The sequence below is a fragment of the Mus musculus genome, chromosome 2, assembly GCF_000001635.26.
Source record: "Mus musculus strain C57BL/6J chromosome 2, GRCm38.p6 C57BL/6J".
NCBI classification, from domain to species: domain Eukaryota; kingdom Metazoa; phylum Chordata; class Mammalia; order Rodentia; family Muridae; genus Mus; species Mus musculus.
In genome coordinates this window covers 158,387,303-158,502,166 of record NC_000068.7, presented here as the reverse complement: position 1 = coordinate 158,502,166, position 114,864 = coordinate 158,387,303, and the positions used below count along the sequence as shown (strand labels likewise).

Sequence of the window (114,864 nt, the reverse complement as noted above, 5' to 3'; positions counted from 1 at the left end):
TTTGCAGGTGGGCAGTGTGGAGTCTCCCAAGTTCAAAACACGAGACTGGGGGTGAGGTATAAAAAACACCCACTCCAAAGTATGAGGCCCAGGGTTGGGATCTCCAGAACCCACATAAAGTCTGGTGTCCTTCCTCGTTGGTCCACCTGGAAATCCCAGCAGCGGCAGGGAACCCCAGAGCCAAGCTGGCTAGCCAGAATGGCTGTAATAGCTAAATTCAGCAAGAGCACCTGTGTCAACATAGAAGGGAGAGGCTGATGAGAAAAACGCCTTGGACAATACCCCACTCCAAAGACACCAACATTGTAGGCCAAGTCTGTCAGGTCACTTACTATGCAGCCATTTAAAACTTTAACACAGTAACTTACTTTGAAGTTTCCCCATGTTTCCTTAGTAGGAGTCTTAGTGAGGGACTTGTATAAGCTTGTCCCCTCATCGCAGTGGGCAAGACAAGCACCATCCTCCTCTCACCTGGCCTATTTGTGTTTAGTAAATGCCTAAGTAATGACTAAAACACGCGGCAGGAAGTAGGCCCTGGGGGTCTGATAAGTTTGTATGTAGACAGGCCGGTGCACAGCCTTCAAAAGATGGATGGGGCAGGGAGGTGCATTAAACACATCTGTAGGGCACATGGGCTGAGCTACGAGATGAGCAGAGCTGGTGAAGTGAAGCATGCTCCAACACCGGGAATCTTGGAGAACTGAGCAGCCAGCTCCCTGCCTCTAGTGCCTGCTCTGGAACACGTAGCCACAACCCTCCACTGAGCAGACCACAGGCAGTCAGTCGGAATGCAGCACCTAGAATCTCTCTCCATGCCAATGAGGTATCTCAATAGCCGTGGACTTCAGCCAATGAATGACCTTCCCTTCCTGGACACTCTCATGGCCTTCCCCAAAATTATAGAATTCCTCATTCACCCTGAAATAAAACGCATTTGCTTATATAAAGAAACATGAGCAAGCTAAGATCGTCTCAGAGAGCTGCTTCATTAGAAGGCCTTCACCTAAGAGCTGTGACACACTTGCTCCCCGCTGGATCAGATCCTGTTCAGATGGGGCGGCTCTGGCTGTACAGTGATGCTCACTCCCCAAAGGGAGATGCCCTCCACCCCACCCCACCCCACCCTATTTCTGACTTCCTCTCCTAGCAGCACCCAGGTACCTCAAACGAGGACATTGGGAACCACAGCATTCATTTCAGACCCCCTTCTCCTCCCAGCTGTGAGCTGCTGTCCCAAGGAAACAGGAATTGTTGCAGGAATTTCCCTGTCCAATCACATTAGGGGAGTGGGAGGCTTGGGACTATACAGGAGAAGGGAGGAGGCGGAGGGAGGAGTTGAGAAGACAGAGAGAGAGGTCTGAGGAGAGGGAGAACCAGAATGGAGGCTGACATGGTGTTATCAAAAGGGTAGAATAATTGTGTTAAAGCTTTATCATTATCATTTGGCTCTGAAATTATTGTATTGGCAACTTATAAATTGCGTTATTATTGATACATAAATATGATTGGCTAGTTAAGCATTAAGAGTCTTGATTCTACTGGGTAATTAGGTGTTGAGATGGTTAACCAGGGGCGAATGGAGCAATGCATGAAAACAAGAGGAACTTGGGGGCCCTGTCCAAGAGATTGCCTGGTGGGAGCCCTGGTAAGTTGGCGGGCCGAGAGACTGAGCGAGCTAGATCACCTAGCACAAGGGCTAGCTCTAGATATTTCCCGAAACACACAAGCCCCACCCTGGGCTTTGCCCTGCCTGTGAATTGGTGAAGAGAGGCAGAAGCTGGGATCCTCAATGAACTCAGGTACCAAACATGCCAGTTCCTAGGCTCATCCTCATGTATGGAGGCTTCACTGTGAGGGTGCATCAGGACTTCGGGGAGGCAGGCTGGACAGCATCTCACAGCTGGAAAGCACAGGGTGAAGTCAGAGTAGCTCTAGAGAGGGAAGCTGATATATGAAGTTTGTGTTAGGAACGGAGTCACGGGAGCGGGATTGGGGGTGGGGGTGAATCAATCTATGGGGAAGAGGAACCAGGCCAGGCTGAATAAGCAGAGAAGAGCTGAAACTTGACTTGGTGGTTTATGGGGGTTTCAGGGGATGGATCCACAGGAGGGGTCTGGACAAACAGTATTCAAGCATGCATCAAAGAGCAGCACACAGGCCGGATGTGGTCAATGCAAGCTGGGATTTCAAGGTGCTGGGTCAGAAGCTGTGTCAGACATGGAAAAACTTGAATACAGATTTATGGCTATGAAACCTTCCCAGACACCAAAATGAGGCCATCAAGGTGGGCTTTCTTTGGCCAGAGGGCCTGGCTGGAGGTCCTGTGGCTGGCAAGTAGAGCTGATGTAAGAAGAATGCACAAGGTGGCTCTGGATCCCAGGCAGTTCAGATGCAGCAGGAGAGCAGCTCGTGGGTTGGGTACCCCACTGGAGGGGTGGCTCTGGGTGGATACATGCATTCCAAGAGCTTTCAGCTGTTTTCCAAGGCTCACCAGACCATCACCTAGGCCCCAGGTTCATGGCCCAACATTCCCTGTAAAATCCTCTGCAGCCAACCTGTGCAAAGGGGCAAGGGCACAGGGTAACATCTGTGCTTTCCCTCCCTGGAAATATCCTGGTCTGTCAGTTTTCTCTGTAGGCAGAAAACCCCAGGACTCACTCATCCCCCAACTCCCAACCTTTGTGTTTTAATGCTCCACGCTCCTGTAAGCATTAAAGATCATGTATTTTTCTCTTAAAATTAGCCTACGTTTGAGTATTTTATGGAAAGAAAAAGAAAATGAAAACCTAGATCACTTCAAATTGAGCAGACTCTCCTGGAGAGTATGACGTGAGAGCCCCTGCAGGCCAGTCCCAAGGTCTGTAACCAAACAGGAGCCAGCCCCAGAGCCTGTAACCAAAAGCACACACCAAGTTATTAGATAAGAAGCTCCTTAAAATTTAATTGACTGTGTGTAGTACATTCAATATCCCGTGGGTTTCTTGTGGACAAAGGACAGGCATAAATACGAACAGCTCTGCACCTTCTTCCCAGGCTGACCCAGATCCAACGGAGGCAGCAAGGGACACAGGCACACCTTCATATTTACATCTCCTTTACTTTACAAGTCAGTGGCAGAAATATTTACAGAAAATACAATAGGAAAAAGATCCCATCTTGGCAATATACCGAAATTCATACAAATTGTAAATATGGTTTCGAGCAAATAATGATGCTTAGTTTTTAGCCACAACCGCCAAGCCCTTCAGAGGAGGAAGATGCCTTGGTTACTGTGGGAACAAGGAACTTGATTTGCTTCAACAAATGGGTATTGGGCGCCTACTGTATGCAAGGCACTGTGGAATCCCAAATTATACCTTCTCCCTCACCATTAAAAAAGCCTGTGTGAAGAACAAGGGTGGCTACTGGGAGCAAACCCTATGCAGTGCATGGCCCGGCCAGCAGTGTGATCAGTGGCTCCCTGTCCAAGTGGACCCCTCAGGAAGAGGGGCTGTCAGGAAGTGCTAGAACAGATGGGTGGGTGGAAGCTGATGGTCGCTGGCGGCACAGAAGATCTGGCCTGAACAGGCTTTAAATGCTAAAGGACGACTGCTTCCAGGAAAGTGCCACATAATATCCAAGGCAGTCCCTACCAGCTTTATCCAGCTGTACCCAAGGCTGAGTATGTGAGGGAAGTTCCACTTTTTAATAGGAATAAACACCCTGGAAACCTCATCACTGTCTGTAATGGCAGCCAGCCAAACCTGGTTCTTCCCTAGCTCATAAATGTGGAAGCGGGCCTTCCAGATTGCCCTACTACCCATGGGTTAGACACTGAGAGGGCCCGCCAAACTGTGCGTATTTTTGTATGTGAGTCCAGAGATGGAGCTACCCTAAAATCGAGGTGCTGGAAGGGGGAGATGCTTGTGTACACATGGCACATGCATCAGTATGGCTGGAGAGGGCTGCCCTACCATGTAATTATTCTTTTCAAGGGGCCAAAGGCCAGGAAGGCCTAAGGAAGAAACCCTAGACAAAAGGGGAAGGTGGTGTTAAGAGCCCCGTTTTCCATGTTCCGGCCAAAGTAGAAGCCCCACCCCCACCCTCACCCCCAGCTTCAAAAGTGAACAGAATGGGCCACCAGCCTAAATACCCTTGGGAAATGTTTTCCTGTTTGAAGGTGCCTGGGTATTCAGCTACAGCAACTGAATAGCTTAAGCCACAGTCCAGACTGGTCCCAGTTTCCCCCCAAAGTTTCTGAACCTGTGGTGGCAAATTTATCAAGTGAACTACTGAGATTACTGTTAGGCTCTAAGGATGTTCCTCTGCCATGATTCTGTTCAAAGTGACCTCAGTGCAGGCAGGAGGGTGAGCTCAGTGAGCAGGATTCCAAACGCCTCTGCGAAGGCCCAAGCTCTTCTTGCCAGCCTTTTGCTGGGGAGATGGTGTGTGGAGCAGAAGCAAGCAGTGGCGGTGCATCCCAAGCTCTGCTGGCTGTGCACACCGATGCTTCTCTCCTTCAGGGGGCAGGGGGCAGCCCTCTTCCCTTGGGGAACCACTGCATGCCCCAGATTTCAAACTGCATCTGCCATGGTGGTTCGCTTACCAAAATAATCAGAATTATAAAGAGTTACCAGAAATTAGAGCCAAATGAAGGGGGAAGGCCAGTAAGCCCACTCCTACACATATAACCCATACGTTATTTTTCCAGTATCATTTAAAAAACATCCAAACAAGGTTTTGAGAAGAATCACACAAAGAAAGTCCACCTTTATCAGATATTTGTACCCTCTGGAATGTTAGAAGTTGCATGTATGTGTATAAATTCTTTGTTCACCTTGGATAGAACAAGAACCCACTTTGCCCATGAAGGGTCAAATCTGGAAGTATCTTAGCTGTTGTTCAATTTCACCTATTCTTGCTGAGTTACAAGAATATTTTTAGGGAAAAATTCACTAATTTTCACCATTCCCCATCTCAGGGAATCACCTGGGAACATTAGATTATTGCCTGACTTCAGAGGGAATCAAAGACAGAAAGCTCTTTGCCTCGAATGGAAACTCATAGGGGAAGAAGAGGACAAGGAAGATGGGGGTGGGAGTGGGGATGGCTGTCTGTACCTGAGCTGAGGGAAAAAAAATAAAAGGGGTGGTGGCAAACTTCAGACCAAAGACTGCTACAGCCATGCTTTGTGCTTCCAGATGGCAGAGCACATGTCTAGAATGGAGGCATCTGCACAGGAGAGCTGGCCCAACATTGCCCCTGACATCCAAAGAAAAGAAACCTCAAACCAATCACTGGAGTCCTGGTCTACACTTTAATGACAACAGAGGGCCAGTGGGAACACCACCATTCAAGTGTGATTATTTCTCTTTGGACTATAAATGTCACTTGTTTTCTAAGACAAAAAGATCTTATTGAAGGAGAACATAAAAACAGGTATATACTGAGTGCTGTAACAGGAGTCCTTCTAAAACAATTTGGTTCTGGCCACTTCCAAAGCTTTGTCCCTGGCAGAAAAGCAGCAGTGAGATGGCAGAGACTTCTGCCTTCAGCTGGCTAAGGCTAGAAACCAAACAGCAGCAGCCACCTAAGGAGGTGGCACTGAGTTCTGTGGATTGTGGGCTGGGTGCCCTCTAAGGAGCTAAGTGAGTGGGACACTACTTCCTGAGCCACAAATTAGAACCTTTCCTCAACTACTGCAGCTTGCAACTTGGTCCTGCAATCAATATGGATGAAGCCCCTGCTATGAACTCACATTTCTTGGTGTTTAATGGAGGAGTCACGTCTAACCTGTCACCCTTCCATTAAACTGAACAGCAACGGAGAAGGGAGGTGCCATCGTTCTCTCACAGCCTTTAACCATAAACATGGCAGTATACTATTCAGAGATACAGCAGGGCCTCCACTGCCCACGTCTGCTAAGAAGCTGAGCCATTTGACAGAGCTCCACAGCGATCAGAGGGACAACTTGTTAAATATGGAGAGAAAAATAGGAAATATTTTAATGTTGGACTTCTTATCTGAACAAAACTCATTTGTTTCACCCTCTGTCAGTGTGATGGGGTGACAAGTGAATCCACACGAGGACAACGCTGCAGCCTTTCCTTCTCCACAGTGTCAACTTGAGCCTAAAAAGTTCTGGAAGATTCTGAGACAGATTTTAATTTTGAATACACCCTCCTAAAAAGCGAGGTATAAAACTATCTTCAGTTTCTAACTTGCAAACTTGTTGACACTATCAATGCATGTATTTAACTGATGCATAAAGCCTTTTCCTCAAAAGGCTGATATTTTACTAAAATTGTCACTTTTAAAAGAAAGTTTATGGCTAAAATGCTTGTTGTTGTTTTCAGCAGGAGTGTGACTGTGCAGGGTCCCTTCACTGGAAAGCTGGGTCTTCAAGCCAGTGGCTTCACATCGTATTTCTTCTTCTGATTCAGCAGTGAGCTCTTAGGAGTGATTAGCTTTGATTTTTACAGGACTGTCTTGCTTTGATGTTAGAGCCCACTCTGGAGTTCACTGACCTGGACAAAATGCATTCTAAGAACTGCAGTTCTTGAGTCCAACCTCCTGGAAAAGGGCAGTATAAAACTCTGGCTCCAACTGCTTATTCCGATATTTGTTGACAATGTCAGTGATTTTCTGTTTCCGACGGACATGTGGTGGACTGTAGGAATCACTCTCCAGTCTCTTTCTTCTACAAATGTTTATTACCGTCTGCCTCACCAGAAAGCCTTGAAAACAGAGGTCAGAGTAACTGTTAGTAAGCTGCCAGGTGACCTGTGTTCAGAAGACCCATTTCCAGAGCACTCTTCCACTGCAATCCTCTAGTTTCCCACCTCAGAAACAAGACACCAAGACAAAACTTCAGAGAGACATCAGCATGAGACCAGAGTCAAGGCAGCTCTCGCAGAGCTCTGCCCTCTGCTCCAGAACAACAGTTTTCCTCTTCCAATCCTGGCAGGTAGTGAAGGCCCATCTGTATCACTAGATTAAAGCTTAAACAGAGGGCAGTACAACATCCACCCCTTCTTAAAGGGCAGTAGCACGTGCAGGGACTATTATTTAAGACTATTTCCTTATGTTTACTTATTTGAGCTTTATGAAAGTCTTTAAGAAAGCAAGGCAGGGGTGTACTCACTGACATCCTATGCTTCAATGACCTCCTACCCACACCTATATAGGGAGCCCTATTTAAATTGGGTGGGAAACACACACACACACACACACACACGCACACACTCCATGAAAGAAGGTTGTACGAAGAGAAATGAGGAAGGTACTATGAGGTGAAAAGGACTAAAATTCCTTAAATACATGTATGAGATTGTCAAAGAATAAAACTTAAAAGGTGAGAGGAAAAAAGAAGAAATCAAGGGGTCTAGCCTTTCAGTACTCACAAAGCCCTTACCAAGTGCTCGACGGCTGACTATCATCCCATCAACCAGAGGTATGACCATGTTAAATTTTCCAGTGGCTCCTTGGATTTTTATCCGGAACAATCCAGTGTTTAAAGGGTGAATGAAGATTACTGGGACTTCTTTTTCAAGAGTTGTAGATCTTAGAAAAGATAAATCTTTTTAGTTCAGACACACAAGAGTCTTTCCTATGCAGTATAACAACATATACCAGGGCCTGGGGACCTGCTGTCAGCAAAATTTGAACAGAGTCTGCTCAGAATATTTTTCCTTGGAACCTATGCTGCTGCAGCAGGAACCACTGGCCATAAGTACTTATTCCTGGAGTTAGGCTTTTTAAATAACAAAGAGAGTCTGAAAAATTATTCTTAGACAAAACACTTCTAAGATGTGGGGTAAAACGGCCAGGCAAGTGTATTACAGAGGGCTAAACATCTGGCGGCCAACTATGAAGCTTTTGCTTAGTTCCTTGTTGCAAGAGCAGAAGTGTGGCTGTTATACTGTCAAGGCAGAGCCCAGAGTACAAGCAGGAACAGTGAAAGCCCAATGTGGGAATTCTATATATGATTTTTTTTCTCAAGACAGGGGTTAGGATAAACCTGGGAAACAGTATGTTAAGAGAATAAAGTCATGCATAAGACAAATTCTACACAGTAGCATTTATCTGAAAAATAAAAAATAAAGTCAGAGAGTACACAGTGCTTAAAAATAGGAAGGTTTTTATTAGAAAAATAAAAAAATTCAGTTGTACAGAGTAAGTCCTAGATGTCAACTGTCCATTGTGACAAGTAAAGCTATACTGTACTATATAATTAAAAGCCCGAGGGCAGAGCAAGCAGTAGCAGTAGCAATAGTAATAGGGCTAGAGATGGCTCAGTGGTTAAGAGCACTAAATGGTGTTCCAGAGGTTCTAAGTTCAATTCCCAGCAACCACATGGTGGCTCACAACCATCTGTAATGGGATCCAATGTCCTCTTGCCTTCTTCTGGTGTGTCTGAACAGCTACAGTATGTCTATACATAAAATAAATAAAACTTTAAAAAATAATAATAATAATAGTAAAATGATAGCTACATGGGTGGCAGGAGGGTTCTGAAGGCAATATGTATGTTTATGGGATATATTGTAGTGATGGTTTCATGTGTATATACCTCCAAACTTAGCAGATTTAACACACTAAATATATACAACTTTCCGTTTAACAAAGTTAATTTTTACTTTTACGTTTTTTCTCAGGGTCTCACTATGTGTAACCCATGGTGGTTTTTTTCCTCCCTCCATGATTCTGGGAAGACTGAGACACTGACTGCGAGACCAGTGGAACAGCTAACAGCTGTATCTATTAGTCTATCAAATGCTTGAACATGGAAATAAGGGCCATAAGCATGCCATCTTGCTAGCCCTTTCTTTGACTTTTGATTTAGAATTTTTATTTTGCTTATTTGTATTCGTCTGAGTATTTCACCAGCATGTACACATGAGCAAATGTGTGCCTGGTGTCGTCAGAGGTCGGAGGAGGGAGTGGGATCCCTGGAACTGAAGTTACAGGTAGTTGCGAGCCACCATGTGGGGCTCTGGAAACAAGGCCCGTTTCCTTTGCAAGAATAAGTGTTCTTAACTACTGAGCCCTCTCTCCAGCTCCAGGTTCTTTACTTTTTGTCTTTAACCACTGTTCACTCTAAATCTTTTATTAAGTTGTACCAACAGATAAAAACAGTCATGCTGATAACCTCAGGCAAGTAAGAGAACATACCTCAGAGAAGTGCTACTATTTGCAGTAGTCTCTACACCAGTGCTGATCTCTGTCATCAGATCTGAGAGTGGAAAGTTTTCTGGAAGAAAACAGTTCAGTTACTACCACTTAATTTCCCCACATTCACAGAAGTCCACAGTCTGTGCTATGCCACAGTGCAGACTCCTGTGACTCCCACATACAGACAATTGCCTTTCATAACGTGCTTCGGCTGAACTCACCTAAAGCAAAGGGATTTTGGAGAATTTGATCTGTGACTGTGAGGGCCTGGTCACAAGTAGCTGTGACACCTTCTTATGAACTCTGAGATGGACAGGGTTCTAGGTTAAACATGTATTGCTGAGGTTCTAACATTGCTTACACAAAAACCCTAAGAAACTTACCCATGGCAAAACTTTAACAGGCTTCATGAAACTGAATGGAGGCTGGGATACAAACCCGGCTTATGAAGTCAAGCCTCTGCATCCACCCTTTCAGACATTTGTAAGTCCCTGTCATCTTACCATTTTACTCAGAAAAACCCTCTTTCCTCAGAGAGTACCTATATCATCGTAGCGTTCCACCCAGACTACAGATACTCTTGTCTCAGGTCCAAGCGGGGGCACAGGGCGACCCTGAGGCAGCTTCTTCATTCTGGAACTGGGACTGAGCTACATGGAGAGAAGAGCAAAAAGAATGGTTTTTATTGTTCTGTTTGGTTTTTAAAAACTACCTGATCAGACATTTATCAAGATGATTAGTGATGTGTTTATGTCACCAAAGCCACTTTGGGAAGAAAGTGTGAAATAAATTTGTCAAGATAGCTCTTTCTCAGTATCCCTGCTTAAAAGTTTGAAATAGCATCACTTTGGGGATCTTAGTCTCTAAAATGCAACACTGACAAGTTATTCCCAGCTTCTAGATGAGGTGGTCCTGTAGTAATAACCAACTGACCTCATGTTTGCAAAAAGACAAGAGTTTACTGGTCTTTAGGGAAAGCTTGTACACACTTTTGTCTTCTCTGCCACTCAACTGGCTTAGTTTTAATGAACTATTTTTAGCATGTGTCTTTAAATCATTATGTAAGGGTGCATTTATTATTATGCATGATATCCTATAGTATATAAATTTCACTACTTAATCATTCCTCAGTTAATGGCCATTGGGATCTTTTACTTTTTAAATATATACTCAAACAGTGCTACAATGAACATCTTTGTACATATTTATTTTTAAAATTGTAGACATATATTTTATGTTGCCCAAATACCATTTCAGCCCTCATTTCTTCTATCTTTCATATTCTCCCCACCTCTGTTTGTCCCTTTGTTACTCTACATAATTTCACTGCTACTTTTTTTTATATATACATACATAATCCTATAACTATTCAAAATCTAGAACCCACAAAAAGATCATCTTTTTCTGAACTGGCCTTTTTTAGTTGCATTTTTTAAAAGACTTATTATCTGCCTGTATATCTGTGTATGTGCCTGTGTGTCTGTATATGTGCATGTGCACATAGGTACCTAAGGAGGGCCAGAAGAGGGCACAGGATCCCCTGGAGCTGCGGTGATAGGTGGCTGTGAGGTACTCAACACAGATGCTGGGAACCACACAGTAATTGCTTTGTTTAACTATGAAGCTGTCTCTTTAAGCCCCTCTTCAGGGCTTTTATCATGAAGGGATTCAGAGCTTGTCATAAAACTTTTTGAATCTATTGAGATGATCATCTGATATCTATCCTTGAATAAACATTTATGTGGTATATTACTATATTTACTGATGATTTTTTTTCAGTTTTTTTATAAAAGATTTATTCATTTTATTTATATGAGTACACTATAGCTGTCTTCAGACATACCAGAAGAGGGCATCGGATCTCATTACAGATGGTTGTGAGCCACCATGTGGTTGCTGGGAATTGAACTCAGGACCTCTGGAAGAGTGGTCAGTGCTCTAATTGCTGAGCCATCTCTCTGGCCCCCTATTGATGATTTCTGTAGGCTGAACCATAGTAAATCTCTAGAATAAAGACAACTTGATCATGATCTTTTGATGCACTATTGATTTCAACATGCAAATATTTGGCTGAGAATTTTTACAGCCATGTAGCTTGTTCTATAATCTTCTTTTGTTATGTCTGTATCTTGTTTTGGTACTGGGCACTGGTTTGAGAAAACTCCCTGAAAGTGCCTCCTCCTTCCCTGCCTTAGCTCTTAGAAGTCAGCGGAACTCAGCAGTCACACTCATCCAAGTCCGGCTCTCTCTTTCAGGAAATTAATCTTTCTTTTCTTTTCTCTTTTCTTTTTTCTTTCCTTCCTTCCTCTTTTTCCTTCCTTTCTTCTTTCATTTCTTCTTCTTCTTTTTTTTTTTTTTAGCCTCGAACTCAGAAATCCGCCTGCCTCTTCCTCCCAAGTGCTGGGATTAAAGGCGTGTGCCACCATGCTCGGCTCTCCTTTCATTTCTTTTTTTTTTTTTCTTTAAATATTTATTTATTATATGTAAGTACACTGTAGCTGTCTCCAGACACTCCAGAAGAAGGCATCAGATCTCATTATGGATGGTTGTGAGCCACCATGTGGTTGCTGGGATTTGAACTCAGGACCTTCGGAAGAGCAGTCACTGCTCTTAACCACTGAGCTATCTCTCCAACCGCTCTCCTTTCATTTCTTAAATAAGTGCTTCAACAGTGTTGCTTATTATAAATTTGTTAAAAAGATATCACTTTGATTTAATTTTGATTTGTCTATATATCCAGAAAACTGTCCATGTTCCTGGATTTTCCATGTAATATATGTTTTTTAAGGCATGTCCTGATGATTTTCTGAATTTCATTGTTTTCTTTTTTATCCAAGATCTTAAGGTCTTAACTGTCAAACTGAAATCTATCTGATCTCTTAAATGTGAGCACTTACAGCAATGATCCTCCTCTTAGGCCTGCTTTCATTGTACCCCACATTTTGATATTTCACTCTCATTTGTTAGTAGGGATTTTTTTAAACTTATTTCTTCAATGACTTATTCATTAAAGGAGTGCTTTGCTTAATTGCCATTAGCATTTACACTTGTTATAACTTCCTTCATGTCCTATTGGACAATCTGTTTTTAAATTTATTTTTGTTGGGATGACCTGTCAGTTGGTGAATATCAAACACTTGTGAAGGAATGAAGGGATCATGGAGAGGAGTTGAGGCTTAGCACTGTGAGAGGCCAGGGAAGGCCATTGGAGAAGGTGAAGCCTCAGCTGTAGTTGATGGCCCAGGACTGAAGGGGTCATGCAAAGGATTTGAGGCTTGGCACCCTGAAGAGAGCCTATGAGAGGCTATTGGTGAAGCCTAATTGGAGTGGAATACCCCAGTGTATTGGAGATGTCAGTACCATGGGATGATCACCAAGAACAGCAGCCATAGTGGAATGGATCAACCTGAGCTTAGAGTGCTACAGAGCGCAGAGCTGGAAAAGTGATGCCAGCCCTTAGGAGGAGTCCAAAATATCAAGTGGAGTCCCAGACACTGAAACAAGAAGCTGTAACATTGAAATTGCCTTGGAGACTCAAAGATGTTAAAGATGCCAGAGCCATGGGATACATGCTGAGGAAAGCTGCTAAAAGGGAGTGGAACCAGCCCAGGAGAAAGCAATTTGTTGCAGTCAACAAAGATGAAGGAGTGATGTGAGGGATGTGTTGTCTCCAGAATCCAAATAGACCCACTAAACGTTGTGCTTCTTTCTTGGTTGTAGGAGGGGCCAGGTGCAATAACTTATCTTTCACCTTAGAAGGAATATCTCTGCATGCCCCACACCACTGGACTCCTAAGAATTTCACTGAGGTAGATGGTCCTTGAATTTTGGTTGGATTTATTTCCCATCCTCTGATACGCATATGTGTTACCAATGAGTCCAAAGTGGTTGCTACTTCCTGCTCACTTGATCCAATCAGCATAATGTCATCAATATAGTGCACCAATGTGATATTTTGTGGAAGATCCAAACGATCAAGATCCCTTCTAACTAAATTATGACACAGGGCAGGAGAGTTAATATATCCTTGAGGCAAAACTGTGAAGGTATACTATGCTAGGATTAATGTGTGAGTTCACACATTAGTAGTATTTGCTTTATGAAACTGTGTGTACCTATCTTCAATATAGATTTTAGAATTATAATGTCCTCTTAATGGACTGTTCCCTTGATGAGTATGGAGTGACTCTTCTGAATAACGACAAAGGCTTGTTTCCTCGTTCCATTTGACTGAATTACCTTTCCCCATCCTTTAACCCTATGGTAGATAGCTTTATCTGTCTTTTGTGGTGAGGTGTGCTTCTTTCTTTTTTCCCCATGTGCATTGGTGTTTTGCCTGCATTTATGTCTGTGTGAGGGTGTTAGATCCTCTGGAACTAGAGTTACAGACAGTTGTGAGCTGCTATGTGGAAACCTGGGTCTTCTAGAAGAACAGCCAGTGTTCTTAACCACTGAGCCATCTCTCCAGGCCTAAGGTGTGTTTCTTGGTAGCAACAAATCCTTTTTTAAAATTCAATCCTACCGGGGCTGGTGAGATGGCTCAGTGGGTAAGAGCACCCGACTGCTCTTCCGAAGGTCCGGAGTTCAAATCCCAGCAACCACATGGTGGCTCACAACCATCTGTAACAAGATCTGACGCCCTCTTCTGGAGTGTCTGAAGACAGCTACAGTGTACTTACATATAATAAATAAATCTTTAAAAAAAAAATTCAATCCTATCAGCCTGTGTATTCCGATTAGGGAAAAGTGTTAACAGAACTGTATTAACTCCTGTCATTTTGTTGGTCTTAGAATAGTGTTTTCCCATTTCTTGCTTAACTAAAAAGGTTTGCTTGCTCCTATACCTTCGTAGATATATTTAGAGCCCTATTTAGTCCAAAGGATTCCCTTTGTTATCTCTATGGAGCTAGCTTAGTGGTCATGAGTTCTTTCAGCCACATCACAGAAAGCTTCTTTTTCAATTATGATCAATTTGCTGAGAATAGTAGTCTGGGTTGATTTTCAAAATATGTTATTTCCCATGGTTTTAAAAAAGTTTCTGTTGAGGTTGGGACAGAGTTTAGCTGGGAAAAAAAAAAAAAAAAGGCCATGAATTTGAAAGAGAGCAAAAAGGGGTATATGGAAAGATTTGGAGAGAGGAAAGAAAAGGTAGGAATGTTGTGACTATATTATAATCTCAAAAATAAGGTGTTCCTTGAGGCTTTCAATATTTTCTTTCTGTGTGTACACATGCACATTTCATTTGTGTGCACATGTATGAAGACTAGAGTAACAACCGTGGGTGTTGTTCCTCTGGTGCTATCCACTCTATCATAAAGACAGTTTTTTTAGACTGGTCAAGTGCAGTAGTGAGAAGGGGACAATGTGAACTGTGAACCACCAACTAGGATGACTCATTACCTTCCACCAGCCAAGACAGGGTCTTCCACTGCCCTGGAGCTCACAAGGTAGGCTAGGCAAGCATGCCAGAGAATCTGGGAACTGCCTGTCTGTCCAGTGCTGGAATTACAAGCACACGCCACTCCCAGTCTGTAACATGCGTGGTTAACTGAACTCAATCCTCAAGCCTCTGCTCCATCCACTGCGCCACCTCTCTGGCCTGGCATATTTTCTTTGTTCATTGTATTAGTGATTCAGTCATGCTGGGATGTGGGAGGTTCTTTTCTACTCTCACATTCTAAATGCTTCCTGTATCTGGATTGGCATCTTTTCCCCTAATTTTGGGAAATGTTCTGAATTTTCTGAAATGTTCTGAATTTTCTGAAATGGTAAAGTCAGTCTTTACAATGAATTTATAAAATCTTTATGTCTTTAGAATGAAAATTTCCTTTCCCTATGCCCATAATTCTTAGGTCTGGTCTTCACAGTATCACATACATCTTGAAAGTACTGCTCTTATTTTCTTATTAACTTATTAATCTTTGTCCATGTTCAATTGTCCCAACTTCTCTACCTTGTTTTCAAATTCTGATATGCTCTCCTCTCCTTGATCACTCACTTATATTCATGAGGTATTCCATGAATCTTCTATTCATCTTATTGTGTTTTTAAATTCCAGAATTTCAATTTATTTGTTCTTCAGTATTTCTCATTATTGAATTGGCTCTTTCATAGACTGTATTGACTGTCTTAACTAAAAACATTTTTACATTTATTTTTATGTACATGCTACATACATGTTGAGGTCAGAGGACAACCTGTGGAAATTGTTTTTCTTTTTCCACCATGTAAGTTTCAGTAATCAAACTCAGGTTGTCAGGTGTGATGACAAATATTCTTATCCTGTGCCATGTCACTGGCTCCTGTATCAGCTTTCTTATTCCATTCAGCTGTTTTCTGTTTTCTTAGAATTCATTCAGGAATCTCTGTCTTTTTTCTAATTTGTTTGTTTGTTTGTTTGTTTAATTAATTTATTTTCTTCCCCTCTCTAAGACAGGGTCTCACTATGTAGTCCTGGCTGAGTATGAACTCATAGAGATCTGCCTCCTCTGTCTCCCAAGTGCTAGGATTAAGGGTGTGTGCCACCACACCTAGCCCATCTTTGAGCATACTTATAGCCATTCTTTGAGTTCTTTAGCATTTCACGTGATGTTCTCTTACTGTAGGCCATCACTAAGGGATTAGCAACTTTCTTCTTTTTTATGACAAAATCTCACTGCATCTTGGCTGGCCTGGAACTGACAGAGATCCGCACCATGTATTTTCCACCACGCCCTGCCTGGATTAGTGATTTTTGGAGGAGTTAGGTTGCCATGGTTTTCCACAATACTTGTGATTTTACACTGGGACTTGCACATCTGTGGTTAAGTTACTGATTGAATTTATTTTAGTTTTATCTTTAAAAAACAAACCAGTGTTATTCTTTCAGAGGGAGTGGTTTTTTTTTTTTCAGGGTAAGCTATAGACAAGAGATGTAGTTTTCCTCTGCTAAACTAGTGATCAGTGCACCAAGAACAATTGGAATTTGACTGAAAGACAGTCAAAAGGTAGACCCATGAAAATACAGGAATAGAGTGTTTGTTTACAATGAAGAGGCTGGAGAGATGGCTGGCTCACTGGCATTTGATGCTCTTGAACCTGGATTTGATTCCTAGCACCTACATGTAATCTCACAACCATCTGTAACTCCAATTCCAGGACTCTCAACACTTTCTTCTGGCCTCCTTAGACACTAGGCAGACATGCATGTGATACACAAATATATACACAAGCAAAATATTGATACACAGAAAATAAAAATAAGTCTTAAAAAGGGGAGGGGGTTACAATCAAAGCATGTAGAATATTTCCAGCTCTTGAATGGCTGGGACACAGAGATCCTGCAAAGCCAATGTTCTTTGAGAGAAAAAAAATTAGAGAGAGAGAAAAAAAGGAGTATAAAAAGCAAAGTATTTTATGCCGGATAAGAGAGCCAGATGGAGTTGGCTTGCTAGCTGAAAGATGAAAAAAATGTGAAAGGGAAATAGCTGGGTAGGGTATAGAGCAATTAGCCTATATTTTGTTTGTCTACTTTTAAGACAGAGTTTTATGTAGCCCACAATGGCCTCAAACTTACTATGTAGCTGGGGTTGACCCTGAATTTCTGATTATTGTGCTTCTACCCTCAAGTGCAAGAATTATAGGTATGTGCAATAATACCTGGCTCACCCAATCAGCTTTAAGTTTCTTTGCAAGGTTAGCAGGACTATGTGAATGACCTTTAGCAAACTGGCACTCTGAGCCATACCACTTGCATGACACGTAGCAGATCTATGTTTGTGCTAATAAGCTAAACAGAGCTCCTGTGCAGTAGGAGTTGAATTTTGTTAGGATAGAAATTGGTATATCAAATACATTGCCAAATGACCAGAGCCCCATCACAGCCCCCAGACTCTTATTTCTATCTGAATCACAAAAAAATGTTAAAAGATTTGTCTCAGACAAATCCAAGCATATCCAGAAACTGTTCTCTTAGCAGAGTAGTGTTTAATAAGCTACTCTCTTTATCTCTGGGTTGTAGTGCACACTTACAGAGCCCCTGTGTTTAGGTCAGCTTTCTGAACATCGCCTGCATTTTGATTGCCTTAAAATAACTGTAATTATATGCACAAACTCCCATTGCCATGAAATATACATAATCATGGGGTACACCATCATAGTCACAGGTTTTATCACACAGAGGAGGAAGACAATTAAAAAGCCAGGGTCACTGGGAGTCATCTTCAAACCTTGGTCAACACCATGGCATTCTTTCCTGAAGTCCTGCTTAGCTCACTTAATGATTCCAATGGGCTTAAAACAGATTACTTAATGTTTCCTATATATACAGTCATGCCATTGGCAAATACAGTTTTATTCTTTGCTTTCCATTTTTTATGTATTTTACTTTTTCTTGTCTTATTTTTCTGTTGGACCTCCACTTCCCCATCAAGAAGCAGAAGAAAGAGCAAACATCTTGGCGCTCTCCTTCACCTTGGAGGAAGGTGTGTAAAGCACAGCATGCAGACAGGACACTGGCTATTTTACTCCGTGTGCTTTATGGTGTTAACGAGGCTCACTTCTGTCCAGGCTTTGCTGACTTTCTCCTCACCAGCAAGTGCTAAACTTTAGGTTTTTTTCAGTCTGAAAAGAATATTGGTTAAAAAAACAAGATGCTTTACGAGCTGTCATTCTCTGGGTATGAAAGCATAACTGTGTTAGCATTCAGAATATGAGAATCAGGATAATGTCTGCACTCAGGGTTCCTTTTAAACTGTGCTGGAGGCCTCTTAACCTCATGAAGTTTAACATCAATCCATGTTTAGGAGTCATATAACTTGTTATTTTTACCAAATTAAGCATGTACCTATGCTAAAAGTAATTAATCTTCACAGCTCCGGCTTGGGATGCTGCTGAAGAAAGATCAGGAAGTTCAAGGCTCGCCTGAGCTGCAGAATGTGTTCTAGTCGGCCGGGCAACTTAGTGAGATGCTGTCTCAGAACAAACCTAGAGAGGACTGCTGATACAGCTTAGTGAGAAAACACTTGGCTAGCACGAGTGAGGCTCTAAGCTTAATCTTCCCCCCAACCCCCGTACTGGGAGCAGACAGGAGAGGCAGAAGTAATTTTTACTGTAGAAGGAACCAAACTAAAATCATATATAAGGGGGCTGGAGAGATGACTTAGTGGTTAAGAGCACCGACTACTCTTCCAAAGGTGCTGAATTCAAATCCCAGCAACCACATGGTGGCTCACAACCATCCTAACAAGATCTGACACCCTCTTCTGGAGTGTCTAAAGACAGCTACAGTGTACTTACATATAGTAAATAAATAAATCTTTAAAAAAATCATATATAAATGTAAGACTGACTGTGGTTGAGTTTATACTTAATCATTTCTATTATTTGTTCTAAATCAATCTTCCCATTTTTATAGTCTGATCATGTATTTTTGTTATCACTTACTTGGTCATTTTTCAATAAAGATTAAAGGGGAAACACAGATAAAGAAATAACATCCACTAATAAGAAATATACAAGCAAAAGCCTCTCACATGCAGTAGGAGCCATGTGCCATACTCAATAGATTTAACCATTATCCCCCTTATCCATAGGGGTACACACAAAGATTTTCCACGGGTTTTTGAAACCATAGTTACTACCCAATTCTATAGGTATTCTTTTTCCAGTGCACAACTACAAGAAAAACAAAACAAAGCAAAACAACAAAAAAGAAAATAAATGTTTTAACGACAGTAATAAAACAGGACAATTACAATGTATTTTAATAAAAGCCTATGTGAACTTTGTTTCTTTCCTCAAGACCCCTTCCCATGCTACATTCATTCCTCTTCCTGTGATGATGTAATGTGAAGCGATGCCCTCATGAGTGAGACACAGCAAAGCACCGTGACAATGTAAGCACAGCAGCACTCCATTTCACAACAGCAAACCAATAAAGTAGGTAGCACATACAGTGTACAGACACTGAACAAAAGGATGATCAACAGTCTAGGTTGGAAGAGGCAGATTTCGCCAAGCTATCTGGAATGTTACATAATTTTAAACTTACAAGTTGCTTATTTCTGCAATTTTCCTTTTAATATTTTTAGATCGTAGTTGAATCTGGGACACAAAATGGCTGAAAGCAAAGCAACAGACAAGGGAGAACTGCAGTCCTTAGAGTCTCCAATATGCTGCCACCTTTATACAGTCAGTTCTTAGCTGAATAATGTGAGATTACAAAATCTACAGACAGCTCCTGCTGTCTGCTCAGTGGATATTTATTAAGGACAAAGAAAAGCCTCGACTTAAACAGGAGTGAGCAAGAAAATCAACCATGTTATCAGAATGTCAAATCAAGGAAAATTCTGTCTTAGAACCAACTATTATAGATTAGAAAAGTGAAAAATTCAAGAATTATTTTAAAATACTTAATGAATCAGTTATCTTGCTATACTTCCTGCTTTTAAAAACTCAGAAACTTCCAGACTCGATTCTACAATTACTGCCACTTCACCACAAAATTTTGGGCAAGTCAATAAAACAACTTACCCTCTGTGAGGAATTAAGACTGTCTGTGTGATTGGGGACCAACTCAAGTGTCAGGGGTGGCTGCTTCAGAATTCCCGGCATAAGATCCATATTTGAGTCACTATCTTGGTCTGAGATGTTACTTTCCAATGAATCAGCTACAAGGTAAAGAAAAAAGATTATAGTATCTGCTACTTTTCTGGAGCAGACTTTAATCGTGTTAACTTCTCTAACTAACCTAAGTACTTAAAGCACCGTTTCCATAGCAAGTTCGAGCAGATAGTCTATGAAGGAGCAGGGGACCTAACTATAGGACTTGCTGGTCATAGAGGTCTTTGCAGTATACTCTTCTTTGCATTTTATTATAACTTGAAAAAAATGTAAAAGTTGGGGCAGGAGAGACAGCTCAGCAGCTAAGAATAATGGCTGCTCTTGCAGAGGACCTGGATTTGGTTCCTAGCACACACATGGGGGCTGATGACTATCTGTAACTTCAGTTCCAGGATATCCCCTGCCCTCTTCTAGCCTTCATGGGCACCAAAGGCACACATGTCAAGCACTTACATATCTGCAAGCAAAATATTCATACATATAAAAAGAAACGCTCTAAAATTTTAAAGTCATAAACTCATTCTTGGCTGAATTTGTCTTGTGCACTATAGTTGGTTATCTCCTGCTCTACAGGATAACTGAGGTACGACTAGAGAATAATAAATTCAAAGCTATGTTACTTTCTGAATTATTTATATTATATAGTCAATCAAAAGCACCATCCTGAGTACTGAGACACCTAAAAGACAGCAAGGACCTAGTCTAAATTTAAAGAACAATCTGGTAGCATTAAAAACTAAACAAATGAGCAAAAATCCCAGGAAAATACAAATATTTATTTTATGTAAGCAAATGGTTTGGCTGCGTGTATGTAAATGCATCACATATATGCTTGGTACCCAAGGAAGTCATAAAAGGGCACTGAATTCCCTGTAACTGGAGCTACAGATGGTTGTAGGCTACCATATAGGTATTAGGAATCAAGCCTAGATCATATGGAAGAGCAACAAATACTCTAAACTAGAGCCTTCCTTCTAGCCCCAGAATATTAACAGAGGTTGAGTCAGAACATGCAATGGAAGTAGCATTAGGCATATATGGTAATTGTAGGCTAAGACTCAATTGTGGAAACCACAGTGTGAGCCAAAAGGCTCTAGGTCTGGGAAGACCTACTAGTGCAGGCTACTCAACCAGAGAAACCAGGCAGGCACTCAACCTACAGAGACAGTTGGGCCTTAATTGCTGGAATAAGGAGGCAGACCACAGCTTTGAAAGGAAGGCAAGTAAATACTATGAAATGGATCATGGAAGGCTCATTCTACTAGGAACAAAAATAATACAGAGTATAAAACAGAGAGGAGCCTACAGTGTAAAGTCAAGGTCAAGTACAAGGGTAGGAAAGCTGCTAAACTATACACAGTAAAACTATTTACTCTGGAGATGAGACTATCAAGTGTGAAGTATCATATCTCACACTTATGAAGGTGATTTTTTTTCCACTTACTGTCTAGCCAGATAAGAAATAAGATTAATCTGCAAAAGACCAATATTTTTCAAATGTACTTAAGTGTGTGTACATTTAAATGTGTGTGTGTGTGTGGGGGGGTGTATACACCTATAAAAGGCTATAGGATCTAGAACTAGAGTTATAGGTGATTGAGCCACTCGGTATGGGTGCTAGGAACTGAAGCTGGGTCTTCTGGAAGAACAAGTGGTCTTAACTGCCAAGCCATCTCTCCAGGCCACACCAATGTTCTAAGCAAACTAAGCTTATGAGTTTAGATTAAGAGAGGATACTCATACTCAATCCATAAGAACAGTGCCATCTCTTCTGGGCTGCTCAAGCTTTCTGCCTGTTGTCCAAAGATGAGCGTGATGGCATTCTGAGATCCTGCTAGCTCTAGGTTTATATGGGGCTCCACATAAAGGCTCTCACATGGGTATCGAGGACAGGTAGGCTTTACTCACGATTGAGGAAAAAAATGACCAGAGTCTGTACATAGTTAAGCTAAATAAAAAGACAAAACTAGGGCTGAAGTAGGATTTCACTCAAAGATTCATTAGATGAGCATATAAAGAAAAACAAAATATGTCAAATGCCAAAATTGGATCAAACTAGAGATCACAGGGTCTAATGAAATGACCATGAAAGACAAGCCTCTCACTTTCTCATACATGAAATCTAGATACACATAAAATTTCCAATAAGAAGGAAGAAGGGAGAGGAGTAAGCTTGTCATGAGAAGGGAACAAACGGGGGGGGGGGCGACGACAAACAAGCTAGAGCATGCTTTCTTTCATGCAATTTAACAGTGCATGTATAGAGGGATATGGAAAAGGCTACTAGAGAAATGTACACACAGTACAACATATATACATGAAAACGTGATAGCCCCCTCCCAAAAGGCAGAATTAACATCCCACTTCTCTTTTAAGTATGCCCTGCTGTGTTTTCAATATGAAACTGCCTTCAGAGGCTCCTACTTTGAACCCTTCTTCTCTAGCTAGTGGCACTACTCTGGGGACCTGGGGAGCCTTAGTGGGTAGGGTCTGGCAGGGGAGACTACGTCACTGGGGAAGGTCCTTTGAAGTAAATACCTAGCCATTGATTCTTACCTTGGCGTCCACTTCCTGGTCCGTCATGGTGAGAAGCCCCTACCATATGCTATCACAGCTATTGACTAAGCCATTCTGCCTTGGCATTATCACCATGAGGATGAAAACTTCTAGAACCATCAACCAAAAATAGACCCTTCATCCCTTATTTCTGTCAGGTATTTTGGTAACCAACACTGTCTAGTTTTCTTGTCACCTTGACATACCTGGGAAGAGGGAGATTCAAATGAACTGCCGTGATGACTGGCCTGTACGAATGTCTTTCGGGTATTTTTAAATTACTAATTGATGCAGGAGGGCCCAACCCACTGAAGATATTGCTACTTCTTCACAGATGGCCTGGGCCCTCTAACAAAAGTAGCTCAATAGGAGCCTGGGACTGAGAAGGAAGCAGTGACCTCTGGTGGTTTCTGCTCTAATTTAGCTTCTCACTCCAGGTTCCTGTGTGAACTCCTGCCCTGGCTTTCCTTGATGACAGACTCTAACCTTTAAGATGTATTAAACCTTTTCCATCCCAAGTTGGTTTTGGTGTTATATCATAGCCATAGAAAGCAAACTGGGTCAAACACAAAAGTAACTATCATAGAAAACTGGTACCAAGGAAGTGGATCTGTTTCTGTGACCAAACTCAACCATGTGGTTTATAGGTCTTAAGAACTGATCAGCAGGGGAATGTTTGGAGATGTAGGCCATGGTCAGTTCTAGTAGGACCAGAAATGCCAAAAGAGATTCACTGAAACTCATTGAGTTTCAGAATAAGGATTTTACTAGGAAGTGACTGAAAGTCACTCATATCACATTCTGGCAAAGAATTTGTCTACAGTCTATGAATGCCTTGAAAAACTCAATGCAGCTGACATAAAAAATAATAGACTAAGCTGGGCATGGTGTTATACGCCTTTAATCCCAGCACTCAAGAGAGAGGTAGGTGGATCTCTGTGAGTCTGAGGTCAGCCTGGTCTACAGAGTGAGGTCCACCACAGCCAGGGCTACACAAACAAACCCGTCTCAAAACTCCTCCCACGCCCTCCCAAAAAGGAAAAAGGCAGTGTGTCATGGAGTGGAAGCCTTGCAAGAAGCCCCAGAGCAGGCTGTGTGTGAAGCTGTTAAGGGTGAAACCAAAGTTGTAATAGAGATTACAGCATGTCAGAGATGTTAGGCACTACTGTCAAAGAGTGGAATTAGACCAAGATGTACCTGACAGAATACTCCAACTCTAAAGGGCATAAGGGCAGGATGTTCAAGTCTGTTATCAGTTCCCATCACATATCAATGTTCCCAGATTGCCAAACAGTACAGGATAACATTTGGACTTCTGGGTTTTAGTCTTGCTTCAGCCCCACCTTTCTTACTCCCTGGTTTTGGAAAGTGAATGCTTTACTCTTGTGCCATTCTGTATCAGATGTATGTGACTTTCTTTTTATTTGATAAGGACTTTTGCAGGTGACAGCTACCTCGAGTCTGAGAAAGAGACTTAGCATTTTTGAATGCTGTGGAAACTGTTAGAGTTGTGGTAACTTTTGAGAGTTGAACTGATGTATTATCTATTATGAGATGGCTTTAAGCCACTGGGGCTAGATACAGAGTATTAAAGTTGTATCTGAGAAATTCCTTATAGGTTCATATTTTAAGTACTTCTTTCCTTTTCAGTTATTGGTGCTACTGGAAGACTGTAGAACCTTTAGGAAGTGGAACTAGATGGCAGAAATAGGTCACTGGGAAGGGACCTTTAAGGTTAAAGCCTGACTGCTGCTTCTGGCCCTGGTCCCCGCTTCTAGTCTGCTGTGATGTAAGAAGCTGTCCAAGCTCCCACTGCCAGGGACTAAGCCACTCCACAATGTCTTTTCCATCATAATGGACTGAAACTTCTGAAACTATGTTTTAGAGTAAACTAGTCATAGAACCGGAGAAGTAACTCACACTACAGAAAGTTAAGTGATGACTGGACCCCACACTGTGTCTATTTACAGTTAGACTCCCTTTGCTTAGAAGCTAAATAAAGCCTCTGAGGACTTCAAAATCTCCTCCAATGAATAACAATACACCAAGCAGTGAACAGAACAAACCAGCACAATGCAAAACAAGTTCTTACTCAGTGACTCCACAGGAGAAGGAACCACAAAAGCTATTTCTGTTAGGGCATCAGCATAATACAGCACCTTCTTCTGCCCGTTGAAAATGCTAGCCCCAACGTCTTCAGAGGAAGTTATTTCATCTACAGACAAGAAACAACATATCACTACATTCATCTTCCTGTTCATGAAATCTAGCCACTTTATAAATCAATAGCATTTTTAACAAGAACCAGTTTGTAGGTGAGAAGAACAAACCATGAGTATTGGTTAAGTATCCTTATGATAATTCTATATCATAATTTCCTAGTTTGTGAAATGATTCTATAATAGACCTGGACTTTCTACTGCCCCTCAGCTCAGCCTCTGCTCTTCCTTCTCTGATGGTCAATGATGTAAAAACATAAAAGGCAAGTATCTACTCAGAAAGAATGAGTTAAAACACCCCTAACTACTCTTGAGTCTCAGTTAAAATGCACATACAACAATCAGTATGACATAAAAAAAATCAGGACCTTCACAGGATGCTGGCACAGATTTCCAGGAGAGGAAATATATAAAGACATACTTACTTTTCAATCATAACCAGGAAAATTTTTACCTTACATATTACAAAAGACACTTAATGCTGGTAAAGATATGGTACATAAGAAGTTTAGAGCAGAGGTTGACACACTTCCTGTGAAGGACCAGATTTTAATACCTGATGCTCTGCAGGTAATATGTCCCTGCTACAACTACCCACTTCTAGCACTGTAGGACCAGAGCAGTTATATACAACACATAAATGGAATATGGCTAAGTTCCAGTAACAGTCTACTTATAAAACTAGACAGGGGTCACAGCTGAAACTTTAGGGGAGCACTGTATTTACTATATTCATTGTTCCAACATCTATTCTGCTTGCCCCTACTCTGGAGCAGGTCTGAAGATCAAGTGTAGGTGGACTAACTCTAAATACAATTTCTTTATCAGAGTCAGGGTTTAGGGAGAAAAGGGATTCCAACCCAATTATTTCTCTTCTTCTGGCTAGTGTGGTGTATGCATGTAAAGTCTGAACCAGCCTTTCTTTACTGTAAGAGAAGGCAAGTAGGGACTAAGCAAGAATGCAGAGAACATATCTAAAAGAAAACTGCAAACAAAATAATGGTGCTAGTGACACACACACAAAAACTTAACCACTTTGGAATTTCTTGGCCCATAGGAAAAATAAATGATCTTCAAATTTTAAGCTAGGGCCAGTGGGTTTAGTGGGTAAAAGTGCTTGCTGCGAAGCCTGAACACCTGAGCTTAATTCATACATAGCCCGCTTTCCCCAACCCTCCCACACAAAATACATGATTTTAAAAAGAGAATATACAAACTACAACATGACCCCAAAAAGATCAGCACTGAGGAAAGGAGACCTTCCCTTGATGCAATCTGTTTAAAATACTAAAGATTCACAGGAGAGGGGAAGGAGGAGCAAGAATGACCAAACAAGAAACGAGCAAACAGCTATTCCAAGCTTTACCTGGTTCAGACCCTTCACCATCATCACAACTATTGATTGACCAACTGGTGGACACATGTCCTGTCCAACCGGGGTGTTTCCCCACATCTACTGACCAGCCCAGGGAGAGCAAAAATTCTAGGAAATGTGGCTGAACATTTCTGGAAGACTCCACATTCTTTAAAATCTGAAATACACAGCAAGCATTAGTTATGAAGGGAATACAAAGGTATACTAAAATAAACAAACCTGAAGACTGATGGGCTTTGAAGCTTCTGACAAATCAAGGCCCAGTTCAGCATGAATTTGGGAATATATCACCATAGTGGAACATGCATGTTCTAGAGTTGGCTGGCTGACCCGTGTCTCTGTTTCTTCATGTGCAAAGTGGGGATAATGATGGTTGTGAAGATTATAGGACATGACATAAGTAAAATTCTAAGCTCTCCCTCTGGCAAAACAGTTACTGAGCCAGATCTATTCGATGAAAACTGTAAAACAGGTGTGTGGTAACAACCTTGAAAAATGTATAAAACTATAAACCTAGTACAAATTCAGTAAATATTAGGTATAATTAATTAATAAACATAATAACACCCTTTCCTTAGTCCAAAGGAGAGAATATAAGCAGTATAGAAAAATAAAGTAACCAGAAGTTTCTCTCTCTTCAACTCATTCTAAACAGTGGTTTTGGGTGCTGGCAAAATGGCTCAATGGTAAGGGAGCTTGTTATTAAACCTGATAATGTGAATCTGATCCCAGAATCCCACACACAACAGTGGAAGGAGAAAACTGACTCCCACAAGTTGCCCTCTGTCCTCCACTTAAATACCACGGGCTGTGGATGGGTACAGCATACAAATGAATAGATATGAAGACATGGGAAAAATTTAAACAGCCATTCTCATCTCGAGGCCATTTTGACCTCCAGGTAACAATAAACGTGGAGATAATTTTGGCTGTCACAGTCTGGTGGTTACTATGCACTGTCAGCTTGACACAATCTGGGAAGGGAAGCCCCAGTGAGGGAGTCTAGATTAGGGTGCTCTATGGCATGTCTGTGAGGGTTCTTTCTTTTCCTTCTTTCCTTCCCCACCTCTCTCTCTCTTTCTCCTCCCTCCTGTCTGTCTGTCTGTCTTCTTACTATATAGCCCTGGCTGTCCTGTAATTCACTGTGTAGATCAGGCTGGCTTTGAACTCAAAAGTGATGTGTCTGTTTCAGCCTCCTGGGTGCGGGGATTAAAGGTATGCATCACCATCACCCACCAAGGTTATTTTCTTTTTTTGTTTGTTTTTGGTTTTTGGTTTGGTTTGGTTTTTTTTTTTTGATTTTCAAGACAGGGTTTCTCTGTGTAGTCCTGGCTGTCCTGGAACTCACTCTGTAGACCAGGCTGGCCTCGAACTCAGAAATCTGCCTGCCTCTCTGCCTCCCAAGTGCTGGGATTAAAGACATGTGCCACCACTGCCCGGCTATCAAGGTATTTTCTTAACTGGGCTAACTGAGGTGGGAAGAACCACCTTGAAAGCAGGCACTTCAATTCTGGACTGATGATGTAAAGCACAAAGAGAGGGAGTTGAATACAAGCCTGCATGCTGGTCCCTGAGTATGGGGTGGGATGTGACCAGCCCCTTGTAGTTCCTGCCTGACTTCTCTGACATAATGGACCTGGAATGATGAGCTAAAGAAGCCCTTTCCCTTTATGTTGGTTCTGTCAGAGTATCTTAGTACAGTAACTGGAAAAGAAACTAAGACACAGTGATAGAACAATGCTGGCACCCAAAGTCAAAGATGCTGCTCAACGGTCTGAAATACACTGGGTAGCTCCCACAACAAAGAAACAGCTAATCTTAAGCACTCAGTTCTACAGGAGGAAAATATGGAATTCCTTTCCAAATGAAAAGTAAAAAGGAGGCAGGGAGTGTGTGCCAAAACCATTCCTTTCCTTGAGTGTGTTCATACATCAAGTTATTTTTACTTGCTTTAGAGAATTTTCTAAAAATAAGACTCTCTTAGCTTGCCTCAGGCCTACAGTGTTAGCAAAAGCAAGACCTTAAAATCATGATTTTAAAGGCTCCTCTCAGATGAGTGAAGTAGCTAGTAACTTATACAATGTTAATTGATGGCAATACCCTGCACGCCTGAAATAAAGGAAAGTTACAGCTATCACTTCTCGTCCATTGTGCCACTGCTACAATTCTCTTTTGAACACAGAATCAGTCTCTAGAAGTATGTTTGTTTTGATCACCCATAGCTCTCAATTATTTTAAGCATTGCTTATTTAGTGAGAGACATCCAGAGAGAGAGAGAGAGAGAGAGAGAGAGAGAGAGAGAGAGAGAGAGAGAGAGAGAGAATAAGACAAAGTCCGAGAGCATGCATACTGCATAGCATGCAGAGGTCAGAACATAATTCTGGGGGTCAGTTTTCTCCTTCACGTAGGTCTAGAGGTCCAATTCGGACCACCAGATGTGGCTGGTGTTTCAACAGACACTTCCGACCCCGTCATTCCTCTCAGCTCTCCATTCTCACATCACACATCCTTTCAACCCTCCTAGTCTTTTTCCTGTTACCCATATCCAACTGTGTCTTACTTCATCCTGTCTTATGCTTTACCTCATTGAAATGGCTTATTGTGAGGCGACCCGAAAGAAGAAAGCCTGCTGCTCACTTCTATCTCGCAGGAGCCCCAGGGAAGATTGTCAGGAACTGTATAAGACTACTGTCCTCCTCTGAAGCTTGAGGCCTCGCTCTGGCACCCTGTGGCTAACCTTCAGCTCTGCCTGCCTCCTCTGCCTCGTGAGTATGAGTTCCTCATGGAAAAGGTATCCATGACTCTAGCCATGTTCCTTGATGGTAGAATGGCCCAGAGTTACAAGCACTCAGTTTCTAAATGAAACAAAAGCCTTAAGCATCGACACAAACTTCTCATGTCAAGTACAAATACAAATGGCTGAAAGAAAGACTTGTATGTTTATAGCACAGAAAGACGACGGAAAGTTCAGAATCCTTACCTCTTGGTTTGTTTTCTGACCTGGCTTCATGTAGAAAATAAAAACAGTGTCAAAAGGCCGGCATGGCAGGAGATCCAGATACCCAATGTCATCAAAAAATCCAGGTATGGTAGAATCGAGTGCAATAAGATGAGGAGGTAGACGACTATTTGCAGGTTCCTGTCACAGAAGACGAAGAAGCAATTGTTATCACTGCTTTATTCCATCATAAAACAGCATTTGTGACTGTGACAGTTTGGTTGATTGGTCTTTCATTCATTCCAGTATAGTCTCAGGATAACATGGCAGCCCAGGTTAGTCTCCAACTCACTATGTAGCCTTAGCTGTCCTTGAGTGTGTTCATACATCAAGTTATTTTTACTTGCTTTAGACAATTGAGGTTATAGTGTATATATAATCTGAGATCCTTTTTTTCCTCTAGAATATAATGCTCTGTAGAATAAAAAATATGTGTATATGTGCCCCATATGAATGCCTGGTGCCCACAGAGGCCAGAAAAGAATATAGGATCCTCTGGGGCTAGATACAGATGGTTGTTAGCAGCCATGTGGGTGCTGGAATTAAACCTGTGCTTTCTGTAAGAGCAGACAGTGTTCTTAAAAACTGAATCATCTTTCCAGCCCCTTCAGAACTTTTTAAAAATATATTTTAAAACCTCAACCACTAGGCAGTGGTGGCACACACCTTTAATACCAGCACTTGGGAGGCAGAGGCAGGCGGATTTCTGAGTTCAAGGCCAGCCTGGTCTACAGAGTGAGTTCCAGGACAGCCAGGGCTACACATAGAAACCCTGTCTCAAAAAAAAAAAAAAAAAAAAAAACCAACCTTAACCATTGCTAATACAGACACAATACAGTACAGTTACTTTAGAAGATAAGTGTTAGTTTCGTGCCAACACACAGTCTTAAATACAATGTAGCAATTGCATATGATTAAATAGCAGCTTCAGTCATAACTGCCAACATGTACAAGAAGCCAAGACATTTTTCAATAGGTGAATGGATAAACAAACTGCTTATTAATGAAAATAAAGGAGGTATTAAGTTCTAAAAGAACATGCAAGAATTTTAAATTCACTGTGGCTAAGTGGAAAAATAACAGTGCGAAACTGTATTGTACATGATTCTAAACATATACCATTATGGAACAGGTACAACAACACAGAAATGGTACAAAGACCAGTGTTTACTGGAATCTGTGGTGGCAGTAGGAACTCTGTACACAGGAACATGCATGTGCCCATACATGCATATACACATAAACCTCATATTTTGTAAATTCTGCAATGGTGGGCACGTGTTATACAATTTGTCAAAATCGATTGGCCTGCTACAACAATGAACTCTAAGGTAAATTAGAAACTCCGGTTAATAATCCACGACTACATGCTCATCTACTACAGCAAATGCACCACAGCAATGGAAGTTGCCGCCACAGAAAAGTGTGAAAGCTGGTGTAATACGGGAGTTCCCTATACTTCTTGCTTGGCTGTTGTATAAACCTAAAAGTTCTTGAAAAATACAAAATCCATTAACTTAAATGCATTCTGGGGGCTGGAGAGATGGCTCAGCAGTTAAGAGCACTAGCTGTTCTTCCAGAGGTCCAGAGTTCAATTCCCAGTGACCACATGGTGGCTTATAACCATCTGTAATGGGATCTGTTCCCAATTCTGGCTTACATTAAGACAGAACACTCATATATGTAAAATAGATAAATAAAATGAATTTTTGTTTCATTTTTCTTCTAGTCCCTTATCTTCTTTGATTTTGCCAAATAAAAGTTTAACAAAACAAGGTTTTGCCAGCAGTGGTGTTTGTTTTTGTTGTTTTAAGAAAGCCTCTCTCAGGGGTGGTAAGAATTACTCTTTTTCACAGAGGAGGGATTCTGAACTTGGTCTGTTACTTAAATTCCTACCAAGAGTTGGGAAACACTGACCACAGACATTATCTTCCTGATATAAAACAGAAGTCACAGTAGAAGATTACAAATAGTCCAATCACAATTCAGGGCAGATTTGTTTGTTTTTGTTTTTCTGAGATGGAGACTTATTATAGATCTTCGTTTGGTCTGGAACTCTCTCTGTAGAACAGGCTGGCCTTGAACTTAGAGATCCACTTATCTTGGCTTCCCAAGTGCTGGGAGGAAAGGTATACTCAGATTTTTGCAACTCAATGAATTTTCCTGAAATATAGTCAGACCTCCCAGTTTTCCACTTTTACTTTGAAATTGTGGATGAAGAACTATGAGTATTGCTGTAGATACCATGTGAGAAGAGTGTTCACATACTTGTGATTTTCCTTTGTTTCTTCCTATAGCTCTTGCACAAATTTTTTTAGAGTAAATAAAATTTGTTACTATTTCAGCTGCAGCTAGAGTATTTTCACACTCATTGAGTTGTGTGTGTATATGTACTGTTTGCTTATTTTTGAGACAGGATCTCATTATATAGCCGTGGTTAGGCTAGAACTCAACTATGTAGACCAAGCTGAAAACAAATTCACAGAGACCTGCCTGCCTGTCTCCAGAATTCTAGGGTTAAAGTCACACCACCACACCTAACTTCACACTGCAGTTTTGAACTTTTACTTTTTTTAATTTGCAAAGTGTATGCATGAGCCTATGGTAAAGTCAGAGTGCTCTACTACCCCTACCTCAACTCTAGTGACACCCAGGGCTCAAAATCTGTTTGCGCAGGCAGGCCTTTACAGAAGTATGTCTCTGGCTAAGACATCAACAGTCCACATCATACTTTTAGCTGGATCTTACAAATAGTCATTACCTTAAGTCATTTATCTTAAATATTTTATTGATGGTTGCCTAATTAAGAAGTCAGTTTCTCTTCAAACTGTCTCTTTCCCAGTGAAATCTCTTATGCAGTTCATTTTTCTTCATTTTCCTTGTAATGTAAGGTGTCACCATGGGAAATCTTCCTCAACATTATTTTAGAACAGTTTATTAATCTATAATTATTTAAGGGTAAAAGTTAAAAAAAAAAAAGAACTCAGTGTCTAAATGTTCTCATTGTTATTTGACAAGTTAGAGCAAAAGGTATCTCTAACTTGCTGGGGGAGGGGAGGCAGCACTTCAAAGGCCTTTGAGGTACAGATTCATAGTATGTGTCCTAAACTCAAGGATATTCTTAAGGTCAGACCAGTACCGTTCTATAAAATCTTGATTTCCTTTATTGTTTGATGGAGTCAAATTATTTTCTTAGTATTTTTACTAATATTTTCCAATAATCAACTCTCCTTACATTCTTTGATAAATCATACTAAGTTGCAAAAGAGAATCCACTTAACATGCTTTAGATTCAGAATTCAGTTAGTATTTAATATTTTTATACATATATTCATAAAATTGGTTTATAGTTCCTTTTAAAGTATGTAATATCTTGTTTAAATTACTAGAAATATGCTAAAATTCACAAAAATAAACTTGGTAACTTTGCTAACTTTTTCCTACTCCGGTAGAAAATTTTTTAAATGATCATTATTTCTTAAATCCTTAAATATTCTAAAGTATTAACATGAATCGAAAAGCTACACTTTGAGGAACAAGACTACTCCTGGGAACTTCCAAGCATATACCCAAAAGATGCCCCACCATGCCACAAATACAAATGCTTCACTATGTTCATAGCAGCTTTATTTATGATAGCCAGAAACTAGAAACAGCCCAGATACCCTTCAACTACAGAATGGATAAAGAAAATGGGTTCATTTACACAATGGAATACTACTCAGGTATTAAAAACAGGGACACCACGAAATTTCCAGGCAAACAGATGGAAATAGAAAGTATCATCCTGAGTGAGGTAACCCAGACCCAAGCGGACATGCATGACATGTGTACTCACTTATAAGTGGGTATTAGTCATAAAGTATAGGATACCCACGCTACAATCCACAGACCCAACAAGGAAGCCCAAGTGAGGATGCTTGAATCTCACTCAGAAGGGGAAATAAAACAGTCATCTGAGGCAGATAAAGGGAGGGACCTGGGTAGAAGAGGGGTTAGGGAGAGGAATGGGGTGAGGGTGGGGACCAGGTCAGGTTTGGGGAGAGATGAGAAGAGAGGACAGGGAGAACAAATGGAAATCAACAGCTAGGGGTGGGGGCACAAACATACCTCTAGGATATGCCAGAGACACGAGATAGAGGAGGCTTCTGGGGGAGTCTATGGGGTGACTGTAGTTGAGACTCCTAGCAGTGGGGGATTTAGAATCTGAAGTGGCTACTTCCTGTAGCTAGACAGGACCCCCAGTAGAAAAATAAGGACACCAACCCACCCACAAAACCTTTGACCCAAAATTCATCCCACCTACAAGAAGTGCAGGGATGAAGATGGAGCAGAGACTGAAGGAAAGGCCAACCAATGACCAGCCTGACTTAAAGCCCATCCCATCGACATGAACCAATCCCTGACAGTATCAATGATACTCTATTATGATTGCAGACAGGAATCTAGCATAACTGTCCTCTGAGAGGCTCCATCCAGCAGAGACCCACAGCTAGAGCAGAGGTCCTCAAGCACTAGGATTAAAGGTGTACACTACCATATCAGGTTCTTTCCTTTCCCATTTTAAGAGGTTTTATGTTTACATTCCACATCGCAAACTAATTTCTACAGTATAAAATATATTCTCTTGGGCTGGTGAGATGGCTCAGTGGTTAACAGCACTGACTGCTCTTCCGAAGGTCCTGAGTTTAAATCCCAAATCTGTTGCCTGCCTGTGGATCTCATTCCCCTAACTGAGGTCACCTTGTCTGGTGAAAGAGGATGCGCCAAGTTCTGCAGTAACTTGTTGTGGCAGGGTGGGGATGCTACCCCAGGGGTTCATCCCCCTTCTCAGAGAAGCGAAAGGGGAGTAGGGTAAAGAGGAAGGATAGGATCAGGGGCTGGTGAAGGGGCTGGAGGCGCCATGTCGAGCCGGGAAGGTGGCAAAAAGAAGCCCCTGAAACAGCCCAAGAAGCGGGCCAAGGAGATGGACGAGGAAGATAAGGCTTTCAAGCAGAAACAAAAGGAGAAACAGAAGAAACTAGAGGAGCTAAAAGCCAAGGCCGCCGGGAAGGGCCCCCTGGCCACAGGTGGAATTAAGAAATCTGGCAAAAAGCAAGCTGTTCCTCACATCTGGGGTGATGGTGACCCTCCTCTTCCATTCCTATTTTAACATCTGGATTCCCTGCCATAGCATCTTTGCCACCTACAGCTAGAATGAAGTGTTATCCTGTAACCTGTTAAACATCTGGATTCCCTGTCATAACATCTTTGCCATGTAATAGCTAGAATGAAATGTTATCCTGAAGCCTGTTGAACATTGTAATAAACTTTTGTAAAAAAAAATGAATAAAGTAAATAATGCAATGACTCACTGTCTCTAGTGTTCAGCAATTCCTACCTCAGCTGTGAATTTAAAGTGAACTCAGTCTGGAATCCCACTAGAGCCTACTGTTCCATCTTCATTGTACTCTGAATTCTGTACCACTTTGAATTAAACCAACTCCTTTAAAAGCCAAAAAAAAAAAAAAATTCAATTCCCAACAACCACATGAAAGCTTACAACATCTGTACAGCTTCAGTGTACTCACATACATAAAATAAATCTTTAATATATATATGTTTATTTATATATATACACACACACACGTGTGTGCGTATATGTGTGTGTATGTGTGTGTATATACATATATTCACTCTACATGCTGAAATCCAATCAATCAGCAATATCTTTTTGCTTTCCTAAAAAAAATATATATTTTTTTATATATTTATATATATATATATATATATATATATATATCCCCTCCCCTTTTAAAGGCAGGATCTCAGTAGACCTGGCTATCTTGAAGTTTTTTGTCCCCATGTAAGCACGAGCCACCGTGAGCAGCTAATCTTACCAACTGTGTAGCATAGGAGTGAGTGGCTGGGATTGTAATGCTGCAGGACTGGGGCTGAGGATGGGACTCACTGGTAGGGGCTTGCCTGGCATGTGTAGTCAATTCTTAGAACCACAAACTGAAGCCCAAATACACAATAATAAATGAAAATTTTACTATAGAATGAACTTCATTCTTTTAAAGAGTGGCATGAAAGAACCAATTCTGAGCTCAGCTTACCAGGGAAGCAACCCCTTCACAGGTACACTGTTCTGGAGCCCAATTTGAACCCACAACAGCAGCACAGGATCCACTGACTTGAAGGCAAATAATATAAGCTTGTTTTTTTGGTTTGTTCATTAGTTTTAAACCTTTCTTCATTATGACAAAAGTTTATAGCTATCATTAGCTAATGGCTAATTTGTGAATACATTTATTCATAGAAGTCCCTAAAACTTACCTTTAATGCCTCTAAGGATAAAAATCCAAAGTGAGAAAGGAAAAGGCGGGCTGTCTGAAATTCCTGGGCAGGAGGTGGAGGCTTACAGTCCGTAACAGGGTCAGGGAAGCTTCGCTTCTGCAGTTCCCCCTCGCTCTGCTGTTCCAGGTGCATCTCATAAGCAATTTGTTGTGCCATACCACTTCTTAATTTTTCATGCCTCTCTTCTAACTGAAATAAGTCAGATACTTTTAAAACATTTCCTCAAAATGAAGTCTTTTAATTTTAAAATAAAAACAAAGAAAAGCACAACAAAAAAAAAAAGGTATTCTGCTGATCAACACTATGTCTCAGTTAAGCATAGAGCATAGTATTAAGCCAGCACTGTTCAAAGTTAGACCTATAGCCCAAAATGCTTCCCCAGGACCTAATCAATTGCTGCCTTATCTCCTGCTATCTCTGCTCTGAGCTGTTTTCTCACTTGACTCCCAGATGGTTATCTTCACCCTGAAGTGCCTATCATTTTAAAGTACTTACCCATATGGATTCCTTATGTTCTGATCAACCCTAAAGTTTCATCCCTTCATGCCTGGCTTAATAAAACAACCACCTCAACCTTCACTATTCAGACCAGGCATGAACAAATGCTCTGAGCTTCAGATGTAGCCACTTTCAAGGGTTGTATTTCCCTCTCTAATCCCAACCACACTTCTTATGCTATCCAAATATCTGCCTTTACTACCAGACTTTGATCGTGTTATCATCTACTGAAACCTATTGTCAACGGCCCAGGCAGCCTGTCTCTAAGAGATATTTAATTCTTAACAACTGGCCCAAATCTACATACCCATCCTTTGACATGTCAAATTGCTGATGGCAGTCACATACATCTTCTTCCTCTCCTCCCTGACACTAAAGGCAATGTCTGACCACATAGACCACCTAAGAACGTTGTATTTTTCCTTTTAGCAGGAGCTAACAATAACTTGTCTTACTTCTTCAGTGACAATTTCATGTAAATCTGGAATGCTCAAGTCTGCTTTTACAAAAGGAATCTTGTCCACCTCTTCAGGAAATGGCCGATGTTTCACAGAATATTTAAATCCAACATCATTTTTAGGAACTGGGCGAGGTTCAGGCACAAAAAGCTGTTAAAATAACACAAATGAAATTATGGTCATTACACATCATCCAACAACAACTGCTAATGGTGTGTCTTCTGGCCATGCCCCTGGTCTGCTTGAATGCTTCTATTTTCCTAGGTGTATGTATCATCACCACTCATCGAATCTGCATAAGCTATGCTAATGGTACAAGTACAGGTACAAATAGGAAACCTTTATACTGGGTACTCAATTTCATTTCTCTAAAAATATTTGACAACTTCCAGATCCTATGAGCAGTAACCAGCTTCAGACCTCCACTGTCCCGGCATCAGTCACTCACACACAACTCTTAAGTTAAAGATTAAGGCAGTTTAAAGTTTTAAGATTCAAATTTTCTTAAATTTCTTACATTGTTCTAGATGTTTTGTTTTGGTTTGGTTTGGTTTTTGAGACAAGGTTTCTCTGTGTAGCCATGGCTGTCCTAGAACTCTGTCGATCAGGCTTGCCTCAAACTCAGAGAGCTATGCCTGCCTCTGCCTCCTGAGTGCTCCAGGATTAAAGGTTTGCACCACCAGACCATGCCCTGTGTTGCCCTAGGTTATATCTCCAGTGCAAAACAAAATAACAAACAAAAGACCAAAGTACCTAAGAGCTCTCAAGTCACTCCACACATCTCTAGAAAGCATGGTTCGTTAGAACCTTAGCTGGTTTAACTAAGAGTATGAGTCCAAATCTAGGTCTTCATGGCCCCAACATGCAGCCCTACTATGTACATTGTGCACACTGAACCTTCAAAAAATTTACTTCCTTTCCTATTCTGCTCCCCCAACCCCTTGAGTCTTACAAAGTTACTAACAGAATACAACTTGCTCAGCTCACTAACAGATACTTCTTAGGTGTTAAATCTGGATAGAATCCAAATGATGAGAAATTTCATTATAATATTTAAACATAATTTTTAGTAACATAAGTATATTATTTAAAAGCAATAATTTACAAAATACTATACCAACAATTTACAAAGTACTATACCAGATGCATATTTCTTTAAGCTGTTAACCTTATACAAAAAGAAAAATGATTTGAAGAAAACTGAGTAAAATTATCAGTATATCAGTATCTAGCTAACTGCCTAGCTCCTTCTGAAAAGTGACTACATTTAACATTCCTCTTTTTTTATCTGAATTTTCCAACAAGTAGGTAATATCCACATAATTTTAAATGTTATAAAATATTACAGTAAATTATATAGCGTATTAGCAATTATACAGAATGAATCATGTAAAACAATGTTAAGCCTCTCAAAGGTCTATCCAACCTCTCTCACATACAGTATGCATCTGTCTTTTTAAAGTTACATAGAAAGGTCTGGAACCACTGTTTGGATTTGTAGTCCTTACTCCTAACTGAGTATCAGGATCACCAGAAAAGCTTTTGGAAATTATCCTTTCTTTAAAGGTACTGTAAGGAGTTCAGTAGACCCGGAATTCTAGGTTCCCAAGATGATTCTAAGGTAAATTCAGTGACAGAGAACCTAGCTAGGGACCGGAAACATTCATGTAACCTGTGACTTTCTGTTGGAATGTTATTTAATCTTTTAATAAGCCCCACATGGATTCACACACACAATCATATGCACCCATGTGTATGTACTCACTCACACACTGTAACTTCTGATGTACCTTCTGATTTGCTTTTGCTCCTCTGGGTAAAAGGCAAAGCTGCTGAGCCCACGCAAGTCTTCCAGACATTCCCCGGACCAGCACAGTGACAGAGGGGAAAAAGTCATCTAGAATAAAATATATGTGTCTAAGTTTTTACCTCAGATAACAACCATATAATATACAGCCTGCTACCACCTGCAGGGCATCTCGTGGTTAAAGTCCTAGCTTGGTGCCTCCTAAATCACCATGCTGCAGTTACGTGCTGTGTGGGAACTGCTGCCCACCTCTATACTGAGCACTCTACTGGAACTCCTCTAACATCCTTGCGTACGTCTATATATACAGTTGGGAGATGGTATCTATCAAGGCAAACTCTCTTAAACTTGCAGAGTTGAAGACAACTTTTATGAAAGAAAGCAGGTTGGACATCTGCTGTGCTGACATTACATTTGCTCAGCCTGGGATCCTACTGTCTGCTGTAGGCAGGCACTGTTTCCTCCCAGCAGAAGTTCAGGGATGGAGGTGTATATAAAGAGTCAGAATCTTTTTTATTTCCTTTCTTAGTCTCAGTAATGGACATTAAAACTGGTTCAAACACTCTCATCTCTTCTATTATTAACTATCCCAATAAAGAAAACATCTTATAATTATATAAAACTGCTTTATTTTTGTTTTGTTTTGGTTTTTGGTTTTTTTGTTTGTTTTGGTTTTGTTTTTGGGTAGATGATCTATGCAGTATATTTACTTGGAATAAGAATAAGGCAACCCTAAAAAAAAACTTGCAAGAGAACCAGAAGGTCTAAAGGGGACACTAGGACTTTGCAGCTGCTCAGCAGACAGCTTAGTGTGGAAGGACTGTTTATAATGAAAAGTAGGCAACGGGGAGAAAAAGCCAGGCAAGCCTTAGCTCGGGGATAAAGAAAGTAACTGACCAATGATGAATGGTGCCATACTATCTCATAGTAATGCTACTAAACTTACGCGTAACAGGACAGAAATATGCAATAGTATCCTATTGCAATCAGGGCTAGCGCTCTTGCTTTACAGTCAACAGAAGCTATACAGGACTCAGACTCTGCTTACCTTGGCATGCATCTTTAGTCGCTAAGAAGTCCTACTGTGGTAGGACAACACCAGAAAATAGTATTGTTTGGAAAACCTGAATTTGAATCCTAGTTATATACTTCTCAAGTTACCCTAAGCAAATCACACACCCTCTGTGAGCCTCTTAACTGGGGAATAGTGTATGTCTTGTTAATGAACAATCACTCAAGTGTTTTCAACAGACCATCATCTACATGCTTAAGGATGAGCACTACGGTACAAGGAAGGAAGTGGTGAGGGCAAGAAATTTTTTGAACTGCCAAAGGGGATAGCAGACCAGGTAGAAAGAAAATGCAATAAATCAATGCAAGAAATTAATAAGGCCTTCTATTTGGATGCACTGGGAGGAATATAAAGGAAAGATTCAAGAGTCACTGGGGCAGTAGAGACGTTGAGACTAATTATATAAGGAAGTAACAGGAGGAGGAAGCAGAGATGACTTCTCCAATTTCTCCCTTTGTGGGTAGTAATGATTGAGACAGAACAATGATGGGTCAAGGGAAGGGAGCAGAGGTGCAGGGTCCAAGGTTCACATGGACACAAAGTGGATAATGACTTTTATCAATAGTAAATATAAAATATCTCACACTAAGAAAACTTTATATAAAAGTTTGACACCATGATATTTCAGGCATACATAAAGAATCTTTAAACAATTAATTCTACTTTATATGCACGCTTTATTTTCTGGCCTCTGTTTCTCTGGTGGTGTTATCCTATACCTTTAAGCCTTTTTGACAAACAGTTACTTGGGGCTTGCAATCTTTGCTTCCCTGGAAGAACTGAGAACACACTGTTTGAGCAGTAGAGAAAGCTAAGAGTGCTACAACTTACTCTGCTCATTTCCAAGCGGTTGCTCCAGCATTGCCAGGATGACACTGTTATCCAAAACAAAGTACCGGAAACTATGCTTGTTTATGGTTGGCAGCCTGGAGTATTTGATCAGAGTGGTCTCATTCACCAGACTACAAGGAGAAGCAGGACCACTGGGTGAAGGAAATGCGCCAAGCAACTGCATGATACTATGAAGAATGGAATAAAAAACAATTAATTCCCAAAGAAAATTCTAACTTTCCCTCTTGGATCTATGTATCCTTCTGCCCCTCTGAATTAACTGAATACAGCTACGCTTCTTCTTCACGAGTCAGATATACTCCCTGTGGCATGCTGGGTAGAACCTGCACCCGAATAAGAAAGCCACTCTCCTGGGGCAGGGTAACAGCAGCCACAGCTTTCAACTGGCCTAGGAACTGCCTACAGCCATGACTGCCTCACCGAGGACCACTGCTTCATTCTCAGACAGAATGTATTCACTGGTTTGTCAAGCGTCCTAGGTCCCAATGCCCTCCCAGCTGGAGAGAACTCTGAAGGTCAAGTCAGCTTAAGCACTGGCTGCAACTGCCTCCACTGTCTAATACCTTTGTTCCTCTACCTGCCCAGTCCTGCTTCCTCCCAATAAAACAATGCAAGCAAATTTCTCTCTATCTGTTACCCAGGGAATATAGCTGACTACAGTTCCAAATCAGGAAGCTCCTAAAGACACATTTAGAACTGTGCTGTGTGCTCCAAGTTTCAGGATTACAATAGCCAAAGTAGGCCTAGAAAAGGACATAAAGATCAGCCAAACCTCCTTACTTTTCAGATAGAAACTTAAAACTGCAAAGAGCTAAGTGATTATTAAGAGGCCAAAACTCAAGGCCTGCTGCCTTCTTTCTAAATGGCCAAGGAATAGATATATCCTCATTTCAGATAAGGAACTTGAGGTACTAAGAGTTAAATCTCAAAAAACTATCATGAATAAAATTATAACACGAAATGCTTTATAAAGCAGACTTCTACTGATCAAGACTTACCATTCAGAAATGTTTGTATGTGTGCATACAGAGTGTGTGCATAGACTTATGCACACATAATGAGGGAATAGAGATTTCTGTATCTATGCAAGGAATTTAAAAACTCACCTAGCTCTCACTATATATTAAGTACTAGTCTAGGCACTTTATAGATATTTCTCATATAGTTCCATAATCATATGAATTAGGTACCATCATTATTTCCATTTTTATTACTCTCACTTAAAATAAAAAACTGAAGCTCAAAGAAAAAGTAGTCTGTATGTAAACAAAGATTTTACCACGTAATATCAACCTGGCCTTTCATATGCATCTCATATGGAAAACTATTTCTCAACATTTTTGTGTGTGTATGTGAGCATGTACATATGTTGTATGCATATTGTACGCACACATGGGGTGTATGTATGTAAGTGGAGGACATGAAGTGTCCTGTTCTATTATTCACTGCCTTAATCCCTTGGGACAGTGTCTCTTAGTGAATGTGGAACTAGGCTGGCAGCCAATAAGCCCCAGTGATCCCTCTGTCTCTGCCTTCCCCTCTAGCACTGAGTGAGGTTACAGGTGCACACAGGCATGTCTAGTTTTTCACATGAGCATTGGAGAGCTGAACCCAGGCACTCATGCTTGTGTGACAAGTGCTCTTACCCACTGAGCCCCACTCCCAGCTCTTAACAGCATTTTATCATTCAATCTCTAGATTGGGTGATCTGGCCTCAGCCCTCAGAGGTCTCTGATGATGGAAGGCACTGCTTCCTTGCAGTTCTCACTGCTCCTAGAAGTACTGCTACAATTCAAGGAACAAGGGAACTCCTCAGTAAGTTCAGCACTCTAAGACTGTAAGAAACAGGAGACATCCAGGAGACTAGTACTGAGAAAATACAGCTTTGGCTTTCTCCCATGGAATAACACAGATGTCACAATGCACATAGACCAGGTGAGCTTGTCATGTCCCAGTTAAGGTCTACAATTCTATCAAATAGGCTGCTGGAAGAGGTTAGGTCACTTAGATGAAATCATTACCAGCCTCACCACATTCTTCTGTTCCTGGTACTGACTAGACTGGAATGGTGAGCAAACATTTGAAATTAAACCTGTAGATAAAGCTTAAAACTCCTGTGAACCTCTGGGAGAAAGTCTCCGCTAGTATGCTCTGAGGTCCAACCTCTGCTTTCTATAAGCAGTGTTCTGATTAGAACATACAAAACAAGCTCATAACACTTGTTCATGCCTGTAATAGCAACGCCCAGCAAGGTGAGGTGAGAGGACTGCCATGAATTGGAGGCCAGCCTGGGCTAAACAGTGATACTCTGCCGCAAAAATAAACAGGAACCAGTAAGCTAGCTCAGTAGGTACAGACTATTGCTATCAGTCCCAACAACCAAAACTGGATTCCCTGAAGCTCACATGGAAGAAAGAGAAAAGACTCTCAAAAGTTATCTTCTGACATCCACAGGCCCATGCACACATACAAATACATGCTTTGTTTCATTTCTATAAAGAGCAGAGTATCTCTGCGAGTTCAAGGCCAGCATGGCCTACACAGTGAGTTCTGGGACAATCAGAGATGCATAATGAGACCTGGGTGGAGGTGGGTGGCTGGGCAAAGTAATTAAGCAAAAACAAACATCATAAGGGGTAGGATTTAAAGACTACAAATAATATGGACTATCTTACAAACAAACAATACTCCCAAACAAACAAGCATAGGGTAAGAATAACAGATGAAAAGGCAACATGAAAGAGTCCAGTTAACTTAATGAGAATCTCAAGTGCCGCTGAGAAGTCTTGCTGCAGTCTCCCAATAGATGCTGATGAAATACACTGTTCTACAGAGTTTGAAGACATTCAGGTCTCATAGAGAACACTGTACTCAGTAGTTTACCTGTGAGAGATCATGGTCAAAGCTAAACCCATTGAGTGACAGGATAATTAAAATACTCAAATCCATGTACTATGAAAGCCACATGGAGGAACTAGCAGAAAGGAACAGAGCTACATAAACACTGTTGCTCTGTACTGCAGCTTGCAGTACACAAGATTAACTACCAAAAGTCTGAGTAACAATCAAGGAGAGTAAGTTTAACCTGAGAGGTCTTTAGTTTGATACAAAATATCAAGCTTTTAATAATTAAAACAAAGTGGGAAAGCTTAGGATCTAGACTCTAAACCCCAATTGAAGGCTAAGCATTTCATAAATATACCTTAAGCAGAGGGAATCACTGAAATAACTTTTGGACTTATCCTTATATGTGAAGGTCAAGAAACCCAACCATTTAATATGTACATTGTAAAGGTTATCAAAGATAGACTGGCACATACCAAATAAACTCAGTATGACTGTGACAGTATGGATGCCCATCCTGTGAGAGACAGGTCAGTGAGTGCAGAAGTGGTGGAAACAGTTGTGCTTCCAAAACCAAAGTAACAGAAAGAGGCTCCTGCAAGTAGCTAGGGTTACTGTGAGCATGGAAAGTCTATGTTGGTACCTGAAATGCAGGAGAACTATATAAACAAGTAAGGGCATGCCCAGTTAACCACTACAAGTGGCCCAGCTATGGTGAGGGAGGGCTCGAGAGTAATCAGATCACTTCCCTGACCCTCCACTGGAACTCAGACATCATAGGAAACAAGGCTTTGGTCATTCAGACAGTAGAATGAAATAATGTTTAAGGATGATGAGCTTAGCCATAGAATACAAGACAAACAGGAAAAGTTAAGAGACTGGAACCAAATATCAGACAAAAAGTGAGATAACCTAGTACAGAATATTATCTGGGGCTCCAGGGGATGATGGGAAGACCTTACAAAGACAGTCTAAGGGACTCTGCTGATGGCCTTATGAAGAATGACAGATACACATCAGAGAAAAAGCTGAGGGAAAGCAAAGTTGACAGCTGGGCATAGAGGCACACGCCTTTAATCCCAGCACTTGGAAGTCAGAGGCAGGTGGCTCTCTGAGTCTGAGACCAGCCTGGTCTATTTATCGAACTCCAGGACAGCTGCCTCAAAAAACAAAAAACAAACAAGCAAAAGAAAAAAAAAATCAAACCAAATAAAAATAAACACAGGAAAAAAGAAGTGATGCTGATGAAAAAAGCAGCAACTGTGAGAACTGACTGGTACATGCTCCTCCATGATGAACTCTTCAGAAGACTGGAAACTAAAGACTTCACAATGGACTTGCTAATAGACACAAGAAAGCAGAAAATGAAGACAAAAGCCCCTCAGATAACTACAATCTGAGGGAAAAAGACCCCAGGCATACAGCCAGCCCTCAACAGCAACTATGCTCTCATATGAACAATTAGTCTAGAGGAGAACAAACTTCTTGCAGCACAACGAACTCAAGAACTCAAGTGAGCAAGGTTCTCCCTGCTTATCTCCTAGCCTTCCTCCTCTTCCTGGTATATATTAAGTCCAATTCTGTGACACTTTATGGCTCCCCCAGCCCAGGTGTTGCACAAGCACATGCTCTCATAGCTATCTTCACCAGTTCTCTAGCAAAACCTCAACAAAGGCACTGAAAGTCTAGACATTAACACAACACACAGTTCTAAACCAAAGCAAACATCCTTCTGAAAATTATCACCTAAGTCCAAGAAGAACAGAAACAAATCCAATTATTCTGAATATAATCCAAAGAAGCAGAGAGTGCTATACACTCACAAAGATGTCAGGATCTTAGGCAGAGCTGGCTTGCACACAAGTCTTCAAGCCAGTCCTTAGTAACCCGACACTCTTCCTTCCTGTGGTTCTGTTTCCTAGGTTCTTATTCATTCACTTCCTTGCATGAACCATATTTTTACATATTCTATGAATCTCTGTAATCTCAAATTATTAAGTCTGTAGATGTGCTCAAACACAATCTCTTTCCAGTCCCCACTCCAGCAGGAACAGGGACTTTCTCAACTCTTTCTGCCATTCTCTCAAAGACAGAACCTCTTGCTTCCATGTGACATGCATTCTTATTTGTCTACCATGCTGCTCACAGCTCAAACGTTCCCTGTGCTCTCAGTCTGGGTCAATGTGGTTCCCTAAGCACGTTACTCTGCTCTCATTTTATCTCAAAAGGACCCACTGCCTACTCCCAGTTCCCTGACATTTCATTTGTATCTCTTCTTTGGGGGCTCTAACTATTCACCTGATACCAAAGAACTTTGTATTTCTATTTCATATTTCCTACTATACCAGAATGGTATTCATGGTAATAACTGAATCTAACTTATCTGTATGATTCTATTACCAAGCTTTTACAAGGGAGTTTAAAAAATCTAAACTGAATATAACATAAAAGATGCAGTCACTGGGCAGCAGATGTGATGCTGTGACACAGCTCATCTCTAGGCTAAGCCATCAAAGAAAGTGATGAAGTTAACTCCAAGTTACTTCCTGGCTCTAACATGATCTGACCTGAGTTAGTATCAGCCAGTACAGAAACATACACATCCCAACTCACTGGTTTCCTGTTGGTCTAAGAATGAGTACAAAAATAATTCTTTCCTTTCCATTTTGTGTCTGGAGATGCAGTACCCTACAGGGGCTGAGTTACTTTGTGCTGAACAAGGAAGGCATAGCAGCAGAGGCCACTGCTGCCCTGTCTGTTATAGTTCAGAATCCAGCAGCTGTTCTCATACCATGTTAGAGTGGCTTCGGCGGCGTCCTTTACCCTCATGGATGCAGGGTTCGGCTCCTTATCACCTTTGTACTTGACTTCTTGCTCACTGTTCTTGGATTTGCTTCCTGAGATACCCAGTTCTACAATCTCCAGTACTTCCTTAAGGCAATCCTAGAATCAGGAAAAGGCAAAATGATTCTTAAAAAATTTCAAATACATTATTTTATTCAAGAAAGAATATGTGTATGTTTGTGTACAAGCCAAGGTCAGGAAACAGCTTTTAGAAGTTGGTTCTCGACTCCCACCATTTGGGATTCAGAGATTAAACTTAAGTCATTAGACTTGGTGCCAGGAAGTTTTATCTGCTGAGCCATCTCATCAACCCCAAATCAATTTTTATATATGTTACTTAAAAGAAGACAAAGAACCCATAACAGCAGTTATGTTTTGGAGGTGGAGCTCCAGTTTCTAATGCTCTTTAACAAATATATTTTTGTATTATAATATAACAAACCAAACTTCCATTAAATTTCTTTTAAAAGAACTAAATTTGTATATTCAAAGGAGACTAAAGACAGGTTTCAATTTTAGTAGATACAGAGCTCACAAAATTACCGTGGACAAACCCTGGAAGTAATTCAGAAGTAATTCAGTCAAACCTAGGTGTTTTAAGACACATCAGATTACCTAATATATCAAAGAGAATTACTTATTTTTTAGAGTGTCTCTAATATGGCACTCAGGCTGGTCTCAAACTCACTATGTAGCCCAAGCTGGCCTTGAACCTAGACCCCTCTGCCTCTGCTTAAATGGTAGGATTACAGGCAGGTGCTACCATCCCCAACTCCAATGATTGACATCTTAAAATAATTTCTTTTTCTTTTTTTTCTTTTTTTTTTTTTTTTGAGACAGGGTTTCTCTGTGTAACCCTGGCTGTCCTGGAACTCACTATGTAGACCAGGCTGGCCTCGAACTCAGAAATCTGCCTGCTTCTGCCTCCCAAGTGCTGGGATTACAGGCATGCACCACCACTGCCCAGCAAATAATTTCTTTTTAAAAGTGTTTTTGTGTAACAGAGTTTTATGTAGACCAGGCTGGGCTCTACTTCATTATATAATCAGGGAAAACCTTGGCCTTCTGACCCCCTTCTTCTACCTCCCAAGTACCTAAAATTACAAATAAGCTCCAGCACATCTGGTCCATGTTGTGCTAGAGATCAAACTGAGAGCTTCATAAGCACCAAGCAGGCATTGTATTAACCTTACTTACAAGGCCAGTCCTGGAAACAATTTCTGATATCATAACTTTAAAATCCACAGCAAAACTAACTCAGATTTTATCGACAATATTACTTACAAAGATCTCTCTAAGTATCCAGTGATCTTGGAAAGCTTTACTGGTACTGAGCTCATTATGCCAGCTTCCTTATAAGGGACAGTGGCAGAGAAAACAGACTAGATAGCTGTACCCTCTTAAAGTGCAGAACCCTGTGAAAAATACAATGCTTCCACAATAGTAACTTTTATAACCAAGCTGTTACCCTCGCATTCCAGATTCACAACTAAGTGTCCTTCTTTGTTTGATAATAGGAAACCAAATAGCTTTAATTGCTATCTACAGTCTGCCATCCTATCGAAAAAAGGTAATTTTCCAGACACAACAGTTATGTGTATGAGCTCAAAGCAAATGCAAAAGTGTACACAGACTTGAGCAGGCTCAAGCTAAATAATAATCCAGCTTGGATGGTAAAAATGGGCAAAAACTATTATCACTAGCCAGGGAGCTACTGGCGTGTGTGGTCATGTATGAGAGCTGCTGGGAGAGGTACGTCTACTTTCTTTAAGGACGTGATCACTGTTAGTTGACCACACTCCAGGGCAGGCCCCATTCTCAATAGTAGCTAGGAAACACACACGACTCAACACAAGCAAAAAACTCTCAAAATTGTGTAGGTAAGAAAGTGAGGATAGAGTGGGTAGAACTTGATGAAAAGACAAGAATGTACAAAATACACAGTATAAAATTTTACAAATATTAATGAAAATATTATTTTTTATAAAAGTGATATTGCTGGTTCAGATAAATTAAGCGAGGTCTTCTCTTTCATAAAGAATTTCTCTGTGGAGTTATTTGGAACCACATCTAAACATGATGACAGTTTTCAAGTTATGTTCAAAAGAGTAAGTATCCTACTGAAATCAAACAAGTAAATTCAAAGTATGTGATACTGTATTTAAATTCAGATATTCTCTTTCAAAGGGTATTTTCTCAACATCCGGTTTCCTGCTTGGTGTTTCAAGACTGAATAAGCTCACCTTTTCATCCAGCATATCAGGGTGCTCTGTCAGCCAGACACAGAGACACTGAAATGCTGCCACTATCATGGAGTGCAGATCCCGGGAGTGAAGAGGAGCTGGCCGACTGCATTGGTATACGATGTAGCTGCACACAGAACTGATGGCACGCTTCCGGTCTCCTGAGTCAACCATCACCTTCACCTAAGCATGTCCATTTAAGGAATAGAACCAGTCAGTCAGGAACCACTACACCAAGCATTTGCCCTGCAACTGAGCCTGTCTGATAATGTGATATAAAAGAGGCCTTGTTCTTAAATATTATTTATAAATAGAAACAGAATATTCGAGATATACCATTATATGTAACAAGAAAGTGGTAGCCTCAAACCCAAAGCAGTACTTTACATGGTTGCTGATAGCTTAAAACCCAAAGTTCTTGGATACACTCACTCATATTGCAAAATGTGAAGGAATGTCCAGAAAAGAAACACGTGTGTACTTTAAGGTTCCTAACCCAACCTCACAGTGATGGGTTCTGCTCTGCACAAAGTCTAGTGAAACAGCCCAAAGGTTCAATTATCAATTACAGTAAGTTACACATGTTCAAAGTATGTAACCTCAAAGAACTGTTACTACAATCAGATAACAAACATTCATCACCCCCAAATCTCCTCATGCACCTTTGTCAGCTTCCTCCCATTCCTCTTGCCCTCCCACCCCATCCCGTGAGGAACTGCTATCATTCTCTGCTACCATAATTGATCAGACTATATTTTCTAAAGCATATATAAGTTCTACAGTATCTATTTTAGGGAGGGGTATTTGGCTAGTTTCTTTCTTCTATTTAGTATAATTAATTACTTCCAGATGTATCTATTTTTGTAACATTTCTTCCTTTTTATTGAGCTGTATTCTAGTACATTAATATAGAACAATTTGTCTAACTAGTAACTTGTTAATGGACATTTGGATTATCTCCACCCTGTGGAAATATAGTTGCTATGAACACCCATGTCACTGAATGGGTGTGTTCTCTTACACTGAGAGGGGAATGACAAGATACAAGTGTGATTAAATGGGTTTTTTTGCTTTGTTTTTTTTTCATAATTTATTTTTATTTCATATGCACTGGTGTTTTGCCTACATGTAAGTTTGTGTGAGGGTGTCAGATCCTCTGGAACAGGAGTTACAGACAAGATGCTATGTGAGTGCTAAAAATTGAACAGTCAGTGCTCTTAACCACTGAACCATCTCTCTTCAGCCCATATGATTAAATTTTTAAGGATTTGCCAAACTTTTTTCCAAAGCGGTTATTACAATTAACATTCTCATGAACATTTTCCTTATATCCTCATCAACATTTGGTACAGTCAAGTCTTTTTAAATTTAGCCTGTCTTTCTTTTTTTCTTTATGTGTGTACATGTGGTATATGCATATATGTTTATATGTATGCTGAGGCCACAGGAGGACTGCTGGTTGTCTTCCTCTATCATAATGGTTCTCAACTTTCCTAGTGCTATGACCCTTTAATATAGTTCCTCATGTTGTTGTGACCCCAACCATAAAATTATCTTCATTGCTATTTCATAACTTTAATTTTGCTACTGTTGTGAACTATAATGTAAATATCTGTGTTTTATGATGGTTGAGGTGAGCCTTGTAAAGGGTCAATCCGTGGGTTACGACCCACAGATTGAGAACCACTGCTCTAATACTCTCTATATTATTCCCTTTAGATGGGGGTCTTTCACAAAACCTAAAGCATGTTGTTTCAGCTAGGCTGACAGGCTAGTAAACTCCTGAGATCTGCCTATCTCTACCTGCCACTCTGAGGCCCATGTGGTCCTGCCTGGCCTTTTAAGTGGGTGCTAGGGATTTGAATTTAGATTCTCATGTTTAATTAACAGGAACTCTTGCCCTGAGCTATACTCCTAGCCCTCAATGTTAGCCATGCTAATGATTATGTAAAAGTATTTCAATGTGACTCTAATTACAGTTCCCTAACAACTAATGATATTGAGGTAGGAAAACTCACCTTAAAGGAGAGTGGCACTATTCCCTGGGTTTGGGTCCTGGACTGCATAAAAAGGAGGAAGGCAGCTGAGCACAAGCATTCATCTGCTCTCTTCTTCCTGACTGCAGACTCAACGTGACTATCTGCTTCAAGCTCCTGCCACCTTGGCATCCCCGCCATAATGGACTGTACCCTTGAACTGTGAGCCAAAATAAACCCTTCCATCCTTAAGTTGATTTTTGTCAGGGTATTTTGTCACAGCATGAGACAAGTGACTAATACACTTTACATTTAAGTCTACAATAAACTTTTAGCTCATTTTTATACCTACAATATACCAAAAAGGTATGAAACCAAGTTTTCTACTAGTATCACTAGTCAAAAAGACTAACCTTACTCCTTAGAGTTATCTCTGCACTTCTGTCAAAAATCAAACAGCCACGTAAGTGTGGTCATGAAATCTCAAGACCACTAGTCTATTCATTCAACCCTGTTCTAACACCAGACTGTTTAAATCATTTTCTCTTTATAGAAAGTTATGAAATCAGGTAGTATTAGTCCACTGTATATGATGGCACAGGTACAAAGCAATACCCCATCCAAGCTAATCCATCTTCAACCAAAAGTGAACCACAAGTCACAAGGAGCAGCACCTCCCCCTCTGTATGGTCTACCATGTCTCATGGACAGCTATCCTAACGTTACATATCAGCAACTGCTCCTCACACATCTATTACATTTGGGGATTTCTGAAGTAAAGTTCCAAATAGTGTTGAGAACACACTTAAGTTTTTTGTCTATTTTGTTTCTCATAGCTCATAAGACAGCTCTGACATGAAGACCTGAGCGTCATCATCTCAGACACTACTGCTCTGTGGTGACTTATCACTATGTGACCACAATGCATTTTATACTTTCATCTCATTTGATCCTCACAACATCAACTGGTATATGAAAAATATTCTTTTCCATTTTAATAGTAAAAAGTATTCAGATGCTAGCAAGGATGCAGAAAATTTGGAACTCGTATGCTGCTTGGAAGAATTTGTAGTTCTTCAAAAGCTAAACAGAATTATTATAAACCCAAGAATTTCACCTCTCAGTCCATACCCCAAAGAACTGAAACTGATATTCCAAATAAATACACATACATGTACAGGGACTCTAGTAGTAGAGCTGAGGACGGCAATAGTCTAAATACCCCTAAACTGATGAGCAGGCAGGCAAACAGTGATAATTACATTCAGCCCAGAGCTAGGCAACCATAAAAAGAGGCTGAAACTAAAAAATTGACATCAAGTGAAAATGACAGGCACTCTTGAAATGACACACATAACATGATTTTCACATTGCTCCCTTTATGTGAATGGTCCTGACTGGGTAGATCCAAAGAAGTAAAAGCTCAGTGGCTGTCAGAGGATGTTGTGGTTGGGAGGGTAGGCTAGAAAGCAACTGCTTTGAGGCTTAGGGAGTCCCTTCTGAGGTGACAAAAAACACACTGCAAGTGTAGTTGGTGAGCTGCATTACACAGCATATGTACTAATAGCCATTGAATCACTTGCTTTTAAATGGTTAGTTTTCTGTTACATAAATTTAAGAGAGAAAGAGAACAAGAGAGAGACTGAGGTGTAAGTGCAAAAAGATCCCACACTTCTAAAGCTCCATAAACTTCAAATAACAGAGAAAATTGAATATATAGTCAACAGAAATACTTTATATAAACTCTTTATAAGATCAAAAAAACACTATTATATGCAAATAATCACCAGTATTGAAATGTTTTCTGTATCTTAACAGAAAGATTCTATCTTTTGACTTATTTTTCCTTTTGCAAAATTTCACTTGGAGGCTTGATTTTGTATACTCTGAATGTAAAACACTCATGCATACTGACAACATCAAAATACCCACACAAAGGAGTGTGTGTCAAAATTAAAAAAAAAAAAGAAAAAAAGGCATGACGAGAGTCTACTGGGCTAAACTAACAGTGCTGTCTCACCTTTGCCAGGCCAGAGAGGAGCTCTAGAGCTGCCAAGGATATGCTCATATCTTGCCGCCACTGGGAGTTGAGTCGTTGAGTGACGAGATGAATGCTGCGAATCAGGAGCCCAGCAGCTGAATCTGTATTAAGAGCTAGGATATAACCCAATGCCACATCCACAGGGAGGGAAAACAACTAAGCATTAGTAACAGAAGCACAGCATTCCACCAGGCACAGACCACAGCAGCCACAGTGAGCACAATGGGCACCCACAGGGAGTTACGCTCCCCGCCCACCAGCCTCAGCCTCAGCCTGAGCCCCAGGCCTCACTGATGATGGCGTACAAGGCACACATGGGACAGGGCCAGCTTCTAGTTCCAGTCTACATTTTAACAAAGAACACTACGGACTTGACAATTCCAGTAAAAATCCTTATAATAAAAACTGATGTCTTCAATTTTTAAATAAGTATCTAAATAGAGCTTAATCTTCAAAACAAACAATGAAAAGGCATCCAAGTGTTTCCTAGAGCTTTACAGAGGCCAAAATTGAACCTTATAGCCTGCTCAGATGCTAGGAATTACATTAAAGCATCTGCTGAAATGACAGGGTTTAAGCCGGTAAAACCCACATGCAATGCCTTTTCAAACCCATGTTTACATTTCACTCTCTACCACTACTTCCATACCTTTATGAAGGTAAAATAACCAAGTCAATGTTTTTACTTGGACTTCATTTTATATTTATATTAATTATTACTTAAAGAGTGAATTCTAAGAAATTAAACAATGATAAATTCTAATTATAAAGGAAGCTTTAGGGGCATTATACCTGTGGATCCTATCAGAAAGAGGGCAGTGACAACAGAAAAAGGAATGATCATTAAAGAGAGACAGTCATGCGACACTAACACAAATCTGGATTTTTTTAGTAAAAAATATGACATAACAAGCAGAGCTCACTAACACCAGCTGAAAATGCTGGAACAAGCAATCACTTCAAACACTTATATACAACACATGCTGTAACGCAAAATTATTTTCAGTTTTAAAATGTCTTAGAAAGTACGAGAAAGAGAACTTCAACCTAGAGAATGCCTAAGTCTACATAAGAAGTAACATTTTAAATGTACTGAATATCCACATAATGACTATGTATTTGACATGCTGATGGGTAATGTATCATAAACTTCAATTGAAAGCATCCCCCATCAACATGGCTCAAAAATTCTCCAGATGACTAAAAAGTTAAGCTCACATCTAGGGAATTAGATATGCTAAGCTCATTGAATAAACACTCACAGATTTAATCACCATTAGCACTTGTGCATAAAACCATTATAACGTGTTCACACTGAGTCCACAGGATAAGTGCTTAGTGTAAAGGACACCACTGAACAGGATGCTCTGCTGGTGAGTATTTTATTTAGCAGAATAAAAAGTGTCTCTTTATTCTTATAACTGAAGAGCCTAACAAGACAGAGTATCTAAGTAAGTTTTAACATGGATACACATGTTATTCTGGGTCTCCTCTAATACAACCTCCATTACTTCCCTCACAGCTGCAATTGCTTGGCTCACTGACAGTCTCTGTCATTATTCTGAAGCAAAGTCCACATCTTAGCCTGGTGCAGAACATAGACCTTTCATCATAAACATCTGTAAGATTTAATAAACTCCAAAACAGATCTACATAAAAAAATCATAAAAATACTTTTTCCTTAGTTTTTTTTTAGACTAACATCTTCTGTCTATTATACCTAAGTAGACAGAATTTTTATTTTTATTTTCAATTCTTGAAAAGCTTTAGTTTTGCTTATTTTGTAAATCTGAGAACTGACACGTGTAAATGCTAACAGATTGTTTTAAGCACAGCTTACCATAATCCCTCAGAAGAGCTTGAGCAGGTCTCTCGCTATCAGGGGTTGTAGGCTCTGTGCTTCCTCCACTTGCTGAGCTAATGCCACTGTTTGTGCGACTATGACTCTTCAGGTTGTTTTCTCCACCACCCTAGTCAAAGGAACCAAGATGAATGGTTTACAAGTATTAAAAGTTAATTATTAAAACCTGTTAGACTTGGGGCTGTAGTTGAGTACTGCACTTGCCTCACATGCAGGAGGCCCTAGGTTCATCCCTAGTACTGAAACAGTTAACAGGCTAACTAGCACAGGTGATACACAGATAAACAGACAAGGTAAACAGACACTGTGGTACTATTGCTCAGATGCCATCTGTTAAAAGGATACACAGGGTTTGATAACTACAAACATCCATACTGAGGTCTCCTGTGATGTTTTTCAAAGAGTTACCTTAGAACCCTTTACATATGCTAGAGTTCTCTAGCTAATAATGACTTCAAATCATTAAGGAAAATACCTTAAAGTGCATTTACAGCAAAACCTCAGAACAGGAATATAATCTTCAAATAAAGACAATATGGGTCTGGGAAATGAGCTCAGACAATAAAGTATTTGCCACTCACGAATGAGGACCTGAGTCTGAGCCCCAGAACCTACTTTAAAAAAAAAAAAAAATGGCAGAAGGAGGGAAGGCCCAGGGAGATGGTTCAGTGGGTAAGAGCACTTGCTACACAAGTAGTAGAACCTCAGTTCAAATCCCCAACACCTACTTAAAAGCTGAGCATGGCCACCCGCATGCCTATAATGTCAGTGCTGGGAGGGGTCGAAACAGGAGTATCGTTGGGCTTACTGGCTACCAGTCTAGCTTCATGGTCATCATAAGACACTGTCTCAAGGTAATAGGGCAAAGTAATAGCACAGAATACCTGACATCCTCCTCTTACCTCCCTGCTCACACTTACCCACACCCATACACACACACACACACACAAGCACAGACACATGAATCTACAAACACACGAAGACCCATATTCATTTGGGTATATACACACATAAAAGAGCAACTTTTAAATGTGGTTGCACGATAAAGTACAAACAATAAAATACTATAGTTAGTACAAATTCCCATACACATAGGAGCAAATAAACCCACTTGTTAAAGATTCCTTGTACCTTTTCCCATATAAACAAGAACTTGTTGTATCCAGATCAGCACATTACAAACCATCTACTGGATGAATGAATCTACCTGAATGAATTTCCTTAATAATTTTTTTCATTTATCTAGCTCAGCCTATTATACCTTATTATTTCCCCACAGCCCAGCCTGAACCCCAAGTATAACATGTATCTTTAGGGATTTGTCCAAATCTGGGGAGCTTTTTAAATATCATTTTTAAAACTTTAGTACTTTGACTACAGGAACTACAAACAAGATAGCACATCTATCAGTAGTCCTATATCTGTAAGGGATAACAGGAACTAGAAAGGCCTTTCCTAGAAAATTCAGACTAGGCTCCCAATGGAGGAGCTAGAGAAAGTACCCAAGGAGCTAAAGGGATCTGCAACCCTATAGGTGGAACAACATTATGAACTAACCAGTACCCCGGAGCTCTTGACTCTAGCTGCATATGTATCAAAAGATGGCCTAGTCGGCCATCACTGCAAAGAGAGGCCCATTGGACTTGCAAACTTTATATGCCCCAGTACAGGGGAACGCCAGGGCCAAAATGGGGGAGTGGGTGGGTAGGGGAGTGGGGAGGAGGGTATGGGGGACTTTTGGGATAGCATTGGAAATGTAAATGAGCTAAATACCTAATAAAAAATGGAAAAAAAAAAAAAAAGAAAATTCAGACTAGTTAATTGGTACTTCGAAACTATCCCAACTGGTGTTTCTCTCATTTAGGATTTCTCAAGGACCTAATGAGAAAACTCTCAATATATGTGATGTTTTAAATTAGGGTCCTTCTAAGTCTATGAGCAGAAATTTATAAACAGAAAAAATGGTTTCAAACACGAGGTGTGACAGTGCAAACCTGTGGAGGCAGGAAGACCAAGAGTTTAAGGTCATCTTCAGCTATATACACAGTTTGAGACTAGCCTGGGCTCCATGAGACACTGCCTCAAAAACTAAAGACAAAGGACTGAGGACACAGCTCAGTGGAGACAGCTTGTTGAGCGTGTGCTGAGGCTCTAGGTTCAGCTGCAGCATTGCTGACTATGATTTACATAAAATCAGAAGCAGATATTCTATGACAGATTATGTAAGCTTCTTACCATTTCCATTTGGCAACCAATGGCTTCTAAAAGTGCAGAATCTTGAACAATATTTAACATTGCCCCTGCAATAGTAAAACAAACAAAGAAGTTACATGACATACAATTACAGTTCGATGGCTCAGTCAGGGCAAAGAGGAAATGATTTGGAACCAAGATAACCCTAGCATTCAGAGGCCTGAGGCAGAAGAACTGCTATCAACTGAAGCCACCCTGGCTACACAGCAAGTACAGGGCTACATAGACAGACTCTGTGTCTCCTCCCCTCCCCTAAAAAAATGAAAAGGGAAATTTTGGTAAAGCATTCCTGAAATTCTCTGAAGATTACAAATAAGTACATTGATAGGTTAAAACAGGCAATGCTTTAAAAAAAAACCCATATTCTGATGCCTTTCAAGTCTTTATACTTTCTGAGGGTAAGGGTTGGCTGCACACAGTGCATGCCACAGCTTATGTGAACGTTAAAGGGCACCACTCAGGATTCAGTTCTCTCCTTCCAAGTTAGGGTCCAGGAACGGAACTCGGGTCATTAGTTTTTTTTTGCACCTTTAACTCAATGAGCACTTTTAACCCAATGAACCTCTTGTTGCCTGATTCCAAAGGTGCCCCCTCCCCTGCAACCACCCCATCCTACCCCTCCAACCTCTGGACTGGACTAAACTTTTTGCATTCTTTGATTTCTGACAAGTCCTTTCATGTGAGCATTATTTTTTCCTCTCTCTCTGGCTTAAAAATATTTTTCTAACACATAAAATCTGTGTGCAATTCCCAAGTACAGAATTTAAACAGCTGAATTCTCTTGCTTCTAGTTTTTCTCCTGGGCTTTTTTCTGTTTCTATAGCCACATCAACAGTAATGTGAAAAGGTGGGTTATCACCTGTCCCTTCAAACTAACAACTCACCATTTACTACTGAGTCCACCTTCTCATTGACTAACATGCCACACTTCCAAGGTACCCACTACAGTACTGAAAGGAAATGGGCAGAGAAAGAAGAACGTCGGGACAAAGGAGGGAAAAAAGATGACTAAATGCTCGCCTTTGCTCATCTTATCTCTGTAAATCTTTTTTTAAAATTGTTTATTACTTTTTCTATCTATTTATTTCCTTACTTATTTACTTATTTGGGGAGAGAAAGGCTATGTGCATGTCATGGCATGTATGTGGAGGTCAAAGGACAACTAAAGAGACCCAGTTCTCTCCTCTCACCCTATGGGACCTGGGGATCAAACTCAGGTCTGTGTCGTCTTGGTGGCAGACATCTTTAACCACTGAATTATCTTACCAGATCTTCTTAGACCTTTTTCTATAAAAAGCAAAAAAACAAAACCAAGAAACCTCTAATTCTGAATCAGAATAGTTAACAGTTGCATTAGGCTTGCGATCCTCTCACCTGTCTCTCCAGCATGCCTGGGATCCTTAGTACCTGGGTTTCACTTACCAAAATACAAAACAAAACTGTCTGGACACAAACCTAGTATCATTTGGGTGTTGTTAGGGTCCGTTTCTGTTTGCAAGGCACCTATTAGTATATTCACAAGTCTCAGCTTCAGGGACAGAAAAGTTATTGGTTTATCATAAGAAGAGCTGTCATCATTACTAAACTTTCCTTCTAGGACCACCTAGAGAAAAAGAAAGAAAGAACATTTTACATCAACTATTGTACATGATGCCATTTAGGAAAGCAGGAGGAGACAAGAGGTGAACAGGCTAAGGATCCAGGCCTTCAGCCTAACTGTAGCTCCCACTTGTCTGACCTGTAGTCAGACATCTTTAGTCTATAACACATGAGCAGTAAGCCATGACATACTGGCATTTCCAAAATTAGAAATACTCAAAACAAAAAAAACTCACTAATCCATTAGAAATGTGTATTTTTAAATATTTGTTTGTTTACTGAATGTTGAGACAAGGTCTCACTGTATAGCCCTGGCTGGCCTCAAACTCACAAAGCTTCACCTGCCTCTACCTTCAAGGCTTGTGTAACCATACAGGGCTAGAAAACCACTTTTTAAACCCTGCTCCATTTTGTTAAAAGCATAGTTTGACTTAAATTAGCATACAAAAGCAGAATGCAGAATACAAAAAATTGCTAATAATGATGCTTAGCAGGATGCCAGACAGAAGGGTTTTAAGTTTGCAACCAAATTGAGATATTTAGCAAGACCACGCATCATGAAAAAAGAGAGGGAGAAAGAGGGGGTAGGAGGAAGGGGGAGGAAACAGAAAAAGAAATAATTAAAGAAACATTACCTCAGATCTGACTGTGCCAAAATGATGAGGGAGGGGCAACAAAGAAAGCAGGATATTAATGGATGACCTTCTCAATTCTGTTGGATTTACATAGCTTTTGAATTTTGAGAGTTCTCTGCCAAAAAATAAAAAACTATTAGTATTTTTCAACTAAAGAGTATTTTTAGCTACTTTCATATAAACTATGCCATTTTTCCCACAACCCAAGCATTGTATGTATGAGAACTGCTATGTTACACACTTGCTGAATTAAAGCTAGAATGTGACTGAAAATGTAAGGCCTACTTTATAACAGCAGGATTTCAGGTCTGACTCATCTAGACAAGCCAGAAAGGATCCAGTAAGCCCATGGACATATGAGAACTGAAGGCACCCAGGAACTGAAAGCATTTGGATGCTCTGTACTCAACTTAATGTAGCCTAGGTCCCCCTGGACTGTAAAAACTAGATAGGATAAATTAGCAGACAGGAGGAAGCACCAAAACAGTCCATGGCAAACGAGAAAACTGACACAGTCGTAGAGAATGACAGCTTACCTGTCAGGCAAAATGGTTTCAAGAGCTGAAATAAAGTAAGGAACCACAACATCAATCCCTTTCAAGTCACAGCAGAACAAAGGAGGGGAGTTTAGAATAACGCTGGCCAAGACAGGATGGCATACATAATCATTTATCTGCAAACCTTGAATTAAAAGCATGTAAAATCTAGGAAAGCAAGAAAAAAAATTTAAACAAACTGCTAATCAAATGTTTCCAAACTATTAGCATTTTCTACATAGTTATCTGAAGAGCCTTTGTCTACTCTGCACTCTAGTTTCTAGACTTTAAAGAACTACTAGGCGTCAACAATTCAAAAATCATACAATCCATGTCCATTATACTTTTTTAAAAAAAGTTTTAACTCTTTGTACATCAAATTACAGGTGCCTATAAATGAGATACCCACACCAAAACAAATGTTGGGTACTTATCAATCAATTGATGGAATCAATTAATCAAATTCTAAAGTAGTAAAATTTTGTAGCATTCACAATCCTAAGAAACAGAGGTGAGTCTGTATCATTTTCCTTCCTTCACTGCCTCTGAGGGGTTTGAGAGAAAAAGGAGCCCCAGCCCACTCTTTGTTCATCAGAGTATGAAGAAGATCACAATAAGATGCCTGTGAGGAATCCACCTGACCATATCTTCCTTTTCCTCCAACCTCCAACTACAACCAAGCCGCTCAGCACCGAGGGGCCTGTTTCTCAAGAGCAAGCACACTGCTCTACTCTTCTTCTCACAAGCCATTTCTTCCTTCTCTGCAAAACTCTTTCAAAACAATCTCCTCACTCACTGGTGCCTATTCAACTCATTTCAATCTATCTTCTGTGCCTAGAACTCAATTAAACAGGCACATACTATGCAGTTCTTGATAAATATCCCACACACCCTTGGAATGCAAGACTGAAACTTAAATAAATCATTTGTCCTCTCAAAAACCTGCTAAGTTTGTCACATGACCCACCCACCCACTTTTCTGAACTAGATAGAAAGCTCATGTCCATAACTTTCTCCCTTCCTACTATTGATACAATTTGAAATAATTCTCCAGCCCAAGGTCTCCTTCAGAGAAATGGGCCTTCCTGAGGAGTAAACTCCAACAACTATGTGACCTTCTCTAGCAGCTATATGTAGCTAGAGGAGAGGCAGACACCTAATTAATCAGATCTTCTTTCCCTAGACTCTCACATTTCAGAGATGCTAACTAACCCCACTGGACTTCTAGAAGAAGGTGATGACAACTAGGAGCTTGTGTACAAGCACATTGCAGTATAAGGAAAATGACCTGCAAGGAAGAATGAAGCAGTTCTAGAAGCAGTTCTAGGAGACAGAGGCCCAGGAGGCAGGAGAGTTGTTCTGGTCCCTAAACACATTCCAGCCCTTGATTCCTACTTTTTATATGCCTTACTGTATTGTTTGACCTTAAACTTGATTAAGTATCACTAGCGTCTCATAATTTATTCACTTTGACTTAAACCACATTTAAAGATAAAAGCCTATGGTTAAAATTGTTCTGACTAGTCTATACCATGTTTTCCCTGACTTATGTTTCAGACTTGGCACCCTCTTTCCTAAGTATCTAGCAATACAGGTATCTCAGTGGTCTACTTGATTGTAAGCCTACTTCAGTTACCATGTAAACAAGTAGTGAAGAAGGGCAAAGCAGAATAAAGAACTATAAATTTCCAAAGAATAACACCTGAAGTGTCATGGTAAGAACAGAGTGAAGAGATAAATAAGAGCTAAACGCTTCAAGGCACGAGTTGAATAATCAACTCAAAATGAAAGAAGGAAAGGCAAATGATGCCTAGGTTGTGGTCTGAGCAGCTGAATGGATGGCAGGGGCATACACAGATGGTGGAAGCCAGAGGCTTGGCAAAGATAATCCTACTCAACCTTCCAACACTACCGATTTTTTTCTAAATCCAGTACAAACATCTAATAATATGCCAGATCTCTCTCCTGACCCTTCTAGGCTAAGTATGAGCTGCTGTTTCCTCCAAACATTCAAAACCATGATGTCTCTCTCCTGCCAACTTCTGCTTCCTATTGAATCACTGTAATTTTGCTTGAATCTATTCACCACAGTCATTAAACGCTTTGGAGTAAAAATTCACAGCTGAGTTATTTCTGGACTGTACACAGAACCTAACATTGTCCCAAAAAAATCTATTAACAAACTACTGTGGTACATCCAAATCTCTCCAGAATTTACAAATGATAGGATAAATAATAATAGCTCTAGAATAAAACCTTAAAGTCTTTACCAGATCTGATGAGGCAGGTAAAATAGAATTCAAGCAGTTTTCAATTACATAAAGACACTGGCAAGCATTTCAGACCAACAGTGGCTTATTGATTTAGCCATGCCACAATAGTATTTTACCATCAAATAATATAAATGCAAAAATAAACAAAAAAATTCTAAAACCTGGATAAATAAGCTGGCAGAATCTCTTCTCCAGTCTTCTTGCTACAAAAAATCCTACATAATGTCCCACAAGCCTCAGCTCTTCCTGCTTCATAGTTATCAGGAAATTCACTGGCATCAAACACAGGGTTGGAAACCATGGTGTCTGTTGACATTTGGGACCCTTTCCGTCGAAACTCCATGCTAGCTTGGGTTGCAATGGCTGGGGAGAAAAAAGGAGCATTTCATTAATTTTATCAAAACGCCAAATAGGCTCATGGGACCCTGGACACAAAGATCAAATGTTGGTGTCATTACATAACTACTTCAATAGAATCCAATAATGCTTTGGTTAGCAACTATGTCATAATTTATTTTTTTAAAGGGCTCTCTGATATCTTCTTTGAAATAGACAGCAGTTAATTTACAATAACATCATCAACAGATTCTACAAATGATTTTTTTTCATTGAATTTCTGGTCAGAAGACTATAATTGCATACATCTGCATACAGATATATACAGAATTTGCCTTTTCTATTATTTATTTTCTGTTTTTTCCTCCTTCTATAGAATGATGCTTAACCATGAAGAAAAGTAGCAATTAAAATCTATACAATTAACCCAAATGGACAAAGTAATTAAGAGGGCAAGTGCATGCCAGTTTGAGTACTTTATGACATGACAAGGTGAGGATAAGAACTGAGTAAGGAGGGCAAAGAGAGCATTCCCACCACCCACCCAGCTCCACAACACACACCAAAGAGCTGCCCAACCAAGCAAATGAGAATGAATTTTAACAGTCACAGACAGCAGCAAACTTGAGGTTGATAAATCAGAAAATTGGGTTGGTAAGGAGGATTATCATGGTCATTCGTTGTCAACAAAACAGAAGCCCTTCGAAAGTTGCTTTTAACAAAAGATTTCATAGCACACAGATCACTCTGAAATCTTTTATTACTACACATAAAATATAAATTGTTTTGTAATGATAGAAGGCTTAATAGATGCAGAGTCAAGCATAAATCTTTATGCAACTTCCCATGAGCCATTTAGTCCTGAATAAGCTATCCAGCAATAATACATTTGGAAAACACTCCATGCAGAATGCATACAAATTAAACACTAAATCTGTATAAAAATAAGCTTAAAGCTAAAAAAAAAAAAAAAAAAAAAAGCCAAAACACAGTTAGTGCAAAGTCCTGGAATTCATGACATGACCAGACTAGTATACAGAAATAATGGGATTGATTCAGGCAGATTAATTTGCTTTTGCCAACAATCTTCCCCATTCAAAACACAGAAAAAATAGTTTTCTTCCCAAGTGCAAAAACTACAATAGACAATGACAATCAAAAATTTTAATGGAATTATGGAAAAAAATAAAAACATGACTGCGATTAAGGAGAAGCTTCTGGTTCCTACTTACAAGATTTATAAGAAAGAAGAATTTGGATAAAAGATGCTGCAAGATAATAGAAATAAATGGAAACAAATCAAAGGACAGCAGTAATTATAAAATACTTTAAAGATGGTGAATTTTTACAATAAATTAAGAAGCTTTTTAGCTTTTTCAAAGTTAGATTTAAAGCTTTACGATACCACAAGCTAATTCAAAAACATAGGAAATTGTGCATTCAGGTCCGAAATTATGATTTTGTATCATGCAAAACAATGAACAAAGAAAATTACATAGCTACAAAGAATTGAGGTTTTGAACTGCCCATAACGTGCACTAAAGTTTTTAGTTTATTAACCCTTCCCAGCTCAATGTTACTTTTACAAAGCACAGTGCATGAGGTAAATTGAAAGCTAACAATTCAAAGAAGCAAGTAGTTAAAGGTGAACTGCATGGCAGAATTCCTTGATGGCAGCCAGTACTTAGAAAACACATGATACCCCCAACCCCTGTGCCTCCCATCCAAGACTTCAAGACTGGCACCCAAGAGCACTCTAAATCCACTGTAATTATTTGGACTCCTCAAATCTCGTGGGTAATGTAACAGCCTTTAGCATTTCTGGACATAGAAAGGAGGAGCAGCTCTCATTTCTGAACTGAGCAGAAGGTTAAAATGAAGGAAAAGTGATATGTTGCTCATTAATCACTTCAATTCTGGTTCTATCTTCTAGTGCAGTGAGCAAACAAAGCTGTTACAAACACTCCAGAGATAGAAAGCTCTAGATTCTCATTAGACAAGCCTTCCACAAAGCAGCAGACTGAGCCATGCTAGATTCAAAGATGTCAAGGCCAACAGCTTCTCAACAGTTAGTTTACGTTGTAAGAATTATACCTTATCAAAATATATTAAAGGCTGACTGACTCTGGATAATAACATATAAATCAATAAACATGGTTGAGAAAACTCAAATATATGGCATATGACATAATGAAAATATACCCATGAATGGTTTTAAAAAACTTTCACTTACTCAAGCTCATGAATAAAACTGTAATGAGGAAATGGTAAAATATAAAGTGCCTGAATTTGAACAAACTAAAGCAAGCAAAAGATTTTCTAGCTTACTCATGCAGCCATACTTAGAATTTTTCTAAATTATTTAAAAGATTCATAAGAACATCCAAAATAATTATATTTATAAACTATTCATAGGCATACACCCAGCTGTGAATGAGCGTCTGAGAAAAAGAGTCCCTTGTGAACATTGTTAACTTTATCCCTGGATTCAACACTCTTCTTGGAAAATAATACTGTCAGAAAGTAATACAATCAGACAATGCATGTAAAAAAGTACTTTGCAGAAAACAACTAATACACTCATTAATACATAAACATGATACCTGGCACATACTAACAGCGCTCAAAAAATGACAGCCATTATTATTATCCAACTGTGCAAGACAGATGAAAACCAGTCACAACATTCTGCATTACCTCACCATCCATCTGGCACTTGCATCAAGCATACTGGTAAGACGACAAATCCAATTTCATTTAGACAATTTCATTCTATAGTAAAGTCTAATAAAGATACTGGGATTGGCTTGCTAATGCTCAGCAAATCTTACAAAGTTACAGAGCAGATCATATTTTCTCTAGACTAAAACCTGAGATGTTACCATGAAGCAAACAGAAAATTTCTGATATTTAAATGTACTGATGATTAAATGGCTGTGAAAAATCTAAGAAAACATTTCAATGAGTGAATTTTCACTCAAAATCTTTAACTATTCATATATTTATTATCATCCTGGCTGACATAAAGAGAATTTCCAGGTCACCTACAAAATGGAATTTGATTCGACAGAAAGTAGCTAACCTTAAGTGTCACTAATAAAACCAGACAAAAGCTAAGCTTCATAAAATACACATTAAAAAGGATAGATAAGAAAGCTTCACACGATTCTATTGGTTCAGCTGGAAGGGGTTAAGCACAGCATATTGCCTGGTTAGAAACAGGGTGCTTTTCAAGATCTCTATTAATCTTGCAGGTAGGAAAGACTAAAAAGAAAGAAACAGAAAGGGGATAATGACTACATGTTTCTGGGCATATTTACCAGTCATGCTGTTGTCTCTGTTTATTCCATTATGGAGTTTACAGTGAACAAATGCTGCATCGAATAACCACGATCCAAAGAGATTCAAGATGCTGTTAACCTTTGGTCTTCGGGGGGCAGGCAGCGGCCTGGGTTCTGAACTAGTCTGATTTGGACTGGACAGAGGAGAGGTGGAGGATGCCTGGTGCTGGACTTTTGAGGTGTGAGCAGTAGTAACCTACCAGAAGAATACAAGTAAGTGTCCACAGACGTGATAAGTTGGAGAAAGTTAAGGCTGTAGGACTTACCCTCCATATAGCAAAACAACAAGGCTCAAAGTTCTTACTGTACTCGTCTTCATTGTGGCCTTGTTCACAGTAACAGCCCGGTGCCTCCGGTTATGTGGTGGTGTGGTATTCACAGCAGCACTCTGGGGCATACTTAATCTATTCACGGGTGTTGGGGGAGCACTGTCTGATCGAGGTCGAGAAATGCCTTAAAAAAAAAAAAAAAAGGTTTGTTTTTGTTTTAAGAAAAACAGAGCTGCCCCATGATCCATTTAGCCTTTCTTCCTAAGTAACAGAACTTATTTCAGTAGGATAGAAACCCAGAAGAAATGCCTATGTCTTTTCCTTAGTATTTTTGTTTGATTTACAGAAAGACAATAGCATTCTAGCTATCACAATTTGCTGAAAATAATTTTTCCTAGGTCATTATTTGCCACCAAGTCTGTTCCTCTTTCTCTGGCTTCCCCCTAGAATCCAACATTAAATTATAGAATATCTACCCACAACTCTTCAAACATCTAAGAAACATACACAAAATTCACCTAAGAATGCATCCACCAGACAGCTGATTCCACGCATGGCACGAAAGAATATCTGAGGCAGATGTTTAAGGCAGGGGTACTGGCTCAGCTCCTGTGGCATCCCGCTCACATTCAGGAACTGTTCTTGAAACTTGGGAGTTGAGCTTATAACAGCTGGGTTACTCAGATCCACGGGGTTACTATTGAAAAGGAGAAAGAATTGATTATACACTTAGAGATTATTTTTTAAAGAAGTATTTATTTATTTATTTATTTATTTAATATATATGAGTACACTATAGCTGTACTGATGGTTGTGAGCCATCATGTGGTTGCTGGGAATGAAGGTTGCTCACTCCGGCCTAAAGATTTATTTATTACTATACCTAAATACACTGTAGCTATCTTCAGACACACCAGAAGAGGGCGTCAGATCTCATTATGGGTGGTTGTGAGCCACCATGTGGTTGCTGGGATTTGAACTTAGGACTTTTGGAAGAGCAGTCAGTGCTCTTAACAGCTGAGCCATCTCTCCAGACCCTTAGCAATGTTTATAGCAACAAAAAAACACACACAATCCAATTTAAGAATTAAGACTACTCCTGATGGTAGGAGAAAAAGTAAAGTAGAAAAAGGTAATCTCTACCAAATATAAGATCTGCGATTCTTAGGATCCAATTTTAAAGATTTTTTTTTCATATATTTAAGTACACTGTCACTCTCTTTAGACACACCAGAAGAGGGCATTGGATCCTTTTCCTCCTCTGTTCCTTTTCTAAAACTTTTATTTTATTGAGCCAATGAAATGGCTAGTAGACTGATGACAGAGAAAGGAGCTCAAGTCCCCAAAGAACGACAAAGTCCTGGAAGAGACAGCATCATCTCAGATGCAGTAACAAGCAAGAAAACAAGTTCCTAGAGAGGGCAGCCAAAAACAGCTTAGGCAACTGGAGCACCCTGGAAAGGTGAGAGGAGGAGATGCATGATGGAGACACGCATGCTATTCACACTCAGCTCTTTCCTGCGGACTGTGCTTAGCACACATACTGCATTCCAGCAGAAGCACCGTGTGGTTCTTGCCATGAGTAAAATAATAATACCTTAGCATGTGTAAAAATCGAAACCATGTTTGTGCAATACACTCATTGTCCATTTCTGGAGGGATGAGATTGGCATCTTCATCAGGAACTTTAAATGGAGGAAATGAAGGACCGTATGTAAAGCGGAGCAATCTGGAAAATAAAACCATTCACCACTAAGTCCATTTCAGGTTTTGTCTTGTTTTTCTTCTAATAGGTATTGAGGATTGAACCTAGACCTCACACATTCAAGCAAGTGACTCATATCCCAGTCTGTTTTAACTTTTTAGTTTGAAACAAGATCTCACTAAATTGCAGAGGCGGCTATGAACTTCTGGTCCTCCTGACTAACAAATATTACAGTCTTTACCACCACGTCCAGCTACCAAGTCCATTATTAACAAATTAAACAAACATCCAAGCGTTATATAAGAAAATGGATTAAACATACCTTAACATGAAAGTAACTTTTATTTTCCTGCTCTGTCGTCTCTGAGGGTTACTGCCTCAGTCTTTTAACCAAGGCCTAATCCTAGAAGCTTCTAGCCTCCATACAATTTTATCTAGACCTAGAAAATTTTCAGCCTCTGGGACTCACTGCTGAGTACGCTCACTCCTTCTTGTACTCTGGATGGTCAACTCAGCTGTTTTGGCTAAAAGCTCATCTCCAGGCTGACTAGTTCGATATGACTTCTCTCAGTTTCTCACTGAATTATTCTTCTTGGCTTCATACTAACATTGGCAATATATTCTAATCTTCTGGCTCATTCTCATTCTCTGGATTGTTCTGTCCTCACCTATCACTAGCTTGTTCTCTCAGCAGCCTGCCTCTATACAAACTGTCCCTGTAAAACTGTCTCCTCTTTCTGCAACTGCTCTCTCTTAAGTAGCCTTTCTTTTCATTCTCTCTATTCCCATGATAGCTGGGCATAACCTATTCTGTCAAATCTTTCTCTGATTCATCACTTTGTCTGGCCACACAATTAAACATCACTTGCAAATATGAGTGCTTCCTTTAATAAACTAACTACTTTCATTGTATAGATTAAAAGAGTATACTAAGGGCGTGTCTGTATTCTAGCCAAAGGGACTGAAGGTGGGTGCTAAGGCTACACCATACCACAACTATAAACAAGAAAACTGTGCTTTTCCAGTAAACAACACAATCTCAGGGTTCACAATGTGATCAAATATATTGCAACACCTTACCTAAGCAAAAAAGCTGTATGAAAACTTTGATTTGTAAAAAAAAAAAAAAAAAACTACAAGGAATTTCCAGACTTTTTAAAAAAGTTTTATGTGAAATAATCAAACTATTTAACTTATTTATAAAACTTTCAGGTCATAAATTATGTATTTTGCTATTATACCTATATAATTACATTATTAAACATAAAGTAACATACACATTATTTCTTTCCTGTTTTGTTTGGTTGGATGGTTTTAATTTTGATGTCTGTTTTGAGGCAGTCTTAACATGTAGCTCTGGCTGGCATGGAACTCACCTTGAAACCAGGCTGGCAATAATCTTCACCAGGCTGTCCTCAAACTCAGAGATCTGCCTATTCCTTCCTCCTGAATGCTGGGATTAAAAATGTATGCCACCACACCCAGCTTCCTACTATTTTTTTAAAAAGTGACTATGGTGGCACAAGCCTTTAATCCCAGCACTTGGGAGGCAGAGGCAGGTGGACTTCTGAGTTCGAGGGCCAGCCTGGTCTACAAAGTGAGTTCCAGGACAGCCAGGGCTACACAGAGAAACCCTATCTCGAAAAAACAAAAAAAAAATTTTTTAAAACTTTAAAAATAAAAATAAAAAAAGTGGTACCACTGTAAATCCTTCAATAAAACTAAGGTATAATTTATAACAACTTTACATGAAGTTCGGACTTTAGTATGTATGTTTAGAATATAGTACATTTTATGATGTACCATAAAAGCTAACTGAATTCAATAACTTATATACGTAACAGTAATATTCTATACGTGTTGGGATTTTTCAAAGCCATTTGACTCAATTACTCTGTATCTAGGGATCTTATTTTAATAAAACAATCAATATATATAAAACTATGTAAAGTATTCCTTCAACAAAATTTCTAAGTATATTTTATCAAAATAGAAATTATTAAATTATTTAAGACTATAAAGTTACTAAAAATGTGACCTCAAGAATTATTTACAAATAAATACATGCATGTAATTAAAATGACTTGAATCGGACATCAAACAAAAACACAGATAAACAATACTATCCCAAACTTGTTTTGTTTTTAATAAGAGGGAACTAAATGAGGAGAAGTGCATTGGAAAACATTTTTAAATGATGAGATGTTACTCTACATTTTCCAATTTTGATATTATTAGCACATATAGCTTTTGTAATCAAAACTAATTAAAAGAAGACACAGTTCTTTAGCCATCGTTACGACATAACATGCATGTAGAGGTTGGAGGATAACTCTCCTTTTGCCTTACCTGAGTTCTGGGGATTGAACTCAGGTTGTCAGGCTTGCATAGCCAGAACCTCTACCATGAGCCAGCTCCCTGACTTTACTTCTTTTAAACTGGTACAGTACATAAAGTACCATAGTGATGGACTTTTCAAAATATATTCCATGAACCGCATAAAGACAGAAGGAGAACAGAGTTGCCCCACAGTCAGGTGGATGAGGAAGACGATGACTTACCTGGAGGTCAGTGCACAGATAACCTTGCTCCACTGCTCCACCACTGCAGGGTGGTGCCTCCAGTTAGCCACCATCTCCTTGGCTGTCTTCCAATAAGGAGGTGTTGGGAAGCACCGGGTGCAAGCTAGTAACCAAACTTCAAAGAGAACACCAATCAGCTTCTCTGCTAGATTCTCAGCAATGCCACCTAGGCAATGAAAAGAAACATTATCTTTGGCATACTTATTTTTAAAGTGGAGTCTTTCACTCATTATATTGGAAAATAATCAAAAATTAAATAGTTGTAACAGTAACAATTTTTCAAATAACTAAATTGAGATGTTTAGGAGGAAGTGCCTACGAAGGAATCATAGAGAACATCGATGAATCACTTTTTGTGAATTTTCAAACAGCCCGGCTAGTTTTTAGTAGAGTTCTAGCTAAGGACAAACAGAAAGAAAGAGATGGATGCTAACAATGAGTGACCACTATACATCACCTTCTGTACCAAGCAGTTCACACATGACCTCACATAATCCTCTCATTTATTTCTGCAGGACAGGTATTTGTGAATACCTATTAGGTCTCTGTTTACAGACACGGTCATGTCATGTAACTCAAGTTAACCTGGAACTATGTAGTAAAGGGTAACCCTGAACTTCCAATGCCAGTATGTTTCCACTCCACTTAGCCAATAAAAAAGAACTCAGATCAATTATCAAGGTCTTCCTGACTCCAAGTCTGCAACAAAATGCTCCAGGTGCTTAAAGCTGCCCTTCAGTGAAAAAACAAAGGGAAAGCTAAGCACTAGTACCAGGTAAGACCAAACCTTAAACAAAAGGCAGATCTGTCTAGTCAAAGTCCTGAAACCAGAAGGGGCAGTGGACATGCACAGCTCAAGAAAATAGTTAGGACTAGAAGGTAAAGTAACTGGAATGTGCAAACAAGCAAAATCAGAGTTCCAATAATAAAGAGCCCAAGGAGGGGGCAAGTTGCCTGAGTCCCACTGCTGAGGTCAGTCACTAGTGTGGGGTGGGGAACCAATAGCAGAGAGCCAATGAATCAGTGCTTTGACTGGCAAGCTACTATCAGTACCAGACTGTACTCCTATCATAGGGTCCTTTTCCACATTTCAATTCCATGATTCCTTCTAAACATTCCTTGGTTACTGTATCTATCTGACAACATAAGCATGCTAGAATACACAGAGAAGAAGAACAGACCCTGGAACTCAACTATCAACTTACTTTATGTATATTCTGTTTTAATGTATAAAGCTGGGTTTCTGAAATACACTGCAAAACTGTATAAAAGTAGAGGCTTTTCATGGGTTGCTAATGAATGTCATACTTCCAAATCAAACACCTTAAGGCTTTGGAGGTTTTATTTGCCAAACAAGATGTTTTCTGGGCTGGAGGCAGAGCTCAGGCTCGGTGGTTAAGTGTTTGCCTACCAGGGGCAAGGCCCTGGGTCGTTTCCAAGAACAAGATATCTCAATATCATCACTTTCCAGTTTTAAGACTCTACTTTGATTAACAACTTTGCAATCCAATACATTATCCACAGACTCTAATTTAGCATTTGCTGTTTCCTAGACAGGCTCTATACTATACTGCACAAAACAAACTATTGTTCCTATCCTTCTCCAACATGCTTAGTTACAAGTCTTTTTCTGTGGGGATAAACTCTTGTGCACTGTGTGGAAGCATCACCTGTCATTAAAAAGCTAATGGCCAATGAGCTGAGGCAGGATTAGACAACTGGAGAGAGAGAAACTCTGAGATAGTCAAGCAAGGGAGATTTATCACCCAGACTCTGAGCATGAAACTGGGGAGAGGTAACTAGCCTTGTAACAGATATAGAATATAAATGGTTTAATAAGTTATAAGCTAGTTAGGGAACAAGCCAAAGCTTATGGCCTAAGGATTTATTCATAAATAAATAAGCCTCCAAGTCGTTATTTGGGAGCTGGGGCACAGGTGGAAAAACTTGCAGTTACATTTTTCTACATTAGCAAAATAATCACCAAAGGTCAAATAACTTAGACACACAAACACTCCATACACACAATCCCCCACCTCTTTTTAAGGCAGAGTTTAAAAAGAGTCACCCTAACTGGCCTGGAACTCACTCGGTAGACCAGGCAGGTCTTGAACTTAGAAATCTGCTTGGCTCTGTCTCCTGAACTCTGGGATTAAGGGACGGTGTCACCACCCCCAACCCATGTTGTATCTTTCCAACCGAAAAATTGTTTGTCAACATTCTTACCAAATTTGAAATTTCCAAAGACTATCATTCACTAAGTTTAAATGTAAATTATATTGGAGCTTAGAATTATATGGGTAAAATTCATTAACAAACCTTGAACAGTTGGTGGGGCCAGAAGTATGTCATTAATTTGCAGAAGAAACAACAGTAAGACTTCCCAGGTTTCTCGAGCCATGATGGATGACTCCCGGGCCAGTTTCTGAATGGCTCTCAGAACTTGTAAGCATAGTCGGATTTGACTGGAGCCCTGTTCCTGTCTGAAGAAGACAGACAGATATCACTGACAGGCCTGGAAGAGAGACAGCAACAGCCAAAGAACAGGAAACTTACTGATGTAGAACAGTGGTCCAGTGACACTGCCTAAGCCACCAGTGGACAGCACAACCCTCCTCAGTTTACAACTAACTCCCCCACCCCCCGCCATTATTCTGTTCAGTACCCTGAGATCTCCATCCACCTCTTCTCTGAAAAATTATCTTCTGTGAGAAGACAGAAGAGCTAGAATGTAAACTTCACCTCTGGATTTCCTTTCTGAAATGTGTCTGGCACATAATAGCAGACAGTCATCTAATTCCTGATAGATAAGTACATGCCTAGTTACCTCTGCTCTTCACACTGGAGTAGAAAAGCCTTTATATTCTTTTTCAATTTTCTGAAACACACATTCACAAGAATTCTTCAAGTGTTTTCAGTATTCACAGTCACCCCAAAGGTAACCTCTGTGAAGAGGCCCAATGATGTATCCAAAATTGATGAAGCATATCAGCATCTCCTCAGAGAGGCCAGCCTGCTACTATTGCTCTAATAAACATAGGCTCCAAGGGCTCCTCAAACAACAGTTGCAAAATTCTCTTTAGACATTTTTTCTCCTTAAGGAAACTATTCAATAAAATGGGGGCAGAAGAGAAAGCTAGAGATCCAAGGCCTAGCCCTTGCCTCTCTTTTCAAGATCCCCAACCTGAGAATTTCAAGAACAGCTCTAATGACTGGTGAGCTGACCTCCATATTTCCCAATGAGAAACCCAATGCAATACTGATAATAAATTATAAAATCAAATTTCTATAAATTGTGACCTGATATAAAGAGCTGGAGTGTCTTCAAGTAATGTCAGCAAATTATCTACGCCTAGAATGCTCACTCCTTAGACCTGGGCCATGACCCAGGAAGCTGGACCCTACCCTAAAGTTACAGACAAATCACACAACTAACTAATTGTCCCCTAAAGAAGTCAGAACTGGGCCAAAGAAAGGGCTTAATAGATAAGATCATTCACTATACAAACATAGAAGTACCTACGTTCAAATCCCTAGCACTCACATAAAAAACTGAGCATGGCTCTGTGTACCTGTAGCCCCAGCATTGTGGGGTAGAGATAGATGGATCCTGAAAGCTTCCTTGCAGCCGGGCAGTGGTGGCGCACACCTTTAATCCCAGCACCTGGGAGGCAGAGGCAGGCGGATTTCTGAATTTGAGGCCAGCCTGGTCTACAAAGTGAGTTCCAGGAACGCCCGGGCTACAGAGAAACCCTGTCTCAAAAAAAGAAAGAAAGAGAGAGAGAGAGAGAGAGAGAGAGAGAGAGAGAGAGAGAGAGAGAGAGAGAGAGAGCAAGCTTGCTTGCCAGGCAGCTAAGCTGAAATGGCAAGCTTCTAGCTCAGCCAAAAGCCTTGTCTCAAGGGAGTGAGGCAGAGAACAACAGAGGAAGACACCCAGTTTCTTCCTCTGACCTCTGCATGTAGACACACCTACACTTGTGCATGGATCACAAAGACACACACAGGGAGGGGGGTGTCCATTGCACATCCATCTAGAGCTGAAGCTAGTCCAGAAGATGCCACACAGTTCAAGCATGTGTCTGCTCTGCCTAACTTGAGGAAGAACAAATAAAGACCTACCTTTGAAAGAACCTAGTGGGGAAAGATCCTTTATGGGGCTCCCATGTTCATCACTGTCTTAAATGATGTGTTTAAACCTACACGTTGTTGTAATAATAATCTGTATGCTAAGTTAAAAGGCTTACAGGTGATGCAGAAAGAAGGCTGGTCACAATTGGCTACAGCGAACGAGCCAGGTACCACACCTTCAAGGCTTATTCACCCATAGAATACATAAGCCCAGAATAAGAACCAAAAGCACCCCCCGGGGGGTGGGGGGGGCTCCGAGCTGACACTCTTCTGAGATGGCTATTACAGGGCATGCTCCCCACAGTAGCTACTCTTTCCAGGTGTAAAGCCTGCCCAGTAAAAGGAAAGGAAACAAATCCTCCTCTGTTTCCTTAACCTCTCAAAAAGCCTAAATTCAGGAACAAGATTCAAGTTTCTAAAACTAGAAGAAATGGGAGAGTCTTTATATAAAAAGTGAATAGGTCTGAGCAAAAGAGATTTTCCTCAATCTCAAAAGTGACTGTAATTTTCAGAAAAACTTTCTAACAGGGGCTAGTGAACCAGTCAGAACTTGACTAACACCTGCCTTTGTTAACACACTACTTGTACCAAGTATGTACCCTGCCCACATCATACACTGTGGACTTGAGTTATAGAGATGCTTGTGAGCTGCCATGTGGAGTCCTGGAAATCAAACCCAGGTCCTCTGGGAAAATCAGCCTCTGCTTTTTTTTTTTTTTCCAGCCACTGCTCTTAACTGCTGAGTTATCTCCCCAGTTGCCTTCGTAAGTTCTTATTTCTTAATTTAGTAGTCGTAATTTAATACCTGTCTTCCTACTCTACCACAGATCTGAGGAGAAACATTATAGCTAGCTTTTTACAAAAAGAAAAAAAGAAAAGAAAAAAGAAAAAAAAGTAGACCTCTGCTTAGAAGACATATACACAAGGACTAGGAAAAATAGGTACTGCATTTCTTATAATGTAATGTATCTAAGCAATTAAGACTCCAATCAATTTCAACAGATAACATTCTTCATTCAAATTAATTTAATGGGCAAAAGAGGAAATCATATTAACTTAATCTCTAGCAAAAGGTAAAGGCAGTTTCCTCCACTTTGAGAATCAGTTTATATAAAAACAACTAATTAAGTAAGCTCTGATGACAATTTGATGAACTAGCTAAAAATTTTAAACAGAAACTTGCAGTAATAGAAGATTAAATCAGAAGTCCCAATATTCAACATTGAAAACATTCACCGAATCTTTCTATATCATCACAGGGGGGAGGAGCCCTAATACTTGAATCAATGTCTTTCAGAATTCACTGATCTGTACATACATACACATACACACACACACACACACACACACACACACACACACACACACCACTTTTGAGGAACAAGCTAATTATCAAATAGCAAAACACTTAAATACAGCCACACTTTTCAAGAAAGAAAAGTAAAAACAAAAGCACAACTTATTCAAATGCCATTACTTTTCTCAGCAATACACCAGGCTTAGTGGCATGCACCTTTACCCACTGAGCCATCTCACAGGTCTTTTTTGGCTCTAAGACAGGGTCTCATGATATAGCTCAGGTTAAGCTTCAACTCCTCCTGTAGACAAGACTGTCTTCAACTCCCCATATTGACTCCCCCTCTAAAGTACTGGGATTATAAGTATAGCCTCCATGCCTGGCCTGTTTGCTTAATTCTACTCCTTCATACACCACAAGATTATTTTAAGGTAAGAACAGTTGCCTTTGGTGTAAGCAGAGACAAGAATTATGATATACAAAAATATGCACAAGTTGAGTGATTTTTAAAACACTGAATTGGTGCACGTGCATATGTCCTTGTGGGTGTTTCCGCCTGCTTCCAGCATATGGGTCCCAAAGATCAAACTCTGGTCACTGGGCTTAGGGGTTAGCACCTTTACCCACTGAGCCATCTTGCCAGCCCCACCCCCCAAAAACATGTTTAAAGAGGGAAAAAAAATATGTCACCATCACCAAATTTTAATATCCAACATCTCAGAAACAAGGCCAAAAGCATTTAAAATAAAGATACATCTATTTAAAAACTTGTGCAAAATCCAAGAGTGGTAGAACACACCAGTAATCTCAGAACTCAAAAGGCTAAGGCAGGAGGATCGTGAGTTTAGATCAACATTACACAGCAAGTTCATGGCCAGTCTGGCTATGCTGTGAGAAGCCACCTCAAAACAACAAACAAAGAAAAACCTCTTTGAAAACGTTACATGACCCTGTAAGCCTATATGTATTATTCGTATTTATAGAATCCATAAGTGAATGAGTAATTCAAAGGACTAACAATAACAGCTTTTATATTTAATAAAGTAACATTATACATGTGACTTGTTTATGATCTTGATAATGACCAGATAGTTAGGTCCAACTTACCTTGGTACAAAAAGATTTTGTAAATGTTTTAATATACTTTGAACATATAGATTAGGTTCTTTAATAATGGGTAATGGAATAGAATCTTTTGGCAACACCAAAGCCATAATCCAATCTGTATATACATCAACACAATATTTTACAGTCTCTCCATCTAATGGAAGGGTCAGTCCATAGCAAATTACTTCCATGGTCCATTTTACCTAGGCAAAAGAAAACATTCACAAAGATTATAGATCTTTATCTGTATCTCACTAGATTAATTTAAAATTCAACATCTTCTAGTGCCCAGAATTGAAGATACAGTCATCTCAACATATACATCAAAATGAATCTAGACATATACTTTCCATGTTGTAGACATATTAATGTTGGATTTGTCAAGCAAATTTCAGGAGAAATTAAATTTGTTATTTTTAAATATTAAGCCCATGTATGTTTTACCCTTTTGATATCATTACCATTCACTATATAAAATGATCCTTTCAATTTTCTGTAGACATTAGAAATATAAAAATAGAAAATGCAGGGGCTGGAGGAATGGCTCAGTGGTTAAGAAGTCCTGAATTCAATTCCCAGCACCCACATGGTGGCTCACAACCATCTATAACTATGGTCCCATGGGATCTAACGTTCTCTTCTAGTGTATAAATGTACAAACAGACAAAATACCCATATACATAAAGAATATAAAATGAATATATCTTTAAAATAAGAAAAATTAGTATTTATATTCTACCCAATTTGCATATGTAAATATGTATCACTTAAGAAATCATTTCAATTACATTCCATCCTCAGATTATGCAACAGGAACAAATGACAGAAAGGAAGATGAATCATTCAACTTATTATACAACTTGTTTTCTCTGTCATAAAACAAAACAAAACAAAACAAAACAACCCACAACACTAGAATGAACAGGTGAGAACTTACAGAGATGAAGAAGGACCGCATGGGTATGGTCTTAACTAGGCATCTAGTCATACCATCTGACCATCTCAAACACATACTAAGTGCTATAAGAAATAAGATACTAAAAAGAAGAAAAAAAAAATCTCCCAACTTGGAAAAGAAAAGTAAAACTAAAGTCTACAGACATCAAAGCCTAGAATGTTTAAGTGAATTCCAGATAAAATTCTGGACAAATACTAAGCAGATGATCAGTAAACATTTAATAAAAGAAGATATGTGAGCACTGAGGACCAGGCTGCTCAAATAGACCAAGTCAAGCCAGTCAAGCTTTACTAACCGGCTCATTATGAGAAGAGCTGACAACTGTACAGTCACTGCAGTTTAAAAAGGACCTTCATAAAAGTCACCATCACTGCAACCCTAGGCAACAGGTAAACTGTCCTCATTTCATACATCAAAGAATAAAACAGCATATTTAAACAATTCAGCCCACCATAGGTTCATGAAACCAATGAAAAACATGAACCTGGTTTCCCAAGTCACTAAGCCATTAACAGGTATTCCTGACATCAGGGTATTTTATCTCTAACAGGAAATGTGGCAAGAAATCCTTTTGGACAAGGATGAAGACATAACTGCCTGCAGGATGTAGAATGGCCAGATTTATAAGTGGCCCAAATACCACACAGAACAATAACAGAATGAAGGTTCTGAAAGTATTTGGGGAAAGGGTGCCACTGGCTTATCAAAGGCCATATCAAGTTCATGTTGTTGTTGCTGCTGCTGTTTGGTGATGCTAGGGATTAAACCCAGAGCACTAAGCACAACAGGAAAGCACTCTACTGCTGAACTATACCACACCTACCTTGCCAAAACTTTTATTTAGGCCAAACATGGTTGATGTTGCCAGCACTCCCAGGTGCTAAGGCAGGGAGAGCTCAAGTTCAAGGAAGCCTAAGCTACACAGTGAGCCCAAGACAGCCTGAACTAAACAGAAAGATCCTATCTCAAAATAATAATTAATAATAATAACAACAACAACAATGAAAACAATGGGCAATTATCTGTAAACAACATGGACAAAAAGGATTGTCAGTTTGTTAAATATAATTTATGATTCAAAAATACTTTAAAAACTTGAATCTGACAAAATAAATACCTATATTGAATTTTGGGGGTAGAGGATAGGTGGAAATGGGAAAGGGTCTTGTTAGATAGCCCTGGCTATCCTGACACTCTGGATTCTCTTGCCTAAGCCTGCCAATGCTCAAAAACAATCACAAAGGTTAAAGGTAGGACATTTATGGTTAGCAGCAACAAATGCTCAATAAAACTGTAACCACAGTGAAACTGTGACATATTCAGAGCAGGGGGTGTTGAATGTTAAACCACACAAGAAAACAGAGTGTGAATGTGTTCATATGCTCATGGGTTACATGCATGTGCCTGTGCCCGTGTGTAGATGCCAGAGTCTACCTCAGGTGTCACTGCTCAGGTACTGTACACCTTGCTTGTTGAGACAGATGTGTCACTGACCTGGGGCTTGCATTTAGGCTACACTGGCTATAAGCCCCTGAGATCCTCCTGTTTCTCTATCCCTAATGCTGGAATGATAATAAAGTACATGCCACTAAACTGTTTTGGATTTTTTGGTGGTTTTTGGCGATTTTTGTTTGTTTGTTTTTTGGTTTTGTTTCTGGTTTTGCATGGGTTCCACTATGTAGTCCTAGCTGTCCTAGAACTTTCTATGTAGACCAGGGTGAATTAAAGCTAGATTGCACAGCAAGCACTTTACCAACTAAGACCTCAAGTTCAAGGCAGCCTGAGCTATACAGCCATCTCCCCAGGCCAAAAAAGAAATCTTAAAAGGAGCCCTAGATCCCTAATTATTAGTTGAAAGAAAAAAGACAAGTGATGTTTGGGATAATGTCATAGTAGTTCAACTGTCCTAAAGGGAAAACCCTTGATGACTCAGGGTAAAACTGTTTGCTGCACATATCTGATAGCCTGAGGTGGATTCTAAGGACCAGAAGTAGAAGAAAAGACCTGATTTTCAAAACTTGTCCTCTAATCTCTAAATGTGCAAAATGGCACACATGTCTCCCTGTCCCCAACCTCCAACATAAACAATAATAAATAAAACTTGAAACCAAGTATCTTTCCATAATCTTCTGAGGGCAGTAAAGACAGTAACTAAGGGCTATACTAGGTCACTTTCTATCTATCTACATGCCATCTCATCTCAGGAAAAGGCAGCAAGGATCACAACTAAAGCCAGAGAGGGGATCAGGGCTTTTGCAGGCCCTTTAATGAGAAAACTACAAAGACTGAAGGACTTCAACCTTTAGCAATCCTTGGGCAAGGGAGGATAAACAAACTGCCGTGAACTTGAGATCTCTCTGCTTTAGCACCTGGGAAGTCTGAAACTTCATGAATGATCAAAAGTAAGAAGAGCTAGGCATGGTTGCTTATTCCTGTAATCCCAATACTTGAAGGACTGAGACAGGAGAATGACTGCAAATTTGAGACTACTCTGGTTACAGAGTGAGTTCTAGGTCAATCTGATCTAAAGTATAAGACCTTATCTTTAATAACTATAATAATAATTATAATTATAATAAAGTAAGGTACTCCTATTGTAGCAAGAACAGAAAGGCTGCCTCTATGTAAATACTGGGGGCCGTGCAGCTGCAGAAGCATCTCCTGCAGGAGGACCTAACTGAGGACTGCCTGTGACACCAGCATTCCTGCAGGAGGACTTAACTGAGGACTGCCTGAGAGAGCAAGGGATTGCTGATGCAAATAATGCCATCCAATCAGGAACTTCTGTTTAGAACAGATGCTTTCTTGGAACCAATGGGGGCGTGAGTGGAGGGTATTGAAGGAGCTTGCAGCAGTGCTCAGATGAGCTGCAGCATTTCTCCCTGTTCCTGGAGCCCGTGTCATTGACACTGCACCAACTCGCCCCCAACGCCCAAGAAGGTAGAGATGTCCAGGGCAAAGGCAACAGCCTATAATCCAAGCACTTGGGAGGCAGAAGCAAGTGGATCTAAACTCTAGCCCAATCTGGTCTACAAAGTGAATTCAAGGCCAGCCAGGGATACAGTGAAACCCTGCTACCAAAAGAGAAGGACAGGGTTTGAGAATAGGCCTAAAAAGCCTGCAAGAACTTTGCTAAACAAAGGGGACAGAGTTCTAACCCTACATAGAATCATGCCATTCTCAGGGTTCCTTTACAACTTCCAACTGAGGTTTTATGTCAGCTTACTGCCCTGATCCCATGAACAGAAAACCAGTTCCAAAACAAGTTATTCCAGGAAGCCTTTGAAAAGCAAGTTTAGGAACAGCAATTCCAAACTCAATTCCAACTACCTTGGCTTACAACCAGAAGGGCATCGTTGTTCTGCATCACCCTTAAACCTGGAAACTAGGCTTGATAATCGTCAGAGTGAGGGACACAGGAGAGCTCAAGCTCAGCACATACATGTAGCATGGAAAATCCGACATAAGTGAGGCTTTCGGTGAGTGTCTACATATAAAGCAAGGAAGGGGACGATGCTAGCTACTTTTGTCAGCTTGAAACAAGGTATAGTCATCTTCAAGAAGGTAACCTCATTGAAAAATGTTTCTTAATTACTGATGGGGGAGGGCCCAACTCACTGTAGGTGGTGCCACCCTAGGCTGGTGGTCCTGGGATCTATAAGAAAGCCAGTAAGCAGCACTCCTCTATGGCCTCTGCATCAGCTCCTGCCTCCAGTTTCCTGCACTGTTTGAGTTCCTGCCTTGGTTTTCCTCAATGGACTCTGCAAGCTAGACAGTCTCTTTCCTCCTCAGGTTGCTTTTGGTCACAGTGTTTCATCACAACAATACTATTCCTAAGTAAGACAGGAACTTCCAAACAGAAACAGAAATGGAGATCTGAAAACTGAGCCTAGCACTTAAGGGTCTGACACTTGATTCTCTGTCTTAACCACTCGGCTCACATGAAGGGGGCCAGTGCGAAGCCTCAGCAGCAAAAAAAAGGCACAACCCTTTCTTTTTATTTCCCATAGGCCCGAGTCCCAGCAAAGAATCCAAATGAGGTAAAAACAGAGAACTTTCACTACATTGGGCAGCAATCCATTAAAAAGTCCACACTGTAACAATGCACAGTGTTCCTGCAGAGGACCCAAGTTTGTTTCCCATCCACCATGCCAGGCGGATCACAACTGCTGCTAACTCCAGTTGCAGAGGAATCCAGCAACCCTGGCTTTCATAAGCATCTGCATTCGTGAATACACACTCACACTCAGACTACATACAGATACAAAATTAAAAGTAATAAAACTATTTTTATTACTTTTTTAAAAGTCAACACTAAATAAGTTTTTTAGTAATCAATGCATACTTTCACACAATAGAATAAAATGAAGAAGCACTTACTTCTTTGTCAGTTTTTAATAAACTCTCACTACCAGCCACTGAAGAAGTACCTAATGCCTGCCCAAGAGGACGGACCACTGCATTCGCCACCTCTCGCCCAACACTCTCTGGATAGCTGTGTAGCACACTGGTATGGCCTTGATCACTCTGAATCACCAAATGCAGTGACCGCCACTCAGAGTACATTGTGCCACTAAAGTACTATCCAAATGGCACCTGAAAAGACAAAACAGTTATGCATGTCAAATTATGTTTATTGCTAATATAAGAAAAAGATTTATAAACAGCAGCATAATTAAATAACATGTTGTTTCACAAAAAAATAAAAAATAAAAAAAAGTAACTAGAGGGACTCAGATGCTTGCTACTATTCCAGAGGACCAGAGTTCAATTCTCAGCACTTTCAGCCAGTGGTTTACTTCCTGTAACTCCATTTCAGGGAATCTAATGTCCTCTGGTGGCCTCCAAAAACACCAGCACTCCTAGGTATATACTCCCCACACAAGTGCATAATTTAAAATAAGAGTAATTTTAAAATGTATCTAAATGTTCTGAGCTATCTAAAAGCTTCCTTGGGAGGTGAGGTGACAAGCTAGCCCGAGAGGTAGTTGGATGAGCACCTACACTACCACTACTGCTTCTGAGTAGATTCAAAGCCAGTCTATGCAATTTAGCAAGACTTGTTTCAAAACAACATTTTTAAAATACATATAGTCTGAGAATATACATCAGCGATAGAATACCTGCCTAGCATGCCTCAAGGCCTTAGATACAAACACCAGTACTTGAAAGAAAACACGAGAGATAGAGAGAGAGAGAGAGAGAGAGAGAGGGAGAGAGAGAGAGGGAGAGAGAGAGAGAGAGAGAAGGAAGAAGGAGGAGGAAGAGGAGGAGGAAGAGGAGGAGAAGAAGAGGAGAGGGAGAAATGGAAAAAAAAAAAAACAAATAAAACAAAAAAAACAGCTCCAGAAGTCTACCACAACATAAGGACATTTCCGACATTTCCCTTTCAACAACAGTCCTAAGACAGAAAGTGATGCTAAAGGGTGACTTTATGTGTACATACAGTCTCTTAGGTTTTCTTTCAATATTCTTCACACTTTTTTGTGCTCATCTGGAATTTACTTCTACAAATGATGTAAGAAAGGCTGTCTTTCAGATGTGCAGTTGGGTTTGGTATCATCTATTCAAAATACATCCTTAGTGTCTTCCATCCCTCTGTCTCTTACAACCTTTCCATCTCTTCTTCTGCATAGCTTCATGAGCCCTGAGGAGAGGGTTTGATGAAGACATCCCATTTAGGACTGAGTGTCCCAAAGATTCTCACTCTCTGCACACTGACCAGATGTGGGTGTCTCTCTCCAAATGTCAACAGCTTGTAAAGGAAAAATCAAGTGTTCTCCAATGGAGTCTCAGCAGGTACATAAATCACACTTAACAGTAGGCCTCATGTCCAAAACAAAAACGAACCCAATGATGTTTGTGTGAAATTGTTTTGGTCTTATATTGCTGTGACTAAGCATTTTTATGCTACTAGTCTTTTGCTTGTATTGTCATAGTTTTAGATTTTGTGTTTTATAGGTTTTGTTTGTGTCTGTATATGTCTGTGTCTGTGTGTTTCTTATGCTTTCTCATTTTGTTTTGGCCTTTTATATTCTGGTTTGTTTCCCTTTTTATTTGCCTATTTGTTTTCTAAAAAGAGAAAATGAAGGCATGGAGTTGGATGGGTCAGGAGGTAAGGAGGATCTGGGGGATGAGGGAGGGGAAACCATAATCAGAATACGTTGAATGAATTTCAATTTAAAAAATCCTATTTCATTAAATTGAAGTAACATTTTTGTCATGTTCTATGCCAATAACATGATTTAATTCCGGTACCTTTACAGAACCTTTTACAATTGCAAAGAATCTCTCCCCATCATTCATTTTAAAGTATTTATTGCCTATTCTAAGGCATCTGTCCTTTTATATAGAATGTATGGGTTTTTCTCTAATTCAAAAAAATGTATAAATAAAATTGCTAGAAATCTAATTGTCTGCATACTATGCTGGGGATCAAACCCAGGGCTTTGCACATGTCAGGCAAATTCTCTACCACTAAGCCACAATTCCAGGCCTTGAAACTGCTTACAGCATTGTGTCCCACCCTTGCCTCCAAGATCCAGCTTCAAAGGACTAGTGATAGCTGCTCAGGCCTACCAATCCCATCAACTCTCTACAACTGTTTCTGCCGCTCCTATTGGTAATGTTTAACCTATATGATGAAGTCCAGCCCAGGTTCTTCCTTTTGCTAAAATTTTTACTCCAAAACCATCTCCTCCCTGTTCTGAGTGCCTACTGATCTGTTTAGAGAGTTTCACATTCAATTATTCAATAGTTGTGTATAGGTTCTCCACTAGGAAATTTCAGTCTTCAGTAGAAATCTCAACTCCTTACATACATTGCGTATTAGATATTTGAGAATGTCAAGGTTTGCTGTACCAGTGAGGAAAGAGAGTTTAGTAAATATTCTATTTTATTAAAATATGCCCAAAATTTTATACTATCATATATATTTCAAATTCTACATATACTTCAAGCTAAGTTATTATAAAATTACATCTCCAAATGTTAAAAGAAAATAGTTAAAATTAAAACTGATGTTATAAATTATTATTACAGGACACAAAAGTTTTTGGGAGGTTTTGTTTTTACTTTTTGTTTTTCTAGACAGGGTTTCTCTGTGTAATAGCCCTGGCTGTCCTGGACTCGCTTTGTAGACCAGGCTGACCTTGAACTCACAGAGATCTGCCTACCTCTGCCTCCTGAGTGCTGGAACTAAAGGTATGCCCCGCCCCCCATGCCTGGCTGAAATAAAAGTTTTAAGAAAGCAATTTTTTTTATTTTGAAAAAGTTATACTAGCTATCAAATTCCATATACACATAAAAATTATCTATGGTACTTTAGCTGGAAAAAGCAATTTCCTGTACCTCAACTTTAGAAATTCTGATTGAGTAGGTTTAGGCTAGAACATGAGGTCATCATTTTTTTTTAAGATTTATTTTTGTTTTACATGCATGGGTGTTTTACCTGCATGAATGTCTATGCAGCTAGCAATGCAATGACCAAAGAGGACGGAAAGGGAAACCAAGTCCTTTGAAACTGGAATTACAAATGGTTGTTAGCAGCTCTGTGGTGCTAGAAAACAAATACTGTCCCTCTACAAAAGCTCCAAGTGCTCTTAACCCTTAACCTGAGCTTTATCTCCAGTCCCTAAAAAGTTACATGTCCCCTGTGTCTGACAAAAACAAAAACAAAAAAGAAAAACTCAAGGGAGAATATCCTGTTTCACTGGTGTTGGGAGAATTAAAGAATTAAGAGTTATATTTAGGGCTTGTCCTAGTTAATAGTAAGGGACCAGTGAATGTTAGCTATTAACTGGAGCAAAGTATATATCACAATAACAACTAGGCAAACATGTATGATTTCAGATTAGAAAAATAAAAGATAAGATGTACTATGAATGATGAAAGAAAATAATACTATTACTACAATTTAATACAATAAATTTATATTAATCTTCATGTCAGAGATTTAATAAAAATGTCAGCAACCTGACTGCTTGTGACAATTCAGTCACTAACAGAAACCACCAGATTGAGTCAAGCCATGATTATGCACATCTTTAATCCCAGCCCTCCAGAGCCAGAGGCCTGAGTTTGGGGACAGCCTTGTCTACAGAGCGAGTTCCAAAAGAGCCAGGACTACACAGTGAAATCCTATATCAAAAGAAAGAGAGAGAGAAAGAGAGAGAGAGAGAGAAAGACAGACAAACGGACAAAGGGAGGGGAGGGGAGGGGAGGGGAGGGGAGAGGAGAGGAGAGGAGAAGAAAAGAAGTCACAAAGTTGACTCACTCAATAGTTATTAACCATTTATTACATACAATGGACAGTGTTAACACCAAGGACATGACTAAGAGATCCACATCCTGTTTTCAATTAGGTTACAGTTTAACATACAATAACTATGATGTAAATTGGGACATTAAGGTGCTAAATGCAAAAATTATAAGCAACCATAGAATTCATGGAAAAGACTACTTTTGATACAGTGAACTGAAAACCAGGTAGGTTCAGGGAACAAGAAGGATATCGAACATACAAATTGGACACTGATTACAAGAAAACTAGGTACTCAATGAGAGTAAGAAAGGGCAATCATAAAAGAAAAGACAGTAATAACAGGGAATAGAGTATAATGGCACACACCTGTGATTCTAACACTTGAAAGACCAAGTTCAAAGTAAGATCCTTCTATTAAAAAACAACAACAACAAAAAAAAAAAAAAAAAAAAAAAACAAGAAGAAAAACAAAAAATAAACAGGACTGGAGAAATGGCTCAGCAGTTAAAAACACTTACCACTCTTCCAAAGGACCTGAGTTCAAACCCAAGCACCCATATTAAGCAGGTCACAACTGCCTGTAACTCAAGCTCTAGGAATCTGATATTGATACTCTCTTCTAGACTCCATGGATACCTGCACACCTATGGCATATACTCACAGATATTCACAATGACTAACTGACAGACATACAGACACACACACACAATTTTTCTAATGTTTTAAAACATATCCACATCTGGAACAAGATGCTCAGAGTGGAAAGGGAAGAAGATGATATTGTAGATGATAATAGGATTTTATTTGAAAAAGGCCAGACATGATGGTATGGCTTTTAATCTCAGAGCTAGGAAAGTAGAGGCAGGTTTATCCTTGTGAGTTCAGGCCAGCCTGGTCTATATAGTGAGCCTGGTCTATATAGTGAGTTCTAGGCTTGAAGTGAGACCCTGCCTTAAAAAAACAAATACCTTTTTTTCCATTAATTTAAATAATTTTTTAAATGTAAGCAATGCCCAATTTTGAAGGGGTTTGAAAGGCAGGATTAGAGATTTATAATTAATTCAGTAAAAACTGGAGGCAAGGCCTGTGAGATGACTCAGCAAGGCTAAGGACCTAAATTCAACCCACAGGATCCACGTGGTAAAAGGAGAGAACAGAATCCTACAAGTTGTCCTCTAACCAAATATGCAAAATGGCATACACTCACTCAATTAAAAAATAAAAGCAAAAAACTAAAGATAGACTGTGTCCACATAAACTATAACTTTGCAACAAGAAAAGTGTAAGTACATCCAACTGCAGATATGGGATACAGAAAATTAAACCAGAAGCTACCCTCCAAGGAAGATATACCCTAGAGGCACAATGCATCTGCCCCTTCTGCAATTACACCACTGCACTCCTGTACAGCATTCCAGAAGAATTCTACACACCTTATCTGTCCAAACCAGTGCGTGTAATACAGGGACAGAATAACTATCTGGGAAGAAGTCGGTAAACCCACTTCCTAAATACCAATATAGGGATATTTCAGGGGGTTAAGTGTAGGTTTAAAACTGCCACACACATCTCTATACAGGATTAGATATTAGAGAGTGCAGCTGTAGGTAGTTGTGCCAGAAGTAAATACTACAGGAACAAGATAAAGTGCACCCTGTTGATCACTAGTTTCCTTCTTAACTCCACATGGACCCTTTTCAAAGTATCTTCTCTAAAGGTTGTCATTGTATGACTTTGTGCTGCTTACAACTTACAACTTGTAAGCACCCCATATGTAAGTTCAGTCTAAATGACAATACCCAAAACAAGCAATATAGTGGCGACCCACAAAGGCTACAACCTAATATTAGTCACATCAACTGACTCAAACACTAGTCACCCCATGTATTCTATACAGCAAACACAGTAATAACTATTCCAAAAGAACTTCAAGTCAAACTATAAAGAACAATTGTTTGCAAACTTCCTGAAGTAAATCTAAATATTGGTTATATCACTAAGCAAATGTTATTAAACACCTGTATTATCAGGTTGTCCTAGGATTTAGGTTTGTAGCTATAAACAGAACACAATGACTAAGACAAAGTTTTATAATGATTAAGACAGAAATCAATGAGACATTATCACAAAATAGCATTTAATATGATCAATGATGTGATCAGCTACTAGGCAGCAGATTAGAAGTACCAGAGATCTTGACTTGATAATAACATGCCTTTGTGTAACTGGAATTGACCAATTTCCAAGAATTTTCACAGGTTGCTTCATTTTATTCCAACAACTACCTTAGGCTGTTTAAGTTAGAAAGACTTACTAGCCATTAGGAAAGGACACACATAAGACTACCACTTGTTTGGGGTCACATTACATTAACAGCAACATTGGGACAAGAAACTCTACCTCTTGCCTCAAGGGCCAACGCTTCTGACTCTGTGCCTCACACATGACCTTGGACAAGTCACTCTACGTTTACTTTCATAGTCTCCCTGTTTCTAAAACAGGGTGAGCACCTTCAGTGCCTATCTAGAGAGACTTGGGAGAAGATCAAATAAAGCAGCCTAAGTCAACAACATACTTGAGGAAATATAAAGGTGCAGGGTAAAGGGTAGTAGTGTGCTATACAGAGTGTCACTGGATCTTAAGGGAAAAGTGCACACAAACTCATCCATATAATGTTATGACAGAAGGACCACATTTCTTAACTCTACTGTGGTCTTAATGACTCTACAAGGCAAATATCCATCAAGCTGGCACTTAAAAGGGGTGGGGGGTGTCACCTACGCTAAGGATCTGTAACTGCTAAGGATCCTATCAAGCTCTTGAATTACAGGAGAGAGACAACTTCTGCCTGCATTTCTTCCCAGAGATAAAAAACAGATGGTTTTTGCTAGTCTATGAAAGAAAATATAAATACACTCCTAGCCCCCAGCCAGAACTATCAAAACTGTTCCAGATTAATATTTCCAGTGTTGTAACTACTGGCATGGATAACTATTCATTTAGAACTCAGTTCCTTTATTGCATTTAAGTGTTTAGTAGGCATACAGAATTATCACACAGTGTACTGGACTGATCAGACATGACAGAAAATTCTATTTCACAGGGATGCTTAAGGCACGATGCTTTTTATTGCAATTCTAACTACAGAACTTAAGTACAGAAGTTGTGTCTTACACTCAACACCTCCAGTTGCTATAACAAAATGCATGTCACATGCCAAACACTCACTACCGTTCTAGTCTTAAATGCATAAATACAAATTACACTGTTCAGCTTTCCCATTCCAATCGCCTGTCAACAAAGAGTATGTCACATGAGGGACAGCAGGGACCACATGGAAGAGGACACAGTCTAGGGGAAAGGCTGGTGTTTCCAGTCCTGAGTAGCCTAGAAGCTTTAGCACAATCTATCTATAAAAAGTTAAAACTGAACTATGTAGATACTACCTCTAAAACATCTTGGAAAAAGGAGGTGAGATAGGTTCTCACTATACACCTCAGGGTGGCCTCAACCTTGTCCCAATCTGCCTGCTTTATCAGAGATTAGAGGTGTGAGCAGAACAGCCAGCTTAAAACTTTATCTTATACAACAAGAACCAGTCATTCTGTCTAAAAGATCTTTGTCCATGTCCAGAACAACACTGGCAGGTTCCTCAATTCAGACACAACTCTTGCCAAAGTCATAGGTTACTGTGATTACAGCTACTTTTGGTCACTAACTGAGCGTGTGAACATTTTCACCCATACAGTGGAAGTCAACTAAAAACTTTAACCTCAAGCTTTAAAAAACTGACTTTCTTCCACGTGCCAAGACTAGAACTGGAAACTCTGTCTGTATCTGATAAGAGAACAAGGCCAAGTTTCTTGAGAGGCTAAATTTAACACCTTTCATCCCATCACTTTCTCTATTAGCCTCAGCCTAAACACCAAGCAAACCGTATATAAGAGACAAGAGAACCTTCCCCTAACAATACTATACTGTTAAAATTACTTTATGAAATATGTATTTTTATCCAATCTATACACATCACATTTAACTGGGGAGAAATATCCCATCTAGGCATGCTGGTATAGGCCTGCAATCCCAGCTACTTAGGAAGCTGAGCCAGAAGGACCCTAAATTCAAGGCCTGCTTAAGCTACAGACTAAGTTCAAGGTCAACCCAGATAGCTTGGTATGACCTTGTTTCAAAATAAAAAATTATAGCTAGGTATGGTGGCACATGCCTTTAATCTCTCAGGAGGTAGAGACAACAAACCTCCATGGGTTCAAGAACATCATGGTCTACATAGCCATTTCTAGATTAGCCAGGGCTACATAGTAAAACAGTATTCAGAAAAAATAATAAAATTGAATTTAAAAAAATGTATACACACACACATATAAAATAAAATGGGAATCAAAACACAGTGGTACAGCACTTGCATAGAAGGTCTGTACTCAACCCCCAATACCAATATAAAAAGATAGGGGTAGGGGGACTCTTCATTGTAAACAAACTTCTTCATAATGACCTTATAATATTTAATCTACTTAATCTCATACGGCTTTAAGAATAACCAAGAACAAAGAACTAGAGAATTGACTCAGTGGTTAAGAGCACTTACTGGCTGCTCTGGCCGAGCACCCACGTTCAAGTTCCAGCAACTGCATGGAACCTGAACACAACCCTCTGTAACTTCAGTTCCAGAGGACCTGACACCTTCCTCTGGCCTCTGCAAGCACCAGACATCCAAGTAGTGCACATACATGCATGCAATCAAAATGCCCATAAACATAAAAATAAATTTTACCAAAAAAGGGGGCGGTACTAAAAACAGAAGCAATGAGAATTATTGCACTGACTTCCTTTAAAACTGGTAAGCATGTGCAGCAATGGCAGTTCAGACATTATGTAATAAACTACACCGAGTCTGTATTGTTGCTCTGATACAGAGCTGACTGTCTCCCATCAGATGGGATGAACTATAACTGCGTGCGTTGATACATACAAGGCAATAGCATCTAGACAACACTTCTTTTAGACAATGAGGAAAGGCCACATGCAAAACCCCAATGGCAATAAAAAGTCTCTCACTATAGAATAGACTGTCTACATGGAAGTTAACAATAAAATTCACCAATGTTCTTGTTTTGTTTGTTTTTGTGTGTTGATTGGTTGGGTGGAGGTTTGAGGCAGGCCTCTGTATGGAGCCCTGGCTATCCTGTCACTAACTCACTGTGCAGAGCAGGCTGGCCTTAAAGAGATACACCTGCTTCTTCCTCCTGAGTGCAGGGATTAAAGGCGTGTGCCACCTCACGCAGCTAAACCAACCAATGTTGCTGGAACATGGTCTTACATCGTGCCTTGTCATGGATAAGAATTCAACATTTTATTCATCTGCTGAATAAATGAATAAACTTAACTAGAGTATTCCTAAGGAAAAAGGAAAAAAAAACCCTAATGTTAAGAACAGCAAATATCTTTTATAAAAAAAGAAAACAGATGCCTCTGCGGCATGAGGTCTATGACATAAAGGGACTAAACACTATATTCAAAAAATGTTTGTCGGCCTCGATGTCAAAGTACTCCAAGAGGGAGAGACAGACAGACAGACAGACAGACACCAAGAAAAGCATGGTCCCTGCCATCAAAACCTTACAGAAGAGCTTAGGAGTACAACACAGAAAAACATGTGGTCAGCTACTCTACAATAATGCCAAGATGGGCAGGGCTCAGGGGAGGCAGAGGATCTTGAAGGGACTGTTGAGAGCTGGGCAATAGACAGAATTGATGCATATGAGAAGGTGTATGTGTTCGGGTAGGGTGCTGAGAAAACACGGAGGCCTGTCTTGTAGAAAGAACAGTGTATGCAAAAGTCCAGAGGCTAGAGAAACCATAACCATGAGTGCCGTATATTATGGGAAATTGTAAACCAACAGTTTTTGCAAGGAATGTATACATTTTTTTTAAAAGCTCTGCTAAGAATCCATAATTGGGTCTCACCCTCAAGGAGGCCTACCTACCAAAGGGGTGGTAGTCTGTGGATCTAAGGAAAAGTTCTCTCTTAGTGAACAGCTACCATCCTAGCACTCAGGAGGCTGAGGCAGAGAAATGGAGAGTTCCAGCAATAGAACAAGGGCGCGCTGGGGGGAAGGGAGTGACAATATGAATTTCTGCCAGTGGAATCCACGATCTTAACAAGCATCCTCCTGCACACATAAACTGGAGAGGCACTGTCAGACCTCTGAGATTACATGCTTTCACACTTGTCAAACCTCACTATAGCCCAGAACCACTAGGGGATCTCCGGAAAGACAAATACTAGAAAGATACTAGTATTTGTCTCCCCCTACCCTCTAGACATGGTGGTTTAATTAGTTTGAGGTGCTATGGCACCAGGAATCTTTTCAAAACTCCCCAAGTGATTTTTACCGTGCATCAAAGTTGGACATCCAATGACCTAATTGGTTAAGAACCTGGATCGGACTGTCAAGGCTGCTTGAGTTCAAATTACCCAGCTCTATGACCTTGGGCACCAAAGGCGCCCGATCGCTCTGGGCCTCGGTTGCCTGGTCCGTAGAATGGGGTAACAGTCCTGCCGTGCAGGGTGCTCAAATTCCCTATCTGGCCTGGGCCTGGCGGAAAGCAAGCATTTGCGGAGGGTGGCTGTTTACTCTCCTCGCAAGCGTCACCGTGCCCTGGGCAGTAGCATCCTCACCGGACGGCAGCAACTCCACCTGCCCCTCGGTGGACCGCATCCTCCCCGGAGTTGCCGCTGCCACTCCAGACCCGCCCCTGTCCCCAGGCTGCCAGGGGGGCGCTCCGCCAGTCCGACCCTCCCGGGTTCGCTCACACCCGGCAGAATCCGCGGGCCAGGACTGTGCTCCCGCGCCCGGTGCGGCCACTTCAGAACCCAGGAATGCGCCCGCCGACGCTCGGCCCCGGGAGCAGCGGAGGTTCAAAGAGCCCCTGCCTCAGTAGCTGCTGAGGAGAGGGAAAAAAAAAAAAAAAAGCACGGCGAGAGGGGAGGGTCCGGCCGCACCGCGCCGGCCGCCGCGTACCTGAGGCGACGGGCGGGGCCCGCATCGCTGGGCGGGCGCACCGCGGGCCGCACTCGGCCTGCCGCCTCACGCGACCCGCGCCATCCGGCCCGCGCTGCCACTGCCCCGGCCGGCCCTCCACCGGCAGTCAGTCCGTCCACCCGTCAGTGACTCTCCCAGGGCGCCCAGGGGACGACGAACACCGGTCGCTTGGCCGGCCGGCTGGGCTCCGTTCAAGCAACTTCCGACTGCCAGGGGCGGTGGCGTCAAATAATTCCCCAGCCGAAGGGACTACTGCGCCTGCGCGGCGCTGCTGACCCGCGACTTCTGAAGGGACCGAGTGGGCAGCGTCAAATAAGTCTCCGAGCCTGGAGCCGGAAGCTGCGCGTGCGCAGCCGTCCCAGAGGGCCGCGCGAAGCGCGATTGCCCACACCGCCCCCTTTCGGGCTTCGGTGGAGTGGGAGGAGTAAAGTGACGGACACTTACGTCATCGCGGTGCCAGCTCCAGAAGCAATCTGGCTTCTACATGTTCTTAGTGCAGAAGAGTAAGGGGCTTCTCTATGAAAAGTTGGCTACCATTCAGGCTAAAGGAATGTCTCACATCTCAGCATTGTAGCTCTTCCTTTGCCCAGCCCCTTATTACATGGGCGCAGCATTATTATGGGCAATGTCCTCGCCAGGCCTGACGTGCTTTAAAAGGATGATTCAGAACCTGTCACCAACGAGTTGTATCTGATCGGGGAGATAAGCTATTACTAACAAGAGATACAAGTTCGAGCACCTGCCATGCACCGGACGTTTTGCAAACAGTACCACTGTCAAGAATTTCGTTTCAACTTCCACGAGGAAAGTAACAACATTTTAGACGTACTCCCCACGTGTCAGGCTGAGAGGAAAGAGGGATGGAGACAGCTTCATAGAGAGCCTGGCCTTGTGACTGACCTTGGAACTCAGAGGTGGAGGGATCAGGGTGTTAGGCTGTGCAAAAAACACATTTGTATGGAAAGCAGAGAAAACGGTGACTGTCATCCTCAGAAGAGACCATGAACCAAGTAGGAGTGAAGAAGAAACTAGTGCCCTCGTAGAAGAGATAAAACAAGGATTCTTTAAGACCACAACCTCACCTACAGGAAGAGGGGAAGGGGTGGGTAACAATGTGCCAGGACAGTGTGTGGATGAAGCAGTAAAGTTCAATTAGACAGTTTTTGATAAGTGCTTTATCACATGGTCACTATTCCAAGCCCCTCTCTCCTTCCCACTTCTACACTACAGAGGCCAAAAAGCAAAGCCCCCTCCCCTGCTTGACAGCATACCAGTGAAACAAAGTTCTAGTCCATAAAGCATAAACCAAAGTTCCAAGGGAGACTTAGGATATAAAGGAAGTCCTGAGAAATTTTGTGTCCTTCAACTTTCCCCAACTTCATGATTGGAACCATGGTATAATACAATGCCAGGAGATGTGGCAGTCATTCTGAGATCTTGCAGAAGACTCTACTATAAATGTAAAACAAGGCAAAGAAACCTGCCTCTTTAGGACACACCAAGGAAACTGCATGGACTCTGTACTCCTTTCCTGCTTTAAAGAGGGTGGTGGGCCTTATTTATACCACAATCCATTGAGTTTTCTGTTACTTGCGACCACATTCCTAACACCGAATATTGAACATCTATGGAAGATCAGACTGATAGGGTTGAAGAGGAGTGGGTGATGGGAATTGGAAAAGTGACAGACACGGAGGACTGGGAATCTTTTTAAAGCACATGGAACTGCAGACATAGCTTAGTTGGTGGAGTATTTGCCTGGTGTGTTTGAGGTCCTGGGTTTGATTCCCAGTACTACACAAACCATATGTAGTAGCATATTCATCCTTGAACTTGTTACACAGAGTGCTTTGGGCCAGCTTGGGCTACATAAGGCCATGTCTCAAAATAAAAAAAAAAAAAAAGGACTTGGAAAAATGAAAATACCTCTAGTCCCTCCACCTTGAGAGTTTAATTCATGGCAGACTTAGTTCTTTAGTTTTTTTGTAGGGAAGCTACAGGGGAGAGAGGTTTCCATTCCTTTAAATGAGGGAAAGAAGTTGTGCTCAGTTCCAACTCGAGGCTCTCTTATCATTTTTATTTCATACACAAAAATGAACTGTTGTAAAAGAGAATAGAAGTAGAACAAATAGAAGTTTTAAAACTCCTAACTACCCAGCTAGGAAGTTTTTGGTTTGGGTTTGGTTTGGTTTTTTTTTTTACATTTTTTTAGAAATTTATTTATTTATTTATTTTATATCTATGAGTACACCATTGCACTCTTCAGACATACCAGAAGAGGCCATCAGACCCCATTACAGATGGTTGTGAGCCACCATGTGGTTGCTGGGAATTGAACTCCAGACCTCTGGAAGAGCAGTTAGTGCTCTTAACCCCTGAGCCATCTCTCCAGCCCCAGAAGTTTTCACATATATCTGTACCTCAGCTGCCATAGTACATACAAATGTGAACTGGAATTCTTTTCCACGTTATAACATGAAATTTAATCATGCTTTAATACTCTTTTTTATTGACACCTAGTAATTGGACGTGGTATACATATTTATAAAGTCCAGTGTGGCGTTTCAACCTATGCAAACAATGTATAGTAGACAGAAATGTGTAAGCAATGAACACTAGACAGAGCGCTTTAATTTAGTGTCTTGTTGCTGTGGTAAAATACTGATCAGCAGATTAGAGGAGAAAGGGTTTCTTTACCTCATAATTCCAAGTTACAGTCCATGATTTGTGTGGAAGTTGAGGCAGCAGGGACTCAATGCAGCCAGTCACATCGACAATCAAGAGCAGATAGAAATGGCATGCATGTTTACGCTGTCCTCAAGTTCACTCTTAGTCCAAGACCCAACCCTAGAGAATGGTGCCACCTACGGTGGGCTGAGTCCTCCTGCATCAATTAGTCAGTACAATCCCCACAGGCCAACCTGATCTAGACAATCTGTCCTTGAGACTCTTCTCAGGTGACTCTAGACTGTGACAAGTGGACAATCAAAACTGACCATCACACAGGGTAATTAGCGTATCTATTGTGTCATTGTTTGTGTTGAGAGGGCTCAGTTGCTCTTCGATGGGTATGTTGAAATATTTCATTAATTATTGTCATCCATGGTTTCCCACTGTGCAAGGAAGAACATAAGAAGTTTCTCCTCCATCTATCCTATGCATCTCAGCACCATTAGTTGCCCTCTCTCCATTTGACCCTCCCATGCCTTACTCTACTTTCAGGTTAATTTTCAAGCTGCCGTATTCATGCAGGGATGTAAAACTGCAGGCTACTACCTGTACAGTGCCTATGGTTATACATTATCACCCATGGAGAAAGCCATTGTGAAGACAGGCATTCAGGTAAAGCACTGAAAAAGCACTTCATAGATGTAGGCGCTGGTGTTGTAGACGAAGATTATAGAGGAAACGTTGGTGTCGTGCTGTTTAATTTTGGAAAACAGAAGTTTGAGGTGAAAAAAGGTGATCAGACTGCGCAGCTCATCTGTGAGCAGAGTTTTGATCCAGACTTAGAGGAAGTGCAAACACTGGATGAGAGAGGCCCAGGAGGCTTCGACTCTACGGGAAAGAATTAGAACTTTGCTTGAAGTATTTCGCTGTTTCAACACTGGAAACGGGAGCGTTAACTTTGGAAGCGTTTCATGCTCTAGGATGTAGGAAAGGAGACCTATATCACATTGGAATGATTCTGTTCTCTGCGGTCGATGGTGGCCTGAAAGTCTGCACTGTGAGGATGGCATTGACATGTAGACTTGGTAAAACTGAGGGTACAATTAGATTTGTTGTTGTTGTTGTTGTTGTTGTTGTATATTATACAGTTACAGCCCTCCAAGAACTGGTTTTGCTCTAATTGCTGTATCATTTGTAATTTTTTTTTATTCAATAAAGTTGAAGTCTTTAGCAGAAAAAAGAAAAAGAAAAAAAAAAGAAGAAAGAAAAGCGCTACCATAACATGGAAGTGCAAGTGTCCCTTTGGCGTCCTGATTTCAGTTCCTTTAAATGTGTCGCCTCCCACCCCTGAGGTCGTTTGAGTAGATATTTTTTCTGCTTTTTGAAAGAAGCTTTCCATAATGTCCGTACTGATTTACATTTTCTCCTTCAGTGTATGAGAGCTGCGTTTCTGTCTCACCAGTACTTTGTTACTCTTTATAATGTTTTTGTTTGTTTTGTTTTGCTCATGGATGTTTGCATGTGTGCATGTCTGTCTGTGCACCACTTTTGTGACTGGTGCCCAGGAAGACCAGAAGAGGGTCAGAATGAGTTACAGTTGTGAGCCACCGTGTGGGTCCTGGGAATCAAACTCTGGTCTTCAATCTCTTTTATAATAACCTTCTAAGTTGGGTAAGATGATGTCTTCCTGTGGTTTTCACGTAGTTCTTGAAAATTCCCCAATTAACTTTTTTTCATAGACTTGTTTGTTGGCCATTTGGCTAGTGGTTTTCTGTTTTGTTTTGTTTTAATGTCTACTCATATCATTTCCTCATTTTAAAATCAAATCCTCTGCTTTTTTTTTACTACTAAATTGAGTTTCTTACACACTCTACAGATTAACCATCTTTCTAAGATGTCTAGTTTGCAAAGGCTTTCTTCCCTCCCACAGGTCACGTCTCTCTGTTTCATTTGCTGTGCAGGAGATTTGTAATTTGATGCAATTTGAGATATAATTTTTTGCTTTTGTTATCTACTTCTGAAAAAAAACAAACCCAAACCCAAAAACTCTTCTTGAACCAATGCCCAGAGCATTTCACCCACGTTTTTGTTTTAGTAGCTTGATTATATTTAAGCTTTTCATTCATTTTAATTTGGGGTTTTGTTTTTTTAGGATTTTTTTTTAATGAATGTGAGTGGTTTTAGCTACACGTGTGTATATGCATGCCTGGTGACTGCAGAGACCAGAAGAGAGTGACAGATGCCCTGGAACTGGAATCACAGATGATGTGAGCCACCACCGTGTGGGTACCAGGAAACAACCCAGGGTCCTCTGCAAGAGCAATGACTGCACTTAACTGCTGAGCTACTTAAGCTAGTGTGTGTGTGTGTGTGTGTGTGTGTGTTTGTGTGTGTGTGTGTGTGTGTGTGTGTGTGTGTGTGTGTGTGTGTAGTGAGAGATGGAGATTTAGAGCCTTTCTTCCATATATTAATCTCCACATTTCTTGCAGTTTTTAAAAACAGGATGTTGTTCTGATCCCAGGCTGGCATCCAGCTCCTGATCATGCTGCAGTAGTCTCTTGGCTGAGAGGTCATAGGCACGTGTACCTCCTCCCTGAGCCTTTGACTCAAGAGACTTTTTTCCTTTCTGTCTTCATGAAAACTCACTTGGCTGGAGGTGGAGAGAAGTTAAGAGGATGCACTGCTCTTCCAGAGGACCCAAGTCCATTTCCCAGCGCTCAGAGAGCAACCCACACACTTCTGTAACTTCAGGTCCAGAGAACCCGACCCTTTCTTCTCAACACCAGGCATACATGCGTGCATGCGTGCAGTGCACACATATATGCAAGCAAAATACTCATACACATAAAATCAATCATTTTTCTAAATCAGCTGGCTATAATTATGTGCATTTCTTTCTGTCCTAATGGTCTATGTGTCTGTTCTTATGCCTGTTCTTGCTTGGGTTACTATTACATTTAAAGCAAGATGTATAGTGGAACGCTGCTTGCTTTTCTTTTTCTTTTTTTCTTCGCTGGACATAAAAATATGCAGTTAAGAGCATATTTTTAACCAAATACTTTAATCAAACAGTTAAAATAGACACCATAAACTTAATGACCTTACAATAGGGTTTGTAAGGATGAAGACTTACTGCATTGTTGAGAAGGTAAAGTTTAATATCAGGGGGTTGAGTTAAGAGATTTGAGTGAGTTGTTCTGTAAATGGTGATTTTTACATAGTTTGTTTATTTTTATTTTTATGTGCATTTGTGTTTTGTCCGCATGTATGTCTGTGTGAGTGTATTGGACCTGTGGAGTTACAGACAGTTGTGAGCTGCTATATGGGTGCTGGGAATTGAACCTGGGTGTTTTGGAGGAGCAGTTAGTGTTCTTAACCACTGAGACATCTCTCCAGCCCAGTGTTTTGGGTTTTTTGTTTTTTGGTTATTTTTTACTTTTTTTTTTTTTAATTTGTGAGGGCTTCACTTAAACCAACTTGAGGCACATATATAGGCACACACATTCCTTGAGAGAAAAATTAAAGGTTAACTCTGAACACTTTGGGGCATTAGGAAATCAAACATATAGAATAATTAACAGACACAGGAGATGTTGGACAGAATAAAAACACTGTTTTCTTTATGCACAGCCGGACTCTCATTTGTTTCACAGCACAGTCGCTGCCTAGAAGTGGAGGATAAATGGAAGATGCATTTGTATGGAACCACAATGTCAAAATGTCCCTTTGTATAGTGTTCGGAAGGCATTGTTCTGAAAAGAAGGAAGGACCAAGGATATGACCTCTCGGAACAGATTGTTTGTCAAAGATGGTCACCAATCATATGATCCATTCTACAGGTATTATTACAGTATAACTGACGCTCCTTCCACTGACAGGCAGGTCAGGGTTTCAACCCTCTTTGTATCTGGCTGACACAATGACTATTCCAACAGAATAGTGCTGCTATCGAAAAAGTGATGCTTTCGAAAAAGTCAAGTGACCTCTAGAGCCAGTTAAAGCATCTACAAAGGGTACCTGAAGTGTTTCCCAAGCTGGGCAAGGGTTTTGTTAGCCAGAAAAAGTTTAAATCCTTTAAAATTCTCTCAGTCCCATGGTTCAACTGGCCAGGGCCATGAGTGCCAGCTAGCAGAATGACTGGGCCCCAGACCTGGAGGGCCCAATTGCCATATTTTCCTCTTCAAGGTACTTACGTACAGAGTAAATTGGTGTTGCTGAGTTGACTGGCAGACTCTCATGTTCGACTCAGGATGAATTCAAGACTCTGCGATACAAGTGGCCCTCTTCAAAACCTGAATTTGAGGCCCTTTCCTTTTCCTCTTCCAGGGACGGTCCTTAGAGGCACTCAGAATGGCCCAATGTTTGAATTCTGTCGTAGGCGCTCTTACAGTCCAGACTCTCAAAGCCCTGACAACAGGACTGTTCACCTTTATACCAAGAAGTTTGGAGAAGCACCTAAATCCACACGTGGTGTGTGCCCAGGCAGACTACAAGGGGTTCGTGCTGTGAGACCTAAAGTCCTTATGATTATCTAACACCAAAAAAAGCATGCCCGCTGGGTCTATGGTGGTTCTGTGTAAGCCGAGTTAAGTCTGTGACAGGATCTAGAGGGCTTTCCTTATTGAGGTGCAGAAAAATGTTATGAGAGTGTTGAAGGCACAAGCACAGATTCAGGCAGCAAAATAAATAAGCAGCTTTCTTAATAAAAATCAAGGCTTGGTCAAAAAAAAAAAAAAGGTAAAAAGAAAGAAAAAAGAAAACCAACCTGGACTTGAGCTTTATGGGAGAGGATGGTCCCAGCCTTGGCTGTTATCTGACCTGTTGCAGCCCAGATGGTGTGCCCCAGAGATCTTTTGCCAATGTGGCCGTTTGGCCTACTGACTCTTATGTCAGACTGTCCTCCCAGAACAGCAACTCTTCTGTCAGTCTGCTCAGGCTGCTATGACAAAACCCAACAGCTGGGTACCTTATTTATTTCTCAAAGTTCTGGAAGCCAAGAGTCCAAGTTCAAGGTGTTTGGCAACTCAGTTCCGATGAGGGCCCTATTCCTGGTTTGCCTTCCTGCTGTGTCTGCACTTGGTAGAGGGAGGAAACTCTGGTGTCTCTCCCTTCTTATGAAGGCACTAAACCTATCATTAGAGCTCCACCCTCAGGGTTTCATTGAAACTTAATTACCTTCTGGAATGCTTAGTGTTGTCAACTTGACAGGAGCTAGAGCCACCTGGGACATAGGCCTCATAAGTCAGTTGGTGTGGGGAAAACTGTCTTAATTGTGGGCAGGACCATCCCTCAACGGGGATCCCAGACTGTGGACACGGAGATCCCCAGGGTGGGGATCCCAGACTGTGGACATAGAGATCCCGGGGGCAGGGATCCCAGACTGTGGACATGGAGATCCCCAGGGTGGGGATCCCAGACTGTGGACACGGAGATCCCCAGGGTGGGGATCCCAGACTGTGGACATAGAGATCCCGGGGGCAGGGATCCCAGACTGTGGACATGGAGATCCCAGGGGCAGGGATCCCAGACTGTGGACATGGAGAAGCAAGCTGAGCAGCAGCACTTGTTCCTTTCTGCTCTTGACTACAGATGCAATGTGACCAGCTAGCTCTCCGGCTCCTGCCACCAAGATGGGCTATAACCTGAATAGACCCTTCCTCCCTTAAGGTGCTTTGTCAAGGGCTGGAGAGATGGCTCAGTGGTTAAGAGCACCCACTGCTCTTCCAGAGGTCCTGAGTTCAATTCCCAGCAACCACATGGTGGCTCACAACCATCTGAAATGGGATCTGATGCCCTCTTCTGGAGTGTCTGAAGGGAGCAATGGTGTACTCATAAACATTAAATGAAGGAAGGAAGGAAGGAAGGAAGGAAGGAAGGAAGGAAGGAAGGAAGGAAGGAGAGAAAGAAAGAAAGAAAGAAAGAAAGAAAGAAAGAAAGAAAGGAAGGAAGGAAGGAAGGAAGGAAGGAAGGAAGAGAGAGAGAATGGGAATCAGTTTTCATTTAAACCAGCACAGTGCCCTGGAGGCTTCTTCCAGACTTCACAACACGGAGCTGCACCTCTCACGCTGTTCTCCAAAGGGGGCAATGGCTTCCTTCTCTCATTGGTCTTGATGCATGGAAAGGAGACCGGTGTTCTGCTCACAGCCCCCCTGTTAATGCTGCCTACTGGTGGCAGCAAATGGGAGACAAAGTCAACACTGGAAGCCATCGACTGAAGGATGGCAGTAATCTTGGACTAGAAAGTTCATGATGGGGTTGAGAAATGTGTTCCTCTGTGTCCACGTTGGTGGTGGTGGTGGTGGTGGTGGTGGTGGTGGTGGTGGTGGTTGTGGTGGTGGTGGTGGTGGTGGTGGTGGTGGTGGTGGTGGTTGTGGTGGTGGTGGTGGTTGTGGTGGTGGTGGTGGTGGTGGTGGTGGTGGTGGTGGTGGTGGTGGTTGTGGTGGTGGTGGTGGTGGTGGTGGTGGTGGTGGTGGTTGTGGTGGTGGTGGTTGTGGTGGTGGTTGTTGTTGTGGTGGTGGTGGTGGTGGTTGTGGTGGTGGTGGTGGTGGTGGTGGTGGTGGTGGTTGTGGTGGTGGTGGTGGTGGTGGTGGTGGTGGTGGTTGTTGTTGTGGTGGTGGTGGTGGTTGTGGTGGTGGTGGTGGTGGTGGTGGTGGTGGTGGTGGTGGTTGTGGTGGTGGTGGTGGTGGTGGTGGTGGTGGTTGTGGTGGTTGTTGTTTTTCCTCTAATTTTTATTATTTGCAGGGCTAGGGATTGAATCCGGGGCCTTGTACCTGTCGCTAGGTAAGTGCTCTACTGCTGAGCTCCTTGTTCTATGACTGTGAAAAAATGTAGAATGACTGGAAAATGAATGATTGACTGTCAGGAGCCATACTGGATAGGCTAAGGCTAGCAGGTGGCCTTCCTGGAGGTGGCCCACCATTTTTGCATGGTCTGTGATGGGTGAGCTTGATGGCAAGAGATTGCTTCTTGCAGCTGATATGCCTTTCCCGTCATTATTAAATAATATAACTGCCCCTGGGACTAGCCCACCCTATTAATCAGACTTCCTAAAGATCAACGTAAAGATGAACTTTTGTGAAATAATACTGTTTAGATCAATTAATGATACTATAGAATTCCTAATTTGATCCAAATAATTTTAGGAAGAAAGTTTTAAGAGATGGTCTTAGTTGCTTTGCTAGGAAGATGTAATAAAGTTAGAATCAATAATAGAATGGGCCCACTCTTCATAAGTAAAGTCTGCACAATAAGGGAATACAATGAGCTTTCGTAATTACACTAAAAAGAGAAATAGGTTTGGGACAAATTTGTTTTGTTTTGTTTTTTGTCTATTTGGAGACAGGGTTTCTCTGTATTGCCCTGGAACTCACTTTGTACACCAGACCAGCCTCGAACTCAGAAATCCACTTGCCTCTGCCTCCCAAGTGCTGGGATTAAAGGCGTGTGCCACCATGCCCGGCTACAAATTTGTGTTCAAGGAAAAACATTTAGGTCCAAGGATAAAGTAACGGGTGTGCACTATGATGAGGCAAGGCCATGTAAAAACTTTTGCTTTGAACTTTTAATGAGTATATTATAATGAAACACTGCTGTGATCTTAGTATCAACATCCTTCTATAACTCCCATTTTATGTAACAGTTTATCTCTGAGGTAATTTTCTAAGAACTTTTTGTCTAAGAAGGTATAAAAGACCAGAGAAAAGAAACAAAGTTGTAGGCTGGATGGTTTGGCTTGGTGAGTTTTGCCCCATTCATCCATCCATCCAAATGTCTATGTCTGTTTGTACATACGTGTGTAGGTATATGTGTATTATGTAAACATGCATGAATACTTGTGGAGTACATGAGACAGGTGGTTGGGCCCAACAAAAATGTGAATGTGTTAATGTGTAAATGAGAATGTGAATGAGAATGTATAGTATATGTGACTGTGCATATTTGCCTGTATAAAGCATCTTAATTCTGTTCCTCTCCTTCCTCTCTAGTTCACAAAGAGTTAACCAGCCAGGCTTCTCACACCCTGGCCAAAGAAGGGAGCCCCAGCAATAAGTCCTTTACCTAATCACTCCCCTTCCCCTTTAGCTAATCACTCATACCCCCCTCCCACCCCCACCCCCCTCCCACCTACCCCCCACCCCACCCCCCTTAGCAACAAGTGTCAATAGATCCGGAAGCCTGCAGCTTCTGACCTTAGAATAACTTAAAGTCTGGTCAAGATAGGCATAAATTATTATAAAAAGCAACCCCACTCTCTTACAAGACCAAGTCTTGCCCCCACTGATGCTCTTTGCCCCTTGGCTGTTTCAGAGAGGATCCAACCCAGGGATAAACTCTAGGGAATTGACATTTTCTCACAGATAAAATAGTCCATCTGCCGCCTTCATTGGGGAGGCATGGAATTCTGGTTCTGTTTATACTGCTGTGAAAAAATATCCCAACCAAAAGCAATTGGTGGTGGTGGTGGGGGGGGGGGGGTATTTAGCTCAAAATTCTACATTTTAGGCCATCATTTCAGGGAAATCAAGGTAGGCAGTCACTCAGGCAGCTGTCGCCTCACGTCCACAGCCAACAGAGAGAAAAGTATGCCCCCTTGCTGCCTGTTTGCTTCCCGCTCTCTGTATTCTGACACAGTTCCAACCCATCTCATGAAATGATGCCACCAAAGTTCATGGCGGAACTTCCCATTCCAATTAACAATAGAGGAAGTCCATCACAGACAAGCCCACAGACTAACTGATCAAGATAACTCCTTACTGAGGCTCTCTTCTCAAGTGATTCTAGGTTTGTCCGTTGACCATTAACACTAACCAGCCCACGGGGCAACATTCTTGTTTGTTTGTTTGAGGCAGAGTCTCATGTATCCCACGCAGACCTTGAACTTGTCATGTTGCCAGAGAAAATGGGGACCTTCTGATGCTGAATTTTACTCTACTTCCTGAATGCTGAATTTTTTAAAAGGCCTATGTCCCCAGGCCCGGTTTCACACTCTTTAAGGACAAGCCATCCACCCCTAAGTGATGAAACGTGAAAAGCATTGATGCATCTGGCATTAAAGAGATGTGAGGTCACTGTCAAGCTGAGGCCACCTCGAGGCCTCTGTAAGGAGAGAGAGCAGAGGAAGCAGGAACAGAATGTCGTAAAACAACAAAAAAATAAAATAAAATCCTCTGGAGACTGGAGCAGGAAAAGATAGAAGCCCCACAAATAACTGTGGCCAACAGCCTTGCACATAAAGATCTGCCTTGGCTGGTGTCTCCTGTTCTACCCATAATCCCCTCAAAACTCACCTGCGTACATGGCCTAATTGCCCACCTAAACCCTCCTTTGTAACTCAGAATGCCAAAACACCCAAAATGCCAGAAATGCCCAATTTACAACACGTCCTGCTTGGAGGAATGGGTCAGCAAATGTGAGTGTGTGAGTGTGTGTGTGTGTGTGTGTGTGTGTGTCTTTTGTGTGTGTCTGTGTCTCTTTATCTGTGTATATCTGTGCCTGTGTGTCTGTGGATGTGTGTGTGTGTGTGTGTGATGTATGTCTGTGTGTCTGTTTAGGTTTATACACGCATGCATGTGGAGGTCAGAGATCAACATCTGATGTCTCTCTCCACCGCTATCCACCTTAATCTTTGATACAAAGTTTCTTACTGAACAAGAAGCTCATTGATCCAATGACTGGTCAGTGAGCTCCAGGGATCCAACAGTCCCCACCCTCAGACCCCTAGCTCTGGGGTTACATATGCACCCTGCTTCACCCACCTGTCTTATATGTGGATGCTGTGAATCCAATCCCAGGTCCTCTTGTCTGTTCAGCGTGTACTTTACAGACCGAGCCATCTCTCCATCTCTTGAAGCTGTGTTGTTGTTGTTGTTGTTGTTGTTGTTGTTGTTGTTTTGTTTTGTTTTGTTTTACTGGTGAGACAGGGTTTCTCTGTATAGCCCTGGCTATCCTGGAACTCACTCTGTAGACCAGGCTGTGTCTCGCCCACCTTGTCCGGCAAGGAAAACGCAACACGATCGGATTCTTCTCAACAGCTTTACTGCAGGACTCCTTATATACACCCCAGCACTGGGGAGGGCTATGTGTCCTCCTGGGATTGGTCAGTCTGCGGGCACCTTAATTTGCATGCACCCGCTCGGGAGGGGTTGGCGCCAGATTCGGGCTAGCACCTGGCCTGCGCAGTGGTGTTGTTTACTGAGACTATGTACCGGCGGCTGCCTACAAGGCTGGCCTCAAACTCAGAAATCCACCTACCTCTGCCTCCCAAGTGCTAGGATTAAAGGAATGCAACATCACTGCCTGGCAAAGCTGCATTTTCAATGCCTAAAGATGTGATCAGTGGTTAGTAAGTACTGGGGAGTCACTGAAGACCTGTCTGAGGGCTGCAGGCAAAGGCTGTCAAAGCGAGTTCACCTTGAGAGCTGGGCCCCAGGCTCTGTTTTCTGAAATTTCTAGGTGGGTAGATCAGTGTCTATCGTGAGGAAGTCACCTGGATAGGCAAAGTGTCCACAAACTGTCACATGGCAGCCACTTATGACACACCTTAATGACTGACCATATTGACCAAGTAAAACAGAAGATTTAACCAGGACTCCTTGGTGAAGGGGGAAAGGCAAGTAGTTACTGGAATGTTTGTGCTTGCAGATGAGGAGGAGAGCAAAGGTTGGGACTTGATTCACAAGTCAACCTCAGAGAGAATCGTATTGGACCTTCCTGCTTTCATATTTACTCTGGTTCCTCATGTATGTGAAAAAGGTGGGTTTACCCCAGGGCCCATCGCCATCCATCTGCTGAGGGAAGGAGAGACTACCCTGCATAGATGGGCAGTTGCTACAATACATAGCTCCTGAGAGCCATTGATAACAGGAACCTTCGGATGTGATATGATGAGGGGCCTTCAGCATTGTGATAATCTCCCCCTAAAGCTGCAACCCCCAGTCTGATTGTGAGAAAACAGCAGAAGCCACACTGAGCAGCACCTTCCAGGACACTCCGACACCCCTCTAACATCGAGGTCAGCTAGGCATAGTTGCGCCCACCTGTAATCCCAACACTTAAGAAGCTGAGGCCATAGGAGTACTAACTCCAGGCTAGTGAGACTTGGTCTCAACAAGATGGAAAATAAAATAGAATAAAAGTAGTTGTTATAGTCAGGAAAAGCCAAGCTCTCTCCAACTGCAGGAGACAACAGAGACACCATGATTAAATGCCATGCTGGGTTTGATGAGATCTTGGCAAAGAAAGCAGGCATCGTTGGGGAAAACATAAGCCTGTATGTAGTTCAGGTGATGGAAATGTGCTGATATGGACTCTTTCCCTTTGAGAAATGTTTCACAGTTCCATAAGACACTGACATTAGGGAAAACTGGTGGAGGCTATATGGAAACTCCCTGTATTAACTTTTAAATTTTTCTATAATTCTAAATTTATTTTAAAGTGCAAGGCCTGGATTTATTTTATGTGTACAGGTGTTTTGTTTTTATGTGTGTTTGCATACCACAGTCATTCCTAGTGCCCTCTGAGGCCAGAAGAGGCTACCAATCCCCTTGCACTGGAGTTACAGATGTTAGGAGCCTCCATATGAGAGCTTGGATTGGAACTCCAGTCCTCTAGAAGAGTAGCAACTGCTCTGAATCACTGAATCTCCAGCCCTCACAAGGGTTTTTGTTTTTGTTCATTTGTTTGTTTGTTTAATCAAGTTTACTAGGCAGGTAAGATGGTTTGGTACTCAGGGGCACTTGCTGTCTGGCTTGACCCCTGAATTTGATTCTGAAGACCCACATAGAGGAAAGAAAGAACCAACTCCTGGAACTCCTGGAAGTTGTTCTCTGATTTCCCTGTGTGCACCATGAAATGCACATGCACACAAATAAATAGCTGGAATAAGAATGTTCACATAAGTTTTCTGGTTGCATAGTTCAAATATTTATTAATAATTTAAAATATTTTATTTGTGCATGTGTGCTAGTGTGTGTGTGTGTGTGTGTGTGTGTTGGATAATAGGAACTAAAGTTGTGCCTTTAGAAAGAACAGAACAGCTGGGCAGTAGTGGTGCACGCCTTTAATCCCAGCACTCGGGAGACAGAAGCAGGCGGATTTCTGAGTTTGAGGCCAGCCTGGTCTACAAAGTGAGTTCCAGGACAGCCAGGGCTATACAGAGAAACCCTGTTTCAAAAAACCAAAAACAATAAAATAAATAAATAAAGAGAGAGAAAGGGAGAGAGAGAGATTGGTGGAAGTTAGCAGTCTGCTAAGTTAATACACTCCAAAGGCTTACCTGACAGTCGAAGGGATGCTGGCTCAGATACAGAGGCAGGTGATGTAGCACTGTAAAGGGAACGTAAACATCTTCAATAACGTTGGTCCTTGCTCTGCAACATTCAGACTTTCTACAGCCGCAGGCATTCCGGTTAGTCAGTCAGTCTCCAGAACCTTCCACATGGGTGTGGCTTTCCCAGAGAACTTCCGTTCACATCAGTCTGTGCAAGCGTCACCACACCCCTCTGAAGGAGATAGATGTGAGGCAGAGAGATTGAAAGTCTGTCACCCAGGCCACCCTGTTGGGTTGGACATGCTTTCATGGCTCTGAATCCAGTGCTCTTACTACAGATACTTCAGGCTCATGTCCCACAGCTTGCGTCCTTTGTCCTCGATGCTGTAACAAACAAAGCCTCTGGTCAAGTTAAACCTGCTTCCCTTATGCCAGAGACCAGGGGTCCCTAACTAGTCCCTTATGCCAGAGGCCAGGGGTCCCTAACTAGTCCCTTTCTCTCCCACTGTGTTTCCTAAGGCTTTTAATTGTTTCTTTCTTGGTAGCTAATTTCTTAAGTTTTTACATTTATTTTGTGTGTGTTTGTGTGCGTGTGTGAACACACAAATGTAAGCCACAATAATTGTGTCCATCACAAGACACTCTTTGGGAGTTGGTTCTCCCCAAATACTATGTGGGGATTCTAGAAAGTAGAGCTCAGGTATTGGGGCTTTGTGGCTCAGGCCTTTATCTGTTGAGCCATCAGGAACCAGCCCCAGCAGGTAACTCCCTTACCTTGACAAGACAGCAATTGGCAGGTCACGGCCATGCATTCTCTATCTGTGGATTCAACCAGGGTCAAGCTGTTAGGAAGCTAGTTCGATATTAGCAGGCTTAAAGGGCAATGAAGCTAGGCCCCTGCCCCTAATCATCATCAGTCTGTAAAGCCAGAGGCTAGAACTGCAGGGCTGTATTGAGTGTTCAAAAGAACGGGTTCTGGGCCCTATCCCTGGCCCTGAGGCAGGTATGCGCTTAGGGGTAGGAGTGGGGGTGGGCATCACAACATCCTGAACTGTCTAGAAGGTCGCTATGGCAACTATCTAAACCTGGCTCCCAGAGCACCAAAACTTAGGAGGCAGCTCTCAAAACAAAGACATAGCAAAAATTGCCCTTCCTGGGAGAGTCAGGCCAAATGAGCCTGTCAATCATCTGACTGTTCTACAGAGGTTAGACGCGGTATAAATCTAAAATGTAGATCGCAACGGTAGTCCATTTGGTCATCGTCCACTCTCATCCTGTGAGATCGGTCTACACTACTCCTCAATAAATCCTACCTTCTACATTATGGTGTGGGTGCCTTGGAAGAACTCTTTCAATGAAGAACACAAAGACTGGGAACCAAGAACCCAGACCAAGAGCCTGGTGACAAGATGGAAAATAACTGAAGAAAAGTTCTAGAGAGTTCCAAAAATCAGAATTTGAATTTTCCCCTTGCTGAGCCCTGGGCCAAGTGTGTGTAGATGGCGTGGTGTGTGGGCACCCCAGGCTGTAGCCTGGGTTATGCTAATTGAGGTCCGAAGACCCACCCTAAAGTGGGCAGTGCCATCCCATACCCTGGGATCTGGACTGGATAGCAAGGAAGACATTTGGTAAGTTTCTGTACTCATTGCTCTCGTCTTCCTGACTGTCTTAGTTGCTTTTCTACTGCTGTGATAAGACAGCAGGACCAAGGCAACTCATAAAAGAAAGCATTTAATTGGGCTTTTGGTTTCACAGAATCCGAGTCCATGATGGCAGAGCAAAGGCATGGAGTCAGGAAGAGCTGGGAGCCCATGTCTTGGTCCCCAAACAAGAGAAGAGGACACACTGAAAATGCCATGAGGTTTTGATTTTTTTTTTTTTTATCCTCAACACCTACTGTGCTGGTGTAAATAAGAATGGTCCCTCTTGGCTCAGATATTTGAATGTTTAGTCACCAGGATGGGGAGTGACACTATTTGAAAGGATTGGAAAGATTAAGAGGTGTAGCCTGGTTGGAGGAAGTGTGCCATTGGGGGTGGGCTTTGAGGTTTCAAACCCCATGCCAAGGCCAGAGTCTCTCTCTGTCTCTGTCTGTCTCTCTCTGTCTGTCTCTCTCTCTGTCTGTCTTTTTCTCTGCCTACAAATCAGGATGTATTCTCCACCACTGCTTGAGAGTCTGCCTGCATGCTGCCATGTTTCCTGCCACGATGACAATGGGCTACCTCTCTGAAACTGTAAACAAGCACCCAACTAAATGCTTTCTCTTATAACTATTGCCTTTGTCATGGTGTCTCTTCACAGCAATAGAATAGTGAGTGATGGAAATACCTACCCCTGGTAAAATACCTTCTCCAACTAGGCCATACCTCCTAACCCTTCCTAACAGGTCTACTAACTGGATCAAGTAAGTATGCCAAACATATGAACCTATTGGAACCATTCTCATGCAAACCACCACAGTGACTGTGAACAGTGTGACCAGCTGTCTTGACTTGCCCACCATGATGAACTGTTGTACCCTAGAACCATGAGCCAAGATAAACCATCCCTCTAGATAGTTAAAAAAAATGTATGTTTACTTCTTTTCTTTTTTTTTTTTAAAGATTTATTTATTTATTTATTTATTTATTTATTTATTTATTTATTGTATGTGAGTACACTGTTGCTGTCTTCAGACACACCAGAAGAGGGCATTGGATCCCCGTTACAGATGGTTATGAGCTACCATGTGGTGGCTAGGAATTGAACTCAGGACATCTGGAACAGCAGTCAGTGCTCTTAACCGCTGAGCCATCTCTTCAGCCCATGTTTACTTGTTTTCAACACCCACACGGTGCAAGTGGAGGTCAGAAGGCAACTTTTGGAAGCAGTTCTCTTCTTCTACAGTGTGGATTCCAGGAATTAAATTCAGGTCATCATGCTTAGCAACAAGTACTTCAAACCACCACCACCACACCCCCCCCCAAGATATCTCATTGTCAAGGTATTTTACCACGGCAACACAAGAAGTACTAAGACATACCTAGTGTGAAGACAAAGAGCATTTTCCTTGTCATTATTCCCTGCAATACATAGTGTTTACATTACATTGCATGGTATGAGTAGTCGAGAGGAGGATGCCCTTATATGATTGTCTTAGTCTTACTATCTTACTGGGAAGAGACATCATGACTGAGGCAGCTTCAATTTAAAACAAACAAACAAACAAAACAAACAAACAAACACCAAAGAAAACAAACAAAAAACAAGCGTTTAACTGGGGCTTGACTATAGTTTCCGAGGTTTAGTTCATTCTCATCACGGTGAGAGCGTGGTGGCACACAGGCAGACATGGTGCTGGAGAAGCAGCTGAGAGTTCTACATCCAGACCAGCAGGCAGCAGGAAGAGAAAGTCACTGGACCTGGCTGGAGCTTTTGAAACCCAAAGCTCACCCCAAATCTCATGCTTCCTTTGACAAGTCCACACCTCCTAATTCCTCCTGTCTTTGTTAGGGTTTTACTGCTGTGAACAGACACCACAACCAAGGCAACTCTTATAAGGACAAGATTTAACTGTTGCTGACGTACCGGTCCAGAGGTTCAGTCCATTATTATCAGAGTGCGAACATGGCAGCATCCAGGCAGGCACGGTGCAGGAGGAGCTGAGAGTTCTACATCTTCATCTGAAGGCTGCTAGTGGAAGAACTGACTTCCAGGTAGCTATGACTAGGGTATTTAAAGCCCATGCCCACAGTGACACACGTACTCTAACAAGGCCACACCTCCAAATAGTACCACTCCTTGGGCCAAGCATCTACAAACCATAACACCTCTCAAGTAGCGCCACTCCCTGATGACCGAGCATTCAAACGTATGGGCCTCTGACATTTTTATTCAAACTATGACAGCACAGTTATGTAGGATACTACATCATTTTACAAAAGGAGGTAAGCACTGTGGTCTTTGGTATCATCTGAGGTCCTAGAACCAACCCAATGCATATTGAGGAGGGGCGACTGTGTATATGCTAACACTGATGTGTACTCCCTGTGCTTAGCTCATAGTAGGTGACATTTGGAGGTGCTCAGTAAGTGACTAGTGACTGTCTGAGGGGACAAACTCTGGCTTACTGAAGTGAGCTCCAGTATGAAGCATGTGCTGGAGAGGGGAGGGGGGCCATCTTAGGGTTTTACTGCTATGAACAGACACCACGACCAAGGCAACTCTAATAAGGAAAACATATAACTGGGGCTAACTTACAGGTTCAGAGGTTCAGTCGTTCAGTCCATTATCATCAAGGTGGGAGCATGGCCGCTTCCAGGCAGGCATGGTGCAGGAGGAGCTGAGAGTTCTACATCTTCATGTGAAGGCTGCAGGCAGAATACTGACTTCCAGGCAGCTAGGATGAGGGTCTTATAACCCACACCCACAGTGACACACCCACTCCAACAAGGCCACACCTTCTAATTGGACTACTCCCTGGGCCGAGCATATACAAACCATCACAGGGGGCTGTCTATGGAAGGTCCTGAAATAAGATGCATGATTCTATCAGAAAAACCTGATAGGTAGCTGGTTCCTCTATGCCAAGACAGAAGTGAAGGAATCCTGTGAACAGCAGCTTCTGTGAGCACCTACGAGATGCAGCCCTCCTGCAAAGCAAGCATCCCCAAACACTGTTTTTTCCATAGTTCTTGGCTGTCTTATCCTCTAGATCATCATGTCTGATAAGGTGGCCACATGTGGCCAGTGGGCATTTTAAACATATGTAGTTTAAATTGGGGGGTGGTGCTGGAGAGCTGGCTCTGCAGTTAAATGTACTTACTGCTATAAAAACAAACAAACAAAATCAGTTCCCAAGAGCCACACTAGGTGGCTCACAATCACCTGTAATTTCAGTTCTGGTGATCCATTGCGCCCCCCCCCCCCCCCGACATGCACATAGGGCACATAAACACACAGAAGCACACACACATAATACACTTTTAAAATTCTTTAAAAAGTATAAAAAGAAAGAAAAAAGTAAGAAGAAAAAGAAATTGAGATGTGCTGTAAAATACATGCCAAATTTCAAGGGAGTTTGGGGGAATTTTCATTAAGCCAGGCTAAGGCAGAAGGATCTCAGTCGTAAGGCCAGGGCAAGCTGCAGAGTAAGGCCATCTGAAAATAAACATCCCATTGAAAAACAATAGTTTTCTCTCACCATAGTCCCAGCTGGTCTTCCCTGTGGCAAGCTTCCTGCCTTTGCTTCCCAAGTGCGGGAATTTCAGGTGTGCACTACCATATCCAACTCACCTCAAAAAGTCTTAATGTTGATTATGCACTAAAATGACCATTTTCATACGGTCAGCTAAAATGCCTTTTTAAATCTTTTTTCTTTTGTTTCCCCACACTTCTTTAATGTGACTCCCGGGACAATTTTAAATGGAGTGCGAGGCTCACGTTGTTTTTTTCAGGGGCACAGTTTCATTAATTTGTCAACTTGTGTTTGTGCGTGACCCTGGGGCTTGAACCCAAGGCCAAATGCTCTTCCACTGAGCAATAAGCAATAACCCAGCCCAACAGCACAGCTCCTTAAGGATCCCCATTTGCTCTGTTTGGAGCTCCATGCCAGGCCCAGAACGCGGTGAACCAACAGAACTTCATATGCCTGGAACTCATTATGTAGATAGGCTGGCCTGCCTCCCGGTTTCTAGAATGTTGTGATTAAAGGTGTGTACCATCATGTCTGGCTAGATAGAGGTTTTCTTATCCACCAACTTAACTCTGTTCTCAATCTAGAAACTGGTGTCTTGTTTGTTTGTTTGTTTGTTTGTGGGGGATGGTCTCTACATAGCCTTTGCTAGTCTGTAACTCACAGAGATCCACCTGCCTCTGAGGGCTGAGTTCTGAGTGTTGGGATTAAAAGCATATGCAACCACATCCACTACTGGTCCTCTATTGGAACCAAGGTCTCTATTGGTCGGGGAAGGATTGGTCAAAAGACCATTCATTAAGGCTCCCATTCTATTCTCCTGACTGGATTCTACCATAGAGTCTCCCAAGAGCTGCCTCACAAGGGTCTCTGGTACCAGGCCACATCTTCCTGGTAGGATTGCAGTCCTTCTTGAGCCACTTTGGTAACAATCTTTTGGAATTTCTTCAGTCTTTAGAGCCCTGGGATAACTCCAGGACACCTGCTGCTCAGGCAGCAGCTGAAATAAGGCTATTATCCCTGGACATGTCTGGTCTACAAGTTCAACCAGCACAGTTGTTAGTTCAGATGGGGATTACATCAGAGAGCTTGGGCGACACCAGGGCAGTTATCTGAGCAGCTGGAAAGGCCAGTGAAGTGTCCCATAGAAACCAGTACCCAATGGGTAGGTGTGCCCTGTGTCTTATGAACAGGTCTCCGTACTGCTCATACTGAAAAAGCAAGTGCTGCCTCAGCCACTCACTGGGCATGGAGTGGGTCTCTCTGTTTCTCTACGCCTTGGCTTCCTGGGTAAAAAGGTGTCAATTAAATCTACCTCACTGGGTTGTGGGGATTAAATGAGGTGATTACATGCATCGGCTAATACCATGCATGGCGTCTAGTGCAGGTTCAATCTATCATCAAGCAATGACTAGCAGCTTCCCACTGAGATGCCGGCAGATTGGCAGACCACAAGGGATGTGACATCACCTTAACGGAGGAGGCTATTGTGGTGGCATTTTGTATTCATTTTAGCTATTAATCACCTATACATGCTCATTGGACAAAAATAGCTGGCATTTATTGAGTACTCGGCACGAGGTACTGAGTATTTAACACACATCATCCCATTCAGACTTTACTACTTAAGGTAAGCGCTAATTTGTGATCAACGGTACATAGCTGAAAACCGAGGTTCAGAGAGGCAAAAGAAGATGCCCCAGGCCCCACAGCAACTAAGTGACTCCATTAAAACTTGACAGGCCAGTGTGCTTTCATTAGATGGCTCCTAGGTGAAAGCTGAACCAAGAATCCTAGAGATGTGGTAGGTAACAACACAGAGACACAGAGGACTGCATGAGCTATCCCTGTTACACACTGCCAAAGGCCACCAACAGCCTTACTCCTCACCCTTATGTGCTAACGGACACCCTCCCTGTGATAGGCACTGTGCTGGCATGTCTGGGAGTAATGAACAGAGACTCACTGTAGCCAAATGAAATCTGGATCACATGACCACACTTTATAATAAATCACACAGAAGACTGCACCCCTGGGCCTTGTGGCTATTGCTCACACCAGGGCATTGTGGGTTGAAATAATAATTTTTTGTAATGATTTATTTATGTATTTTTATTTTATTTATTTATTATTTTTTTGGAGACAGGGTTTCTCTGTATAGCCCTGGCTGTCTTGGAACTCAAATCTGTAGACCAGGCTGGCCTTGAACTCAGAAATCTGCCTGCCTCTGCCTCCCAAGTGCTGGGATTAAAGGCATGCACCACTGCTGCCTGGCTTATTAATTAATTAATTTATTTATTAATTTATTTATTTACTTACTTATTTATTCATTTAATGATTATGATGAGTGTTTTGCCTGCGTGTATGTGTGTGCCTCATACATACCTGGTGCCCTTAAAGGTCAGAAGAGGCCATTGGACCCCCTAGGACTGGAGTTACAGGCGAGAGTCGCCATGTGGGTGCTAGAAAGCAAACCAGGTCCTCAGCAACAGCCACACACTTGTGGCTCTTAACCACTGAGCCATCTTTCAAGCCCCTGAAACTACAGCCTTATGTGGTGAGTGAACTATAATACATTACTACATACATGTGATTTAGAAACTGGACAGTCATCTTCTGCCTGTAGGACTCTGAGACACTATTCTCTTACCCGGAACCAAGAGCTCAGT

At 41.2% G+C, this 114,864-nt stretch overlaps 1 protein-coding gene and 1 pseudogene across 14 annotated transcripts; one reads left to right on the top strand and one right to left on the bottom strand.

The window, feature by feature from the left end:
* Positions 1-2,913: 2,913 nt before the first annotated feature.
* On the bottom strand, positions 2,914-92,337 carry Ralgapb (Ral GTPase activating protein, beta subunit (non-catalytic)). 13 transcript variants are annotated; one of them, XM_006499359.4, is made up of 32 exons: positions 92,064-92,335; positions 81,138-81,353; positions 75,800-76,002; positions 71,587-71,750; positions 69,247-69,433; positions 66,578-66,709; positions 65,499-65,677; positions 65,016-65,164; positions 64,691-64,907; positions 62,603-62,638; positions 61,196-61,397; positions 58,762-58,929; positions 58,226-58,340; positions 57,447-57,594; positions 55,974-56,038; positions 53,718-53,847; positions 52,670-52,678; positions 51,857-51,990; positions 47,861-48,043; positions 45,565-45,716; positions 39,909-40,096; positions 37,989-38,095; positions 36,196-36,348; positions 35,222-35,431; positions 28,886-29,044; positions 25,897-26,062; positions 24,404-24,526; positions 19,666-19,802; positions 9,695-9,803; positions 9,154-9,232; positions 7,394-7,542; positions 2,914-6,716 (listed from the first exon to the last, which is right to left on the bottom strand). In XM_006499359.4, exons 2-32 carry the CDS (start codon positions 81,321-81,323, stop codon positions 6,523-6,525), a joined length of 4,533 nt encoding a protein of 1,510 aa, XP_006499422.1. In that variant the 5' UTR covers positions 81,324-81,353; positions 92,064-92,335; the 3' UTR covers positions 2,914-6,522. The 13 variants fall into 13 exon arrangements, with proteins under 13 accessions (XP_006499422.1, XP_006499424.1, XP_006499420.1 ...); XM_006499361.4 differs by having other exon boundaries at positions 51,857-51,978; XM_006499357.4 differs by lacking the exon at positions 52,670-52,678 and having other exon boundaries at positions 51,857-52,014.
* Gm14200 lies at positions 33,775-34,414 on the top strand (annotated as a pseudogene). The gene has a single exon (XR_003953959.1). The product of XR_003953959.1 is annotated as a predicted gene 14200 (transcript).
* Positions 92,338-114,864: the final 22,527 nt, after the last annotated feature.

What these genes read in the sequence shown, in the direction of transcription:
- Ralgapb (XM_006499357.4), bottom strand. Translation starts at nt 81,323, where the DNA reads ATGTACTCTGAGTGGCGGTCACTGCATTTGGTGATTCAGAGTGATCAA. An exon ending in ACCGCTTGGAAATGAGCAGA is followed by an intron (nt 38,096 to 39,908) that starts GTAAGTTGTAGC and finishes ATTTTATTCTAG; the next exon opens with ATGACTTTTTCCCCTCTGTC. An exon ending in GAGCAAAAGCAAATCAGAAG is followed by an intron (nt 36,349 to 37,988) that starts GTACATCAGAAG and finishes TTATTTTAACAG; the next exon opens with CTTTTTGTGCCTGAACCTCG.